This window comes from Trematomus bernacchii, unplaced genomic scaffold (genome assembly GCF_902827165.1).
Source record: "Trematomus bernacchii unplaced genomic scaffold, fTreBer1.1, whole genome shotgun sequence".
Taxonomy (NCBI): Eukaryota; Metazoa; Chordata; class Actinopteri; order Perciformes; family Nototheniidae; genus Trematomus; species Trematomus bernacchii.
The window spans coordinates 4,501,296-4,631,840 of NW_022987708.1; the positions used below are offsets into that span (position 1 = coordinate 4,501,296).

Consider the following 130,545-nt stretch of genomic DNA (forward strand, 5'->3'; position numbering starts at 1 on the left):
GAAGATCATAGTGTGGGTTGAATCCATTTTCATAACCACTGTCTTTTAACTGATTTAAATGCGGAAACTGGGCTTATTCATCAGAATTTTGTATGACTTGACTTGACTTGACTTGACCTGAGCAATGACTTGACTTGACTCGCTTGACTCTCACCACAGTGACTTGGGACTTGCTTGATACTTGTAGGTCAAGACTTGAGACTTGCTCATGATTTGCACATGTAGGACTTACTCCCACCTCTGCCAGTTTGTGTCGAGGTCGTGACACCTTTTCAACTACAGCACGTCTCTAAAATGGCTTGGCAGAAGAAATGGCTTCATATTCTTTGTGTTGATTTGTTATCGCCACTGTTTTAAAAATGCAATCTCCATGTTTTTGGATATTAAAGCTCCCATGTCATGCTTTTCCGGTTATTACCCGTCCCCTTGTGTGTTATGAAGGTTTTTATGCATGTAAACGGTGGGCAGAGTCAAAACCCTCAAAGTACACCCTGTAGCGAGTAAAACTCTAAAGGCCCCTACACACCAGGCAGTCACCAGAGAACTCGCCGACATCCGACACCGACAGATCCATCGACGAGTTCTCCTGCGTCTTGGCCGTGTGTACACCGCTTTACTTCAGCCGAGCACGTACGAACTGCGCATGCGTGAGTGGCAATAACTCTCCTTACCAGCAGGCGGCGGTAGTGTGTATTCGTCATTCAAAATAGGCAACAACCGGAAGACAGAGAAGAAGAACAGACTGATATAAACAAACAAATAGCATGTGCGTTCCATCGAAAACATGTTTTAGAATATAAAAATACATGAATGATGAAATGAGCACATAAAGTGCAGACATACTATAAAATCACAGTTAATAGACCTGCATCTGATGATCGCAGTGTTCTGGCGGGTGTGTAGTTTATTGAGTCAGCAATGTAATAATGGCCACTTCTTGCTAAATTTACGATGAGATGAAAAACCGGACTTGACCAAACAAATCACGGAGCTCTCAGCAGAGGACAGCCGGGGACGCTCCCGCCGATATCAGAGATGTCCCTGCTATGTGTGGGAGGTAAGAGAGGACATTTAAGGGCTATGTTTGATGTCTTTAAGTATCACCTGCTGGTGTTTAGCTGCTGTCTTGTGCCTTTTTAAATCGTTTGTTTACGTCCCTCACTTCCGTTTCGCTTCTCATTTGCTAGCTGAACAGCTGATCAGAGTGGTTTCTTGGCCCGATAGCTTGTGTCGATCGTGAAAGGCCAAATAAGGCGTGTCACGGCCGAGGGTTCGGGACACACCAAATTGATTTTGGGCGACAAGGAACCCGTTTTCGCCCAACAACGCAAGACGGCCGATATCGGCCTGGTGTGTAGGGGCCTTAACACAGAAAATACCTCCCCAAAACGCCTCGTTGGAGATACGTCACTGCCCATTTGAGTCTTCCATTTAGTTCCGGGTACGGCATGATGTCATGCGGTACCCGGAACGAAATGGACCAATCCCGAAGAGCTATGGCCACACCCAGCGGCGCTGGCCGCACCCTCTACCAGCCTAACATTTACTGTTGGAAGCTCTGGTTCAGTTCACAATCGATCCAGTCATGCCAATGCCAAGGACCTGTTTCTTGAAATGTGAGGAGAAATCTGAGCTGTTTGTCCTACCGACGGAAGAACCACGACGAAGTCAGTGGTTGAAATTTCTTTTTAACACTGTTCCTTCAGAGGTTCGAAGAACCGGCATTTCACAGACGAAAGCTTCCAAAACATTGTCCAGTTTGAGGCCGGATATGCACAGCATTTGAAACTGAAGGACGATGCTATTCCTAGTTTGTTTGGACCGTTTGGAGCAGGGGAAGATTCGGGTACACAACCTGTAAGTTTGCATTGTTATTTGTGTATTTATCAAACAAGACTGTTTAAATGTATAAACTGTGTCGGACTGCTAAGCCATTGACACAGTGCTAACTGTGCTAACTAAGTTGCTAGCGTTTCCATATATCAACTCTAATATCAGCAGACGGCCTTGCATACAGTACATGTATCTCATAGCAGGAGAATGTCTGCATTCACACGAAATACTCATAGACAGTATACTCCGGGTGATTTGCCGTACGGTCAGTCGCGAAACGTAATTACATTATAGCTGGCGTAGCGTGTATGCTACCGAGCTAACCAACGGAGCTAGACATGGGTTTGCTCGGGAATCTTTTTTGTTATGCCAGCTACAATGAATGTAGCAGACTACCCGTATAAGATTGCAATTGTAAACACGTTCTTGCTAGCCTAATATGAATCACTAGCTTTTGTTCATAGTGGTTTTATTACACTAAACAAGCCCAGCTTACTGGGCTAACGACGTTGCTAGCATTTAAATATATCAACTACAATGTCAGCAGATGGCCTTACATGTTTGTCATGGCAGGAGAATGTCTGCAGTCACACACGGAATAGTCATACAGTATACTCCGGGTGATTTACCGTACATTGTGACAGTACATGTACATACTGCATGTATAGCTAACGAGGCTAGCTATACATGCTAGCGCAAAAACAATGTATTCATGACCGTTACAATGAATGACCGAACGTAGCAGACTACCCGTATAAGATTGCAATTATAAACACGTTATTGCTAGCCTAATATGAACCACTAGCTTTTGTTCATAGTAGTTTTATTACTCTACATTATAGTTGCCGTTCCTCTGAGCTAGCGTTCATATCGTGTTAGCTACCAAGGTAAACAAAGCTAGGTTAGCATATTAGCTGGCAAGCTACTGTGTTCATTAGATAGACTCCTACCACAACTACTACTAACGAATCTAAAACAACTAAGTTTCTCTAATATTTTGTGATTTGCATTTGATTTCGTCCAGCCAGATCCTGCCGGACAATACATGACGGGACTACCACACTGATGCATCGTCCTAAAAAGCCCCGGCTGCTATAGGCAAGATGCCGACAACGGGGAGTAATTGATGATATACCGTGTATATATGTATATTTACGTTCATTTTGTACATTTCTAAAAATAAAGTTTAATGGAAATACTTAGTAGGCCTATCCTTTCTTCCCTGAATTATTTGCTCCTATAACATATCATTCATAGCAAACCATGATTTGATTTCTCATCAAACGGTAGTAGTTTATAACAAAATAACTTACTCTTTGTTATGACCGGCTCGTAGGCCACAACGGAAAGACAAGGAGACATACACGAGTTTACAAAACCACGGCACATTTATTGTGGTAAATGCAGAGATAGGTGGTCGAGGGGAGAGGATCGCCGAGCCGCTTTGGAGAGAGAGAGAGGGGCCGCCGTGTGACTCCGGGCAGCTGGGCTTAATAGCACCTCGGCTCCGGCCAGGTGTCCGTGATCGCGCTGATTAGCCTCTTCAGCTCCACCCCATCGTAAGACAAAGGCCCTGGGGCCGTCACACTCTTCTATAACAACAGTTGTAGGTACAGTTCGGTTAGTTAGCGTATAAAATATACGGCTGTACCGACGCCATTATAAGACTGATGTTCCGCTGAGAGCGAGCCGAAAAAAGCACTGTTAGACATGGGCGGAGCCTCTCTGGTGGTTGACTAATCAGAACAGAGTGGCCGAGCTGACCAATCGGAGCACACTAGGCTCACAGGGAGGGGGGGGCAAGAGCTCCAACGAGTCGTTTAGTGGAGAGAGTGAATACTGCTGAATACACATACTTGACAGAGATGCTGTATGCGAAACCAATGTGAGTTTGGAAAATTGCACAGTATAAATCTATTTTAGTATACCTCAACAATGTAATTATGATCAGTGGAAATGGCCATGACATGGGCCCTTTAATATCGATTGTTTTATGGATGAAAATATTTATCATTTAGCACAAGAAACTACATGGTCTTGATACCGTTCAACAATTAAGAATACATTGATAAAATGTATTGTTTGCTGTCTCCCTGCAGTTATTGGTGAGCTTTACAATTGTGTCAAGAATGTCTGGTAATCTGTAAATTACCAGCATGACATGAAGTATACAATAATATATTGTTTTACAGTTACAATACTGATACTGTAACTTAAAATGATAGCATTAAAGTTTCTATTTTACAGTTGAAACTCTATTACCGTAAACGAAAATACAGTACTTTTTAAATGGCAGTGTTTTATTTTACAGCTATAATACTACTACTGTAATACAAAATAAAGTAAATGCTATTAACTGTGTTTCATTTTACAGTTAAAACACTATTACCGTAAACACAAATACAGTACTTGGAAGTTACTGTGTTTCATTTTACACTGTTACTGTAAATAAAAACTTGTAAATACTGTGATTACCTTTACAATATTTAACTGGCAGCAATTGACAAGTTACTTACTGTAATTCATTTTACAGTATTTAACTGGCAACAATTGACAAGTTACTTACTGTAATTCAATTCACAGTAAGTAACTGGCAACAATTGACAAGTTACTTACTGTAATTCATTTTACAGTAAGTAACAATTGCTGCCAGTTAAATACTGTGAATTTCACGGTACGTTTCTTACAGTGTACATTCACACATGCACACACCAAGCAAAATGAGTCTGAAGGGCTACTTTCATTTCTTTTTAAAATATCTTCTTTTTTTATATGCTTTCGGTGGACACCTGATGTTAAAAACTAAAATACTGTATTTGCTTTTTTTCATGTATTGCATTTATACAGGATTTGTAAACTTTACTATTCCATAGGCCTGGTCTATAATTTGGTCTAGATTCCTGCCTTGTGCCTATATTCCCTCTTTGCTCAAATGTTTTCTTTTTTGGGAGTTCAGTAGGTGGACACCTTATTTGTTTGTTTTTCTCCACATACTGTAGTAAGAGCATGCCATATTTCTTGTAAAAGGGGCAGATTTAAATTCTACTTTGTGAGCTATATTCTTTTGTAGACCAACACTTAAGGTTAGAATCTGTACACCGACTGAATTAATTTGCTTTAGGATTTTCACTCTTTTTGGTTGACATTTATTTTCTCTCAGGCTTATTTATTGGCGTTGCTTTTGATATTAAGGTAATCCAAAAGTAACGGAAAGTGCTTTGGTAAGTTTATATATATATTTAACTTTATTTTAAGTATTGTCTCGTCTTTTATCTGAGTCTGTGATAAAGTTGTTTGACTTTGATGCTGTCTGCGGGACCTCCTGACGCTCGTGCAGGGGCTCGCGAGGAGCCCACCCCGCTTTGGGAAGCTGTGCAGCAACAGCCCGTCTCGCGCACAGCTCAGCCTCCTCCCTCTAGGCCCCGCCCCCAGATGAAGACCCCAGTAAAAGGCAGATAGATAGTAGTAAACTGTTACAACTTTGAGCGAGAGGGGCTGTTTATCCACACTTTGCTAGAACAATATCACGTCCGTTTTGACCGCTCGCTTTTCCACCAAAAACAACGGGATGGTGTAAATGTCCAGCCGAGAGAAGACGTTTAATATCCGCATCCCGCGAGCGACTTCACTTCCAGCAAGTTTACTTGGGCATTTTCTGGAGACTCTGCATGGTACGTTCTCAACACTTTCAAGATTTGTGCTTGTTTTTGGAGTAGTGTGGTTTATTAAAAGACTGTCATTGTACACCGTGTCTGTAAATAAGATGTATTGCAAAAATATGTTTTTCCAGTTAGCTGTGTTTACCTAACCGCCCATAAATCCAGCTGAACATCTGTCTCTTGAATGCTGCGTTGACATGCAGCGTTCTCCTTCTCGCTGCTCCTCTACAAGCTACAGGCTATTAGCTAATGTTGATATCCAATGCTATACTGTTTTGGTCATGTTTTATTAGAAAACAGGAAATTAACATAAAACGGAGGTAAGCAGAGTGATAATCCAGTGCTTTGAGAGGTGTTCCCTGCTGCAGATAGAGAACAGCATGCTCTCATGACAGGGGAACCGTGTAAGATCTGGGTTGAAAGCAGGACGAGTCAACAGGAATCCCATGTTTGCAAATTACATTGAAAACTGCCTAGAATTAAGGGTGAACGTGATTTGCCCTGTTTTTGTTTCACCAACAATACTGTTATTACTGTCAGATAGTGCTGTTGATTGTTTTGGACCCTGGAGAAACAGATTATTTTAATAAATGATCACTTGGCTTCTCAACAATGTTAACTATCTGGGGTTGACACTAACCTTAATTAATTGATGCATGTTTATTGAATGTGTTTTCAAATCTGTCAATGGATATTTTAGGAAAAACATTTGAAATCTTCATAACCAAAATAATGCATTCAACTTACTTTATGAATTTTTGGACTGAAAAAAAAGAAAGCAAAAGCCCAAGATTATGTTTTTCATTTGCAAATTTGTACTACCTAGAGTCTGAAATCCAAAATTATTCAAATATCCAACAAAACAAAACAAAAACCAATGAATGTTTTACTATTTTGCTGCAAGGTGGGACGTTTTCTTTCAGACATTAAACATAGGACACACATCGTAAACACATGGACACAGGTACAAAATCATTACTAAATACATAATGTATCGATAACTGGAAACATAGTCTAAGCTTAAATCACCCTGAGGTGCATGAGCTCAATCAGCAAACCCTTTCATTTGAGAACCAGAACAAGCATGTTAGTCTTTTTCGCTACAAACTATTTCATGAAACCTCAACCTTTTTTGTATGTTCATTTTAAGTCAATTACTTATCTTTTGAGCTCTATTTCAGGACATTGGATATCAAAACAAATACTTAAAAGTGACATGCATAAAGTATTATGACTACTGCAAACTGGACTTATTATGTTAAAATGAGAGCTGCAGTGATTTGTGTACTAGTAGATTAGCCGATTGACAGAAAAATGTCTATTTGATACTTGATTAACCATTTAGATTATTTCTCATGCAAAAAAGTCAGAAAATGCCTCTCAAATATTTCATTGCTTCTGTTTTGTTTCACATTTAAATGCATCACCTTGGACTCTTTCCCTATTTTCTGAAATGTTTTGGAGCTAGTACATAATTGATAATGAAAACATGCATTCATTGCAGCCCTTAGTATAACATATGTGTCAAGGATCTGTTTGGATGGTAACGCCGTCGTCAAAGGTGCACATCATGCACATCATGCACAGGTGTCAGGGTGTTTCTCTGCGCTGTAGCGTGCAGGGACAGAGAGCGCTGTTAGAAATAAGGGTGTGATAACACTTGTAATCAGTCAGTCAGAGCGGTGCTTTTGTGATAGAAGGAGGAGTGGGAGGTTTGATGGTTTGTTAGTCCTTAGCCAGTAGTTACACTGAAAGAAGAGAAGAGCTAATACGAGGTTCATTCAGCAGGTCATGAACATGTGACTTATGACACATGCTGGTGTCGGATGAGTCATTCTTAACGTCTTACTCCTGTACCTCAACATGCAGTTTGTCCCACACACACTGGCTCAGCCGTTCGTGTGCAGCTCTCTTTCATGGCTTTGTGATTAGGGGAACATAGTATCTGCCCTCTGGACATAATAACACTTAACTTCAGCGTATGCATACATGATGACACAGATGTAAGCCAGGGCCTTTAACATTGAAGTGGCCACAAGTATGTACCTTGGTTTCGGTAATGTGCACTGCAGTACGCTCAGTCTGGGGTCTGTGTACTGATGTACTTTCCAGATCTTCTTTGGGTGAAATAGTTGCTCGGCTTAGACGGTCAGGGTTGAAGAGAAGTCACATGAGGTGATTTAAAGTTGTTGCTGCAACACAACCAGCACCGAGGCATGAGTACAAGTAAAACCTCTACTCTCAACCCAAAACAGTTTAGAAGAAGGTCACATTTGTTGCCCTTCATTTACCTTACACGCTTGTTAAAATTGTGATAGATTCATTTCAAAACATACTAAGAACACTTTCTATCTTTGATCCCAACCTTAACCAACAGATTAAGCTTTCTTCCGTCTTGAATGCTCCTTTCCTTTGATTTGGTCTGACTCACCGAAGGTATTGCAACACAGTTTACCTTTGTTTAGTCATTGAGGAGAGGAAGGTCACAGAGAGGCATACATCAAACAGAGGGCACTGGCTCTCCTTGACTAGCTGAAAGTGTAATATTTGTCATGATCTTCCAAAATCACTTCCCAGGCCTTGGATCGCCGCACAGTGAAAGGCCCTTTGTCCTGTGCAAGCTGCTTGCACTGCAGAGCGATGCACCTTAGGACTTTATGCATCACCTCCCATACACCCTGTACGGTTCACCACGAGGCAGATAGGAGCACACATCTGTTTTTACCACGCAGTGCTCTGCTTATACTGTGACCGAGTGCAATTCCTGTCACAGCACCTTAACCACATGAGTTTAAAATTCAACTCAAGTTACAGTTTTGTTGTTTTAAGAATCAGATATCACTCAGAGAAGTAGTTTGTGTAACACTTTTTCAGTGTACCACTTCAAACATGTTACGCAACCTAGAAATAAAAACATATTGTTTAAAATGTTTCTCCAGAATACATTTGTATAAAGTTATTATTTTTAAAATTCCCTTTTGAGGCTTGATTCAAGATTTAAAAAAACATGGGCCTAGATGTTGAAGCCATTGCATTATTCCAGATATCATGGGCCTGAACCTGATTAGTCAGAATCATCGACTGTTAAAGGTCAGAATGCACTGCTTTCAGACATGGTGAAAACCTAGCCTAGATGATCCTCCCTGTTCTGATGCAATGGCAATGATGATTTGTCTATTTACTGTAACATCTCTCTTTTGTAGGCAAAGCCACAACAACTAAATGAATATTATGTAGTTTTAAGGTGCTTCATTTAAAAGATTTTCATTTATTTTCTAATGATCAAAATGCAAATCTGAACTTCCACCTTTACAGAAAGGTGTATAAAAGCAAACATTAACATTATATCTACTAGAATGATATTAAGAAACAAATTGAAATGCACAGTGTTTTGGTTCAAGTATATTACAGATAATTAACCTGTTTTTAAAATCCTCCTGCCTCTCTTTTACAGTAACATCTTTTACTACAGTAACATCAAGTTTTTCTTTAGGTAAATAAATAATACTGCAACTTTTGTCAATGTTTCCAGAGAGGATAAAGCAGTTTAAGACTTATTTGTGGAACCTGTATCAAGGCGTCAACCTCTGGGTGGGTTTTTCCCACGGCAGCAGCTGACTGACATCTGGTGGGCGTGTTGCTAGGAGATACACATTTGAAACAGTTTACTGTCTACGTGGTGGGCTTCAACTAGATACTGTGATAGGCTTATATATCCTTCAAATCTCGCTTTGTTTGTTTTGAATGATATCTCATTTTTATCACACACATAATAACACTTACAAACATAAAAAACCCACATTCAAAAACTTAAAAGTAAATGCAAAAACAACGACCACACATAGATAAATACAACAGCGTGTCAGCTTATATTATTAAGTGGATATCCCTCAGTAGGGACCGCTAACAAACGGGAGAGTAAATATGAGAGTCTAGGACCTAAGCATGTCAATAGATATGTTTCCCCCTTTATGAAAAAGCCCACATAGCTTTGGTTAGCCTTTTAAGCCGCCTTTCCTTTCACAATATTCAACATGAGGGAGGACCCATCGTGTGGCTCAGTTGTATTTCCCTTAAAAAATGAAAGCTAGCAAGCTGGGCTAGCAAGTGTCCATTTGGATAGCTAGATATCATAGCTCACCAACTGGTTCCCACTGTAAGTTACATATCATGTGTTTATCCCACTATAAAGGAGGGAGGCTATCAGCAGTCCCACTCTTACATGGTTCCAGTTGGGCTGAGGTTTAATGGCCTGACTGCCAAAAATCCCAGGAACAAGAAGTATATACTAATATACTAATACTTTAATTTCAGTTTGACTTCATTTCATAAAGTAACATGACAATGTTTAACTTATTTTACCTTTTTATTAGTTAGGTTAGTTGGTTAAGAGGAACTCTGTTGATTGTGTAAAATATGTTGGACATCCTCAGTGTTTAACAGTACATGGACTTATTGCTGCGTCCTGTTAGTCAATGTTTGGGGTCACATTACTAAAGTTAAAGCTTTAGGGGAGGTCATGCTGATTAGCATGGTAAGTGCTAATCTGCTTACTTAAGACCCCTCTGGAGCATCAGTCTTTCCTGGCCCTCTCAATTAAAGAGTGTTAATAACCTGTGGCATGTCCCAAAGTGTTTCACTCCCAGCAAGCCGGTCAGCCACACTTTTCATACACTCTGGCACGGAAAGGTGTGTGCAGCACGGCCCTTTGAAGCATGCATGAGCCCCAATTAACCCTCCTGGATTAATCTGCTGACCTCTAAACTGCTGCTTCTCTTGTCTCATCTCATCACTCCCACAGGGTGTATATTAGCCCAGTTCCCTGCTGTTTGTCCACGCTCAATGCAACCTGCTTCTTCTTCTGGTTGACTTTCTCTACTTATGTTCACTTTGCAGTTGGTGCTTGGAGCTGACTTTCTGCAGACTGCTTCATAGAGAGGAACATCCTTGTGAGGAGCAGGAGAAAAGGCCTGTTTGCCCACCTTCCTCATACTGGAAACGACAGGATGGCTAGGAGATTCCCCATTCCCTTGTTACTTCTGGCAATATGCTGCTTGGCATCTGCAGGTAAGATCCTCTCATTGCTAAGCTACATGTGAAATAAATAGAGTTATCATATATAATAACAACATTAGATTACACTTTAGTTTGCTTACATCATTTTATGGGTAGTTAGTGCTTTTCATTGGAGAGATATTATTAAGTGACTAATTGGAACTTTCTTTTAAATTGATCCTGAATTGAGCTAGAATACTGCAGCCGGCAGTCATTAAATAGTTTGAAATGTTATCGCAAGTGAGCAACGGAGGCAAAGCGACGCGACGGAACCACAATGCAGTTCGGCAAAGCGTGACGTCACCCCATTCAAAGTGAATGGGAAGCGTCTCCGTTGAAGCACGCAACGGAACCGTGTGGACGTACCGTTAGAGAGAGCAGTGCGAGGAGTTTGTTGTGTTGTAGTTCAGGAAGTGAAGCCTAGAGCTATCTAAAAGATAATTAATGACATGACTGAATGTGTTTTTAATTTCCACTCTGCTATCAGCAACAACATATATTGACTACGCAGCACAGAATCTTGCAGTGCTGTCTTGTCAGACAACCGCGACTTTGTCCATATGGGATTTTCCACTATTTCTCCCAGAATGCCTTTCTAGACAGCGCTTGTCAGAGTCGTGAGTAAGGGGGATTTACATTTAAGAAAGTGCTGACAAGTTCAATCTCAGAATACAAACACTCAGCAGCTCTACATGTATCTGTCAGAGTGTTTGGAATGAGGATTAGATAATGCCAAATACTGAGTAATTTACAGCCGTTAATCAAACCAACAGACAGAGCCAGAGAAAATATATAAGTGAACTGCTACAAGAGTGAATACTTAAAATGCATGTGCATTATCGGTGTGTCATATATCAATTCATGTTAGGCACTGGATGGTGCCACAACTCATACCATAACTTTGTCTAATTATTGAGAAATACAGTACTGTACCTCTCACTGTGAGGAATGTGCATGCTTCTTTTGACCTTCAATATTAATGTCTATCACATTTCATGCCAATCCCTCTTTTAGTTTTATGACTTACCAACAAACATCACCATGGATCCTTGCTGCAAGCCTGTAAAAAAAACCCCAAAACAAATATATCACAGACTATTTATTTTACATATTATACTATTTATAAAATAGAATGCAAGATTTCAGACAAATTCATTGCATCGGTCAACTGCAAATGATGTACACTTAGACTGACCAATCAGATTTCCGAGAGGCCACTTCCAGGTAGCCACTTTTGCATTGCCCTTGTTAAGCAACATAAATATTACATGGAAAAGTGAAATTAAAAGTTACTTTTTAAAAAGGTTTCTCTCGTGCAGAAATAAATATGTTTCTCGGGAGAAGTTTGGTTGTGGTCATTTATGTACTAGCTGGAAGTGGGAGGGGTAGGCTATTAACTAGAGGAATTGTTACTGTTGTCCACATTGGCTTCAATATCTAGCAGTGGTTTCATCGCTTGACCAAAATATTCAATTCACTGATCTAAGCCTGATGCTCAGCGCCACAGTATGATTAAAAAAAATGCTCAAGTTGGCAACAATCTTGCACGAACCACATTGAGAATCCAGTGTACATGTCTCTTTTCCATTTTTTTGATTATGAGTTGTCATGTTTACAGGGTCTGCTTTCACAATGTTTGCCATTGGACTCTAACTCACTCCAGCTTTAATCTGGATCCCCATGTTGCTTTTCCGCCGTAGCACAGGGATGATTACCCGGGAGCAGGCATGCCACATAGCCAGCGCTCCAAAAAAGTGATCCCATTTTTCATTCTTACAGTCTGATTGTAAGGTTATTATTTCAAAAGTTCTTCCCTATTCCCTGGAGGTTTGAACCGCACTCCAGAGAGTGGACTTCTACTAAAACAATAGCAGTGTAATCAGTATGTTCTGTGGGTAGAGCAAACATAATTTCTACCACAATGCCAGGATCTCAAACACAATGAAGTCACGTACAAAGTTTTCCTCTAAATTCTTCCTCATGCGGCACAACGCATTGTTTAACTGTGTCACGAGGGACAGATATTTACAGTTAGAAAACCAAATGTCCTTTCCCCCAAAGTGCCCTGGCAGTGATTGTACTTGGTGAACAATGGACAAATCTTCAGATGCACTTGGGTTCATCAAACTGATTTTTGAGCAGGTAAAGGCAGTCAATCAATAACATTTTCAAGATAAAACAACAATCTTCCACCTCTATTTGGCTGAATGAACTTTCACTTTCAGTGGTAAGGTTATCAATTTTGTCATCTTTTTTTCACACCACCTCTTCAGCCCATCTTCCCCTCTATCTCTCTTTTTCTGTCTTTTTCTATCATCTCGCTGCATCTGTGTAAACAGTAACATCTGCCCTCTAAACTTGTGAGGAGAGCTCTCTTACGTAATGTTTAGATTAGTCTGCAATGAGTCTTCTCTCAGCGCAATGCTATCCAGGATCCGTGCCTCCCATAACTCTTCAAACTCAGACTGAGAGCACCTTGACGTCCATATTTCAAGTCTCTGTTCTGCTGCTGCGCTCAATTTTTTAGCTGTTTATAACTTTTTCTTTCATATCCTCACTACCATTTTGTGGTCGCCTCTCCTCAGCTTGCCAAAACAGTTATTTTGTGAAGGATATATTGTGGACATTTGGGCTGAGTTTTGGGTTTCGCTGTAAAATCGAGTTTTCTAGGAGCCATGCCAGATATTAATTTGAGGCACTTGCCAGAAACAGCTCCGGCAGGATGCTGGTTTTACTGGAGGCACAACGCCGGGCTGGTGACTCACTGAAAAACACGCCATTGATTGAAGTAGTACATTCTCCTCCTCCTATAGCCTTTCCTGATTCTACTTATGGGGCGGCTTGATGAATGATGGAGCTATTAGTGCGTATCTGTCCTCAGCTACTCATTGTGGAACCACATAATCTTTTGGGATTGTTAAATCAAACAATGAGTGGAAAAGGGAATTGTGCTCATATTCACGGCATATACGTATGACTTTTAAACACTAGAGTAAACAACTTTCTTTCTGTCGGATTTGTTGTATACTCTTGGCAGACTGGAGTCACTGCGCTGCCAAAAGTGGTTTTAATGTTTTTTCCCCCCACAGTTGAGCAAAAGGTTCGTCTTTATATGCACAATGCTTTATAGCGCCAGCAATAGTGGGACTGCCAAAAAGCATTGTGCAACCGCTGTAATCTGAGAGGAGGGGTAGCCAGGGGGAGGAGAGAGGCAGGCGTGGGTTGTCTGGTCCAAATCGACACACTCCACACACGTACGGCGTGCCAAACCGACAAAGTCCCTTCCAGCGTGCTAAACCAGATGTTGCCCTGTGATTCATGCGAGGAGCTGGAGCAGTGGCACAGAGGCAGTGTGCTGCCAGGCAGAGTGGTTGGGATGTTTACATAGCAACGGGAGTCCTGTGTGTCTAATTACAGGTCTGCTCTCCCCCTATGATGAGGCCTTTATCTTAACAGCGCTGTCAAGGAGGAGACGTCCATGCTGGCCCTGTTTATATCTCTTGCCTGTTAAATAAAGGTCACCCTTGTATTACTCAGTTTAATTAACAGCAGTGTCTTAATTAAATCGTGGAATATTTACTTTGATACAATTACTCACGCAAACACACACTCACAGGAGGAAGATCACCTGAATGAGCTGCAGCTGACAGGTCTTTACTAATAGACTCGTATCTTCGTCCTGCTTTATCATATCTTGTCAGCCTCCCGTTACGAGGGCGTTTACGCAAATCTGCGGGAGTGAACCGAATCCCGCCCCCTTTCTCCCTTTCTCCCTCTCTCTCTCTCTCTCTCTCTCTCTCTCTCTCTCTCTCTCTCTCTCTTTCTCTCTCTCTCTCTCTCTCTCTCTCTCTCTCTCTCTCTCTCTCTCTCTCTCTCTCTCTCTCCATAGTTCCAGTAAGCAGGCGTGTAAATAATTTTGGTCAAAGCCAGTAATGGGAGACAGCTGGAGTGATCGTGCGTTTTCCATTGTGTTTCGCAGCACTAAGAGGAAAAAAATGCCACCGGAGCTGGGGAGAGTTAGTGTAAAAGAGTTATGCAATGTGTGTGACTTCATTGAAAAAAGAGAGTGTAATTGTACAAAATGGGACTCCCCCTAATCCGATAACTTTTAGAAGCAGCAAAACCAAATAGAAGTTGTGCTATATCGTGTAGTATTTTTAGATGTGTCGTTTTTATTTTACATCCTTTATGACTTAATTTCGTTGCAAAGGTGCAAACATTTGAGTGGATAACTGACTCTGCAAAATAAGTCCTAATATGGGATGTAGCTGAAGGCTTCCAGGTGGTGTCTTTCATCAGACCAACCCCTCCTGGGGCCTCACCTTCCTCACTCCTTTTCCACCAGATGAGTCCTGCTGAAAGACCATGTCCCAATTTTGGAATAGCTCTGAGGAAACCAGGACTGTTTGTCCAAAAAATGACAGCAGGCCCTTTACTCTGCCCTGAATAACAGATACTTGAGTTATATCACATACACACATACAAACATGCACACATGCACTCACTCACGCACACAGACTCTTTGAAATGCTTTCTTTTTCCACTTGTTTTTCAAAATGTAACTTCTAATAAAGGCAGAGGTAATAAAGTAACCATTAGCTACAGTGGTTTAGCCTCTAAAAGGTCATTTAACAGGCTGTTATGGTAGCTGAAATCTTGCCACTGTAATTACTTAAAGCATCTGCACTTAAAACAACAAAAAAACTCAACTTATATAGGTGACAATTTTAGTAGGACATCTATGTGCATTTTAAGCATTCCCCTCAACATCATAGATATCATCTGCTATCTTAGTTTTTTTCTTAACAATTTATATTCATTGCTTATTTATTGTCTGTGGACTGTTATAACAGTCCTATTATTCATCACACTTTCCGTTAGTTAACTGTCCATTAAAGAGGCCTTCCAAAGCGTCCTTTGTACGTGTTAAAACACGAGGCAGCACGGCATTTGACAAGTCATTCTTCTCTCTTGCCCTCCCTTTCCTGAAGATGAAGAACCCCGGAGGAATGTCCTTCCAACTTGTGTGAAAACGCTGTCTGCCTTGCCCTTTCTCACCTCTCTGGCTCCTTCCCACTGGGCTCACACACTGGCACAATGGCCCAGCATTGTTTCACTCTTTGCTTTCTGTTGATGGCGACCCGCTGCTTCTCAAAACCCCCCATTATCACATCTGAGTGATGATGTTTTTGTAAAATATCACTGGATCACAAAAAGGACATCTTTATGGGCCGCTTATTGATGTTGAGAAAACATCTATTTTTTTTATTTACAAAATCCTTTTAACATGCCCATAACAAATCAGTGGGTATGGAAGGATGTGTGTGTTTACAGTATGTATGCCAATTTGGATGTTAAATAAATGAACAGATATGGCTAAACATGGCCCAGTTTGATTTTGGTATTGAGAAACAATATCATTCTGATCCTGAAAATCTGGTTGAGACATGACATGGATGAAATGTGCAAGTATAATTGCAAATGTAAGTCCATTTTGATTTACACTGTTGAGTATGCTCTACAACTTGTTTACAAAGATTGTTATGGTGGTGGCTGTTGCTCAGGAAGAAGAGTGTTTGTCCACATATCGGAAAGTCAGTGGTTGGATCCCTGGCCCCTTTGGTCAACATGTCAAAGTATCCTTGGGCAAAATACTAAATCCAAAATGGCTCCTGAGAGCAGAGCCTGTAGTGTGCGAGCAGGTGGCACGTTATATAAAAGCCTGTGCCTCTTTATGAATGGGAGAATGCTGAGTTGAGTTGTAAAAGTGCATTAAGTTGTCACAAAGACTAAAGCGCTATATAAATGCAGTCCATTTACGTTCTGTCGTTTTTTGAATTCCCCAAAAGAGCATCTTTTAGACTTTCAACTAACTTTTACCATAGCCTGTCTGAAATAGTTACTTTCCATCAGTGCTGGTGAATTATATAAAGTATAGTTTGTATTAGAAAAATACATATTTTTGTGGGCTGACCTGGAAGTTTGCTTCGCAAGCGCTCCTTCGACAAAAAGCAATGGGATTTTTCCATTGGACATTTATGATACTTTTCTTCAGAAGGATAATCTCAACAGTTCTCCACACTACTTATATATAACAGAAAGCGTAAATGCAAGCGCCAGAAGTTAATAGATAATATAGTGCTATGAAGGAACTATATGGCTGACATCATGTCACCACTGCTAAACTACATGCAGCCTCATGTTCTGTGGCATGGCTTTTAATAGTCTAATTTAGTCACTTTTAACCGCCTTTATAAGACACGTAAATGCTTCAAAAGTGGAATAGGTTTTTATGTATTTTATGTACTAGAACAAAATGTGAAAATCTCGTAAGCTAGTATTAACCACAGACCTAATTTAAGTAATCGAATCAAAATCTCTACGTCACGGGGAAACCCAGAAGTGCTAAAATGCTAACTCATTCCGTGTTAAGGACTCATTTCTTCACCACTCTATTGCAACTGTACGCGGAAGACTTATGACAAGGCAGATAATACCACACAAATGGAATGAGACTGATAGGACAACCCAAGAACTGAGGGCCCCACCTCCTTGCTGGGTTTGAATCTTTGTGAATGCAGATGAAGCAGGGGCCCCCGAACCCCCACCATGCTGCTGGCTTTTGCAGACATCTATGATTGATGAGTGAAATGCCCTTGGAGCAGCAGGACAAACATTTCTCACCATTGCCCCGTTTAAAGGGTAACATTGGTATTTTTCAAACCTGGACCCTATTTTCCCATGTTTTTGTGTCCAACTGACTAATGGGGAAAAACATTTTTCAAATTGGTTCAGTACTGAGCAAGAGTGCTGCAAATGGGCTGCAATGTAATCCTTCCGGACAATTGTGTGACGTAAATGTACGTCCACTGAAAGTGCTTGTTTTTGCTGCTGACAGGCTCGGATTGTTATTACAAGTGTTGGGCAACATTATGGACAGGACCCCAGAGAAATTCAATGTTTTTCTTTACCGTTCGCTTGATGCTGGCTGTTTGTTGTCGTGTCTAACCAAGCGTCGCTCAAAAAGAAATCATGTTAGAGGTGACTTGTTGCTGGAATGCAATGGTTGAAAATGGAGGAGTTTGTTTTGTTAGAGTAAAGAAAGTGTAGCTTATTGTTATCTTAAAGATCAATGTTATGGCTTAATATTAAGCTGATTCTCACAATGTGGAGGAGGCTTAACCCTCTTGTTTTCCGAATGAGACTTCTTCTTGAGCAAGACTTGCTTAGAACAATAACAAACACAATTGATAAAATTAAAGGTAAAGAAAAAAAACATTTAATATAATTACATTCTGAGACTGTAGTGGATGAACATGATGGTGTAAAAATGCAGCCAGTTTCACGACTGCCTTCAGAGGTGTACTCACTCAATACTTGACCAATTTCCAATTGTTTTGTCCCTTTACTCATTAACAAGACGGTAACACATAGGACATTAGCCTTTAACCTGGGCAACCATACTGTATAGCTAACCTGGTAGAGCTGGCGGCCCATGTATTGGGGTTCAGTGCCCATTCAGTGGACCCATGAGGTCCTGCAACCATTTACGCATGTCATCCCCTCTGACTCCCACTTTCAACACTGTCACTCTCCAATGAAGGCTGCTGATCTGGCTAAAAAAAGCTTTAAAAAACCCCAAAACGATGGTGCTATGAGCACTGCTAAATACTGCAATGTGAATGGATGGCTGATGCAGGTATCTACACAAAGTCATTTCTCGTTCCTGTTTAACCAATGTAAAGATAATGACTATACATTGTTGGTGCTAGATTGTACACTCTTTCTGTCATTACCAACCAATCCTTCACTTGTTTTTGTTTTACTCATGGTTTGACACAAAGTTGTATGTATCTTGAGTACAACCTCATAAGGAATTTCGAAATAAATATATTTCACATTTTACAATTTGAACTTGGCCCAGAATGTATACTCCAAACTGCTTTAATATACTTTTGAGTTGGTCTTAAACATTTACTACTCTTTAGAACAGCCAGTTCTTGTGTCGTGACGGTGCTGACAACCTTTTTGTTCTTTGATATTATCGGTCCAGACAGCACATGTCAGCACCCATCAGTAAAGACATACAGTGGCAGCACAGCCAGTAAAGTCTTTAGTCATACGCACACATGCTCAGCTGTCTCACTTTACACAGTGGCTCCTGCATGTGTTCCTCTGGGAATCAGCCTTGTCATCCATTGCTTCAAAGCCCTCTGATTGATGTCTTTATTTAGAGGTAGAGATACATGTACCCACTTCCTTCTCCTCTGCTTGCCTCTGGCTACATATGGCGCCTTTAATTGTTCAAGTCAACTCACGGTGATGGTTTACCAACAGGTGCCCACTTCATTTGTCAGGGCTGATGAATAATAACCAGTCTCGCTGTCAGGAACAGAAACGTTTTTTATCTACCTTTCATTTCACATAATATATAAACTACTTAATCAAACAGAGCCTTTTAATATTGGAAAATATTATCATGTTGGTATGCTAACATGCTAAACTATGATGTGTTAATATGGTAAACCTAACTGTTGCACATCAGAATGTTAGCATCATCATTGTTAGCATGTTAGCATGCTGATGTTAGCATTTAGCTCAAAGCACATGCTGTGCCTAGCACTAAAAAACTGGCTTTGCAACAATTACCGGACTAATCGATTGATAAATCAAGCAGTATTTTTTAATTAATTAATATTTAACGTCCTTTTTCATATAAAACCCTCAACTTAATGGCCTATAATCGGCACAACATTAATGTCTTTGTTCCTAACTGTTGCTGAAGTATTAACATCCAGATGAATGTATTGTCTGAACACCTGCTAATATACTTACAAACTTAACAAAGCCTCTCCTGCATATCCTTTCACCAGACTTCCAACAAAGATAACATATAATCCATTGAAACTCTTTTAGCTGTGTATTCAGCTATATGCCAGCTTACACTAGATCACCAATAAAGAGTGTTTGGGAGATATTGAGTTCCACACAGGTCTGCAGGATATGTGTCTTCATATTTCTCACTTTGATGGGGGAGTTTACAACTTCCCTAATGGAGCTGGGGCTCGCCCCTTCCCTCCTCCCTTCATCCCTTTCCAGCTTCCTCCTCTTATGCCTTCAAGAGATAAATCCTTTTCATAGGCAGGCCCATGGAGTGAACCTACACTACCCTTATGAACGGCTTTACTCACTTCCTGTAGTAGTTGCTCAAGGTTCAGGGGTGAGTGGGCTGCGCTAGAGTCAACACTGCAGATCTAGTGCTTCTTTAGTCCAAAGCCCCTTAGGAAAACAAAAGCGGGCAGAATATTACGTTCCCTAAACAGGTTTGCATAGTTCATGGTCCATGGGAATCATGCCTTGCAGTAAAAAGTAAGGAGACTTGGGGATTTATTTAATCCTGTAGTTCATATGGGAACTGGTATATCTCAGGTAAAGGGAGGAAATATATAGAAGCAAAGAGGCCCCTTTGTGCTACTCTGTTTTCATTGTAATTAAATTGGACTTAGTATATCTTTGCATTATTGGAGAATTCTATTGAAAATGCATTAAGTTTCATAGTGGACTTCCTCTGCTCCATTGTTGTTCTTTTTTGATAGGGAACTTTAATATTGTTGACATGTGTGAAGTAATCTTCACTGCACAATGATTCTGTTTGCTAAAGGGTACTGGGAACAGGACTTGTGAGGATGTGTGTACACACACAGGGTGGAGGTTCTGTTTGTTTATGTTCGGAAATGGCTTTGTGGGAATATCAGATTTGTCCCTAACTGGCACACAGAGTGACATCACTTCCTGTACCAGATCTTGGCTCAGTGCCGCAGTGTGGAAGGCAACAGAGTGTATTCTTTGGAAACAGAGGCGTCATCAGTGGTAAGATAGGAGAAGATGCTAATGCTAATGCGCCTCACAGGGAGGTTCCAACTCACTAAGTTTATCATTTTTAGTGATACCTGGTCCACTTTCCAGTTTTATATCCTCAAAAAGTGTGTTTAAACCCTTTACTTTGAGACTTACCTAATACAATATAATAAAATGTATACATTTATGAAAACATCATTCGTTTTTTAGTCAAACTGTTTTTATTGTAATTGTTTAAGCAAGCAATTTAGACATGCCCTATCTCCTCCTTTTAAACTGTGATTATTTGAGGCTTTTCTTAGTCTTGTGTGATAGCAAACTCATTTTTTAACTAATAGAAAATATGTGATAATATGACATCAGCCCATCACATGACAGTCAAGTATTCACTCTATAATGTTACTGCTCATATCATATATACAGTGAAAGTACATCAGTGAACTTTGGAGCATTACAAACTCATTACAGCATTCTTTCTTTACCAGCTTCAGGCCTACTTACTTTCCTCGTCCAATTCCCCAAAGTTCTTCTACATTTCTTCTCATCCAATTTCACTGATGTTTTTGCAATCGTTGAACATAATGGTTCAGACAGATCATTTTCAATAACTTACTGCAAGACAACCATTAGTGCATAATGCCAGTTTCAAAAGGACTGGTTTCTTCCCTTTAAATTATATGTGGTTGCACTTTAAAGCATGCAGTCTGGTGAATCTGGTAGAGTGAAAGCTGGACTTGTATCTTGTTTTTATCACAGTATAGTATTCTGGAATACTATTACGAGATACAAGAGCTTAAATCATTACAGAGTTTATTGTCCAAAAGGAGCCGCCAACAAATGTGAACAGTGTCTAGTGACATCACTGTCTGGACATCACATTGTTATTCTCAAAGCAAGTATTTATACAGTCTCTCCTCTGGATTAAAAATGTTTACTTCCGTTCTTACAGTACCTGTAAGACAAAGGTCATTTCAGGCAATGTAACATAATAAAAGACTATACAACTATATTTTGACAGAAAATAAATTAATCTTGCAAATGGTCTTGTAATGCCATATCCAGTGTTGCTTTTAGAATCAGTCCGTGTATATTCAGTGCTAATCCCCCAAAAAGGCATAACATGTAACTGCAGGTGGTTTGGAGAAAAGAGTCAGATTAAGGTGCATGTCAGTCACAAGTGTTTCATGTTAATGCCCTGTACTACTTTGGTAGAATGCGACATGTGCCACTAGCACAAATGAACCTATGTGCATAGTACACTATTCATTTGGAGTTATGTGAAGGGAGTTTCAGACCTTACACTTCAATTTACAGTGTACATATGTGCACCCTAACACGTCAACTAGTTTAATCTTATTCTTCAGTTGACAGTTGACAACTGCTATCATGTCAATATTTGATCTGCTTTCATAATACTCTTCACATACCAGTTCACTGCTTTAAACACATTTAGAGTTGATATTTGAGCTGCTTGCTTACAGCATGTACTGTTCATGTCAACTGACGGTTCAACTGATCTCTTATTGTTTAAGTAAGAGTTTATCTGATTTCAATGGTTACACATCACTGACATTTCCAGCTCACTTGAACAATTCTTTTTCTGAACCTTCACTTCAGTTGATACTTCAGTTTGACTGATGCTTGAACTTGGACTTTATTCAGTTTTTCATTTATATCAAATGTTTCTGATACACAAACACACATGACTTTGTTTTGGTAAGATAGCCACCTCTGTACTGTCTCTTGCTAGTGTCTGATATCTGTGTTGAGTCACATTATACAGTAGTCTTTTCTTTTTCCTCTGACACTTTTCGATTTGGTTCTTACACATGTTTAAGATGTCAGTTATTGAAATACTGTACATCTGCCGACGTCAATGGAGAAAGTACTTACTCTTAGAGCTAATGTCTAGGATTCTGGATAGCAGACCTAACAAACATCTTTTGAAACAACTGGTACCAAGTCTCTAGTTCAGATTGTTTCAAACGGTTTTTATTCCAATTTCAAAGACTTTTGTTAAATCTCCTGAAGACATATTATGAGTTCTTCATTTTACAAACATTACAACACAAAAACAAATATATTTAAATTCAGAACCGGCTTTGAAATTTGGAAATCCTATTTGATCCTCACATTTCTTTTGAATGTTTGTGGTTTGAATCCAACTTAATCATTCAAATCATTGTCTCAGTTCTTGACCTCACAGCTGAGTGGGGGGGCGGGGTAATTGGGCGATGATGAGATGTTGAGTCTGTTGGCCGAGTCAGGATCAGTCTGTCTTGTCCTTGTTAGCTTTTCTTAAACCTAGCTTGTTGCTGATTTGTCTTGACCGATAATTCTATGAGAACTAGGATCCTATTGCATGAATGTTAACAAAATAAATGTTGGCAGGATTACAAGTTAGGAAATTGGTGGGTTAAGCCTTTTACTACATCATAGATTTTGGGGAAATAAAGCATCTCAGTCACTTTATTCCATCATTTTAGAAATGAATGTTGTCCAAGCTATTACCCTGCACCCCATTTGGTAGTAGATCCATTTCCTTTAATTAGCGAAGGTTTGGAGATCTTAGTCTGTAGCTTACCACAAAACAGTAGTGCTCTGCCAAAATAATTTGAAGTACCAAAAGGGTTGAGATGCGAGCTACAAAACGGGTCTGGATGGAAACAATAGATGTTTTGCATATTTTGTTGTAGGATAAAGTAAGGGTTACTGTCTCTGCTGTGTATCTTTTATAGTGTGTACTCTCATCTCTCTTTTTAGAGATGACTGTTACTGGTTCAGCTGGAGTATCAGATTCACCATCAGAAGCTGCTGTATGTGTTGGGTAAAGGCGGTATTTGGGGTATAGTCTGCAGAGTGTCTGGCTGGACTTGTTTTTCAGGCAGATTGAACAACAGCTTCTCTCATTCCTCTGCTGTGGGCGTTTGGCCTGGCCAGCTAAAAGGCACTAGTAGCAGCTGGACAGGACATACTCTGTACTCCATAGATGACCACGGAAATATGGCTGGAGAGGAGGGGAGACAGAAGAGGGGGAGAAAGACAGACAGACAAGTTGACAGAAGACACAAAGCTGTGGCCCGGCAGTCTTTTTAAAAAACTATTTTCATGTCCCTTAAGATTGTAGGCTGATTGTAAATGCACATGGGATGGTATTAGACCTCAGCCAGTTTCATCATAAAACAAACTTAATGAAGATGGCCTTCTGCTATGCATCATCCTAAATCTAAATATTTAGGGTTTATAGGTTGCATTGTAAAGGGTATGCACTTAACATCATGGAAGTTATTGCAGTTACGCCAACTGAATGGCAGTGCTAGCTGTTGCCATTTTTCTACTTGTTAAGTTCAGTTAAATGTTTAAATATAACATGGTTTATCATTCATAACATTTACCAAAAGTACACAATTCAGATCCATTATAACTCTCTATGTTCAAAGAACAAAACAAAAGTAGTAAGTAAGTAATTCACTGTAGTTTGCCGTATATATTCATTGTCCTAAGTGTTTTTGTTTTTTAGCTTTTAAGGTTATTTACATTTGGTGTAAATACTTGTCTTTAGCATCCTTTTTTTAATGCTAAATTGTTTCTTAAAAATACTTATTTTGTATTACCCTTATATTGTATATATATATATATTACCTACTTTGCAACTTATTTGTTTAGATTAATACAGTATGTTTGCACCACCAGATACCAAAGCAAATTCCTTGTATGTGTAAACGTACCTGGCAATAAACTTGATTCTGATCCTGATTCTGATTTGACCTTGTAAATTAGCCTAGTGGCTAGCCAAAGGTAAAATCCATGGATCCTCTAGTAATTTGTTGAATTGAATGCTACTTACTGCTAACTACCTTTGTTATTTGAAAATATAATAGTTTTTAAATCCTGTTTTTGCAGTTTCCCATACTATAACTGCAGCCATGTTGCAGGTTGTTGTTTAGCACTTTTCAGTCTGACTAAGTGGGCGTGTACATGTGGGAAAGTAACGTCTGCAAATACCTTAAACGTATTTCTAGATTTATCATAGTGAAACATCTGTATGTCTTTATCGCTCATAATTTAGTCATATGCTGTGAAAGTTGTGTGCGAGTGTCTTAGATCTTGAGTCAACGTAAAAGGCTCAGTTGAAAGTAATAATTGATTGCAAATGAGTATTTGACAACATTATATCAATATAAAAAAAATAAAAGTCTGAAGCCCCTAACCCTACTGGCTGAGGATTTAACCAGTTAAGCATTAGTTTAAGATGCTTAAATCCCTTTTTTATTTGTTATTAACCATGGACTTATGACCATGACTACATGACTTATGTATTGTGAAAGGTGTTGCTCAGTTTAATTGGCTGCAACTTAACATTATTGAGTCAGTCTCACAGCTCTCATTAGCAACAGAGTACACAGTACACAGTTTTTAGTCATGGTCAGGGAGGTCATCAAATTGTCAGGATTTTATTATATATATATATATTTTTTTGGGACAATGAATACATAAAAGATACAATAAAAACCTAGGCGGTATTTCTTGAGATTTCTTCCTCTTGAGCAAAGTATTCAACATATATACTATTTATGTTACCTCTCTAAGGCTAAGTAAAACAACACCATAAAACATTGAATGTTTTCTTTCTGTCCATGTGGTACATTAAAGGTGGGGTAGGTCATTCACTTCAGAGACACTTGTTGTTATATTCCATGGAATGCTCTTAACATCCCGATAGCAATGAATACATGAAATGCTTTGACAATAAATACATTAAAAAATGTCATCTGTGGAAGCCGTGGCGCTGTAAAAAGCACGACCAATCATTTTAGCCGGGTCGGCTAAAATGATTGGATGGCCTACCTGCCTGTCAGCCTTCCATCTGTGCACAAACTTATCTCGTGCCCTCATTGGTCCTGTGCACGTTCGTGTGTGTTGGAGGAGGGGCTCTAATTTTTTCCGGCTGCGTACTTTCAAATTCTAGCGCACTCGAGCTGGTTTCTCCATTCTTACCTACCTACCTTTAACTCCCACATGCCTTATCTTTTTCAATTTAAAAAGTCTGATCATTGCCCAATGTGTAATCTTTTGGCAGTCTCCCAGAAAGAACTACATTTTTCTTTCTTTGTTTGTCTGGCAGTTGTTTGTTATTCTCCGTGTGTGAGGGGAAAAAGTGAGTTGGTGTGCCCTCATACGTGTTTGTGGGAGTGAGACTTGATGACATGGTTAGGCTTCGGTCCTTTGGGAGGAAGAGGGAGGGGGGAGTTAAGCGGGGGTTGAGAAATTGATGCACCGCAGGTTTTTGCCATTAGGCCTTGTCCTTTTATCACTACGGAAAGACCTTGCCATGTTTTTAATATATGTATGCTCCCAATAAGAGTTTCTAAGATGATCTATCTGCGCTTTGAGGATTCACAAGCTGCTAGAGACAGCACAAAGGCCAGGTTGAAACATCTGTCAAGGGCTTGGGATTTGTCTCAGGAGACAAATAAGGTAACAATAAAGCCTCTGTATTTTTTCTCTCAACACGGAGGGGGAGCTATGCCATACATAATCTATGGCTTTATGCTGATGTAACATAGGCTTATTGGATAGCACGAAAGAGAAAACAATAGCTATGTGTTCTGAGCAACAACAAAAAAGTTTCCCCCCTTAGTGTACCCCACTGTTGAGGCACGGTCTTTTTGGAGTCAGTCAGGGGAGAATTTAACATTGTTATCTAACTGTCTTTCACTGAGACTTTAATGATTTCCAAATGTTCCATCTGATTGCTATTGGCAAAGGTTGCATGTTTAGCGTAATGTGTTGGAAATGTGAGCAGGCCTTGGCTGGCACTAGGCCTTGGGGTAAAACGCAAAGTCTGACCCCATGAAAAAACCTGGCCGCGGACATTCCCATATACATGACTCTAATGGAAAAGAGCTGCCTCACACAAACCTCAGCGCTGTGTTTTTGTGCCACCCTCACTGACTGACTGAGTGTGTGTGTATGCTTGTAGATGTGCAAGATACACCCTGAATGTGTTTGGGGGGGCCACACATGTAAAAGGAAGTTGACCTTGTAGGAACATCTCAGGCTGTGGTAAAGCTTGTTAACCCCCTTACAGATTGTGGTTAAAAAAGGAAGTCTCAATATCATGCAAGAGCAAATGTGAAAGCTAGGTGCGATCCTGTAAACGTCAGTGAATCTTTGTTTAAGTCAAGTAGCCCGTTCGTTCACAGATCACTGAACTGCTCATTACAGCTCACTGTGCAGCAGACAAAACACTGACAGGGACTGAGCTTCAGCGTCCGTACCTGCCGAGTGCTTGACTGGGATCAGTGACGGATGTTTGTAGTCGTGGCTGCTGTCATGACTGGAATCAGAACACCAATAGAGATTACAAGTGAGATAATGCCTTTTGGCTTTTAATGGAATGACATCGCTAATAAAAATAACTCATAACTGAACAGTTTGATATGACTGAATCAGATACAATAACCGAAACAATTGTAAAAATTAGAGGTCAAGGTTTCTAATATAATATGTTTCTTTTCCAATTGTAGAAGTTTTAAAAACAATTGTACTTTGAGGTTATACAGGAGTCTTTTTACACAGGATTTAGCGGGATTTTCACTAGTGTATAATCAGCTGAAAGTCAGAACTGTTGAGTTTTCATTCACTTGGAAAGAGCCCATCATATCATCATCGGTAGCGAATCTGCTTCCACTGAACCTGCCAATGAAGCAGTTGAAGGTGAATTATGGGAATTATAATTGGAATCTTGAAGTGTGTTGATTATCTGTCTTTCAAGTTCCTCAGCTTACAGGTGGTCAGCCTGAGAAATGCTTAAATGAGAATTCAATGTTATGTATTCCAATGAGACTACAATAATGCATCAATAGGGATGATGTTTTGAATGGTTCATTTATCAGAAATGTGATGTATTTTCAAGTTGTTGGAAATAAAACAAACAACTCTTTTCTTAAGTAAAGTCATTATGACCATGACATTAGTCTGTACACTAAGATTTCATGCATGATTTACATAAATACGTCAACACCATGTGAGACATGCAATTGAAATCCCTTCACATACTATAGCATTTCATTCATACAGTATTCTTGTGTTGGCTGCAGGGCCAGTGTTTCGCAGCCCGTGTGAGTTGCTGCCGGTGGGGACGGGACACCCAGTGCAGGCCACACTGAAGAGCTACACCGCCCTGTCAGGCTGTGCAAGCAGAGGCACCACCAGCCTGCCCCAGGAGGTCCACATCATCAACCTGAGAGGACATGTTCCACAGGGACCAGACAGCAACCCAGCGGAAGTGAGTCATTCTTAGGAGAAGTTCGAATGTAGCTATATTGTCTGCCAACATCATTGTCTCTTCAATACAAACAGTCAAGATTAGACTTGAATCACAAATTGTTAATAGTGAGGCATTTAACAATTCTCTTCACCCATATATACCTTCAGTATAGGCAGTTGTGTTTTGTTTCTCAACATTGACACTATTCCACGCTGTCTTATCTTCTGGGTAGTATTGTTCAGCCGGATAAAGAGTGCAAGATCTGCTGCATATTTCCACCGCCCTTGTTGGCTCTATTTTTAACCAGTGACTCTGACAATGGCTGCCAGTCCTTTTCCCTTTTGTTTTTCAAGAAAGCTTCTTGGTAAAAACATGTTCCCACTAGAGTGGCACAGTGAAGTTCATCCACACAAATCCACTGGAAGCTTGTTAAAGGCGGATTACAGCTAGTTGGTAAAAGTCTCTTTTTGGTGCGGTATGGCTAACACGCTTGTTAGGTGGGAAAATCATTTTGTTTTTGAAACAGTTTAAACTCAGACAGATCAGGGTTAAAAAAGTGAATGGTGCAACAAAGCAAATAAGCTTTGATAGCCTCAAACTATTTATAATCTCTGTTTCATTAATGGCGCATTTCCATTGCAGCGCGTAGCTCGCTTTAAGCGTGCCGTGTCGTGCCGTCCCCTTTTTTGGTTGTGCTTCCACTAGGCCTCGTTCCGGCGCGGCACGGCGCGGGGCCACTTTTTCCCCTCTTTTCTGGCCCTAGAAAATTGTGGTTCTATCGGGGCCAACAAACAGGGCTGAGTCGGGCTGAGTATGCTAAACTAGAGAGAGGAGCGCTGGCAAGAGGGCTAGAACTACAACAAGATGGACATATTTGACCGTGATTTAATTGTAATGCACGTTTCAAAATGATGCCGAAGTAACAACATACTGATACCGGTTAGTAAAAACCATGAATTAATGCTTTGTCAAGTCTGCAGACAGACGGCAGGCGAAAAACCTTTTAAAATTCGTGTTTTTCTAGATGGAGATTGGCTAAGCTAACGCAGTATATGCCCCGACCGTCCACACTCACAACAACGGCCTATACAGACATAAATAAGGCAGCGACTGTATTCACCATGACACAGGCAGTCTGTGGTGTGTACTTGTTTAACTTTTGTCGAGTTTCTGAACATATATAAGGAGCTGTGAGCTCTGAGTGCTCACAGCTAACGGCTGTGTTGTGTTTCTGGATTTCTCATTGAAGATGACGTCACGGCTCCGCCTACACTGCGTTACTATAGTAACTACCCCAGTTCCTAAACTGTAATGGAAGCGCAGCATGAAGTGAGTCGGCCCTGTTAAGGCCCAACGCGGCCAAGCCGTACCGAGTGTGGCCGAGGCCGACCGTGTAGTGGAAATGCGCCATAAGACAGCTGTCTAATGGTTAATGGTCAACATGTTGAGTTTGACAAACAAAAAAGACTACCTATATGGTAATTAGCCTGATTCTGATGTTGAGATTGGCTAACCTAATCTAACCCTTGACTTTCTAAAGAGTAACACAATAATTAGTCAGTCACTTAAATGTCTGTACAGAGATATTTTCCAACCACTTTTGAGCTAATCTCTTTAGTGCACTGATTTAAACTGGCAGCACTTCTTCTGATAGAGTTCCAAACGGTGTCGGTTTTAAAAACCACTCCCTGTCTCCAGGTGATGTCTCATAGCAGGACTCCTCACAGTTGAAGGTGAATCATAGGCCCACGGCCTCCTAAACGCTGTATCTGGAGTTTGAACTGTCCCACGTTCCCCTCCCCCTCAGTCACAGCAGTGTGAAACGCAGCATGTATAGACTTGCCATTGCTGCTGATGTAGGCTTAAGACGTTGCCAAGGCCAAATACACAGAACACCGGTATGTGTGTGTGAGTATGCTGCATCAGCACGTACATACAGAATGTACTCTGAGTGTTTGTTCTGAAGCTTTACCACATGAACTCAAATGATAGAGTTCTGTTTTCATAACAATGAGAAGCATTTGTCTTTTGTTGTGATCTGTCATGTTTACTCCACACAATGTAATGTCGAAATTTGACGGATGTTTTTTATAAAAATCTTGAAATATGTAGAGCTGGGCGGGAGCATTGACAATGCAACAACAAGCATAAGATGCATTACAAAAAATTGCCCAGCTTGATACATTTTTTAAACCTGTTTATTACTTTACAGACAAGCAGTGTAGTCCAGAGGATACAATCATTATTTATTAAATGAAAGTATGATACTCAGATTTTGCATGCAACTGAATTGTTTCACGCACAAGTGAAAAAAATACTTCTTAACACATTTGCAACAAACATACACTCAGAAGTCTAACTTTTATAAGTAACTATTAACAGGATACTTTTCCTTTTAATTTGGGCCATGCTATTTTTATTGCAGAAAGAAAAATGTCTCAGTGTTTTTCACTGTTTTTCAGCCCTTGTAGGTATGGCAACGCAGCATGTTTTTCTGCCCCTCTGACTTTACTACATGCAGACTCCTGCCAAGTAAGATGGTTGTGTTGAGTTTCATCTCCACTTGTGTCAAGGTAGATTATGATTCAACACAGATAGATTTTTAATGAAAACAAACTGAATTGGTATTTATTTTCGACCAAGTGGCCGTTTATAGGACAGATAAGTGCAAGGCAGAGTATACAGTAAAGACTTTTGCTATTATTTACAAGGATTTTCTTTCTCAAGTTTTTTAACTTGTGCCAACAATGAAACTTCGGAAAGTCAAACAATCTCAACCATATTTATGCTGCTGTTGAAGCTGTCCCTTGAGGCTGACCGTCTAAATCTTATTTCCACTTGCTCTCAAGAGACCCTGCTGCAACTGACAAGGTATTTCTCAAGTCTTCTACAGAGATCATTTATTAAAATTAAAAGCAGACAGATAAGTACAATTAAAGAAATTCGGACACTGCCAACACAATTTCATTTTTGTCTTATGCCTCTTAACTGAATAAAATCTAGTTGAACATTTCTTTTACATAATTAGTTTTATTTATTAAGAGAGGTATAGCGTAATGAGCTCTGTAAATGACTACTCGGAGCCTAAATGTAATAGATAGTCCAGTAAAATTCAGTTTGAAGGTCTGTGAAAAGCATCTCTTCATGTCAACTTATCCAGCTGTTGGTAACCCATCAGCTTAATGGTCAAGTGAGGACTTTAGCGGAGGAGGCAGATTTCCAGCTGTCCGTTCCCCTGCCTACAGCCTTGGCTGCAGAAGGTCACTTCAGCTCTGATTGAGATTACGTTGCCCAGCAGAAGCTTTTTCCATGAGCTTGTGATAAGATAGGATCAATACCCTCTCCCACTCTGGTCCTTGATTGCATTTCCACCTGGGTCTTGGGCACAGATTGGCCTGTTTGGGCACAAGAAGCCTTCCTAAGGGCTTAGCCTTCAACAAGACTGAGTTGGAGGGCACACAGTGCGTCACGCTGTGGTCCCATTGACACAATCTGCCCCTCATCTGTGATCTCTGGTGACAGGAGGAGGTGATGAAACAGGGGGAAAAGGGAATGACAAACTGAACTGAAGGGATCGTCAAATGTTCAACTTGGCTACATTTGGGCAACTTGCTGAAGCAAAATAGAGTAAAGTTGGAAGTGATGTCGTTCATGGGAACGTTCCTTGGAATTATTTCCTAAAAGCAAACCATTAAACTGCATGACCACTAATCGTAAAACGTCATTCCAATGAGAATGAGTTTTATATATCAAGCTCCCTGATCTTCTTTGTATAAATCACAGAAATACATTTTTTTCTTTAATTTAAGGCTGATCTAGTGATCTGATTTGGAAGCGTCCAAATTGATTTCACTCTTAGTAAGGGGTCTTTTTCCCTGTTTGCTTTTCTCATGCGTATACTTTGCTTATTTTCAAAGTCAGCACAGGGGTGCTGGTCAGTCTGTGAGCATGTCGTTTTTCTCTGAGCGCTACTCCTCACCTCTGCTGATGGAGGAGGAAGTGGTGTCTGGGCCACAGAACAGACTGTATTTGGATGTGTTCGAGGCCCGCAGGACAAAAGGTGCCTCTGGCTGGGTTTTGGCTGTGCTGGACTCTTGGCTGTCTGGGTTCAGGGGCTGCTGGAGAACATGATGTGCCCCACTGACTCCTCACTAAGTATCTGCAAAGCCAAGCCTTGACCAGGTCGGGGAATAAATCTTCGTTTCACATGGTGTGTATCGGACATAGGGGACCACATGGTCTGTCTCCTACACACACCCTGGCACACAAATTTCCTGCAGCAACGATGTGTGAGGCCTGCTTCACATCTCTTCCACATCCGTGTGTGAAAGTCATGGCTTGCAGTTTGTCCATAGTTTCAGTGAAGACGTGAGAGCAATGAATTGTTTCCTGCCTGCACCAGTGAACCCATTCAGTACGGGTATTAACTGAGGGCTATGAACTGTTATCCACTGAAAGAATTGCACAGCTGGACCTGACTCAGAATACACACTTTGGCTCCTGGCCAATCCACACACCAACGCAGAGTTATTAAGTGCAACAGAACACCTCAGTTGTGACTGTGCACAGTGCTTCGTCTGGGATATGCTTCGGGCTAGAACTCAGCGTAGAATAACACAACAGAAGGAGAAAATATGCTAATCATTCATTTAAGAACCCTTAAGCTAGAAATACCCACCATAATATTTTGATAGTATTCGAGTGATGTACAAGCCATGTGCTCAATTCTGCTGATGAGAGAGTGAAGCAGTAGAGCCATTTAAACTAAAGTCACAAATATGTCCAATTTTGTTTGCCTGTTCTTGATGCATTCCTAATAAGTGTGATCTTAAGAACCACATGTAATACAGGTGATACTGATTTAAAATAACTTGTAACCTAAACACAAGATGTTACATTTGGAAATTGGTTCACCCTACTTTCGCAAGCATCCCTTACAGAAAGTGAATGACTTAAATCGATTACTATATAATCAATTAAAAAAATGTAATTGCCCTGTTACTGATTATAATTTCTTCCAGTGAGCTGGAGATTATGTTCCTATTGCCAATGGCAGTTCAAAAACAAATAATGTTAACGTTTTGAACAATCAATTTCATGCAGCACCCTGATTAAGTAAGAAATTACAGATTCCTTGACTCTTGATATCTTCTCCCTAAAACTAGCATTCTATTGGTCTTCATCTAGATTTAGAGCTTGTACTATAGTAAATGAATGGGACACTACAGTTTTAAAGAAGACTCTATTGGCCTAATCAATTCAAATCAGTCGTATTCATATAGTAATAACTCATAATACATCTTGTAAAGGCAGCTACGTTTTGACTTGTGCACAGTTTAGCCATACTAGCAACTCTAAAGACGGCAATCTAGGTCTGTTCTTCTATTGTTTGGTCACTTGGTCAGTTTGTCCTCCACTTTGGTCAAGACCTTTTCTCTAGTATCACCATCAGAGATGGGGTCGTTACTAAAAAAAAGTAATATATTACATATTACAGATTACTTTATAAAAAAAAGTAATATATTACACTACTTCGTTACGCCCCTCCCTACAGGCAGATCACGCAGACTGCGTTATATAAAATGACCAGTGCTGTCATTGGCACGCCTGGACAATATTTTTTAACATTTGTCTGATTTCCTCAGCTCTAGTGATCTTGATCATAGTAACAGAAGCCCATTTTTCTCTCTTATACCCTTGTGGACCTCTAAATAAAAGACAGGCCAGGCTGAGAGCCAGTGTCCTGGAATGGGACTAGTAAAGTTACTGTTCTGTGCTAGAAGTCATAGCAAAGCCTGTAGTGCCAGGTTGGGGCTTTTTGTGTCGGGGTAGTGATTTCCTCAAAAACTGGTAGAATCATTTTCACAAAATTGTGTTAGATAAAAACAGATCTATTCTTCGAAGCGGAGTAACAGTCAGAGTGGGCTTTGCTGTAGACGAGACTTACTGCTCGAATTTCATCCGAGCTTTAAACCCCTTTTGAGGCAAAATATATTTTCGTCCTGTGACTACTGACTATTGACCTGGAGGTGTTGGTGTTTTGCCACTTAAGCTCTACCAAAACAATGACCTCATCCAGAGGTTCTTTTCTGTTCCCCCAGCTTCGGTTCAACGGTGTAGGTATCAAGTTTGAACATTTTTCCATATGTTCCCTCAGCCACATGCTAAAGTGGCCTTTTGCACCCTGCGAACAAACCACCACCACATGTGCGCTGATGCAGAGCCTGGCACTTTGGCAGACACCTAAGTTCCCCAGTTGCTGCAAAGTGCAGAGCGAAAAACTCAAAACAAGAGACCTGTCTGGGGATGCAGTCGGTGATAGGGTAGAGAATAAACATAAGGGGCCGACCATATCTCAAATCCGCCATCTTTCTCTAATCAGTTTACCAAAAGCAAACATCAAACACAGCCACTGGCTCTGAATCAGGGTGAGGCAGAGCAGATGATTGTTTTATCAGCTGGAATTCGCAGATATCTTTGACTGTATGAGAGACAAGCTGAAGGAGCTCACCGGGCACAAACCGCTGGCGAGAGCCTAGTGTCAGATAAGAGCTCACACACAAGACAAACTGCACACACAAAGGCAGCTTTTTTCTCTTCAAAACGTGCTTTTGTATGGCCTCACACTGTTTTCAAATGGCATGCAGTTTTTGCTCAGTAGAACTTTTTTCTCCTAGGATTTCTCCACATGTAAATACATTGAGTAAATAAAACACTGCAGAGCACAGACCTCCGTCGAATCCATGCCCCCCATCTCGCAATGTTAAAGAAAGTGAAAAATAGTGTGTGTTTGCCCTGTGATTCAGATACCTTCCACATTTGAATGGGTTCTTCCTTGCCCATGCTACACACTCCCCTTAAAATGCCATAAAACTCTTGCCAATAGTCTTTTGGTAATCCTTATAACCTCCTTAGATTGGTGGAGTTGATAAAGGTAGAACATCCAAACACATACAAGTATCCAAAGAAATAAGAGGAAGCGCTCAAATCACAAAGGGTACTTACAGTAGCAAGAGCTAACAACAATAGCCCATTAGCTAATGAATGAAGTTGTGTCCTTTAAAATCAAAGTGGTATTATAAACCAATATTTGTGCATCGCAAAACAAAGATATTACCAATTAAATGATTGTGCCATCAAACCAACCAAAAATCCATCCCTGAATAACATGATGTAGTGGGCACTATTACCAAGTATACATTAAACTCCTTTATTTTTGTTTTGCAAAAATTGATTTTCAGTTCCGTCCGACTTCAATCTTATCAGAGTGTGATCTTGGGCTGTCCTCCTGACCCCGCTTGGTGTTGTTTTCTTCAGCGCGTCCTGCCTTTCTGCCATATCACTCACAGATTGCTATCCAGAGGTCCTGTCTAACTTTGACGTCTTTTCTAGGCTGTTTTGCCTTGCAGTTTGGCATTGAACTGAGTGCAGACTGATTAGCATCACAGTACAGGGGAAAAGGCTCCAGGTAGCATCCCCATCGCGCTCATGTGGGTGGCGCTGATAAGAGCGGTCAACAGCTTTTGGTCCGGATCCCCTTCGCTCTGTACACCCTCAGTGATCCAGAAAGAACCAAGATCCAGACAGACAAGACACACGCACACACACACACACACACACATCAGATAACACAGTATGATTGGTCCCAGGCTTTCTCCTTTTGGAGTCATGACTTCTTTAAGCCAACCCGCTTTGTTTTCAACTTATGCAATGTTCCAGTATAGCATGCCGACGTTTATCTAGAGTAGATTTTTGTTATAATCTTGGATCTTTTCTCTATTTAAAACCATACTTTCTCCTTTAAAAAGAATACAAGCCATTCATTGTTATTCAGATATTGTCCCCTCTGTTTCATGTCATGGAATACTTTGGACTTTCTTTGATTATTATTTCCTGGGAGGGAGAGTGTGTTCCTAGATTAGTCCGACTTTTTGGCTAATTAAAGGATGTTATGGGTTTTCTCCGAATCAACAGGGATCATCAGCTCTGTCAATAAAGGAAACTGCAAAGAGCCGCACTGATACTGCACTCTGACTGCAGGGTTACACTGTTGGCCGCAGAATTTGTCTTTGAAAGTATCACATTACAATGTTGATGCACAGTGTTTATGAAGCACACTTGAATCTCAGTGTGATTTACTTGACTAGAAAGGTCATGAAATTGCAACCACATGCTGGAGACAGGACAAACAGATCATTACTGTGTCAAAGACATCAGAACGTTCTAAATCCAACCATGTGGCTTCGCTGTACAATAAGTACAATAAGCATGATTCATTCTTGATGGTGCGTTTGTTGTTGACGCTGATTTAGGGCTTGAAAGTTGTAGCTGTTTTGTTTCTTTTTTAACATTCCCATTGTTTACACATTCTACCACCACTAATGGTATGCTCTGTGACAGGCCTTGCATATCCTGCTACAGCTGTCGTCCCTTGCGTGGAGTGAGATTTCAGTAACGTGATAGGTCTAGACAAACCTCCATCCGTGGCTGCTGGCAAATGCGCCCCATAACTGTAATGGACACTGGAGCCCCAAATCCCTGTGCCAGCCTCCTGATAATCAATCAGGCGTGGCCTCTTGTTCCCGGAAGACCCTCCCTGCAGGGTCCCATGAAGGAAGCATCAAGAGGGAACACTCAGCGCCACCTGATCCTCGCCAACACCATTAGAGGCACTCTGCCTGGTGTTCTGCTCCTCTTCCCTCCACACCCTGGCTGTGTGACAGGCTCTGTTGCTATGCACACCACTCTTATGAAAAACTAAAAGCTCTGTGGGCAGAGATGCACACCAGCTGCTGTCGCCAGTAGTGTAAAGTAACTAGGTACATTTACTCAAGTACTGTGCTTAAGTACAATTTTGAGGTATTTCAGAGGTGGGAGTACTTAGACATAGTACTTGAGTAAAAGTAGAAGTACCAGAGTGTAGGAATGCTCTGTTACAGTAAAAGTCCTGCTTTGTTACTCAAGTAAAAGTACAAAAGTATTGGCATCGAAATATACTCAAAGTACCAAAAGTAAAAGTAGTCATTGTGCAGATTGGTCCATTTCAGAATAATATATATGATATGTTTTATAATGATTGATCATGAAAGTGTTCTCAAAGCTGGTAAAGGAGCAGCTAGTTTGAATGACTTTGTATACTGCAGGGGAGCTTGTGGATTTACTCCAGGTGGAACTAAAGTCTGATTTAACACTTGATTAGATTTCACATCATTCATCCAAAACTGTAAAGTAACTAAAGGTATAACATACATGTAGTGGGGTTAAGTACACAATTTACCTAGTAGAAGTACACAATAGCATAACATGGAAATAATCAAGTACACTACAGCTATCTCAAAATATGAGTAAATGTACTTCCCACCTCTGGGTTCTCTAATGCTACTTTGTACTTATACTCCACTACAATTCAGAGGTTAATCATGTACTTTTACTCCACAAAATGTATGAAGTACCTTCAGTTACTTTGCAGATAAAGATTAATGATAAACAATATGATCAACACTTATATAATACTTTAGTTTAGTTTAGTTTATTTATTTATAGTGTCGTGGACAGTCCCCATCGATGAACTGTCACAAAAACAGTAAATGGAGCAGCTTTAGCCGACATGGCTAATTTCCAGTTGTTGTCCCCGGCCAGATGGTAATAGACACCCTTAAAATCACAATATATCAACAGCATTAGTTATAAATGTTTCACCTGGAGTTCATTCACATGCTGCCCAGCAATACATCATTTAAACTAGTTCAACCTTTACCAGCTTGATAAACACATCAATCATTATAAAACATATCATATATATTATTCTGAAATGGACCAATCTGCAGAATGAGTACTTTTACTTTTGGTACTTTTAGTATATTTTAATGCCAATATTTTCTACTTTTACTTGAGTAACATTTTGAATACAGGACTTTTACTTGTAACAGAGTATTCCTACATTTTGGTATTTCTACTTTGACTTAAGTACAAGATCTGAGTACTTCTTCCAGCTCTGGCTGTGGAGTCCTGATCATCGCTCACATTGTGCAACCCGGCTCTGGTCAGAACTTATCTCTGTTTACTTGCTGAACCGAGAAAAACTGCAGATAATTATCACAGCTTTCTCCTATTTTCACCATCATTGCCTCTTGGCCCTTCCTCTCCTCTGAGCTCTGTGTATGCGTGTGTTTTCAGGTGACTCACGTCTTCTGGAAGTGATTCTGTCTGGGTTTAAAATTCCTCTTTTTTACAACTCTCATTCTCCTTCTGCTTCTCTCTTCCATCTCTCAAAGCCAAGACAGGTATGATTATATCTTGGTTGTTGATATTCTCAGGGGAGCGATGCACACGCTTTTTCCAGAGTCTGGACTTCAGGGGAAGCAAATATGCAAAAGAAAATGGAAAAGAAAAAAAGAGTCTCTGATCTGTTTGTTTGGATCACCATACAGTTTGCCTCATAGATAACTGTTCAGTCATTTGTTCCATTTTCTTCTCTCGAAGGGACTTTTGAATGATTTGTGCAGCACTTTCATGGACCACATCACTAAACAGTCGTTTGTGTTGCTGTCCTCCAGGGCTTACATCTGTGGAGGATGGTAATTAGGCTTTGATGCTTCATGTTCACTCTGTCTCTGCTGCCGGTGTCTCTTGTTAAATGGCTTCATGCAGCATCACAGTGACAAGGCTTTGAACGCAGAGCATCAGCCAGAAGAAAATCACAATTTACTGGATGAAATAGATATCCTTTATGGAAGACAGGAGTCTAGCATCTTGTTAGACAAAGATACAGAGCAATATTTTTCATATCTTTCCTACTGACAAGAAAATTGCAATTTTTCTGACTGATATGGAAATTTGAATGGTGATTATACTCGACAGGGCTGTATTTATGGTGTGGAACTGAATGAGATACTGCAGGCTTGTTGAGGTGCACAGTTCATTATAGGCCTTGGAAACAGCAGTTAACTTACTATTTTATTAGAAGCTGTTCTGGATCTTTTGATCATATCACATGATCTTCAGCAGCAAATGGAGTTTGCTCAGTTGTCCTGAAATAGTAGATATGTATTTTTCTGGATTGTTTTAGAAAGTATGCTTATTTACGTTATGTTAGAGATTGAGATGATTTATTCACCAGCAACCGATTTGCTTAATTTAGCATAAAGACTAAATCAAGATAACCTGGTTCTGTCCAAAAGTGTCAAAAATGTTATATATAATCACATCTCTGGATTATTGGTGTTTTCTGGGATATACATATTGTCTCTTTGCCCAGCCAGTGCCTCAGGGGGGTTGCTGCATGTTGCTTGGCAACCCTGCTGTGACAATAAGATAGGTAGATTCAAGATGGGTTTGTTTAAAGAATAATCACAAACGTATCTGCCTAAACAAATATATCCGATGACCTCAAATGATACTAGACGGGTTTTCAAGCTGATGCAGTGCACAGATGGAGTTTTCTTTTTCTTTTTTGTGTCCTTCGACTAATAGACTAATGAAAAAAGAGCTGACTAAGGCTTTTTTCGCCGACTAACGATTTGTCGACTAATTTGGGGCAGCCCTACTATGCACTGTAGCTGCTAGAGCCAACTGTGGCTTCACAAACAAAACCTCATCCTGAAAGCAGGAAATGTTAGGGCTCAAAGCTTAAAAAGGATGATATGATGTGCTTGTAAAAGTAAACTGGAGGATTATCTACAGTACCAGCTGTCAGTCATTTACACTAATGAGCTAGCTCGTTAGGAAATCAGTTCATTTTGATGTACTTAAAGAGCCAGTTCAGTGATCAGTCTTCAGTCAGTCTTCAGTTGATCTTTTTAAACCTTTTAAGTATCATAATGATACAGAGTGGGGTTTCTTTCTCCACTGTCTGTGGTGTAAATACTGTAGGCATGCAAAGAACAGAAAGATAAGTCACTAGGTAATAATGCATTGGCAACACTCAGAAATGTCTTTGATCAACTTCAGAATGTAAAGTTGCCAAATAATTGTATCACTTCCAACGCTTGCTAGGATATTTTTCATTTGTGATAAAGCAAAATGAACAATTAGACTACATTTCCGTTTCAGAACATTACATAACGTGACATTAAATAGTTTACCCTCGTAAAATTCAGTCCAAGAGCACAGTGTATTTTTTGCTCATAAATACTTGTTTTGAAGTGACTGGAATAGAATGTACAAGGTTAGCAGAACTGCATTGTACCAGAGAAGTTTGAAGCTGAGAAATGTTAATGGTTTGCATTAACAATGTAGATCTTAATCTTGATACGGCACGACCACATTTAAACAAATGATCCGTATGAATGTTTTGTAAGGTTTTTCATGGTTCAGAGACCACTAATGTGAAACTGTCAACACAAATCATCGTCTTCGTAATTACACATCGTCGGTTCCATTTTTAGCTTCAATTGAAGGCCAAATGCTGTATTTGTTGAGAAAAGCGATTTAGCTGTGACTGATTATATTACTGTAGGGGTCGTTTTATCCTATTAGATGAACCCTTGTGGGTTGAATTAGTGATTTAAAGGCTTTTATTGCTGACAAGCAGGATGGGGCTAATATGATTAGTCTGGGAATATAGAGTGAAGGAAGTTTAAAGAAGAGAGTACAGTAAGACAGACCAACATAACCCTCTCGAGTATCACTTCTTATCAAAGCTAGCGAGATCAATAGAGGATTAATAACAACTCTGGCATAATGCAACAATTCAGTATTACTTTTAGAAGTGTCTAAATGGGCAATACAAAGACAGATCCTTGCCTTGAGATGATTTTGAGTTTAGTGCATGCTCAGGCCAGGACCCACCTGAATTAATTATTACCAAATTGTCCAATCCAACATTGGAAACAAAAAAACAACCCCGGTCTAGGCAACAAAACCTCAAGTTGGTTTTCCCTATCTCACTACCAGACTGTGAAAATCTATTTTAATAGCATCTGAGAATCAAAGGCATAGTTGCATGCTGCAGAGGTAACAGAGACCCGCCACTTTCTTTCCCCTCTGTTAACAAAGAATCCTCTGTGTGAAGGTTCAGATCCCGCTGAGGCTACATATCAGAGCTCAGCAAGTGCCTTTTAGGGAGAACACAGCACGGCGTCTTGTCGAGTTTATCAGCAAACTGAGTACATAAACAACCACGAAGCCTGATAAAGAAGAACAATCTACAACATTACAGCAGTGTGATTACACCAGGATAGTAACTGTGTTGCCTCATCATTCTGGTTACATCTCAGTGAACATGAGAAAACCAAAGCTTTGCATAGTGTTGCTGTGTGAAATAGGATCAAGTGATGCATTTTAAATGTTCCCTGCTAATGCCCAGCTCTTCCTCAGTATATGATACCTGTTCACCAGTGTGTTGTTTCTTTATTTGACTCTTATCCCTTTATTTTGCCTGTCCAGGTTGAGCTGCATCTGAAGCCCATCCAGTCTCTGCAGCGCCACCAGAAGCCACTGGTCTTCGTGCTCAATTCCCCCCATCCGCTGATATGGAAGATCAAGACAGAGAACCTGGCCCTGGGCGTTAAACGTACCTTTCATGTGAGTCCAGCATCACTAAAAGCCTTTAAATCCTACTTCCTAAAAACTGTGTTTTCATTTCCTCACAGGCTAAACCGTACTCCCATTTCAGTAGCCTTCCTCTTTGAGGAAAATCATTTAAGTGATGTACATTTGCAGAGAAGGCCCTTCCACACGCCAAAAGGAGTCTTTGAGGCATGCAGGTGCAGTCCTTGTGGCGAGGCATCAATCTCTGTGTACACATTTAGTGCAAACGTATTTAGCTACAGCTCTGCACTCTTCTCAGAACACTGGGGTTTAAGATGAGTGCAAGTTTGGCTAATATTTATATTCTTTGTGTCTTATCAAATTATCAAGTAGGTTATTGTGAAATTAGTTTTTATACTGCTAAACTCCTGCCTTACTCACATCCTGGTTTTGAAAATATATTTATCTGAAAAGTTGTGATGTGCTTTGTCAACTATTTTCACACTCAATAACCACAGGGCCATGTCCCCCACGCCTCCCTCCCTCCCTCCTGTTAACAGTCCTGTTGATAGCTTGGCAGCTGTCCAAATCAGACAGGGCGTATCCGTATCCCACAAAAACCCCTAACAACGGGGAATGTGTGGTAGCAAACACTAAACCACTAACATTTGCTGAGTAAGGAGCTGATCGCTCACCCTGTGTAATTTGCTGAAATCTGGAATTCTATTGCTAATTTCTTTGTTAATAATACACTGGGGAGGCTAAAACCCATCCAGATGTGCAACATCAACAGGACACTCAATCATCGTTATGACCCAAGAATATTGACACATTTCCTCTGCATGTTATGACACGGCTCTACTCAACTCAACTAGCTGTATTTAGGTTTTCCATAAGCAAAAGTTTCCAAATAGTATCTGACACTTTTTGAGATAAAGGTCAAAAGTGAAGCTTAAAGAATGCAGACAACTGCATCTTTAGAGAGAAGCGTCTATCGCATGAAACTGGACATCCTGTACCAGACTGCCATTTTTAAATAACCAGGCTACCGGTTATAGTAACTGCAAGTTTTTTCATTCATTTGTCCTAGAAAAAAGAAAGAAAATGGCAACAAAACAAACCAGACCGAACAATATGTTGGTTGCAGATGAAAGGATCCAAGAGAGCCGCGTTGAGGAGGATTTCAAGGCTATTTTACGCAATATCACATAGTTAGCTAAAATCCCCCCCCACACTACTACCAACAGTTGAAAACAAAAATAAGAATAGGACTCTGTACCAAAAGTAAAACAAACAGAGATAGACCAAGCAAGAGAAACCCTGCATACTGTATGTACAGTAGCTATTGCATAAATAGTGAAATGGTGTTTGACTGTCCATGACCTTTTAAAAGTTACTGTCTCGCCCCAGAGTACATACTGTATGTGGGAGGAAGAGAAGATGTTTTGGTGGAGGGATATCTCAGTGTAGTTGGTGCTCCGTCCCCTGGAGAGCCAGACTTTTTTTAGTGAAGGTACCAGGGGGACTCGCTGGGAAACTTAATAAAAAATGTAAAAATGGAATCCTTCAGTGCCCATGTTTAAAGCCTGTGTATCACATGAGAAAATCACAGCAAAATGAGACCCAGAAGCCTCAGCCTTGGCTTAACCATACTATATTGCGAGGAAAACTTTTTTTCTTTCTTTGCCTTTATATGCTCCGAAGGCTTTCCTGCATTTTTGGCTTCCCAGAAGTAATCATTTTCAATTGTATGTTAACACCACAGCATTCCCCAAGAATGCAGTATCAGGTACACAAATGATTCCCATATGTGGGCCAGTGTTTTCTTGCTTACCTGTCATGCGCATAATGTTCTGCCGTGAAAGCCGATGTGACACGGAGAAAAAAATATGAAATTGCTAAATCCTTGCATGAAGCACAGGCTCATCGACACACACTCACACATTTATTATATAAAGAGTCTGTGGACGTTTTGAGCAGGCAGCGTATTAATGTGCGTCTTCTACCATATGGGACTTTTTTAGGCTTATCTGACATATGACTTCCAGTTGATATATAAGTGAACCATTGAGAGTGTTTAATGTACATTTAAAAAATGGGTGCAGTTAAAGGCTAGGGTACAGCCTTTCATTCATCTGTCATACAAACAAAAATGTTTAGAGAGCATTACTTTGATCAATTCAGATAATCTGTTTTAAAAAAAAAAAAAGAAATGTACTTACTTAATAGAAAACACAACATGAAAGGGTGAGGCCCGAGTGCCGAGTTCTCCTTCTAATCATTATTTCCTGTAGTAATGAGAATAAATGCTCTCATGTCAAGGGAAATTGTTGCATATCACGCAGATGGATGCATCTGGCCAGCTTGTATTTCCCTTAAGCTGTGATAATGTGGGGCCAGTGAGATGGATGTTTGTGCAGAGAGCAGCAGGTCACCATCATAGTAACTGTCTCCCCTTGTCAGTGTTGGCAGACACAGAACAGCTGACAGCCTTCATTACGGCTTACAGTCCAGGCAGAGCTGTTGCTGTGCGTCTAATGATGTTGGACACCAGTGCTTTTCCACAGAAACAAGTTTTCCTTTTTTCTTTTATCTCTTGTAAAAATGGGCTGCTTTTAATGATAAGATACAGCCTGTAATAGAGGAATGTGTATAATCATTTTATTTTCAGTAGCGAACATACTTAGCTTTTTCTCAAAGCAACAATATATTTTCTGAGACAAACCTGGAGTATTAGCTTCCTTTGTTGGCCAAACAGTATGACACTCTGTCTCATGATGATAAAGAGAATCAGAGTTTAGAAGGAGGTCCCTGCAGTCAGACAAAGCTCAGCTAATGGCTTTGACTGGCTCCGGGGGCCCCCACTGAATTTGGTGTTAAGTATTTTGTGTTTGAGTGACAGCACTGAGCCATGTGGCAGTGCTAGCTGTCGGTATCTGACTGCACATGGCTGTGAGCCAGGCCCAGGTCTTAGGTTCTCTTCACAGTGACACCTCCTTAACATGCCACATGACTCAGATACCTGAGACAGACACCGTCCCACCGTAAGAACAATGTTTTGACTCCTTTGATCAATGATGAATTGCAGATGAAAGTTCACTACAGATGCACACTGTTGTAGATTTTGCGTAAAGTGCAAAGGACGACCAATTTTTTGGGGCACTTGGGTGTTTCTATTGAGCAGCTAACATTATCATTAACTGTGATTGCAGTCAGAATCAATTACAAAATATAAACTACATTAATATAATTGGTGTTAACAGGGAGGCACTGATAGAAGCTTACCAGGTATAGGAACATTTCTGGGCTCATCCCTGAAAGGCAAGTTGTGTGAAACCACACTCCAAACTCTCTGAATGCTGAGTCTTTTACTGCAGCCCATGTGCTCTGCTCCAACATATGGTCAAGTACCAGGCTTGGCAGGTCTGTCTCACCTAGTTACATTTGGACAATCACTTTGGGGAGGGGTTTGAGGAACAGTCAATTAAACCAAGAACTTGTATCAGTCCATAAAAGTACATGTGTTCCATGACCACAAAGGTCTCGGTGTTAGTGGCCTTGCCAGTTCCCACACTCTCTGATCGCTGCCTCCCAGGTGGAGAAGTTGTGTGGTCAGATCATACAGTAACAGAGTCAAAAGGAACTGCTTTTGAGCTTAACACTTCAGAACAGAAACCCACTTCCAGACCTCCCTCACTCTGCCTGTCCGCTGGAGAGGCCGTTTCCTGGGACTAATTGGACTCTGATTCGGGCCTGCCAGTCCTTGTTTCCTGGTCCCAGCGCTCTGGGCTCGGCGGACACAGATGGACCGCTGGAAAAAGCTACAGAGACGCTGAGCACGCTGTTGCTGTTGGCCTCTGGACCCTGCCGCCTTTAAAAAATGCAAGAATCCAGATTTTTGTTGTAAAACATGTTCTCAGCAGTAATCCTTGTCAATCAGCCGCAGGCAGAGATCATCACGGGTCTAAAACGCCATGAAGTATGAGCATTGAAATCATGCCAGATGTATTTTAGCAAGGGACACTAGGCCTCGAAGTGAGACACATGTGCAGAGTGATCTGTGTTGACTTCTTGGCAGGGTGTTTATATTTCTTTTTGAGGAGGGCTGTGTTGCATCTGTGCTTGAAAGGCTTGATCTGGATCAAATGTTTAGTGACTCTGGATGGAACAACTCTGTAAAGTTGTGCTGTTGGCTTGTGCTGCCTATTGTTTGTTTGCCAAGCTTTGCCTGTGTTGCGTTCACAGGGATAAGCTCTTTCGCTCTCTCACACGAGGACTACTCTCCTCAGTGTAATATGTTATGGAAACCATGGGTAGCCGCTATTGGTTTTTATTTGGAGACAGAGATGGCAGAGTAAGGCTCCCGAGTGGCGCTGAGACATATGGTTTTGTTTTCCCCACAAACAAGCCTGCCAGATAACAGGAACATGCATGAGCAGCGTGGTTAACTCCCGTATCTCATCAAGAGACGAGATCAAGCATTTATCACATTCATATCACCAGAGAGTTATTGCATGCTCATACTCTTCATCCACCCTTTCCACCCCCCTCCTCTGTTTGCAACACCTCTTCACTTCTAAACATTTGTGATTTCCCAGGCTCTGGGTGTTGCTCAGCGGAGGATTACAGCTCTGTGGTAATTGATCTCAAACATTTGGTATGCCTTCTCATTTTGACTGCGCATACGGCTGTAATATGTTGGTGCTTACAGGCAGAAAGGGTACTGTTGAATGTTTAGGATCATATAGGGTATTGGCAGATGTGCTTCTATCACTATAGATAATGAAGATTAAATAAAGGTGTTCTATGACCATTTCAAATACATTAAAATAGTACTCTTAAACAGATATAAGCATGCTAACATTAGTATGTTAGTATGTATGCTAACACATCTATATACATGGAGAAAACAGTCACCATTTGAGTTGTTGGAGTTGCATGCCTGTCTGCAAATACCATTTACAAGCACAAGTACATGAGTTTCTACCATTACCAAAATGAAAGCATGCGTCTCAGTCCCCACGGTGTGTAACTGACTTTCCAAGTCTGAGGAATTCCTCTTAAATCGAGGTTAGATCCAGTTTTCTTGTACTAAACACATTACAAGGCCTGCACAGGCAGTAATAGCAATAGACTGCTTTATAAGAGATCTATATTCTTATAGAGGGGTAATGCTTTAGTTGGCAGTGGGCCGAAGCTCGCAGCTCAGAAGAAATCTCTAATCCTCAACTCAGAGATACTGATACATATATTTTTGAAATATGAGTGCTTTAACAACAGAATTAACAGTTTTAGAGTATATTGATTGACAGCTTATGTAAACAGTTTATTTCAATCATTATTATATAATTATATTTACATATTCTACTTATTTATATTTATATATTCCACATATGCCCATGGAAAACAATGTTCTTTCCTTTCTAGCTTATCGAGGGCTCCAATTTCTTATAATAGGGCGCACACGCAAGCAAATGGTCAGTGCACAGAATCACAATCAAGTTTATTGCCAGATAGGTTTACACATACAACCACAAATCAGCTCCTTTTGATAGAGATCAAAGGCGCAGAATAGATGCAATCAGACGTTAAACGCTATGTGGAAGAGAAGCTTAATACATTATTAATTTGAGGAATAGAGAATGAAAAAGTGGAGTCAAGGTTCGTTTCAGTAAACAAAACAATCACACAAGCTCCTGTGATCTCCAATAAAAGCAGCAACACGTTAAGAGAAGGGGAGAGAGGCACGGGCGCCTGAGAGACATCGAAAGGATTTAGAGCACCTGAAGTTTCAAAAATACTAATTCACATCCCTCCTATGCAAAATAAATAAATTCAAGTCAATTACCAAGAACAAGTCCATTTGCAAAAGCCCAGTCTTCATTTATATAACATTCTTAAAACAAACATATGCAAAATAGGTTTTGGATTTGATAGATAGTTATAGAAAAAGAACAGGGTCACTTAACATTGAATCCCAATGCCTGGTCAGAAGATTCTAATATGAAATGAAGCTATCTACACTGTGTCTGCTGTGTGTAAAGGAAGCAGCATGATTTCAGTCTCATGAAGGGGGGTGTTTGTGCCTCCATCATTTGCGTTCATTTTTGTTTTACAAAATTACACCAAGCCATAAAATCAGCATAACACTGCTTCTCCTAAAACCTCAATGCAAGCAGACACGCCAAAAAGACTGTTGAACACAAGTATAATGTCATAAATACTGCGTTTGCCCTGCAGGAAAATAGAACTGTACTGTAAGTACTTTGGATCTGTCAACTGAGACAGAGATAGGGGGAGAGATAAAGAGGGGGGGGGGGCTGTGACTTCCCTGTTTCAAATTCCTGAGGTTTTCAGTGCTCTGGAAGGCCTGGAGCTAGTTTGGCTTTCAGGCTTTCCCCCTCTAATTCTTTGCGACTAATTGCAGTCGTATTTCTGCAATTAAACTGATAAACTCTGCTGAGCTTGGCAAGGTGAGCGATGAGACTCCAGCCTCTCCTCAGTGGCTCTGGGCTCCACCTCCTCGCCATCTTTCATTTTTGTTTCTTATCACCGTAGTAAACGCTAAAAATGAAATCAACCTGAATTCTTCGACGGAGCCTGTCTCCTCGGCCTGCAGGATTCACTGCCTCTGGTGACAATGCCAGGAACATGGAGAGGAGTGTCCAGAGGTCAGACAGATGTTGTGAATGAGAGGATTTGAACAGTTATGTCTGAAAACCTTGAACGCCCCAAGGGATATTATTCCATTATCAATAAAGCATGATTGCAATTTAGGAAGACTTCATAACATCATCACAGAGAAGAAGTCTAACGTATTCCTGTTGGATTCAGAAGGGATTTCATGTTTTTAATTGGGCCTGCCAGCACTGTCTTCTCATGCATACAGATAGGATACCTAGGGAGAAAGAAAAACAAGCATGGAAATAAAATGACCGTCTGTCTAGACCGTGTGCTTGGACTCAGTTTGGTTGTTCGCTAGGTTTTACAGCACATGTGAATGTTTATCTCTCTGAAATGAAGCATATGGTCCGAGCTCCATTAAGTGCTAAAGGGGTGGTCCCTTCAATACGGCCAGGCCAGTTTCCCTGTTTACCGCAAATTAGCACATCCTTTATATTTTAAGAATTCTACCTTACTCAAGTTATGTTAAAATGTTTGATACGGTTTCTTCCTCATTTTTGAATTTGTTATGACATCCATTACTTTTATCACTGTATTACAAAGTGTTGTATCATGTGCTAAAAGTTATTGTCTATTGAACATTAGTTTTTTATGCTTGCACTCTAACGAGCATGTGCCTCAGATGTTATGTTATGTATTACCTGGTTTGAGTGTGTGCCCAACTACTGTCCTTCTTGTCAGTCAGTCTGTCAGTGCCAAGTGTTTTTGTTTTCTCTGTTATCCCCTTGTGGCCATTTGAAAGCAGAACTACACATTTGTGATGACGCACTACAACGCAGTACAAGGTGTAAACACTGGAAACCAGACAGCATATTGTGTTGAAGAACATGTGTCAAAATACACAGAGCATATTTGTAGAAGCTTTGAAATAACGGAAAGGATTGAGCGTGTAGGATGGGTTTCACCAATGTTTAGAGAGCAGGTTTAATTTTGGAAAGGCTGAGCTCTTTTTTTCTCAGTCTGCCTGCAGGTTCTTCTTCTTCAGTTCACTTTTTATGAGCATATCCTTCTCAACAGGGAGTTGGATTTTTGAGTGTTAAAACGTTAAGTGAAAAAATGAATATTTGATGCATTAATGTTCTACTAAATGAACTAAAATAGATGCTGGACATCACCAAAGCTGAAAAGAAAACCTATTACAGTGTATATCTCCTCTATGTTGGCATGTTCTGCCTTTGTCCTCTTACACTCTTGTGTTTTCCTCTCTTCAAGGTATCTGAGGGCTCAGAGGTCCACTTCCAGCCTGGAAACTTCTCCCTTTCCTGCCACATCCAGAAGGAGGCATTTTCCCATGGCAATGAGCATCTCCTGAACTGGGCCCAGAAGAAGTACAGAGCCGTCACCTCTTTCTCTGAGCTCAGGATGACTCAAGACATCTACATCAAAGTCGGAGAAGGTACTAGATTCCCAAAATTCCCAACATAGCTGTATGCCTCAAGGCACGCCCCCCCCATTCCCCTTCAGCTCCCATAACTTTACTTAGCTTTGTGTTTGAACCCTGGCTAGAGGTTCACATGCACTGCTCTGGGAAAATAATTTCCTTCCCTCAACGGGCTACCTGTGGTACTTCTGAGCTGAGCTGCTTACAGCCACATGCACTATTGGACCTCAGATATATACAGAAAGGGCATGGACTATGTATTTGAGTATTCTGGCATCAGGTCATTTCATGCAGTGTCACTTTAGAGCAGGGGTTCCCAAAGTGGGGGTCACAAGACCCCGAGTGGGGGTCGCAATTTTTATTTTTTTTAATTATTATTAATAATAACGTGTGCATAGACATTTTTCAGGGGCGGACTAGCCATCTGTATAATTTCCCCGCAGCAAGGCTCCCCCCGTTGACAATCCACTAGCGCAGTGTTTCTCAAACCTTTTCATACCAAGGACACTTAACCAATAAAAAAACACTCACGGACCACCTAACTCCTCAAATATCCAAAACAATAGGCCTGCTTACCACTCCAACAGTACATAACAGCCTAATAATGACAGCTTAACCTTCTCTACTGTATATCGCCTCGTTCACACAATAAATCAACAATACAAATACAACTACAGATTATATAAGCATTTATCCACGGGGTCTTAAAAAGTATTAAAAGTTGATAAATCAATTTAGCGAAAATTAAGGCTATTAAAAAGTATTAAAAAGTATTAAACGGCATTTTCCAAGGTATTACATTTTGTAGCTTGTTTTCAATAAGTATATCAATTGTCCAAAGAGGTTGTATTCTAGTGTGTGCCTGAATGTAATCATTGCGTAGGTGTGTAGTGTGATTCTGTGTCGTTTATTTATGGCATCCCGTTGGATTTGACGTCATCTGAACAGGACATCGCACGCTCACTGCTTGATAGCGCGCGAAGGTCCGTTTACGCCGGTTGTTAAACAACATCGTTATGGGGAAATGCAAGTTTGCGTCCAAATGGTTGGAAGATAAGGAGGAAGGACAATCAATACTGTATATAGTAAATGTGAGGTCAAGTGTGTCGCCAATGTAACCGGTTAAAACTTAAAGTTTTGAGGTTTTAAAATGTATGGAAAGGGTCTTAAAAAAGGTCTTAAAAGGAATTACATTTGACTTCAGGATTCCTGCATATAGCCTGATTTAGTTCAAATGCGATTTAAAATGCTCACAGGTTTTACACCTCTTATGAAATGTAGACTACATTTATTACGGAGTTTATGTCTGAGTCAACAGACTCACAGATAGTTGGCTACTGAAAGATATGCAAAATACACCGCATGTAGTATGACACAAACCTCCGCTGTGGATTTTCAAAACTAAATACAGTAAAACTATGGTTGCAGGCCCAAGTTTAACTCTCTGAGGTCTAAGCTATTTTTTCACATGTTAGGCTCGCCTGGGCTTTTTTTGTAAAAATGCTATTAAAACATGAACCTTGGTGACCATCGGGCTGGCCTGCATGGTCTGCCTACAAAACTAAAAATTAAAAACGTTTATGCAGCCCCAACAACAGCCTCTGATCATCAACAGACTTCATGCAATGCTTCATTGGATGCATATATTAGATAATAATCTCGATCTCACTCCTAACATCTAAATCTACTTCCAGCATGGATAAATGTTCATAAAATACATCCATTGTTTGTTCTATATGCTTCTTGAAATCCTAAAAACACATCGTTTTTCTAGAACAGATTACAAATCGCCTGAAAATGGTACAAACAAGTGGCAACATGTGTGACGAAGGTGTTGCGCTGGGCTATATCATGCAATCGAAAGTGAAACTTAAACTCGCTCCATTGCGGAGATATTCCCGCGAGAGTGCGTAAAACTTTAATTAATTAATTAATTCACTAGCACACACAAGTGAAGCAGTTTGAAGACTATAATAATAATCTTTTTATTATTTAAAGAGATTCAGCACAATATGTCTTTCATATTGAGGTCAAATTATTCTGCATGGCAACTGCCTATCTTTAGACACATTTTCTGAACAGAAAAAATCTAGATACGACATTTTATCACCAATTAATATTATTATTATTATTATTATTATTATTAATAACCAATGCCTATGTATATACACTGATGGAGTATTCTTGTTAACAGACAAAAGTTATGTTTACATTTTTTGTTTTCCCACAACAAATTGCATTTATCTTTGTGGTCTAAAACACTTGATGAATGCAATGGCTCCCTATTAAGACACTAGCAAGGCAGATCTGGGGATATTTTTAATCATGCAATATGTATGTCCATGTTGGATGATCTTCTTCTTGAGTGCCTTTGTGGGAGCATTGCTACACTTATTTACATGCTACTGCTACTAACTGTCCAGCACCACAAAGAAAGAAACCCACATCAGGACTGTAGAAGCATTTCAACTTCTTATTTCTGAGTGGCTTGAGGAAGCACTGCAGGATTCTGAGGGGAAGCTGTGAGTGATCTTCACACATGTTAGAACTGTTGACTTTCAATTCTTCATCTTCTACTGGCCGGTCCATACAGTGAACAGACAGCACGTCCAACCTCCCAATGCATCAGCTCTCAGACAGGACATCTTGTTTTTAATGAGCATCCTTCACCACATGGAAATAAAACAAAACTCATGTCTGGAAATAAATAATGGCTCCTCTACTGCCGGACCGGTGATAGGTTCTCTCTCAGTGTTGTTAGTTGCTGTGGAGAGCAGAGTGGTTGCTCAGCCTGCGAGCGTTTGGCTTATGTCATTAGGGGCTGTGGTTTTGGCAAAAGCTCAGAGTGCCATGATGTTTACTCCGAGTAAAGAGCTGTAGATTTCCACTCCTTGACATCGTTAGTAGTGTTTCATGAAGATGGACACATTCTCACTGTGCTTCCTAACCATTCCCGTACTCAAGGTCTCCCTTTAGCTCTTTCAAGTGTCACAAGGGTTCCGGAAAGGAAGGTGCCAGCCTTCAGTTTACACTTTGTCCAAGAAGTCTGTTTGCCAAATAAGGAAGCAGCTGTCTTGTGTTTTATCTGACTGCTGAGAAGGGTGTAACTTTTTATGACCTAAAAGTACTTTCTTAGCAGTTAACCAATTTTTTGAACAGCAGTGAAAGTGGAGAAAAAACACTAGAACGTTTGATAAAATCTGTATATGAATAACTTTGTCCTGTTATTGTACAGGAACTAGGGTTGAAAAAACGTTGTTTAGTTTTCCCATGTAAAAACCAAAAGAGAAATGTCCCTGTTGATAAGAAGAGGTCATGCCAACCAGAGCACGCCCAACCCATCCAACACAGAGCCGGACTGGGAACATAATTCAGGGCGGACCTTTAAAGTGTTTTTCTTTTTACTGTTAATGCCAGTTACAATATTTCTTATCTTTAACTGCTTCAGAAAACAACATAGTTAAAAAAAACAAAGTGTCTTCAGTTTTCTATATTTAATTGAGGTTTCATAATAAAAGCTACATAAATATTTATATATATATAAGAATTTGCACACACACATTTTTGTCAGGCTTTCTTGAGGGCCTTCCTACTAAAATAAAAGAGTAATAAGGTATTTGCCAATGTAGTATTAAGGTCTACGGTACCAGAACCTTAAGGAACACGGAAAAACTACAGGCTGCATTTTCATAAAATGTTGTGGCAGAGTGTAGCAGTGGTGAGGGAATAACCCAATACATTTTTCAAGCGCAGCGGAATCCCAATCCACTGTTTGAGGGATTATATTTGGCTTGCTTTGATTTACCCATTATATTTAGCATTATTAGCACTTGTTAATTGTCATGTCTAGTTGTTGCTAGTACAATGGTAACCAGCGCTGCAGGACTGTGTGGTGAGGTTAGCATGGAGACTGTTCAAACATCCACCCTACTGAAGTCTCCTACGCAGAGCACTGAAATCTCCCAGAAGCACGGCTGCTGTTCTGTAGCTGACCCCGGCTCTGACCTTCCTGTGGTGTGGGGTAACAAAAAGCCGTATTTCTCCTTTGGGGGATCATTATAGCCTCACAGAACCCCCAACCAGTAACGTAAACAACTCTTTCTCTTTCAGATCCACTGTTTTCTGACACTTGCAAGATTGATACCAAGTTCCTGTCTCTGAACTACCTGGGCGGCTACGTGGAGCCACAGACATCAAAGGGTTGTGTGCTGTCTGGACCCGACAAAGACCAAGAGGTCCACATCATTGAGCTGCAAGCCCCCAACTCCAGCAGGTGAGCGGCCGGAGCCAAGAAAACATGTAGTCATAGTTTATTTTCGAGGTCAAGATGCTCTCACTAATCTCCATGGAGTTTGTTTTGGATGGAAAGTCAGTTGGGGGGTTACTGTTCACTCAGTGGAGGTTTGTTTTTTGAGAGATATTTCAAAAGTGGGTCTCAAAGTTCATGTTGCCAGATAATATCCTCACTCCCCCAATGGAGTGATTATTCCAAAGACGCAAAGCAAATCTGGGAATATCTGCGCTGTATTTCTCTGCAATGCTTTCTGGTCTGTGTTGCATATGTCTGCGTTTTTTCTGGGATTGCATCCAGGTTTTTAATTAGTTGGCCAGACACAGAAGGCGTGATAACACTTTGTGGATCTAAACGTCCAAATATCTTCCCCTCTCTCCCTGCTTCTCTGCAGTGCTTTCCAGGTGGATGTCATAGTGGATCTACGGCCTCTGGACGACGATGCCCCGCTGCATCGTAACGTCATCTTGCTGCTCAAGTGCGCCAAGTCCGTGAACTGGGTCATCAAGGCCCACAGCGTGATCGGAAACCTGGTTGTAGTGGTAAGCATGAAAAACAGACAGCTTTCCATTCAGGAACATCTTTTTTTATTCCTTCACAGACATCAACACTGAGATTTGTGTTATCAAACATCACAGTGGCTCACAAGTCATGTTCCAGACAGAAATGTCATCACTTTACACCAGTTCCCAAAGAACGTGTCACACCAGAATGTGTGTTGAATTGGCGCCGGGTCCCCGCTGCAGGGGGGGGGGGGATAACAGGTTAGGAGGAACTGTGAAATGTCATTGTGGCAGCTCTGGGATGTCATCACATTGAGAGAGCCAGGAGTGGGAGGTGGTGGGAGCATCACATATTTTTAGAGCCAAAGCTACTGCAGCACTTGAGATGCACAAAGCTGCTTCCCATCACCATCAGTCACAATGTGAAATATGAGCAGTTCTCTTCAGGCGTTTTCTTAAGCTGCTAGCTGTTAGGACCTCCTCGCCACACACAAATAACAAACACTGGCTTATTTCTGAAGTATATCAGAATGATTCTTAGGACTATAGTTTTACACATAACAGAGCTGAGTTTACAGATTTGATATTAGGAACTATAAGAATATGACACCTATGTACACTTTGGAAGAACAGTTTAACTGTACATCATCTTGATGGAGAATTGGCAGTTTTCCAAGCACTGTATTTGCTCCAGGGCTGAAATGTTGAACATTTTCTTTCTCCAGAGTGAAATAAGAAATCAGTGCAATAAAACTGAAAGAGACTCACTAATGTTGGGCATTTCTCAAAATATTTCCTTTTCTGGTGACTTTCGGTATTTACGGTATGATTTGCTGTGCTCATTTCAGTGGAGCTGTGTGAGGGGTTCTGTGTTTCCTCACTGTGTAACGCTGATACTCCTGCAGGGCTGCTGCAGCCATGACACAGCACTTTTACCAGGCGCAGTGTGTTTGTACAGCTGCCTGGTCACTGCTGTATAGTGTGTCTGTCAGCTTGTGTGAGTGTGATACCAGGTCAAAGCCTGCAGTACGTTCATCAGCACAAAGCAATTGTTATGCATTAAGCAGACCTTTCAGGGATAGTTCTGATAGACAACAGCAAACATATTTAAGCCACCTAGAAAAAGGCACATTTAATAACCTAATTAATTTGAACTCACAGAACACTGGATTTGCTCATCTATCACTGGCTCAATCGGCTTGTTTCTCTTATTTTTTTACTTTTGTATTTTTAAGGGTTAGTTCGGATTGACCAAAGTCAGACAATGACAACAAATACATTAGTTTTACTACTGCTTTGTAGCTGCCACACATTATCATCAGTGTTAAACCAAAGCAGAATGGTCGGTCTAAAACACAAAACCCCTTTTTGTTGCCAAATTCCTGACAGTTTGAATTTGGGTGCAGGATGCTGTCCTTGTGCAACCAGTGTTTGGGATTGTGTCAATTATTTATGTGATATGATAGCCTCGTAAAACTGAGGCCTTGCTTCTGTCACACAACGGGTTCTCTTCAGAGTTGCTTAAGAGACTTGAATGTGTGGGAAAGGTCTGAATCAGAGCAGGAGACACATTTTATGGGGGAAACTCACATGTTGGTTTCTCAGCATTGATTGAGCGGTGACACGCCCATTACCTCACACTCACACTGTACATGATTCACACTTGACACAGAATGAGAACAGGACTGAACTTGAAGTTTAACATCTCTGGAACAGTAAACTATGTATTTTGTTTCCTGAACATCTTAAAGGAGCTTATGCAAATGTTGTCTTTTTCTACAAGATAAATGACACCTCTGCTTTTCTTTTTCACAGGCCTCTGATACCGTGAGTGTTAGTTTCAATACACAAAAACTGATGCAGGTGTCAAAATCCCCGAAGGAGAACTTGCCATTGGGGTCACAAGCCTTGATCAAGTGGGCGGGGGACCATGGCTACGGTCCTGTCACATCTTACACCAGCACTCCCGTTGCTAACCACTTCACTATCCGACTTAGAGAGCGAGGTAAAAAAAAACATCCTCTCAATTTAATTCCACTGAAGCAGAAACAGAAATAATGTGTTGTACACTGAAAAAACGGAAACGTCAATTTTAATTAAATATACTATGTAAAGGATTTCACATAACTGTATTAGGTAAGCAATTATAAGTTTAGTTGAAAAAGTAGGTTCAACTTAATATTATTGCTTTCAACTAACCTAATACATTTATGAGAAATGTGTTGACATAATCGTTTTTCCAGTGAAGCTTGACTAATATGCGCATACATACATTTTAGCAGCTGATGCAATTTCTTCATAACTAATATAATATATATAATAACTTATTACAATTTGTGATTTCCAGATGTGGTGGATCCTCTGGAGAGCATGTTGCTTCCAGAGCTCTCCATCCTGCGTGACTCCAGTCCTCATGCGAGGCCGGGAGCTGCTTCCCGGCGCTCCAGCCTGCCCTTCCACTTCCCCCCGCCTCAGCCCGACGGCCTGCCCCCCTCCATCAATGAGCGGCCTTGGGAGAACGGAGAGCCCGAGGACCATCATGAAGTTCTGAACGTGGGCCTCAGCGTGCAGTGTGAGGCCACGAGGATGGTGGTCAGCATCGAAAAAGAAAGCCTGCAAGTGAGTGGAGAGCAAGATTTCATCCATTATGGACGCCTCTGCCTAGAAACGTACAGAGCTAAAGTAATGGTTATTTTAAATAGTTTAATTGAATTGGGGTTCAATCCAGGAGGCATCATTTCATATATACTTAACGTTTACCAAAAATAAAAATGTCCACATCTTTCATACAGACACACACATACATACCATTTCTTTATAGCATATAAGTTAACGTGGTAGAGATAAAGAAAACATTAGCTATCAAATATGTGCATTACTTAGTTGTTAAATAAATACATTTTCTGTCAATCATCAAACAGATTAAGCAACATGATCTTAGAGTAAAGAAGCAAACAGTTAAGATATGTTCCCCTCTTATGTTAAATAGACAAAAACAACAGTTAATTTTGTATATTCAATGTGTGATAATGCTTTATTCCAGCAAAGAACAAAGCCAATGAAATATTTTGTTTCCCAACCACACTTAATCCAGTGTCATCGATTATTTGAAATGCCTTTCAAGTCGCACATCTGAAAATTGTTTCATGGTCCGATCAATCACATTTGCTTTTGGGTGTTTTGTTTGCACATTTCTGCTCTTGCGACACAGACTTGATGTGACAAGATGAACAGAAAACAACAAACAATGGAGAACAGAACACACAAAGAGAACTGCAGTGTCCAGACCAATTAGGGCTCTGAATGGATCGATGATTAATGTGTGGGCTTTGAGCTGCAGAGATCAGGTTAGCCTGCTGATTGAGAAAAACCTGATATCAGGTCACCAAATGTAAAGTGAAAATAACTAGCATTAATGACAATGTTGTCATTGTTCTATTACTTTGTATTTAAGTGACCACATCCCAACATTTGGCGTCTGAACACGGGCCTGCGCAGTTAGCCCACATCACAGAATGGAAACTGGCATACACTGTAATTAGGAGAAGCTGGGGCTGGAGCTAGACCACCTTGTGGGATTTGTTTATTCCTGGGAACCAAAGTCTCACACAACCACTTCGCCTTTTTTTAAATGTTATTATGAAAATGAGTTAGTAAAAGTTTTTTTGATCTTTACTCAATGTTGCCATTTTTGTATGTTTCCTCAGGCGAATGGGTTTGCTCATGCCAACCTCACGCTCCAAGATCCAGCATGCAAAGCAACAGTGAATGCCACCCACTACACCCTGGAAACTCCTCTGACTGGCTGCCTGACCACTGTATATCCCATGCAGGGCAGCCCAATGGCCCTCCACATCAACTCTGTGAGTACAATACCCATTATTACATGTTAGTCTACAGCAAGTCATGTCAACAAAGCTGCTTAACCTTAACCATGGAAATGGGCTGCCCGGTTATAATGTACAAACAAACTCAGTGTTTTTAAAGGCATAATGAGTAGGATTTCCCCCAATAAACTATGTATAGACTTATATAAAAAGAATCCCTCTCAATCCTCATTTCCCACTAGAAGTGTGTGTTGGCATTTGCAGAGACCATGCTCTCTGTGTTTGTGACATTTCAGGGTGTCAACCTCCATAAAGACGTATTGATTTGGTCCCACATACTGTAGTCAGCACGCATCCAAGAGAAAGCTTAGAAAATGTTTTTGCCATTTTATACGCGTTGAATAAACTCAAATATAGGAAGGCAAAATGGTAAGGGAATATAAGCTAAGTCCAATATTCACTCACTTGAAATGCTGTGTTTACTAAAACAAACAGGTCCTACTTCTTTTACTTTAACATTTTAACTGAAATTCAAATGTGTTTTTGCCAACCATACAATTACAACCGACTTGTTTATTTTAAGAAAAAAATGTTCTGCACTAATAGCAATACCCTTCATATTTTATCTTCATTTTAGTGCAGTATTTGTGTGGGTGGACATCAAAAACACAGGCAGTTATCCAGCCCTGGGGCCACTTTTTTGAGCTATTATTTGACTACGCTAACTTGGCTAACTGGCTTACTAGGTTGAAACCGTTTATGAGTAAAAGCTAGTTAGCATAGCAGGCAACCTTCCATATTTTCAAATTAAACAAAGAAGTCATAAACCACTGCTGATACATAACTGTATTCACTATATGGACTGGTTGGAAAATAATGTGTTTAAGCCACTAGCATCACAGAAGTTGACAACATATTTCCCAATAATGTCAGCTATCAGACATCAACAGCTAATAGCAAATATCCTCTCTGACCCTTGAAGCTTAAACACTTCTTCCACAAACTGTTAAAACCTTTTTTTTGTATGAATACATACAAGCAATATGACACAATTATGAGCACATTGTCATGTTATGGTTACCAGTGTGAGAACAGTCTCACAGCCCCAGTTGTCTTCATTATTGTGGAATGCATTCACTCAGTGTGTTTGTTCTAACAAGCAAGGATGAATCACTTCCTCCCCAACCTTTTGAGATCTTTTGTGGAGGAAATTAGGAACAACACATTTTGTGTCCCATGCAGAATGAAAACCTGGGCACAAGTCCAAGGTCGTCTTTTGTGTTTGCACTTGAATGCAGGGATAACCTCTGACCTCCAGTCAAATGAGACTCAACTTCATTGTGTAGATCCCCACACTTCGGAGATAATGTGCTTTGGCTGTTGTTTCTTCTGTCCTTTGACAAGTTGATTTACTTCAGCAGTGGCACCAAAGGCAATTCAACTAACTCATTTGGTGCAGACTCAAGAAAAACACTGTTGGTGTCACAGAGATTGTCCTCTCACATAATTACATCGGACTTTTCTTAGAGAAGCATGTCCTCATGTCAGACCCCTGACATTCTTCTGCTCTACAGAGAAATTAAAGTATGTTTTATGTTTTTGTCCAGGATGAGTCCCAGTGCTGAAACCACAGGACATTCCCACATTTTAAATCCAAATTATTGGTTGCAGAATGTTTTGGCAACCTCCTCTCCAATAGTCAAATCTCCATGCCTGTGGCTTAGTGAACACCCGGACTTAAGCAACACTTCTCACAACTGGATGTGTTTAAAAGAAATATGAAAATCTGGAAAGGATTTATGTTTCACTCACTAACTGATGTGGCTTAGGTTCTGTGAGTAACGGCCCCCTCTGTGGATTGCAGGTTCTGATAAGTCATGCTGAGACCAAGGATGGGAGTGGTGGTCCGCTGGATTATGAGGATCTAGAAGCAGGAGAAATGCTGTTCCCAAGAGACCCGGTGGAGTTAGACAGAAGGTTTACGGAACCCACAGAGCACCAGTCCGTCATCGGGGTAAGACAGCAGAACTATTGTGGTTCTGTCTCTGTGAGAACGGCAACAGGGAGAGAGTTGATAGACAAGACCATCTACTGTACATCTCTATGTAGTTCATGCAGAGTGGGAGTAAACCCCCTTGCTGCATGTAAAAACTCATCTGGCTCTTACAATCTGTCTTTCTTTCCATGATGTCTGTTTTATGAACTTGATCTGACTTTTTCCGTTTTGAAGTTTCTCCATCTTCCTCCCTCTACTGACTTATTTTCCTTTGTCTAATCCATTCCCAGTGTCATACTTATTGTTCTTGTCTATAGAGTATCTCTTGTGTTCTTTCTCCATTTCCTGATCCATTCTAAAGGGATAGTTAGCATAGTTTGAAGTGGGGGTTTATGCATAGTTTGTGCTAACTATAGTAAATGGAGGTCAACTTGCCCCCCTGTTTGGAGAAACAGACAGGAGTTACAGGACAGAAGCTAAAAGTGACTGGTTTGGAGCGAATCACATTTTAGACACCTACAAAATCCTGTATCAGTTTAAGTTGACGCTATATTAAGAATGTTTTCACCACTTTACCTTGCTGTCTGACAGCCCAATTAAAAAAAGATCTGACGCTGTTATCTATGCTCTCTTCAAAGCCAGACCTCTTTGATAAAAATGTTGCACACTTTAAGAACTCTTAAGGCTTGTATAAGTTTAAAATAAGAATCCTTTTACTTCATCTCTGAAATACACAAACACAAGCACATCACTGCCTTGGGCATACACTCGACAAGTTCTAATAAGTGATGTCTCTGTCTAAACATTTGTTCACATTCTCCAACTTAGATAAACATAAAATACCAAAAGTCTGCTCACAATTAACCCGATAACACACTAACTGACACTCTTCAGCACACAGAAACAACTCACTATTTGGTTACAGGTTATAATACTAAAGACATTAGCCCAATTTAGCTAGCCGGTGACGCAGAAGAAGAATATGGAGGGATGAAAGAAGAAGAAGAATATGGAGGGATGAAAGAAGAAGAAGAATATGGAGAGATGAAAGAAGAAGAAGAATATGGAGGGATGAAAGAAGAAGAAGAATATGGGGGGATGAAACCCTCTTTAATGGTCACACATGCAGAGCACACAGCACACACAGCACACACAGTGAAATGTGTTCTCTGCTTTTAACCCATCCTAGTACCAGGAGTCTAGTACTAGGAGCAGTGGGCAGCTATTGAACAGCATACATGACATGTTTGACATTTAAAGGTGGGGTATGTAATTTATTTCAGAAACACTTGTTGTTATATTCCTTGGAATGCTCTTAACATCCCGATAGCAATGAATACATGAAATGCTTTGACAATGAATCCATAAAAAAATGTCATCTGTGGAAGCCGTAATACTGTAAAAAGCACGACCAATCATTTTAGCCGGGTCGGCTAAAACAACTGGATGGCCTACCTGCCTGTCAGCCTTCCATCTGTGCACAAACTTATCTCGTGCCCTCATTGGTCATGTGCGCGTTCGTGTGTGTTGGAGGAGGGGCTCTGTAAGGAAGTCTGAAGGAAGAGGCAGATTTTTTCCGGTTTTGTACTTTCAAATTCTAGCGCACTCGAGCTGGTTTCTCCAAAATTACATACCCCACCTTTAACTGTTAAATTATATATACGATATAAATATTTATGCATTACCGCTAGTTATTTTAACACTTCTATACGTCTTTTCATCACTTGAGCATACCTGGAATACACCAACACAAGCACATCATTGCACATGGCTGCACTCACTCGGCAAGGTCTAATAAGTGATGCCTTTACCTTCCCCGAGCTGCTCTATCTGCCTGTGTGAGCTTTAATATCAACATATTTAAAATAAACCATTTGGTGAATTATTATGTATTCTATTTTATTTTCTGCAGCTAAATACCGTTAGCTGCTTCTCCTGTTCACAGCAGAACATTGCATGATCCTGTCTGTTATTCCAAACTGGGGGCCTGCCAACATTATAAATAACATTATATCTTTTATTTTAACAATACAAAATAAACTTTGTTTGATTGATTATATACAGTCATCTATTGTATATATTTCACAATGGATAAGTACCTCTACCATTTCACAACGTCAGAACTCCCTCTTTAATGTGGTCAAACACTGGCACACTGAAATCAGTCGTCAGATCCATGCTGATATTTTCGTTGGCTTTTGTCTCTTTCTCCTCCCAGTTCAATTGCACGTACAGAAAGAACCAGGAAAGTTCGGCAACACTTCCCAGGATTGTACCGGGACCAGGGAGGCACCCAGTGAGCAACATGACATTTAAAATGGAGTTGTACAACAAACTGCCGATCCTCAACCCCTCACGCCAGGCCTTCTACACTGTTTCACAAAAGCAGCAAGTCTTTGTGGAGGTACGTGTTACATTGTAATAAAAGGACTATTCTATATATTGTGTCCTTGCCGTTCAGCTCTTCCTTCTTTCATCCATTAGTTTCTGCCATGTCAGTTTCTATTTGATCTTGTTAGGTCTTAAAACCAAACTCTCACTTTCTACCCCCTAATATTATTTGTATCTCCTCTTTACGTGTCTCCATATCCTGTCTGTCTCAGCATCCTCATTCCACAGCAGTAATAATAGAGGTCATACTCTGGAGTCCTTTGACAACATGATTTATGATGATATCAGTGGGAGGTGCTTTACTGACAGAGCCAGCTGGTTACAAAGAGTCTTTCTGTTTATATGTATGCTCAATGGGGGTTGTTAAGGATGAAAAGGTACATTATTCAAAAATATGTATTCCTTGTTACCCTAATGTATCCTAAGTGTGGGAGTTGATGTTGAATTTTCACTATCAGGATAATCATGAATAAACTCAAATTAAAGACTTAAAAAGAGACACTGACCCCCGCCAGCAGATTAAGAATTTAAAAATAGTCTTATTTTTTAAATATAGGACTTTTCATGTAAGGAAGAATATACTCACACAATTTTGCTATTCTTTATTTATTTATCCTGTATTTTCCCAGGGAGAAATCTGTTTCATTTTGTTGACATTATGAAAATGAAATACTTTCTTAATTGAATGTAAGGTTAAGTGATACGAGTCTAGTGCCATTCTTTGGAACTTTAAGCATTATATTTTTGGGATATTACCATGAATCGCAATTATAGAAATGTGTTTCAGTTAACATCGGTAATGTGTTGACAGGGTTTGTCACCATCAGAAACCATTTATCATAAGTATTATCATATATATATATCATTTTGTCCATTTGGAACAGTTTGTCAAAATGGCTTATTTTCTTTGTTCCTGGGATATGTAGTTGGTGAAAAGATAAATACCAATCACAAGTGGATTCAAAATAGCAACCTTCTGTGTAAATGGAATATAAGAGCTGTATAAATAATGATGCTCGTGCTTATCAGAGTATCATTGAATTCCCTGAAAACAAAGTGAAACAACTTCCCTGAACAATTATGACTTCAGTCTTACTAACATAAAGATGTTTGCTATTGCAATTTTAGATGTATTTAATGATAAAGGATTTCCTTCTCTCTGGTGTTCTTCAGGTCACATCGGCCGCCACAGATCCTGAGCTGGGGTTCACCATCGTAACCTGTGCCATCTCTCCCAACTCCGACCCCACGGTGCCCTCAGACTACACCCTCATTGAGACAGTGTGCCCCAAAGACGACTCCGTCACCTACTACCCTCAGAGTGTCCCCCACACACAGGCGGAGAAGCAAAGTTTCAGCTTCACCTTCAACTCTCAGTTCAACCTGTCCCTGCTCTTCCTGCACTGCGATATGTCTCTGTGCTCCAAGAGTTCTCAGAGCAACCAAAGAATGCCTCCGGTATGCACTCTTTACTTTCAAAATGACTTTTATACTTTTGCATCTTTTATTATTTTACAGCACAAGTCTCTCGAGAGTTTATTAGCGATGTTATTTTAGGAGATTTGAAGTTGGTGTAGTCGTGCCCCATCCTAACTGTGGCTGACCCGAGCCTTTCACTATCAGGAAACATGAATCTAAGTGAGATTCGCCAAGTATCCAGCTGCAGAACCAAACAAACATCTGTCTTGATTTTCATCTTCATTTTTCTCTTACTGTTCTCTGTCCAATTTAGACAATCTCCTGCAAGCACGTTCCTCCACTTTATTTGCATTTAACAATAAAACAAATCAAAAAAACAATTAAAGAAGTGCAAGAAGAAACAAAGTAGGAAATTACGAGAATTTTGCAAGACTAATGTGTACATCATTCAGGAGAAGTTATAAAGTAAAATAGAGGTGAGCTAAAAACAGAATGTAAAATGAAATGCTGTACAGTTTTGGCTTTTCACTGTTCATTTATTAGTTTTAAGTTCAGATCTTTTTTTGTCCATGCAGTGCTTACAACCGAGTGACACCTGCGATTCTCCTTCTGTGGAAAATATCATGTCGATGATAATGCACAGCAAGACGTCCACAAAGCCGCTGGTCGTGGTGGATGGATCTGGTCCGTCAGAAGAACCAAGGTTAGTAAAGAGGGAATGAAAATATAACCTTTCACACAAACTTAGACCTTATGCCATGGGCTCAACCTGTACTCCATTTCTAAATGTCTACAAAGCTCTCTCATTTTCATTTTGGTTTTATCAGCACCACAAATGATAAGTGAAGCCCTGATTTTCCATTGTTTTGAGTGTTAAGTGTGGTTTGAAAACTGGAGTAAAGAGAGAATCAAGTCTGAGCGGGCGAAGGAGTCGGAGAAAGCTCAGTCCAATCCTCAGAGATTAGACCAAACCACAAAACCCTGAACATCACTTCCCCACCTCTGGTCATCATTACCAGCACTGTGTTGTGTGATTGTGTATGCAGGTGCGTGTGAATGCACATTTGCCGTGTTTACATTAACGTCTGTACACAAGAGTGTGTGTGTGTTTTTGAGTGTGTGTGTGTTTTTGGGTGTGTGTACAATGTGGTGGACTGCAGTAAAGGGGCGTGTGCAAACACAGAGGCCCAGTTCGGCTGCTCTGGACCGGTCCATGCTGAGGGAGGGGTGGAAAAAAAGGAGTCATACAGCACCAGTTGTTTTCACTTAGGACTTTCACTGTGGCCTCAGCCTTCCACTAGAGAGGGGGAGAAGGGAGGAGTGTGAGGGGAGTGGAGGTCCAGCCAGAGCCTAAAGGGCCCCTCCATCATCTCTTGTTTAACCACTCTCCATTCACTCGCTGTGTTGTGGACTCTCCTGGGCTGTGAGTGAGTTCAGCCCGCAGATGTGGGGGGAGGCCTGAGGTAACCACGTTCACATTTAACTAATTATGACCTAAACTGAGATGGGGTGATATCATGAGTGCCCGATCTCTGGTGGTCAGCCAAAGCGATTCAAATCAGCCTCCCTCTGAGCAATGACTTCAACCAGAGCCTGTGGTCAGTTTGAGTCAACTTCATTGACTCAAGTCTTTTATATAAACCACATCATTTTAATCAGTGTGAGCTAGAGCATGACTCATATATCAGCAAGGCCAATATTAGACTTTTTAAGCCTAATGTGGATATATTGTACTGTCTTATATTTAAGCTTATAAGCAACATGAAATTGCTATAGAGAAATAAAAAAGATTTAGAGTGTTTGCGGTAGTATAAAAGAGTGTGATAAACATAGTTTGCCCAACAGAAGCAAAGACAAGCACTGGCAAATATGTTTGAAATGATTTGCTTCCGATTTACAATCACACATCATATTCATACAAACGTTGTATTAGGAGAAACCTGGGGGCTTAGACCATTTTGTGTCTTCTGTTATAACCAATCAAATGTTCAGTATTGGGCCCTCATCATAAAGAATTGTATTTTATCTAAAGTGTAAGGTTTATGTCAGGTGGTGACAGTCATAGTAAACGGTAGGAGACTAAACAGTACTTTTTTCCAGCATGTAGGAGGAGGACAATTTGTAGCTTTAAGCAAACCGATTTGTCATGCTCCTGGCCCCACTGAAATATATGACAATTTCTTTTCAAAATTGTTTAATTGTTTAAATAATTTATTTAAAAACAAAAACAAATGGATTGGCTCCAGCCTCTCAAATGTACTGATAATCCTAAACGACCATGGTTTATCATTATACCTTTGAGTGGTAAGACTTTTGACAGACAGTACAAGCCAATATGACAACTTGGTCTTTTAGTCAGCGTTTTTGACTAATTCAACACTTTTGACCAACTAAGACAAAATAGGCTAATTGATAGTAAAAACAATTGTTGGATGCGGCCATACGCAAAACTATACAAATACAAGTATCGGGTTGTACAATCTGGTATCAGCCTGGCTGTAGCGTGAGGGGCCAGAGTTGTACAGAAAATTCCTGAACTGAAATGAATGTAGGGTCCCGCAGAGATAAACAGTAGATGTGGTCATTTTTTGGCACAGAAGTCCAGTGTTAATGTTAGCAAGCTGCTGAAGACATTGGTGATCAGAAACGTGTTGTTAAAGTATGAGTGAGTTAGCTGAGCTAGGGTGAGAAACATGCACAGCCACACCAACATCCAGCGGGTGCAGCAGGTTTCTTTTCCATGGCACCGATTAAGTCAACACAAATATGAAATAAACACAGTGAAAAAAACCCTATTTCAAAGAGCAGGTTTTATAACACAAAGGCAAACAAAACAAGCAGCCTTTTCAAGGGCCACAGTTCTGCACTGGATGGTATCCCAAAGAGCTCAAGTCCATCTACAAATCAAAGAGGGCCACTTGTGGCCAACTTGGTGCATGGAAAAACATAACCGCCTCAGAGCGCAGCCATCAGGAGCAGATTTACTGCTTCACAATAAATGTTATTGGATCTGGTAAAGTTCAGAAAAGTTGAAAAGTATCGTTTATTTGAGAGGTTGGCAGTGTGGATTATATAACTCACACCAGTAGTATTAAGTTTATACTGCAAAGAGTAAGGGAAGAAGATAGAAACTTAAAAAACGTTTATTCACATTACATTTAATAAAATATAATCTGTGTCAAAATAAAAACGGCATAATATTAGGTTTAATGTATTTTGATCTCCCTATGGGCTATTATATACACTGGACTGATGTCAAAAAGCCAACGTTATCACAAAAGCAGAATTGAAAAACTCTTGTAGATTATGTACCAATCAAAATATAAATCATCCACACTTCAAAAGGCATATTGTTTGAACAGATCCATTATGAGAAACCTGTATCACTATATAAACCACTGTATATCATCATTTAGTTGGGTGCTAATAGCCTCATAGACCAAGCTTATTGCAGTAACAACGTTTTGAACTGTCGAGTTCAACTGTACTGGGCTTTATAAATAAGAACATCCAATGTCAAGGGTCTTGCAGAAGAGGATATCAGTGGTTTTGCGCTGTGTGAGGAGAGATCAGAGTTAAACAAAAACATTCTCTCTCATTCCATGGCAAGAAAACGTACATAAACAAATGACGTTCCTAGAAATAATAGAGACCTCTTTCAACTCTGGCAGAGGAACATAAGTCATGATTTTAACTTCAGGGGTACTGTGTGGTTCTGTTGAAATAGTCAGCAAAATGTAAGAACTGACAGGCGTCCAGAAGGGAATAGTTCCCCGAAGACATCAAGGCGTTATATGAAAAGATACATTGAGTTTCAGTTTAACCATGGGAGCTATAAGATGATAGTCATGTCAATTCTCCACATAACAAATAAAATATGAGTCCAGTTTAAGGCCTTTGCACACAAGTCCATTTATTTGGTATGCATTTTATTAAATCTGTCATCCAATACAAATCGTTCTGCACAGAAACCTTGCACACTGACTCATGCTTTTTATTTTTGTTGCGTACATTCATAAAACAAGACAGAATGAAACAGCCAGGGTTGCATTTGAATAAAAGTCAAAGCCTGCTAGATTCTGAATGATTGACATGCGTGCAATGGTGCTATTCCCAATCAGGGTTCATTAATGATTGATAATAATGAAAAGTTATAATTTAGCTGCTTATAGCACAATCAATACTTTCATATTTTTCATAAATATCTTTCTTTGCCATGATCTGTGATATAAAACTGTAATGCGATCTCTTGCCACAATCAGACACTATTTTGGATGATGCTGTTTTGATATCTATGACACTGGGTGGTCAAATAACTCTTTAAATGCTTTTGAGCGATGAAAAGTACATATTCAAAAACTTTGATGATGAATGAAACTTTCTTAGTCAGTTTGTAAAAGTGATTATATTTAAATCCCAACAATTACGAAGGCCATTACAAGACAACATAACACACCGATGTCTCATGCTGGCCTCCCTTATGCCTGCTCTTTCTGCCTTTTCTGTACTGTACAGATAACACTGGAACGATTGGGGGGGGGGAGGTTGGCAGAGAGGACGTCCTCTGGCCATCGTCCCCTCTGAAATGAAAGTCCTCTCTGATGACCTGTCATCATTCATTATGCAAAATGAAAACTCAAAGGTGTTCTTTCCAAGAATAGCGTGCATTGTGCCTGAGTCTTGGACGTGCACCAGGCTCGCCTCTTTAGATTACAAAAGAGCCTTTGTGTTGTTTGTTAAGACATCATTATGAGGGCTTGAAATACAGTGTTCAGAGTCAGTAGGTTCATCAGCTGATAGTATGGCTGCTCTCTTCCTGCTTCAGGTTTCTGTGTCACATTCCTCAGAGAATTGCTTATCAACTCAGGGCAGTATCAGTAATGTTCTGGTCCTCTGGCCTGGAGCTGACAGCTGACCTTCTGAACAATTCACTATGTATGAATGTGATACGCGTACATGATAATGAGACATACTTTCATTTGTATTTTTGTTGTAGCTTCTTCTGAAACACCACCGTATCCTGATGATGATAGTAAGTGATTGTACACAAGTTTCAAGATGTATTATTCTCTTCTATTCATATTAACATGTATGTGAATTATATGGAGCCCTTAAGTATTAAATAAACAAATAAGACTTGAAAATGAATAATTCAATAAATACATGTGGTTAAAGGCTTACATAAACCAATAAGATATATATTTCTTGATGTTATGTAATTGTTATGCACAATGTATGTACAGTACATAACAATGACTATTTGTCATTTTTTTTTAAACATTTCTCATTTTTTAAATATATTTATACGAGTTATTGGAGAGTGGATTGCTTCCAAACCAAAAACAATTTTTGTGTTTAACATCACAATGACAATAAGCGTCTTATCCTAAATGATGTATACATTTAATTAAATTTGATGATTGTCTTACAATTTATTGATATAAATACTTATTATTATGTATATTTGAATGTGTTATTCCAAGTTATGAACTGTGTGCTCTTCTGTTTGCAGACGCGCCATACGTGCTGGACACCCCCACAGTGGTGGGGATCGCCTTCGCAGCCTTCGTGATTGGGGCTCTGTTGACCGGAGCCCTGTGGTTTATCTACTCACACACAGGTAGGTCCTTTACCTGCTGCTCCCCGGCCCCGCTCACCTCTCTACACTAATGAAAAGATAAGACGCTAAAGAATGCTCGAGTGTCCGAGTGCCAGAAATGTGCCGCTGGGAATGCCAAACATCCTGCTGCTGACAGAGGCCGGTTCACAATAACAGATTGACTCCTCTACTGTAAATATATCCTGTTGGTCAGCAGCGAGGGCTCTTCTCTTTCCTGCCTTTGAATGTTTTGGGAGCTGCGGGGTGGTCAACGAATACTCTCAGTACAATGGCTGGGACGAGTTGGAAACCCCCGTTGTTGGGTTTAGTGGCCCTCACAGGAAAGGACACACAATCTGTTCATTAGATGCCAAGAGCTTCCCCATCGTCCCCAGCCTGCCGACCCCTGCTGACCCCCGGGAGGAAGTGCGCTCCCAGCAGCTCTCTGGAGTTCACCGTTGTGCAGAGCTGCCCTGTTCTCATTGGCTTTGCTGCTTGACTGGTGATCAGCCATGCCATTGACCTGCTGGCCCTGCGGCTGATGTGTTCACCATGGACGTCTTTTATAAAGGGGTCGGGGTGTTCTCAGAAAATACAACGTGTTTGAGTTTACGCATAGAACAAAAGCTTACATGTAGACATATTAAATGGATTAGTAAATCATCCAAAGATCCGGACACATTGTCAGAACTATTACAAACTGTTCCACTCATTCTAAATCATATCTTGTGTTTACTGAACAGGATTTCAAGTAGTATAAAAAAGATCAGATGTCAGATTTCAGTGCCCTTATCTTTATCACAACATTGATATTGGCTTCTCTTTAGAAAGCCACTTGACTAAAGTTTGATGGGTTTCCTAGAGAGCCTTATTAGATGGTTTTCCAACGCTATGAGAAGTAAGCATGGAGAGAGAAACAGGTGTTAGGATAGTAGTTCTGGAAATAGTTTTACAACATGTTCTTGCTGATGTTATTAAAATAGGCTTTAGCTGGGCGTGTAAAGCTGTCTTTGCTGAAATTACCTTACAAGGCAATATTGGCAGTTCCTTATAAACCCCAAGTATGTAGATCCCCTAAAAAACCACCAACATATCAGTTCAGGGTGTATTTTAAACTTGTGTACAGAAGGATGGAACATGAAAAGAGATGTGGGTCTATCCCCTCAGGGTCTGAGGACAGAAACTCTTGAGAAATAAAGTTATTTTGAAGTTACTACTCATTGGCATTACATTAAAGGTTTTGTATCCATTGCAGTTTTACTCCATATAGGGCAATCCAAAGTGTCTCTAAGAACCCTTAATATATGATCTGACATCCTGCTCATTATGTTGGCACATTCACGATGCATTCTGCCAGGGCTGCAGTCATGTCTGTTGAGAGATCTGCTCTCTACCTCTGCTCAATTGTTGAAACCACATACACAAAAGATTTTAGAAATAATTGCATCAAAGAGTGCCAATGGTAAATGTCACCACTAAGAATCAGGGTTTAGAAATATGTGATTAAATACTATTTGGCTACGAATACAACTGAAGGGCCGCAAACATTAGTGACAGCAAGAAATGTACGACTAGGAAACGTACTTTTTGAAGCATGGCTTTAACAAAGACCAACGTTTCATTATATATTAGTAGCTAGTTTGTATGTTTTTTAAAGTGAGAACCCCTTCATGGTGAAACTATAGTTTGGATTGTCATGAAATGTTGTCCCGCCGTTCATGTCTCCAAAAGAAGGATTATTGTGCCTTTGGCGATCCTCTGACCTTTCCTCTAGCATCACTGAGAAGTTTAGTTTTGTGTGTTATTCCTTGACAGCTGTCAGATGACATCGCCTTAACCTTTGTTTAATACATTCATGTTCCATTTAGTATTAATTGTCACTTTTAATCCAGTGCCAAAAAGTACAAATTGTTATCTGATCACTGTTTAAATGGTGATTGTAATGGATTGTACTTATATAGCACTTTATGCAGTCTTTACGACCCCTCAAAGCGCTATTACTATTACAAGTCATCATTCCCACCTCCCCCATACAGAGCAGTGCCACTTTCACATTCACACACATTCATACACCGCTGGCCATGCCATCGGGAGCAACTCTGGGTTAAGTATCTTGTCCAAGGATACATCGACATGTTGATCTGGTCCCAGGTCTTGATTTAGACATTTAAGTTCGGAGGCAAATTGTCCTTGAGTCCGAGTTTTTATACACAATATGTTTCTGTGACATAAAAACAGCCTTTATCTCTCCTCTCACCAAGATAATATTGGACCTGGGAATTTACATTTCCTTAGAAAGATGAGGGGAATCCAAGCTTCTTTGTTTTCAAGCTTCTTGGTCCTGCGAGGGAAAGACCTCTGGCAGCTCTGCTCTGGTAAACATTAGCAGAACTAAGGGGCCCCAAAGAGGGAGCGGGATGCACGACCGCCAGTGGACCCATATATTCTTATAGTCACTGAATATACACACTCAACTTTAGGTACAAACAAGACTATCGATGGGAAAACCTTTATCTTAGAGAAACATTCTCTATGTATTAGGGCAAAATAAATCTAGGAAACAAACAAGGGAAAGACTTCACTAACACGTGTGTGCCAAATACTCAAATGAAACCCAGACTTGGCTGTACTTCCAAAGCTGTTCATTGTCTGTCAGAGACATTTTTTGTAAACAAATGTAAACACTTTTATTTTCCCTTTTCATTTAAAGCGCTGGATCCCAAGAGTGTACAAAATGAAATGCTTATTTAGTCATAGAACAATAAACCAGTCAGTGGTTTGAGCTCCAGTCAGTAGGTCCTGTCCTGTGTTTGTTCTGCTTTATCTACTAAAGCCAGGCTAATTGAATCCAGATAACCAAAGAAATGAATTCCATGAACAGGAATCCTCCTTTGTCTCCCAGATGTCATCTGACAGATAGGATGTGACTGGTTGTTTCTGGGCGCTCTGAGGTGACATTTTGTGGGTCCAAGCTGTTGAAAACACTTTGTAAATCTGTAGCAGACTGTGCTTGAAGATGGTAAAAGTTAGCACAGATCAAATCCAGAGTTCTTCTTGCAGTTTTTAGCCAAGGTCTTTGTACTGAAACTGGATCCTTTTTTGCTCATGCTTGAGTGAAAATGTGTGATGGCTAGTCACAAAACGTCATGAAAAGAATTGTATTTGATATAAAGTGTAAGCTTTGTGTCAGGTGGTGACAGTCATAGTAAACGGTAGGAGATTAAACAGTACTTTTTTCTTTAAAGAGGTACAATGAAGGTTCCAGCATGTAGGAGGAGGACAATTTGTAGCTTTAAGCAAACCGATTTGTCATGCTCCTGCCTTTCTGTAATATATATTAAAGAAATTCTACCTCCCTTTGGTCCTCACCCCTCCTCACCCCCTCTCCTGCTCTCTCCCCCTGTGTAGGTGAGACAGCTGGCAGGCAGCAGGTCCAGAAGCCCCTCCCGGCCTCAGAGAACAGCAGCCCGGGCCACAGTGTGGGCAGCACCCAGAGCACGCCCTGCTCCAGCAGCAGCACGGCGTAGCCCCGACCCGGACCCCTGCCCGGACCCCTGCCCAGGCCCCAAGGTTCACAGGGACCGCTTTGTTCTACTCCTTCCATGAAAGGAATTATTAGGGGAATGTTAAAGGTCACACAAAAACACACAAAAACACCTTTGGTCCTGTAAATTCCTTTTGTGCCAGACTAATAAACTGTCCTGGTGTTACTGCTGTGTAAAAGTAGTGACCTTGGCAGCCTCAACTCATATTTAGTACAGGAAAATACCTTTATGCAAGGCATTTCATTCCAATCCTAATGCTGTTCTTTTCTGAGCAAAAGCCTTTTGTTTTGGCCTTAAATGGTGAGGTGTAGGCTGTCTGTAATGAGCAGGTGTACTGCAACAGCAAGGAAAGCAACCAGGCTGCAGTGATGTCAGTATTAGTACGTGAGATGTTAATGGCTGGACTGTTACACTTCACAACACGCAACCCTAAAGGTGGCGAAGCAACCACTATTAACATGCGGACAAAAGTGCAGTATGACATAAGTCGTCATCTTGACCGAGAGATGGCTTTTAGAAGATGCAAGATAGATATTGAATGTATGCAGAAGAGTATTCGCCAAAAAATGTGAAAGAACAATGTGAAAGACATGCTGATAGAATGCCACATTTTGTAATAACTCTTCCCTTATAATGGATTTATACACGCAGGTTGGCAAAACATATTTCACCAGTGCCTTTTTCTATGTGGTAATACTAGTACTGCATTTCAGTTGAGTCCATTCTTTTACAGAGTTTCACAGGGGCATTATGGGTTCCCTTTTTTTGGTCATTGTTAATGGAATAGTTTCACATTTTGGGAATTCCTTTATTTGCTTGCCATCCAAAAGTTAGACCCTCGGTCTCCTAAAAGTTACGTTACAATATGATATGTCAAATACGTTTCGATGTCATTTGTGTCCGACGTAGCGTAATCATGTTTCAAATGAAAGTCTGCGTAGAGTTCTGTGGGTAAATAGGTCAAACACACTACTTACTACTGTACTACTAAACCAAAAGTCAAATGTGCATTTTAACGTACGTATTCAGTAAGCTTGTGTGACATACTTTATTGAGGTCACGTAGGTCACTTTTCTAGGTAAATGAAATCTGAACCATTAGCCTTTACTTTAAATATCCAAGTAGTTTGGATTGCTACTTTTGTTTAAATTTAAATTTGTGTAATTGCGACTGTAATCCGGAAAAGAAAATACATAATTGAAAATGCAGTTGTCTTGTATGGCAGCGTAATCTTTAGGAGACAGGATCAGAAGATATTTACCACTCTCATGTCTGTGCTTTCAATCCTGCACAACATAGCATAGCTCCCAAAATGCTAACCTATTCTCTAAGGACCTGTATATTTGTGTAAATATTGTAAATACTCTCAAATGTTAAGCGGTTAAGAGTGTGTGCAAATTCTGTTCTTGTACTTTAAGATTAGACCAGTTTATCAGTGAAAGATACAAGTTAATACCATGTATCATCTTAAAAGTGATAAAAGAAGAATCATGATGTTACAAATCCATTTCCCCATGGACCCTTTTGAGGACATTCACAAACACAGGAATTCCTCACAATTGCGAAACGGTATAAAGTGAAATATTTGGCATTTCTTTTTGATAAATAATGAAAAGATAAATCCAGTAAATGTTTCTCAGCGTATCAGACAGTCAGAGCAGATGACACTATACAGCCACAGTGTGCAGTGTAGATCTCTTCTCTCGGCACGGACTGTTATATAAGCTGCAGCTCATTGTTATGGACATATCTTTTATTTTCTTCTTTTGTTTAAAGTGCATCACCCGACTGCCCCCCCACCTCAGAATAATATGAATGTTTGCTGTAGTGCCTTCCACTAACCTGGGTGTGTTTCTCAGAGTGTGTGTGGGCCCTTTGAACTCCAGAACCATGACAAGAAAAACAGAATGTATATTATCTCTAAGCTTTTTATCTTATGTAAACATGTGTAAAGCTTTCTACAGAGGGAACAGAGTCTAAATATATATTTGTGTATAAAATTATATTTTGGAATATATTTACCAAGAGAAACCTATTGTCTTGTATGTGTGTTACTGTACTGTGAACTGTGGATATGCTAATACAATACACACGTGTGTGTGTGAGGGGATGTATTCATAGAGGCCTCATGGCACGGCTTTCTGACACTTTAACTGATGACAATTAAATATGGAGATACAAAATGATTCACCTTTTTTAAATCTATTTTATATTAGAGTATAAACCAAGTCCACTCTTTGATACAAACTAACTTTGACATCATATTTACATTTGAAGCTATTGCAAGTCATTGTTTATTGTGTCATAAAACATGTGATCGGTTTGATGAGTATGATCAGACAGAATACAACTCCTTATGTTTGATCACTGTCACAGTTTGTCATCATCTAATAACTGTTTTGTATAGATCCTTTTCTAACTCAAAATATATTTACATATAAAGTAAGGAAATCACTGTTTTCTTTCAAAATGATAGCAATAATTATTAACTTTATTTTTCACAAAGTCTAGGTAAATAATGGTATCCTTACTTGATGTATTGTCATAGAGAAAAACCCTTCTTTTCACAACTATGAGGTGAATCCCCTCAAAATAATGAAAACAAATGGATCAACGGTTAAAGATGGCAGCAATAAACCATAATGAAAGTTGAATGTGAAATGTGTGTGTATATATTAAGAGAGAATGGAGGGTGGAACAAATCCAACTATCTGTTTTTTTGTTTCTGGAAACTCAACTGTTTTCCAAAACACTTTATTGAGTAGTTGAGCCTCTTGGGAACATTAGAGCTCGTTTGTGTTAGCAGACATGTGGCCAGGTGTGTGCCTAACCTTCAGTTCCTCAGTAAATAAACAGCATGAGATGTGGTGCCCCCCCCCCCCCCCATGTCCTGCAGAGAGGGAAGCCTACGATCAGCGCTCATTGTGGGATCTCTGCTTTCTGACATTCCTTTAGTTTTGAGGTTCTCTTATCTACTGTCCATCTCCCATGAGTAATTATCCCCCCCCCCCCCCCCCCCCCCCCCCCGCTAACTCCAGCTGTTAAGTGGCTGAGCGTCATGTTGTGTCCTGGATCTAATCTTCTTAATTCAGATCATTTTGGAATATTCAATCAAACTGAAAATATAAACATGCCCCCATGCTTACTGCCTCAGTGCCTCGTCTCCTTTAAATGATGTTAACCTTAAACAAAACTGAAATCTAAAATATGCTTTGAGGGAAACTTATTTCACATATCGCAAATAAGACAAAGTCCTTGTAGACTTATTTAATATTACGTATGCAATTTAACTTACATTACGCACTTACTGCAACATACTGATGACGTCTGCATTAACTTAGATATACGCATTTCAACTTGTATAACATTCTTAACTTGGGCAAATAACCTTTGTTACGGAGCAAACTCATTCTGACCTAAAACATGATCTTTTACCAAAACCTAACCATATATTTTTGTTTCACTTCACAACGTTAAGCATGTGTTTAAAACTGCCACTGTAATCCGGGGGAAAACATGTTTACCTTGAAAGTCAATGAAAATACAGTTGAGTTGTTGTCAGGCATCATTCTTAGGAGACACGGGGGCAGTATGACATAATGATGCTGTATCAGATCAAATAGGCATTATTATGGAAGCAAAAGATACCTTTCCTATAGGATTGATAGTTACTGCTGAACAACAGCTGTAAGTGGAGCACAAATCCACCATCTAGTTATTGATTGTATTTTGTAACCATTTGACTACCTCATGTTTTTCTATGAATGTGTACTTTGTGTTCTACGTGTGTGATGTCATGTGTGTGAATGTTTCGTGCCTATGTTTGAACTCAACAATAGTTAAATAGATGAAACTGCAGTTGGATGGTTCGGGCCCCTTTGTGGTTTTACTGCAGTTTTATTTTTCAAACCATGAAGAGTTTGATCTTTCCCATGATGCCAAGATTGCCTTTTTTCGGGCGTTTGTAAAAAATGTGTAAAACTTTTCATGATTTTATTTTGTTTTTGAATTTTTATAAGCTGTAAATAAGCATGACATCTGTATACCCATTATGTCCAATAAATCTTCATAACAATGAACCAGACTGCTGTTTGATGGTTTCTCATCAGTGTGTGAGGGTGCTGTGTAACTGATGTGTAATGATGATGTGTTGGGCCTGAAGTCATGACTCCTCTGGTGAGATCATAGCGTGATACAGACCATGTGGTCTTCTGGCTGGAACCTTTGGGGGTTCCTTACCTCCCCCCCCCCCCAGAACAGCACTCTCTCCATCTTTGTTTTTGATTAGAGCTCCTTTGGGACCGCTAAAGGTAGCGTGCCTGGCACACTGAAAAAAATGAAACGTTGATTTTAATAAATGTATTATGCCAACAGAAATATTAATAAGATGTTTTTATTTAAATGAACAGAACGATGTGACCTTAGAAAAGAAGAAACCGAGATATTTAGGTTCAGAAATGATTGTATTGATAGGAAAAGCTGCCTTTCATGAAGCATATTCAGACAGCAGCATATACACCAACACTGAAACACATGAGCACATACTACAGTTTAAAAAGCAGAAATAGAAATGACAGAGCTGACAGAAATGCTCCGTTTAAGTTTCATACACACAGTTCAGCTCACACACACTATTTTATGAACATATAGATTCACACTTAAAGTATTATCCTACAGAACAGTACAGTTGACAGAGAAGAGATAACATCTGATCCTTTACAACAAACACTATATGATCTTTTTAGATTTACTCAAACTGTAATCCTGATAGTAATCCCCATATTTCAGAAATGCAGTAATCTGATTAAATCTTTTTTTAATGTAACTTAGAGAAAATAGATGGCTTTTTTCTGCTTGTTTGTTTGTTTGTAGCCTTTATTTATCCAGGTTAAAATCCCATTGAGATCAACGATCTCTTTTTCAAGGGAGACCTGCGGTACATTGAGTTACACATATAAAAACAAACAGAAAACAAAAGGACATCACAACATAATTACAGGGGTATACATTAGCATCTATTTACATTTACAGGTATCCAATAACATTTCATCCAGCCGTGCTTTAAAATGATGCAAGGGAATCAAAATGCTCAGTTTCAATATTTTTTGCATGGTGTTCCAAGCCAGAGGAGCAGCGCACATAAAAGCTTTAGTACCTAAAACAGTCCTAGCACTTGGCACATGTAATAAAAACACATCCTGGGATCTCAGGCAATAGCTACTTGCCACTCTCCGTGAGATCAAAGAGCATATATAAGTCGGTAGTTTACCCAGCATGGCTTTATATATGAATATGTACCAATGACTGAGCCTCCGAACAGTAAGTGAAGGCAGACCTGCCTTGGCATACAGGGTACAGTGATGAGTAAGTACTTTACAGTTAGTAACAAATCTCAGAGCACTGTGATAGGCGGCATCTAACCTTTCCAGGCAATGGGCAGGTGCATTCATGTAGATCAAATCACCATAGTCTAGCACAGGTAAAAAGGTCACAGTGACTAGCCTTTTCCTGGCTTCAAAAGAGAAACAGGACTTGTTTCTGAAAAAGAAACCTAATCTAACCCTCAGCTTTTTAAGCAGATTAGTGACGTGAAGTTTAAAAGTAAGACAATCATCAAGCCAGATACCAAGGTATTTGTAACAGGTAACCACTTTGAGTACTTGTCCTTGCATAGTAACAATATCCAAAGCAGTCTCTTGAGTCTTTTTAGCTTTAGAAAAGAGCATTACTTTGGTTTTCTCAACATTTAAAAGAAGCTTTAGTTCAGAGAGCTGAGTCTGAATAATGTTAAAAACAGCCTGTAATTTAACAACCGCCTCCTTAATGGAGGGACCTGCACAGTACATCACGGTGTCATCCGCATAAAAATGCAAAGTAGCTTCATCCACATTTTCACCTAAACTATTGATGTAGATGGAGAATAAAAGTGGACCTAAAACAGAACCTTGAGGAACACCATTAGCAATGTTCAACCACTCAGAAGACAGCCCATCAAAATGAACACATTGGGACCTTTCAGAGAGGTAGTTCACAAACCACCCCACTGCATGGCTGGATATGCCAATACTGAGTAGCCTCTGCTTTAAGATGTGATGATCGACGGTATCAAACGCTTTAGAAAGATCAATAAATAGAGCTGCACAACTCTGCTTATTATCTAAAATACTTGTAATGTCATTCACCACTTTCATTGTGGCAGTGATGGTGCTATGTTGCTTTCTGAAGCCTGACTGATGTTTAGACAGGATGTCATTTGTACATAAAAACACCTTTACCTGCTCACTCACTAGGCGTTCAAGAACCTTAGCCAGAACTGACAATTTAGAGATGGGCCTATAATTATTTAAAACAGTTGCTTCCCCTCCTTTCAGCAAAGGCAGGACATACGCTGACTTCCACAGTTTTGGAATTGTGTTTGTGCTGAGGGAGAGGTTAAAAAGAGTAGTGAGAGGTGGAGCAATAAAATCTGCAGCCATCTTTAAAAAGAAAGGTTCCACGTTGTCCGGGCCGGCCGGTTTCTTAGGATCTAACTTGGTTAAAGCTTCACGAACAACATCAACAGTAAAAGGAGTAAAACTGAAAGGGTTTTCCAGACCACATTGTTCAGAGTCACAGACTGTGGTGTTCACAGAAGCAGAGTTAGTCACAGAATCAAACAGAGAGCCACAGGACACAAAATGCTCATTAAAACAATTTAACATAGTAGCCCTGTCCGATATAGAGCCAGATGCTGTGGTAATGCACGGAGGTAGCTCATTTCGGATCTCACCGGTGGATAGCGATTTTATGGCTTTCCAAAATTTCCTAGGATTATTTAGGTTTTCTGTAGTAACTGACAAATAGTACTTCGACTTAGCACTTTTGACATGTGAAGTGAAGCTATTCCTTAGCTGCCTAAAACGCAGCCATTGATTGAGCCTGATTTCCTAGCCTTTGCCCAGGCCTTGTTTCTCTCATGCAGGAGACTGGACAGTTCAGCAGAAAACCAAGGATTGTCTCGTCCCTTTACTCTAAAAGTACGTAGGGGTGCATGTCTATCTATAATTTCCATAAAACCAAGATAAAAATAAGACCATGCAGTTTCAACATCAGCACACAGATCGATTTTTCCCCATTCAAACCCAAACAGATCATGAACAAAACCCTGCTCCACAAAATGTTTTATGTCTCTCTTAATAATAATACGGGGTTTAGCCTTTTGGACCTTAGTGTCCCTAATTGTGGCTACAGCACAGTGGTCACTCACATCATTTGCAAATACTCCCACAGATGGGTATTTATAGGGAACATTAGTTAGAATGAGATCAATTAGGGAGGATTTATTAGGGGACTTAATGTTAGGGCGAGTAGGACTGTCAACAATCTGAGTAACATTCAGAGAGATACAAAGGTTTTTAAAATCCTCTGATACTGCAAGGTTCAAGGTTCTTTATTGTCAATCTGACATAGCTACAGAGTAATTATGCAGTTGAAAATCTTATGTCACAGGCTTCTCCAACAATGCAACATAATAACATAACATAATAACAATAAGAGCAAGAGCAATACAAAAATAATAATAGTTATAAAAATGAAATAAAGTTATGATGTGGAATAGTGCAGTATGAGTCTATATACAAGTTATTGGAATGATATATATATATTAGGTATTAGATACATACTACTGAGTAGCAGTTGAATGTTTGATGTTGTTTCAACAGTTCAATTGTTTAACAGTCTCACTGCCCGCGGGAAGAAACTGTCTCCGAATCTTCTTGTCCTTGCCAGGATGCTGCGGTAACGTCTGCCAGACGGCAACAGAAAGAACAGTTTGTGGCTGGGGTGATGGGGGTCTTTGATAATCCGTAGTGATTTCTTCCTGAGCCGCTGGGAGTAAAGGTCCTCCATGGATGGCAGCTCCGTCCTGGTGATGTGCTGTGCAGTTTTCACCACCCTCTGTAAAGCCTTACGATCGAGGTCGGTGCAGCTGCCGTACCAGGCCGTCATGCTGCCAGTGAGGATACTCTCTATCGTGCACCTGTAGAAGTTGCAGAGTATCCTGGAATCCATTTTGAACCTCCTCAACCTGCGGAGGAAGAAGAGCCGCTGTCGAGCTTTCTTAGTGATGGTGGTGGTGTGAAGAGACCATGTCAGGTCCTCAGTGATGTGGACCCCAAGGAACCTGAAGCTTTTGACTCTCTCCACCGTAGTCCCATTGATGGCGATGGGGGCGTGTCCCTCTCCCTGCTGCTTCCTGTAGTCCACAATCAGCTCCTTTGTTTTGCTGATGTTGAGATGGAGGTTGTTCTCCTGGCACCAAGATGTCAGGTTTTCGACCTCCTCTCTGTATGCCGTCTCGTCATCGTCTGTGATCTGGCCGATGACGGTCGTGTCATCAGCAAACTTCACGATGGTGTTGGAGCTGTGTGTGGCCACGCAGTCGTGGGTGAACAGGGAGTAGAGGAGAGGGCTGAGCACGCAGCCTTGAGGGGCACCGGTGTTGAGAATCAGGGTGGAGGATGTGATATTTCCCACCCGCACTGCCTGGGGTCTGCCCGTCAGGAAGTTCAGGATCCAGTCGCAGAGGGCGCTGTTGAGTCCGAGGTCTCTGAGCTTGATGGCCAGCTTGGAGGGCACAATGGTGTTGAATGCTGAACTGTAGTCAATGAACAGCATTCTCACATATGTGTTCCTCTTCTTCGGGTCCAGGTGTGAGAGGGCAGTGTGGAGGGTGAGGGCTATGGCGTCGTCTGTGGACCTGTTTGCTCTGTAGGCAAACTGCAGGGGGTCCAGAGATTCAGGGAGGGAGGAGGTGATGAATAATTTGACTAACCGCTCAAAGCACTTCATTATGATGGAGGTGAGTGCTACTGGGCGGTAGTCGTTGGGGCAGGTGATGATTGTCTTTTTGGGGACAGGAATGATGGTGGAGTGTTTAAGACATGTGGGGACTACAGACTGCAGCAGGGACCTGTTGAAGATGTCTGTGAACACCTCTGCCAGCTGAACTGCACACACCCTGAGAACACGGCCAGGGATGCCATCAGGTCCAGGAGCCTTGTGTGGGTTAACCCTTTTAAAGGATTTACACACATCTGCCCTATTTAAAACAAAAGGGCAGTGTAGCTCCTGGTCCCTCTGTACCTCCACAGCCTGGCTGCTCTCAAAGCGTGCAAAAAAACTGTTTAGCTCATCTGGGAGAGATGCGCACGCAGACACTCCCGCAGCACCCCCCGCTGCTCCTTTGTAGTCAGTCATTGTCCTTAGTCCCGCCCACATATTCCTAGTGTTACAGCCTTTGAAGTCAGATTCCACCTTCTCTTTGTACTGTCTCTTTGCATTTTTTATTGCTCTCCGGAGATCATACCTAGACTTCCTGTACTCCTCCAAATCTCCCGCTGTGTGCGCGAGAGTGCGCGCTTTCAGTTTGCCGCGCACCTCACCGTTTACCCAGGGCTTTTGATTTGGGAATGTCCGTACAGAAACCTTCGGTACCAAGTCATCGATGCATTTCCCAATGTAGCAGATGACAGTGTCCGTGTGTGTGTTGATGTTATTGTCCTCAAACACACTCCAATCCGTAGATGCAAAGCAATCCTGCAGTGCTGAATCTGACTCCTCGCTCCATCGTTGTACTGTCCTTGTTATCGGTCTGTCCCTTTTAAGTTTCTGCTTGTAAGCAGGCAACAACAGTAGTGAGATATGGTCTGATTTGCCGAAGGGAGGGCGAGGGAGAGCCTTATATCCATTCCGGAAAGGGGAATAAACATGGTCCAGTATGTTTCCCCCGCGCGTCGGGAAGTTGATGTGTTGGTAATATTTTGGCAAAACCTTCTTCATGTTGGCGGTGTTGAAATCTCCGGCCACAACGAACGCCGCATCTGGCCGTGAAGTCTCGGTTTTATCAATAAACCCAAACAGCTGATCGAGTGCCGTGTTGTTGTCGGCGAGTGGCTGCGGCGGGATATACACTGCTGTTATCACAACAGATGTGAATTCCCTTGGCAGATGGAAGGCCCGACATGAGATCATGAGGTGCTCTAGCTGTGCGGAACAGTCCGATGAAATAATCTTCACATCTGAGCACCAGTTGTTGTTAGTCATTACACACACACCGCCTCCCTTACTTTTCCCCGAGTTTGCAGTCCGGTCCTGACGAAAAATAGAGAATCCGTCAGGGACAATAGCGGAGTCCGGGATAGCGGGGTTGAGCCAAGTCTCAGTGAGAATTAACACGTTACAGTTCTTAATGTCCCGTTGAAAAGCAATCCGGCTTCTGAGTTCATCTAGTTTATTTTCAATGGATTGAACATTAGCCAGAAGAATACTCGGAAGAGGGGGCCGATTCTCACGTTTTCTCAGTTTGACCAGCAACCCGGCCCGGCATCCCCGCTTTGTCTTCTTCTTGCGTCTCTCAGGTAGAACAGCAACAGGTAGCCATGGTGAATCTCCATTGTCTGTCGGAGGGTTAATATTGTCCACGAAGTTTCGCAATTGGAAAAGTTCCTCTCTGCTATATTGTATGGCAGAGTAGGTGCGGTCGGCTAGCATGTTGCGAACCATGTTAAAAGTAAAACGGCAAAAGTAAAAGAAATATGTACAAAATACGAAAATGGGCAAAGTTGGAGAGGAGCACGAAGACGATGCGGCCATCTTCACCGGCGCATCAGATCACATTATTATATGCAGTTAACCAGTCCCAGTTAAAATCTCCAAGTAGCACTATTTCCTTGTAGTCTAGTTGTGATAAAAGTGTTGCTAGTGAAGACAAGGAGTCCTTGACAGCTGAGGGGGGTCTGTAACACCCCACCACCATGACTTGTTGCCCCTTTGCCACTTCTATATTTAAGGCTAAAAATTCGAATTGCTTACTGACAGATTTGGAGATCAATGTGGTTACACTGAACTTATTCTTAACATAAATGGCAACTCCACCACCTTTATTAGGCCGGTCGGTACGATACACATTATAACCATTTAAGGATATGTCAGAGGCCAAAATAGTTTTATTTAGCCATGGTTCTGATAAAACAATGACGTCAGCGTCAGTCGAGCTTGCCCAAATGCGGACAAAATCTAGCTTACCTAACAGACTGCTGTATCCTGATTACGTTATTCCGTTTGAAGTAATCCATTACTCCCCAGGCCTGGGTACAGTACAGAGCGAGGGGCCACTTTTCATGCTAGCTCAGCTTTGGGTTGGCCCCTAAAGCCTCTGTGATGTCACATGTCTCTTTTCCCACACCATCATGCTGCGATGCTCTCATCCATCTAATGACTAATATTGATTTTCAAACCATAGACACACCGTAGATCCTGATGTCATTTTCTACACTCCCAGCGTTCCCCCATGGGTACCTGGAACACACAATTGTTGTTTGGCTTTTGCACTCTTGCATTTAATCCGTTTAGTCACTGATTGAGCGTCCCCCAGACAATGTGCATGACAAATCCAGGATCAAATTAAAGGGAACTTTTGTTTTAGGCTGGGCTAATTCAGACCAGACCTTTGCTCCTAAACATGATTACTTGAATTAAGTTAAGTCAGACGTTCTGGAACGTTCTGGCTGGTTTACAACATCAGAGGGGGGGGGGGGGGGGGGGGGGGGGGTGCACATTAACAGGCTGTGTGTACCTTTCCCTCACAGCAACATCTTCCTGTCCCACGGCCCTTCACTGTAATGATGTTAGGAGGAAAAACAGAACGTCCTGTGATGAGCTGGAGCCAGAGAGACAGGCTGAGGAGGGCGCTTTGCACAATCACATTCACATTGGCTAAAAGAGTAAAAAACCTTTCACACATATCTTAGAAACCAAATACTTGCAGAGATACTAGACGTGTTTCTGTTCAAGAGTCAGGTCAACTTTCAACATTTTTGGGAGACAGAAATGTGAATTAGGCTCATTTGCATCAACTGCTTCAAAGTGAATAATACTAGATAGTGTGTAGCTTCATCAGAAATTGGCAGTATGAGCTGCTATGTTTTACACATGGCTGAAAAAGAATAGAACAATAATCAAACTAATTGCAAAACAAGCGGAAACTGAAACAAATGTAACCCGAGAGAAACACATTCAAACCATCAGAATGAAGAATTAAAAGCAGCTTTATGTCTCTTTTCATCAGTCATTTGGAATAGGTCATCAGTTCAGCGCGCCTCATATTCCTCTCATTTCAGTTTGAACATGGGGAACATATTAAAGTCATTGTGTAATGCATCGACACACGCTCCAATCAAAACCACTGCAGCATTTCATCATTCATTTTTGCAATGCATTGTTTTCCTTGGATTATAGGTTAGCCATTCCAAATGACGTTCGACTTGAATTATTCGGCTGCATGAGGAACACTGTTTTATTGAGTTGAACAATTCTTGTGGACTGTAAATGGACATTTGTGCAAGCAGAGTGATCTTATAATAAAATGTAGTGAAGTTTCCTGCTAGTGTTTTTGTATAATTTAACCACGCTGAGGAAAACATTCACATAAACACAGATTAAGGACGATTTTCTTTTGCAAATTGCCTCAAAAGTCAATATCAGACCCACTTTTCCCAAGCCACATCATCTTTGAGAATGTTGTATCTGTTTCTACAACACAGAGTGTAAAGGTCAGTCACAATGTGTCACAATGTGAAATTTACATCGACCAACTTTCACAAACACCCTAGCTTACTAGTTGTTATGAAGCTAAACATGTTGTTACAGTAGCTGTAATGTATATATCTAATACTAGCAAAATAATAAGTAATTCAATTAGACCGCACCCATTTAGGAGACAGAACGTCTACACCAGGGGTGTCAAACTCAAATACACAGTGGGCCAAAATAAAAAAATGGGTACTAGTCGAGGGCCGGACTGGTTCAATGTTTATTGCAAAACTTATTGAAATGAACTTATTGCACATATTAAACCTGGAACTAACAAAGCTTAAATTATTTCCTATAAAAACAACATTAAACATTAAATAATCAGTTGCATTAATTTCTTATGGCTCTATCTGCAGCTTTTCCGGAGTCATTTCTTATGATTACATTTTTCCACAGGCCAACAGCTTCATAAAAACGATTTCCCTCAAAGAAAAAAACAAACGTGCCCTGTTGTCGTGAGAAAAAAAGTGCAGAAGGAAACATCCATGTAAACTCAGTGTGCTGCTCTGTGATGCACACTAAGCCAGATACTTGGCATCTCATCTTGGGTGCAAGTTCATCAATGTTTGGGGTCAGGCTCTGAGCTGAGGAAACCCTCAGGATGGAGTGAAGGTGTGCGTGCAATATACCGGCGGGCCAGATCTAATAGTAATTAGAAATTATCCTGCGGGCCGAAATTAAATCTACCACTCAAGGCCCCCGGGCCTTGAGTTTGACATATGTGGTCTACACCATTCTGTACCATTGGTGTTTATTGTAATACGCTATCTTCACTCATAAAAACCAAGCCGCCAGGAAGACATTGAAGCAAATGTTCATAGTGGATAAATGGGGGTACTACAACTTGTTGGAATGTCATTGGTCGCAAAAATAATTTTTCCCTTTGACTTAAATTGGGAAAGAGTAGTCTGTAAATAAGGGTATAATTTTGAGCTAACTCAAATACCCAGTATGAACACTTGAAAAGCCCTTATTCAAATCACTGGGTCCTAATTTTGTAAAATCTGTTATTTTAGGGTTCCATTCAGTTGACTCAGCTGGGCCTGGACATGACGGAGCGTAGAAAGGCCATGCTTTGCAAAAACACAAGTGCACACGCTCTCTAGGCCCCAGTTGATCCGTATATTAGTGTACTCAAAAGTCAGGAAATTTCATCTGCACCACTGATCAACAGGCACCGCCTCCATCGTTGTATCCAGTTCTGAGCAAAAGACATTTTAGAAAATGTTTATACTGTATGTGGGCTACTTGTTGTGTATTGGACCTTTTAAACTGGCGTTGTGGAAAATCGATTACTACAGTGCACTGTAAAAACTGTTCCGATGGTGAAGTCAACAAAACTCAATTTTTTTATGTAATTTACTTGCCCTAAATTAGTTTTTTTTCAATGTGCGTTTAAATAAGTAACACGTAAGCAACAATGAGAACATGTTTTAAGAACTCATTAATTTGTAAATTAATATCACATTTTCTGAACTTTCTTTAAAAAGACGTTTTGGAAAACGTAATAAAAATGCTTTTTTCAACGCCACGGTCATGCCACGCCCTCAAACGAGAATAATAATTTTGAATAATAATCAAAAAAGTGTGAGACTTCCTGTTCCTCTTTGCAGCGGTTCTTCAGCAGTTGGACACGTGTTTGCGTTGGATCCTCCTCAAACCATCGTAAAACAAGTAAGCATGCCACCTGAGTTATTAATTACTGCTTTTTAACTAGAATGTGTTATTTACTTTTCTTGTATTCACTGTTTTGAACGAAACATCGACATTTTAATGCATGCCAGCGCCATTACTGCTGTTAAAGTTAGACTCAGCCCTGTCGTGCTCATGTAGTCTATTTCTTCACGCAAAGTTGTTGGGCAAAGTTTGCATCAAGTGCTTACCGACGCAATTCTGTTAAAAGTGGTTAAGTTAAGAGTATGTATTAAGAATCAACTCCGCAAACTGTTCCCCTATGCCGCTCTAAGCGATGGCCCGGGCACCGTGATGCGGCCGCGGGGCTCAGAGGCTCTCCTGCCGTGCATGTTGTGCGGTAAAATACCTCCGTTAAAACTATTCCCTACTACTTTATAACCCAGCGGTTATGTAAGAGTAAGTTACTAATGCGCCTATTTGATATTAATTCCTCTATATGTATTTCGCCGTTTGTTTTACTGTGAGCAATGAATTATCTTTCAACAATCTTAGTGTACCCAATTTAAACTCATAGTCTGCAGTTACAGCATCGAGTTCTTATTATACAAAATTAAGTGCAAACTATATTTTTCATGCTTTTGCAACGCTATCCATGTTGGAATCTGCAGGAGAGTTAACGTTAGCTCTCAGTAGAAAGTGACGGAGGTGATTTCAGTTAAGGTGCATTCAGGCGCAATTCAGTAAAAGTGTGTATTGGGCGAGGAGGCATGTATAACGTCAGCAAGATGTGTTCAATGTAGTCCAGTAAAATGCAGTCTTTAGCGAGAAATATTAATAAATACAGTTTTATTAAGGAGATGTTTTACTACAACATAAAGTAGATATTAGACAGTATGCAAACGAGATAAAGGAGTGTATATTGAAGTAATTAGGATCTGCTGTGTAGAGAATCATGGAATTGTACTGGTATCTAACAATGCCATCCTTATAAATGTATATAAATACAATACCGTTTTAAATAATAATTGTGTTTTAATGTTTGATTCCATTAATTGAATTAAATATGTTTTAATGAATTCTACTGAAATGATTGTTACATTGTCATCATGTAACTATTTTGTTCTTTCATTTGCCTCACCAGAAAACAGTCACACCTCCTCTTGAAGACATTTTGCCTCCTGCTATGGACTTCAGGTTCACATTAGGTAAGCCCTTGAGTGTGTCAGAGTTGTTGTTTCAGAGGTTAATTCAAGACGTGTTATGTTTACATACTAATATAATGAGCATCAGGTAAACGTACCCATTTCTATTTTTTGAATCACAGATGGGATGGAGATGTAAACTATGCAGCACTAGTGTCACCACTCAAAGTGATATTTTAAAACATTATCGACTCCATCATGGAACCTTTGGACAGAAACGTGCCTTGCCCTGCATTCATGTAGACTGGCCTGCGCTCTCACTTATCAAGATAAAAGTTGAAATAATCGTCTGTTCTTTTTATTCTAGGACCCATGTGCCACTTTATATAAATCTCTGAGCATGAGGTGGGGTTAAAAAGAAGTAGTTGGACATTTTATGAACTATATCAATATCATGACTATTTGGTTCATTTTCTTGCAAACCAGCCTTTTTTTGATGGCTTAAACCCCTTGTAATGCATGTGAATAGCACCTCTGTTACCGTCTGTTAACAGCTAATGTAAACTGGCTCGTTATGTTTTCAAGACGGATTTGATTTTTGTTTTGAGGAAAACGCATGGTGTGTCCTGATTTGTACTCAATTTAGTGTTTTATTTGTATTTACAGGGAACAGCAGAGGTCGAAGTGCAACAGGCTCGTGATGCACAGCATGAAGTGATACGTTGCCCAAGAGCCAGATGCAGTTATAACCATCAAGTAATAACCATGTGTCTCCATGTATGTTAATGTGTTGTGCTTTTAAACAAACTTGTTACTCTTTTATGACAACTGTTTTGAAATAATCACATTTTAATAAAATGTATTAACATGTCCATAACGTTCCCTTTTTTAATTTATTTGTTTAATCTGCAATGTTTCAATGCTATCAAATATTTAAAGGGTTGGATTGAAATCAGGAAGAGTTTGTCGTATATAGGTTCCGGCAACTCAATTGTGTTTTATAATTTACTTTATTCTCGTGTGGTTCTTAGCAGATTGTTATTTGCATTGGTTACACTTAATATCTGGGCTTTTAATTGTAGGCTCATCTCATCTTTTCATATGCAGAAAAAATCACATTAGTGAGTTTACCCAACTCCTATAATTGCTTGGAATCGCTTGACACATATTTTTTAAGTTTTAGCAAAGTAACACATTCTTGAGTAGAGGAAAACTAAAAAAAGTACATTTCACCAACTCAAAAATTGCAAAAGTTGACTAAACTCTTAAAATTGCTTGGAATCGCTTGACACATATTTTTTAAGTTTTACCAAAGCAACAGTTTTTACAGTGTGCTCTAGTCAGAGAGCTGGAGTCCTCAGATGGATTTAAAAGTCTTTACTCCCAGTGCATGGATGGTACATACCATACGGTACAGCATGTTATAGTACATGACTAATGAAGATGAATGAAAGAAGAAGGAAGAAGTAGTTTCTATAATAAAGCACAAAAAAAAGAAATTCGGAACATGAAGGATTCTTAACAGTACTTGTAGAACATGTTTGGGGCGGCTCTCCGTCTTTGTCTTCTCACGTTTGCTGAGAGCAGACTGCCACTACAGTGCCCCTCTCTATCGCCTCTAGAGGAAGAACTGGTACAAGAGGGGCTAGTCAGTTAGCGTGTTAATGTCAGTAGGTCCGTATCTCTTCAACACAATACATAGACGTCTTTGTAATTCGGTCAACACTGTTATCACGTGAAATTGTGAGGTCATTGTTGTAATTATAAAATTCTGCCTATATCGCACGCATTGCACCTTTAACCAATTAAGTTGCTTTATTGCTCGAGTAAGCTTCCTCTCCTGTTGGGGGGGTTTTCCTTTTTAGCCATGCAGAAACTATAGCCCCCTGAATGCTAACTTTAGCCTCCCACACAGCTGGTTCTGCTGCACCAAAATATGACTCTGCTATCTTTCATATTGCTGCCAGAATCCATAAAACGGTCTCATTCTGCTGAATTGCAAACTCTGTTTTCACTGTGGCACATGGGTACAGCATGTGTGTATTTTTTTAGACATCTGAGGCCCTCGTACTTATTGCTGGAAAACACTGAAGTGTTTCCAGTGGGAAGAAAGAGGAAAGAAAAAAAAAACTGTAGCCTAAAATTACATTACTCATAATGAAAAAGCTCAATCGTAACTAGCTTTCTACCACAAACATCTCCCACTCAGTTACTGTTAGCGTCTCCATTTCTCTGCACCCCTTTTTTCTTCATCTCTTTTGCATGCACATATGCAAAATCGATGTCCATGTACACACCCTCACACACCAACATGCACTTAATTACTGACTGATTTGCTGCCCAAGCCACAAATATAAACTGAAAACAAAAACAAACTGGAGAAATGTACCCAGCATTCAGTCTGTCTGGACTGTTTGGACAGAGTGTCTTATCTGAGTAGCTGTTTATATATCTGCTTCTCTAATAGAGGACTTCAGGCTCCACTAGTGGAAGTTAAGGCTGAAAGCTTCCAACCATTCATTCTATCTTATAGATTCATGACCTCCATTTCCTCCTCCTTCATGCAGATCCACGTTGTGTTTCCACCTGGCCACATCCTCCTTCACAGCAGCGGTGTGATGCAGCTTCCTGTCAGAGTAACTGTTGGTAATCTGAGGTGGTTGATGGCAGTTTATGTTTCCGCCCGTGTGGTTAAAGTCATAACTTTTTAGGAGGAGCATAGCGGAACACGTGGCCTGTGCAGACACATCGTTCATTTACACTCCAGCGACTTGTGGCCTCAACCCCCACAGTGTCTCCAACCACCAGGATGGGGTTTCTAATTCATATATTTAACAGATAAACACATTAGACCCTGTATTTTGTTGCTTTCATTTTCATGTCAGTGGCTGTAAATGAGCTGACACATTTGTGACTCATTTTAGTTTTTGACCCACATAGTTTCATCTTGAGTGAGGCTGTAAGCATTCTGAGTGACTGGATTCATACGCAGGAGGACGGCCGCTGTTTATTTTTAAAAGAGGGAACTTTTGCTCATTTGGATCTGTGCCACCACAAGCACATCAGCTGTGCAGCAGATGACATTCATGCACGGCCTGCGCCTGGCATGGTTTTGGATTTGTTGTTTTCATTTACCACCTTTAATATTTTGAAATGTTTTCCTCCTTGTGTCTTGTCTGGTCCTACTTCCTGTGTTTGCCTCCCTGTCTTTAGTTTCCCTGACGTGTCTGATTGTCTTCACCTGTTGCCCTTGTGTTTCTGCCTCCCCTGCCCAGCTGTGTCTTGTCTTGTGATTACCCTTCTGTGTGTGTATTTAGTCTTGTCTTCCCCTGTGCTCCATGTCTGTTTGTCGTCGTTTCATGTCCATGCTACCTGTCGTCTCTTCGTGTCCATGTTCCCTGCCTCGCCTATGCTCGTCTATGCTTGTCCATGTCTCCTCCCTGTTCCTATTTTCCCCAACCTGACACTACGAACAGACCAGTATGGACCCAGCAGTTTTTTCATTTAGCCAAGAACTTTATGAGCTTAAATACATTCTGGAATGTATTTTCAATGACTGGAGGAGGGCCTCATCCAGAGGGGCCAAAGAGGCTGCCCTGAACGAGGCACGCAGGGGGGTTGACAGCAAGCCCTGGCTTAGGAGCTTGTTGCCTGAGAAACTAAGACTTTTTACAAGCAGCCCTGAGGGCCAGCCTCAAGCCTCAAACCCCTTCCTGGGATCCTGCCTTGCCTTAGGAGGTCCACGGAGCCTCCAAAAGGGGAGACGCAAGGCCAGTGTAGGAGCCATTTCCTTAGTTTATATTATTTTATATTTTTAGAGTACATAGCCTGAGATTCTGTGGTGTATATTATTTATTATTTAATTTGAGTGCGTTACTCCTGCAGGTCGAGGTGCTGCAGCATAAAACGAGAGGTGCTGCAGCCTACTGGCGTGGCTGACTGAAGCAAACAGCTTTTAGACCTTGCTGGTTGGGAGCGTCACAGCTTGGTTCTTTATTGTGCCTTTAATATTGAAGTATCAGTTTATATGACAAATAGTTTGTTCAAAAACATTTATTTATTTTTGCCTTTTTTGGAATAAACTATCTTACTTGTCAATCGCATCTGGACATTTCTATATTTTTTCTCTCAAACTACAAGCGTCTATTCCTCTGTCAGCCCCACGAGTGAATCACAAACAAAGGACAAAAAACAAATGGATATCGTGGAGCCATGATTCCAGCCGGTGCCCCAGCAGCCATGGTTCCGGCCCCAGTCCCGGCCCCAGCAGCCATGGTTCCGGCCCCAGTCCCGGCCCCAGCAGCCATGTTTCCGGCTCCAGTTCCGGCCCCTGCTGCCATGTTTCTGGCTCCAGTTCTGGTCCCTGCAGCCATGTTTCCGGCTCCAGTTCCGGCCCCTGCTGCTATGTTTCTGGCTCCAGTTTCGGCTCCAGTACTGGCGTTCCGACTGACGCCAGTACCCTGTGTCCTGTCGGCGTTCCGACCGACTCCAGCTCCCCGTCTCCTGTTGGCGGTCCGGTCCTCTCAAGTCCCTTCTCAAGTCTCTCCTCTAGTCCCTTCTCAAGTCCCTTCTCAAGTCCCTTCTCTAGTCCCTTCTCTAATCCCCTCTCTAGTCCCTTCTTTAGTCCCTTCTCTAGTCCCTTCTCAAGTCCCTTCTCAAGTCCCACTGACACCAGCCCATGTTCCGTCCAGGGTCCCGTCTACGCCTGTCCCGCCAGGGGTCCCACCAGCTCCTGCTCTCAATCCCAGTGCTCCGGCGATCCAGCTGACACTGGAGGGGTCCCATTGCGGCGTACGTCGTCCTCCGGAGCTGTCCCGTCTCCGTCCTGCCAGTCCTCCGGAGCTGTCCCGTCACCACCTTCGTGCCCGTCCTCCGGAGCTGTCCCGCCGCCGCCTGCTTGCCCGACCTTGTGCCCGGCCTCCTGAGTTCCCCAGCGGCTTTCGCCCTTGAGCCCGGCCGCCTGACTTTCGCCGCTGCAGCTTTCACCCTCGAGCCCGGCCCCCTAACTCTCCCAGCCGCTGCCTTCGCCCTCATGCCCGGCCCCCTGAGTTCGCCGCTGTGGCCTTCGCCCCTTCTTGAACTCTGCCTTGCCCCCGGGCCGTCCGCCCGAGACCCCCTCCTCGAACTCTACCTTGGGCTCCCTCCACCCACCCTTCTAGAGGTTTTGGACTTTTTTGTTTTGTTGGGACGTCTGGAATCCGTGAAAATGTTGAAATGTTTTCCTCCTTGTGTCTTGTCTGGTCCTACTTCCTGTGTTTGCCTCCCTGTCTTTAGTTTCCCTGACGTGTCTGATTGTCTGATTGTGTTCACCTGTTGCCCTTGTGTTTCTGCCTCCCCTGCCCAGCTGTGTCTTGTCCTGTGATTACCCTTCTGTGTATTTAGTCTTGTCTTCCCCTGTGCTCCATGTCTGTTCGTCGTCGTTTCATGTCCATGCTACCTGTCGTCTCTTCGTGTCCATGTTCCCCGTATTGTCTATGCTTGTCCATGTCTCCTGCCTGTTCCCGTCTGTATGTTTGTTCCTGTCTGTCGTGCTCCCCGGTTTTGGTTTTGTTAATTAGTTTCTTGTTTTTCCTGTCTTCGGCTTTTTTTAATAAAGCTCGCTTTTTGTTAACAAACCTTTTTGTATTTTGAACTGCACTTGGGTCCTATTTTCCCCAACCTGACAGCGCCTGCGTTAGCTGGTTTAACATTTCAGTTTTCTAGCAAACAGAATGTTTCATTTACACAGAATACGTTTTTTAAAGAGTTTTTAGAGGAAATTATGACTGGAAACTTCATCTTGAGGAAGCAAAATTAAAACGTGTTTATTTCTACCAAATCAACTTTGGACTTTCACAGAGTTAGGGCAATGTATTTGTGCACTCATAGGTTTTATGCACATCAGTGTTTGATATAAATGAAAATATAGAAGGTGTAAGAGTACAGAGGCTGTTTAACAGTTTCTCTCGAGAGGATTACTCAGATTGTATCTTTAGGAAAGGTTTGTTTGAAGGTTGTCTCCGTATGGGGTTTGGATGTTTGAGTTGTTCCATAGAGCTAGTCCAATTAGTGAATCCTTTGATTCTATTGATAATTGAGGGCAGATGATGGATGATGAACTTCTTTGTGTTATTTATGTTGCTTTTTGTTGTCATATTGTTTCTCATGGACGTTTCTTTAAACTAGTTTGGTGTGACCTTGTAGTCCAAGTTGCTCCCGATGGCATGACCGATCGTGTGTGTTAATGTGTGTGAATGTTAGCTTCCTTGAGCACTTTGTACTGTTTGCCAGCATCTGCCTCTGTTTGAATGGATTAGGGTTAGGGTGAATGCTGACTTGCATATGTGAAGGTGCTTTGAGGGTTAGGGTAAGGGGTTAAAGACTGGATAAAGCTCCACAGTCCATTTACCAGTTATGTTCCATTCTTGGTACCAGACTGTATGGACAATGTGGTTTGAGTCTTTGAGTAACAATTTGTAGGTGAAGGCCGGGGGGGGGGGGCACATTCAGTCATCCACCCATGTGCCGTATGAGTAGGCGGAGTCTTGGGCGCGATTGGTCAGGAAATGTGGGATTTTATGAGTGTCAATTAGGTTAAAAACTATCCGTTTTAAGCAGACCTTGTTGCTTTTGAAGGTACAATATTTATGTTGATGCAATTATGAATTTACTTAAGCCTTTAGGATTTTATTAAATGTAGACAACAGTGTTTAATTTTGTATTTAACCCTTCACTCCGCTTTCAGAACCATGACCTGATTGGCCAGGTTGGATTGGGAAGGCGGGCAGTCTCCTATAAATGTGGTTGGGAAGAGAGGGGAGGGGGGCATTGGTGTTTGTTCCTTGCTGGTGAACGCAGCACCAGGCATGCAGTTTTTGTTTCTGTGGAATAATGTGGAAGGCTAAGAATAAAACGCCTGTTTATTTTTGCAAGAAAACCCTCTCTCCACGTATTGTTCTTTCACCTGCACCTCACATTGTAACAATTGGTCCTGTGTGACAAAAATCACTGGTTCTTTTTGTCACACAGGAATGATGCAAAATTACAAAATCAGATTTCACTATCAGCAGAATGAAGCCATGGTCTGAACACAATCTGCTATAAAATAAAATAATATTGTGACATGAAGTATATTTAGAATATATATAAGAACTAAACTAACTTGAAATAAAGTAACTTTTAAAAACCAAACAATCAGATTTCTGGTAAATGTTCTCCTGATGTACAGTAAACACACTCTGTCAGGCCCGCAGAGCCACAGTAGATGCGGGGGGGGGGGCGACTTCATTCAAATGTGTTTTTCCATCCAGAATCCTGCGCAGAGAACCGCCCTGCCAGGCCTCCAGAGTGCAGATCTGCTCTGCAACCAAACCAAATAATCCGGGTCCAGGTACCCACTCCTAAACACTACCAGATGTCTGCCCTCAGCTAATAATCAGAGAAAATACTCCGCTGTCCTCCCATTGGTCCAGAGGAAACCCCAGCTGATCAGTGAAAGCTGTCATCCACAAAACAGATGTGCAGAAATTACAGCGCAGCCCGGGGCCGCACTGAAAGGTGAATGGAGCAGAGGTGTAGTTAAAGAAAACAGTGAAATATGGAGCTGCTCTGTAAAGGTCTGCAGCTGATATATGGACACTGAGAGAACCAGAACCAGAGCTCGAGTGGAGGAAAGAGGTTAGAAAAGTCAAAACAAAAAGCTTTATGGATATTAAATAACACAAAAACACAATGCTCAGGAATCATTTCTAGTTCAGTGATAAAGTGTTATTGAAGTGTTATTAAAAAGCTTTTTTTTTCTTTTTTTTTTTTAAAGAAAATATTATAAAAGAAAGATGTCTTAAATGTATATGTAAAATGTAATATTATATGTAATGATAGTTTTAATGTTTAATTGTAATTTCAATTGTATAATTAATAATCGTAGATTTGAAAAAATAACCAATTATTTGGAAGAAATCTCTAATAAGAAAATTGGTCATTTGGTAAAACCAAAAAAACTGGTAATAAAAGGTGATATTTATAAGGTAAGCAGATACAAATAAACACACCAACAAACAAAGATACAATTAAGAACAGATCAAAACAAAAATAATAAAAAGATTAAAACATAGACTAAAGTCAGGAGAAGAGCAGGGAGAAAAAAGACCACACCTCTATATAAAGTGTGTTTTTAGGAAGGATTTAAATGACCAAACTGGTTATGCTTGACACGATGGGGTCACAGGAACTCAGATGCACGATTCAGTTTTAACTCAAAAATATATTTTATTTATAAAAGACTAAAGCTACAAACGTAAGGCTACAAACAAAATCACTTAATAGGAAAACTTCGATAACAAACAAAAGATCACTAGGTTCTACTAGGTTGCTCAAAAGACTAACTATGATTACAGACTTGGGTTGCAGTCGAATAGTCCATTTAGCTTAGGAACCTTCCTAACGGAGTGAAATGACCCGGAAGTCCCTCAGTGGCAGCCATGATAAGTGCCGTTCGAATTCTCTAAATGAAAGGAAAGGAGGTTTCAAACTTCCTTTATAACCTCCTTTAGCTTAGGAACCACTGGACCTCCCTTTACGAAAGGAGAGGAGAAAATGCTGCCCCACAATGCCTTGCAGCCGCAGCATTTGCCGTCACACAACATTCGGCCGTTCACGGAAACAACCGATTATGACCGAGAAATTATATCATGAAAGTTACGGTGCTTATTAAGCATTTTAAAACGTATGTGGTAACTTGCCAAAGTGCTTTGTTTTGAACGTTCATCAGTATTATAATCAAAAAGAGAAATATGAACGTTAGTTTTTACTGAAATGATCAAATAAAGTCAACATTTCACAGTCTTTACTGAGCTGTGTGGGTTTTGTTCAACTTTTAAAAAGATGTTTGAATGGTGATATACACAGTGATAGATGTTAAGGACTAACGTTTATAATAAATACATTTGTATTGATTTTAAGATATTTGTGTTGCCATAAGTTAGTCTCTCTGCGTTTGTGCGCTGGGCTAATGCTAATGCGAGGATAATAAAATGGCGGCTTCACAAAACTTTTTGGGAGTTTTACGGGGCGTGGTTTGCAATCCGCCGAGCCAATCAGAAATAGGAACCTTTTTCTCCCACGAAAGTCCCTGCTCTCTAGCAGGGACGGAACAGGGGGTAAAAAGGTTCTCATGAACTAATTTTAGTTCCGGATATTTTTGTTGGTGTGAACCAAGCGGCAAACTCTGGGGAAGAGCCGGGACGCCAATACGGAAGTGCCACAAACTGCAGTGCATATATTGGCCGATAGGCGATGACTGCAGAAAGGAGCAATTTCCATAGACCCCCATGTTAAAATGCCCAATTTCACAGCAGAAAAAAAACGTTTCTAGCCCTAGATGCAATAAATATTATTATGTATATAGTTAGATTCCACCTTCATGATTATGAATCTGTGAGTGAATTGTTTTCTAACATGACCCTTTTATTTATATTAGGTCTTAAAGTTTTTGCATAAATTAGGGCGTGGTCACATTGAGTGACAGCTCTGTCAAGTGACTGCTGCTGTTAGCTTCTTGTCTCTCTGCGAGCTGCTCCGTCTCCGTGAAGCTACAGGGACTCTGCCTGCTCAGTTCATCCAGGGAACACAACTTGACCCCGGCCGTGTTTGTTTGTTCTTCATGCTTATATATCGGACTATTGTGACTCGCTCTGCGGTTAAAACAGACGGTGCATGAATGCCGTTTTGCGGTAAGTGAAATTCGAGTACTTTATTTATGTGTTTATGATTTCAATCAGCTACGTAATGAATGTTAAGGCTTGGGTTAGCGTGTAAGCGAGTGGTAGCTACATCGGTGCTAACGATGCTAATCTTAGCCTCCAAGTTAACTTAAAACCATAGACTGTGTATATATAAGGGTTAAAACGAAATAGACAAGTGTTTAGCGTTAAGTGGGATAATACTGTAGAACAAACGGCTTCTGTTTGAGGTTGATAAAATAAGGTCATCCTTGTAACTTAGAGAGATATTTTATTATGTAGGTAGGAACTGTATGCATCGCTAAGGTTAATTTAAATTGGCTATGCTGAAGTATGTAGACAAGCTAACGTCGAAGTAGTGTATGTGAAATCAACCTCACAATAAGATGTGTGTATATTACAATTATTAATGTCATATTTCAAGATGATTACTTAGATATTACAATATGGTTGGTTGAGCTGGAGTTCATTATTGAGCTTACACGTTAACGTCAGTCATATCTGAAGAACAAACCCAAACCTTGTTGTTTTTATTAATTGCATTACCAAATTGGTATCAAATAAACAGTAAGCATTGGTAACACAACTTCCAAAGTTACAGTAAAATAAAAAGGACCCTGACTCGGTCAATACACAATCCAACATGTTCAACAGAAGATAATAAGATACATTGTTTGTACACATGGTTCTTTACATATATATCTGTTTGTTTAAAGTGTCCAGGTGATGCAGACAGGCTGGACCAGAGAGTGAGAGACAGAACTGGACTCCTCACAGCAGTGAACTTCAGCACAGGTACAAATACTCTTTTTTCATACTGTACAAAGAATCAAGAAAGATATTGGTTTAAATAAAAGTATTGACTTTAATACACTGATATACATTCCATTAAACAATACTAAATACTAGATCACCTACACACCAGTGAAGTTGAGGGTTTTTTCCATGCAAAGGGTTACATTTACATGTAGATGTTAACAAGCAATATGACTCAGCTTTCTAATTTAAGGTATTGAAGGCAAAGATATTTAACGCATAGTGACAACTGCTATTTATCTCTCAATATTGTCTGTAAAAACGTGGTAAAAGTTATTCTTTCAGTGAGACAACAGAGCAAGCTTGTTTTAATAACAGTTAAATATTATTTTGATAATAAAATAAATTTCAATGTTGATGAATTTCATACTGTTCATTCATAATCTGATTGTCTTTGTAGCTCACTGTTGAAATAAAAAAAAACATTACAATTACAAAATAATTATATCTACAGCCCCTAAAAACACAAACACACCTCTTTCATAAATAACACACTTGTTCTGCAATAATATGTTTTATGTTTCCTGTAATTTTTGTTAGGAAAGGACATGCCTGAAAGACACGACTCAGCATCTCCTCTTTCTCCGAGGGTCAAGAAAAACATCCAATAGGAAAATTAAAAGCTGATGTTATGAGATGTTAAGACCAGTACAGGACATTCACTAAGAAACTATTTTTATTGTGAAAACAAAGTCAGCTGATCGAATGCACCTATTTCCACATCTACACTCCATCAGCTGATTATTTCTATTTGCCTCACTTCATGAGCTTCACAACATGTACCTTGTACCGCAGAGTTTGCAACGCAAATAAATGGGGCCAATCTTCAGTCGGATGTGAATGTGTAATCTAACATTTTCAGTAAGAATAATGGACAAAAGGCGTGCAAATACAAATTCAATTTATTGAAATGTAAACCAAAAGTTAATCAAACATGTTTTAAATAAAAAGCACATATGGACAGAAGGTGTAAACCTATTAAATGTATAAGTAAACACATTTAGTCAAATAAAGTGACAGACAAGGCCTGTGCAGGTGGTATCAGCTATGCATGAGCTCCTCCATCAGGTCTGGTCCTCCTCACAGAGGAAAGACCCTCAGTCCTCTCCGGCCAAACCAACAGACAGGACGTCCATCACACGGAGGTTTCTCTCTGAAGTCTCTGCAGCTCTCTGGACACCACGCTGTCTCAATCCATCCACACTGAATATGAAAGGGGAAAAATGAAAATAATAAATGCTTTAGACAATAAGAAATATAAAGTTGACTGTTGAGTTGCTCAGTTTTTTTAGATTGTCAATACTATTACTGTATAACTAATATCTCAGGTTAAGAGGCACCTTCAAATAAAGATTGGTCTTTAAATACATTTTGTCTTTTGAATTGTTTGTCTAAAGTCAAGGATCTAGAACTGGTACTTATAGTTTTAATGATACAGTCTGGTTATAATGCTGTTTGGAGGAGGCCTCACAGGTAAGAGCACTAACTAGCTATCATCACATGTACCTTAGCTTAACTTAAATGTATTACACGTATAATTAAGTGATGGCAAAATATAAATAACTATGTCATGCAAACATATTAATATTTGCTTGATTCCAGTGTTTAATTTAGCACAATTGCATACAAACGTTAAGGGATTTTAAGATTCTGAAGTATTATGCTAAAAACTCAACTTAGATTATTATTTATAGTTTTGCTGAATAGTCTCATGTCCGCTTACCTTAGAAACGTAAAATGCGACGGCAGTGAGCAGATGGGGAGCATGTTAGCTTAGCTTGGTAGCTTCAGCTAGCTCTGGAACTTCCAGCCCGGTGGCAGCAGGTCCCGCCTCGGCTCCGCCTCTTTGCCCTTATTTGGAGCAGGCTGGAGCAGGCGGGAGTGGAACTCTGACGCCACTGTCGAACCGTTAGTGGCCGACTCCGCCTACTAAGGGCTTCTCGGCAACTCTGCAGAATCCTATGGGTGACGTCACGGACCCTACGTCCATTTATATATACAGTCTATGGTGTGAACGCAACATTTCAGAACTATATCGGAACTAAAGTGGGAAAAGTACTGCGGTGTGAACGCACCTAATGAGTCTGCGTCTTTGATGCGCACAGGCGGATGATGCGGGGATGCAATGTAGACAGGAATAAACGCAGATCATCCTCTGGCTGCAGCCTTGACCGGTACTTGCTTTTGATCAAAGTCAATGCGGAAAACCCGCACTCACACAGGTAGGTGGAGGCAGGGGCGGACTGGGACTAAAAATCAGCCCTGGAATCTCACCCAGCCCAGCCCACACAAATTGGTAGAGCACGCTAGTGAACTGTCAACGGGGATGGGAACCTCGCTGCGTGGAAACAGCCCGCTGAACGGACCTCTGTCGCCTGTCAGCGCAACTTAAATGATGCCGTTTAAAAAATAAAGGGCGGTGCCGGCCGTCAGCGAACCGAGCCGGCCGCCAACGGCCCGCTGACGACCGGCCGTTCTGTGATTCTCCAGGACACACAGATAGCCAGTCCGCCCCTGGGTGGAGGTGAAGGGAATGAGCACTTTTACAGCCTTTTTGGCGAGGTGGGGGAACTCGGTCTCCACAGACAGCCAAAAGTGTGCAAGTGACACTTTACTCGTCTTTTTCTCGTTATTTTTTTCTCACGCTGCGCCTCCCCTGAAGCTCTCTGGCGCCTCACACTTTGAAAACCGCTGTTATAGACGGAATACAAACCACTACACTTACTGTGTGGGACAAGGGTTTTTTATTTTTCAAATGTGTGCAAACTAACATCTTTAATGGAATCCAGGTTGTGGATTTGAATCCGAAAGAAAAAAAAGAAAGCCTCTCAATTCAATTTTAACATCAATAACTCATGATGACATCACTTGGACGTATGACTTGCGATGACTTAATATACTCTCAAAGAACAAAAAACTATAATTATATAAATAGAGATATAAAAGACTGTGAAGTGAATTAACTTCCCATTGTCCAAACAGCGGATTGAATCATTCCAATAGCAGCCAATGAGCATGTGTAAAAAACAGATGATGTCAGATTATCACATTCAGATGGTAAGAAGAAAAAGGGCAGTAACACTTGGCTCAGGATGAGAATGAGTGTAATCGTTATTTCTGTACAATTACAATACTTACTCTTAGCCTTTTTAAATATTTAAAACAGGTTAACATTAAGTAAACACTACAGGATATCTTTATGGTGAAGAGTTGAGAATTATCTGGGATAAAATGCTGCTCTGTTGTCATTTAAAAAAAGAAAAGAAAATAGTAGCACATTACACAAATCGGCCTCTAACGGGGAGAGCTGATGTATGTTTTTAAGGTAGCTCAAGGACAAATGTGGAATATTTTGTTCTAATACCGGTCATGTGTCAGGCAAAGAAAAATATCAGAGTACAATAGTCAAAGGTATCCCTTAAAGGGGCCCTGCATGTTGGCCGATCTGAGCGAAGTTCCACACACACGTTACCATAAAGAGTCCCTGAGGAGACCTCTCTCAATCTTAATAACAGACCCTTCATGCAGCCCAGTCACAGCGAGGTCAGACCTGGCTGTGGTTTGTCTCTTCTTCTCTCCTCCGCCTGCTTCTGCACACCCCAGCCCCCTCTTTTATCAGACACAATGCATTTTTCATCAAGCTTGCTGACGTTTGTTGCAAGGATAGTGGCAGTTTAGAAGCGAGTCATGCTATTGGAAAAATACGGTGGCCGACACGGGCAAATGCATTAGGAGAAAACACAGTGCAGTTTCAAATACAGTGCAAAACCTAACATGTGCCAAAACACATGCAAATGAAGGAACATCCTCCCCAACTAGACAACACATGCAAGGCATTTAGAAAACATTCACCAACTTCAAGATTCAAGGCTTTTATTTTCATTCGTACATAGCTAAAGTGTAGTTATGTCGATGAAAATCTTATGCCCCAGGCTCCTCCAACAGTGCAACACAATAAAACAGAAAAAATAGTGCAAGTAAATACAATAAAATAGAATAGAAGTAGTGCCATAAGAGTCTACAAGTGATACACAACTGCCGATAGGAGAGGACGCTGGCGTGGTTTGTTCGCCGCTTCTCCACCGCTATCCTACTTTCAGTTTGTGTTTGAACATATTTGATCAGATTTTTCTTTATTAGCGGTTAGCTATATATAACATCTGTCAATATTGGCTCCAACCGAATCGCTTCTTTGTTCAAGTAGTTTTCCGTTACCTATTTGCTTTTTCCTGCGTACCGGACCCTAGCCTGCTAGCCCGTTTGCTACCAGCCTCCAGCCGTTGGCCGTCAACAATCTCGTCAACTCCCTGCCGTCAGCTGGCCACTAACATTGGACACCCTCGTCTCTGCACAACACAGCTACGGTGGGACATTTTTTTCACTAACAGTTTCTTAGCTTTCCCGGTGCGGAAAGCCCTAGTAGCCGTGACCGCTACCTCTACAGCTAGCCAACCTCCAGTCACCGGGTGGCTACATGCCATCGCTCTAATCGGTCGAGTTTCACCGCGGCTGTCAGCTGTGTTTACTCCTGTCATTCAAACAAGACGCACTGGAGAGGGGGCGAGGCGTATCTCCATGTAAATCCTATGGGAGATACCAACTACAACAAAATGAACATATTTTACCGTGATTTAATTGTAATACACGTTTCAAAATGATGCCGAAGTAACAACATACTGATACCAGTTAGTAAAAACCATGAATTAATGCTTTGACAAGTGTGCAGACAAGACGGCAGGCGAAAAACCATTTAAAATGCGTGTTTTCTGAATGGAGATAGGATCGATCAGGATAAACTAACCTGTAGCTGCTCCATCCACACTCACAACAATGTCATACAGACATAAATAAAGCAGCGACTGTATTCGCCATGACATAGACAGTCTGTGGTTTGTACTTGTTTAACTTTTGTCCAGTTTCTGAACAGATATGAGGGGCTGTGAGCTCTGAGTGTGTGCTAACAGCTAACGGCTGATGTGTTGGGACATGTTGCGCTGTCGGGTGCTGACCAATCACGAAGCGTCATTTCTTGACTGGCAGCAAAAACAACCAATCACAGCAGTGCTTCTCTGGCTGGCTCTGTCAAATCACAAACAAGAAGTGTTCTCCCTAAAGGAATACCCTTTCCGTCCAATGTGAAATGCTGTGGTGTTTTGTGAAATGCTGTAGCATTTTGTGAAATGCTGTAGCGTTTTGTGAAATGCTGTGGCGTTTTGTGAAATGCTGTAGCATTTTGTGAAATGCTGTAGCGTTTTGTGAAATGCTGTGGCGTTTTGTGAAATGCTGTGGCATTTTGAGAAATGCTGCGGCGTTTTGTGAAATGCTGTTGTGTTTTGTGAAATGCTGTAGTGTTTTTTTAACATTTTGTAGTGTTTCCTGAAATGCTGTAGTGTTTTCTGAAATGCTGTGGTGTTTTCTGAAATGCTGTGGTGTTTTCTGAAATGCTGTGGTGTTTTCTGAAATGCTGTGGTGTTTTCTGAAATGCTGTGGTGTTTTCTGAAATGCTGTGGTGTTTGCTGAAATGCTGTTGTGTTTTCTGAAATGCTCTTGTGCTTTGTGAAATGCTGTGGTGTCTTGCACTTCAGGGCCACTGTACAGTCCGGTCATTCCATCTCATCCATCTGGTCTGCTGCGCGCACTGACACACCCCCTCCATTTCATCATCACAACAACCAACACGTGCACTCTGCCTGCCTACGCCCCCTTCCCAAAGCACCCCAGCCTGTTCAAACTCAACCTCATCTTAAGGTCCTTACACACCGAGCCGATTTTCGGCGTCGATAGATGTCGGTCCATCGATGAGCGCCGTGTCGCCCTACTCAGATTGGTGTGTACTGCACCGTGGTGTCTTTCCGCCGTGCCGACACCTGACAATAATCTGGACTTTCTCTGTATCACAGAAACTTGGCAAAAACCACAGGAATACTTCTCCCTCAACCAGACAACACCCCCAGGATACACATATATTGAAAAACAACGCCACCATGGGCGTGGAGGTGGAATTGCCACAATTCTAAGAAATAATATAAAAACAATTGCAATAAACATCCCTTGCCCCTCCTCATTTGAACACCTTGCATTTAAACTGTCTGGTCCAAAACCCCTGGTTACAGCAGTCATTTACCGTCCCCCCAAACCAAACCCTGCTTTCCCCTTGGATCTTGCTGAATTCCTCACACAACTCTGCTCCATCTCTCTTACTTGGTGATTTCAATATTCATGTCAACTCAAACGACTCCAATACCGCTACAGAACTCCTGGACATACTCAACTGTTTCAATATCACACAACATGTTGATTTTCCCACCCATAAAAAAGGTCACACACTGGACCTGATCTGCACCACTGGCATCGCCATCAGCAACCTGACCACCTATGACCTCACCATCTCCAATCAGCTGGCCCTCATCATGGACATCCTAACCCCAACCCCCCTCATCAAGCAGAAGCGCACCATACAATTCCGGAATATCAAGTCCATACACCCCTCCTCCCTCTCCTCCCTACTGGCTGACACCATCCCTGACTCCACCGTCACCCAGAATGTTTCCCCTACTGACCTGGTCAACACCTACAACAATGCTCTCTCCTCCCGTCTCAACCAACTCGCTCCAATAAAAACCAAGTATGTCTCTTTCACTCACTCGGCCCCCTGGTACACCGATCATCTCCGTTGCCTCAAAACGAAAGGTCGCCAGCTCGAAAGACATGCTAAACGAACTGGTCTCACTATCCACAAAGACATTTATAGACTGCACCAACAGCAGTACAAAGATGCCCTCAACAGTGCACACTCCTTCCATTACTCCTCTGTAATACAATCTGGCAGCAATAACCCAAAGTCCCTTTTTTCAACTATTAACAAGCTCCTCAACCCCATGGATAATATCTCCAACTCCTTCACCACATCAACGTGTGAATCCTTCCTCTCATTCCTCCAAAGCAAAATCGAAATAATACACAGCAACACAGCCAACTCCTCAGTCTCGTCCACTACCCATCCTTTTCCGGAACCTGCCTACCCTCCTCCTTCCAGGCACCCTTTTACAGCCTTCAGACAAATGACCTCACTGGACATAGTTGCCCAAGTCACCGGCATGAATACCTCAACTTCCATCCTGGACCCCATGCCCTCCTTGTCAAGGCCTGCCTCCCCCAACTCACTCATCTTATCACCACAGTCATTAGGCTTGTTTGAGACGAGCTGCGGCTCGCCTCGAAAGTAGACGAGAATAGCCGATCGCAGCCGGGGGAGGTCTCAAAAAGCTCGCCTGAAGTCGGACAGCTCGGAGTCGGCTTCTTCCTCTTCTTCTTCTTTTCTCGTTTTTTTGGCGGATTGCAAACAACTTTAAGGTGCATACCGCCACCTCCGGAGTCGGCTTGACTCGGTTTGCATTTATAAAGAATGCACAAATGTGTTTAATCGTTAATGTCAGATATGTAAGTAAATACATTTGTTCCTGCTCAAGATTAGATTCAACTTTATTGTTATTGCACAGATTACAGGTACTGAGACAACGAAATGCAGTTTAGCTTCTAACCAGGAGTGCAAAAAGCAGTAAAGTGAAAAGTAATGTACACAATCTACAGAATAAAATATAGAATGAATTGAATGATGAATAAACAGTGAGGGGTATGAATACACTATATACACAGTAGCCTAGCCTAGTATGAACAGTGTGTTTTATGAATATGCTAAGATATATAGAGTATGACAACGGTAAGCAGTGCAAGTATAGTATAAAATATATAGATATTAATTTAAAGATGATAAACATTGTGGAACAATGATGAAAAATGTGAATGGAAGTGGCGACGTAAAACTGACACAAAACAACAACACACTTTTGCCGAGCCAATGGAGAGTTTCATCCCCAGCACGGGGTAAAACCCACCAATGAGCGCTCAGCTCGAGATACCAGCAAGTCGTTTCCCATCAAGCATTTCGCTTCCGCAGCCCGTTGAGAGAAACTGCACCGCCTCGCCGCGCCTCGCTCTCAAGTCTGCGGGCGTCATTGTCCCGCGAGATTTCAACGTCTCATGTAGGCGAGCCTCCTGAGCAAGTCGGACAAAATGACTAACCATCATGCAACGCACTAGCAAGACGTTGATCGCAATTGCGCAGGTCTGCGCAGGTCTCGCTTGTCTCAAACAAGCCTACTAATTCCTCTCTGTCCACTGGACTCGTCCCCCCTGCTCTGAAACTCGCTGCTGTCACTCCCATACTCAAAAAACCTGGTCTCAACCCTGATTCCCTCAATAACTACCGGCCCATTTCTAAACTCCCATTCCTGTCAAAAATTCTGGAGCGAACTGTTGCCTCCCAAAAAAAATTAAAATAATATTGTGTGAAAATAAATCTAAGATGTTGTCAGGATGCTCTCTATGGTGCACCTGTAGAAGGTCAGGATCCTCTATGGTGCACCTGTAGAAGGTCAGGATGCTCTCTATGGTGCACCTGTAGAAGGTCAGGATCCTCTATGGTGCACCTGTAGAAGGTCAGGATCCTCTCTATGGTGCACCTGTAGAAGGTCAGGATGCTCTCTATGGTGCACCTGTAGAAGGTCAGGATGCTCTCTATGGTGCACCTGTAGAAGTTGCAGAGTATCCTGGAGTCCATGTTGAACCTCCTCAGCCTGCGGAGGAAGAAGAGCCGCTGTCCAGCTGTTTTGATGATGGTGTTAGTGTGATGAGTCCATGTCAGGTCCTCATTGATGTGGACACCGAGGAACCTGAAGCTGCTGACTCTCTCCACCGTAGTCCCATTGATGGCGATGGGGGCGTGTCCCTCTCTCGGCTGCTTCCTGTAATCCACAATCAGCTCCTTTGTTTTGCTGACGTTGAGATGGAGGTTGTTCTCCTGGTACCAAGATGTCAGGGTTCTGACCTCCTCTCTGTACGCCGGCTCGTCGCCGTCGGAGATCAGGCCGATGACGGTCGTGTCGTCAGCAAACTTCACGATGGTGTTGGAGCTGTGTGTGGCCACGCAGTTGTGAGTGAACAGGGAGTAGAGAGGGCTGAGCATGCAGCCTTGAGGGGCTCCGGTGTTGAGGATCAGGGTGGAGGATGTGATGTTTCCCAACCTGGGGTCCAGTGGCGCCCCATGACACTCTGGGGAAGAAAAAGGGATATGCCACCCAACACATCAAGCACAACCGACAGCAACTTTATAATCCCTGAACGTCACCAAGCCCTCCGGTCACAGCTGTGTGCGTCACTTTTTAGTGTCCCCTTGTTTCTGTTGTGTTTTGAGCTTCTTGCAGCATTTTGTATGTGCAGCGTTTTGTTTATGCAGCGCTTTTAATAAACACTAATAGTGTTTCGACAAGTTGGTGAAGATGTTTATTCATTTGCATGTGTTTTGGTACATTTGTGTTTTTATATTTGCATCTATTTTGAAGCTGCAGTGTGTTTCTCCTTATGGAAGTGTTTTGGGCCATTGTAACTCGTTTCCTTGGGTCGGCCACCATAGCAAAAGCTCCTCATTATGAAACTATACAGTCAGGTGTAGTTGACTCACTATTGAGTTGCTCTGAAGAAAATAACATCCTCCAAATAGCAACAGCAGGATTACATAAACAGCTCTCTTGATGAGCTATCATAATTTAACCTCTACAGAGCATAACAACATTGTAAGCTTTAGACACAGCACCTTTCACACTCAGATACCTGCTTCTGTCACTCTGGAAGCTGTCAGGCTTAAAGGGGCAGCAGGCGTGCTAATTCACAGAAAAAGAGATTCTTATAAAAGTGCTGGCTGATGTAAACAGTGCTGCTCTGCAAAGAGAACTCGCCCTATATGGTCAGCAGAGGGAAACACTCAGGGTTAGGACCTGAAACAGATTATTCACAGAGACCTCTGTTTATGGAAGTGTCACCATCTCGAGGTTTCACATTTTTCTGAAGGTTCCTGTCGTCTGCTGAAACCCAGCTGTTCTCTGAAAACAAAAGAAAGTGAAACATTAACCCCCATAGAAAGCATTAGCAACACTTATCAATATGATAAATCCCTCATGATCAATATGTCACACACACAGGATTAAATGTAACGTCCACGCGCTGTGCAGCACCTGTGAGACCTCCTCAGCAGCAGATGTTGCTCACCATAAGATTACATTAGCTGTTCAGTTTGTTAGGAATACTCACGTGTTCCATTTTTCCCCGTAATGAGGAGAGTTTACTGGCATGCTAACACCTCGGAGCGGGGATAAATCAGACACTGATATGACGCAGAGCGGAGCGTTGTTGTGGCGTGCAGAGAGCTGCTGCACACACACACACACACACACACACACACACACACACACACACACACACACACACACACACACACACACACACACACACACACACACACACACACACACACACACACACACACACACACACACACACACACACACACACACAGTTTGTTCTGATCTGCTAATGTGTTACCCAGCTGGACCCACCGCCACCCTCTTATTATGGAGGTCTCGTATAAAGTGGCCCTGGAAGGATGCTACTGTGAAGTATCTAAATCCAAGACTGCTTTTACATATCAGATTCTTTGTTTCTGGAATGTATTAAAGTTAATGGGTCGAATTTGTTTTGGACACATAGAGTTTATAATGGTTAAGCCTCTTTTTGTAGTTGTTTTGAGGCTCCTTACAGTAGTTCCCATTTATTCTCTCGCATTGCTCTTTTTTGTCTCTTTGTGCTTGTTTTTGGCAATTTTCATTGTATGCAAGTATCTTTTTTGTATCTTGCAGCTGTTTTACATCTCTCTGTAGTTGTTCTGTGTGTCTTTTTACTTGTATTGTGTCTCCTTGTATTCATTGTAAGTCTCTTTGTGCCTGTTTTGTCTCCATTTGTAGTCATTTTGTGGCTGTTTGTAATCATATTGTATCTGTTTTAGTTGTTTTACCCCTTTTTCAGAGTTCAGTCAGACAACTCACGTGTTTCTTTACATGTTTATTAGAAGCAGCATATAGTTGAGTTTGGCGACTAGGCTCAGGCATCATCACGCCACAGATATACATAGCACGATGAGTGATGATTAAATAACTAACCCGAGCCTACAGGTGGAAGCTGGGGTGGTGGTGGGGCAGGCAAGCAGCAGCGACGTGGAAGTAGCTGCAGCAATAGCAGCAGCAAGCAATGCATGGAGAGAGATCTGGCAGGTTAAATAGAGCGGCAGATTAAGGAGACTCTGTTTGGTTGGTTGTAGAGTGGCAAGGGGCGTTATGTATGAATGCAGCACAAGTGCTCGAGTTGACTGCCTGAACTAGCTCGCAGGCTTCGCCCCATTTGTGAGTCTTTTTGTGATCATTTAGTTTTCTCTTTAAGTGATATTTAGTAGATGAAATCCCCTGACCCATTCAGTGATCCATCCAGAATTAGAGAACATTTATCAAACCCTATAAGTAAACTAAATATGTGTTGTGTTATATGCCACTGTCTGTTATGTTATGTTTTATACCTCAAAACCTTATGTTTCATGCAGTGGAAATGTTTTGCTTGTTGCAGCTATAGGCTAAATAAATGTGGGTCCTTCGCCCCCTGTCTCCATCAGCAGTCACTACCCTGTTATCCTCCATCCTCCCACCAGACAACTCCTCCACCTCTCAGTCACCTGACCCTCAGCTCCACCTGTTTCCACTTCCCCTCATCAGCCCTACAGTGTTTAACTCATTCCCTGAAACCCTGTCAAAACTGACATGTGCCTTGAGTTCCAGCCACCTGAACCCTGACCCTAAACTCTCTGCCTGCCTGCTCTGCATTTGGGCCCTGATTCTCTGGCTGCTTTTTACCTGGCCTTATAATAATAAATAGTGCTACACTTTAAGAAGCCCCAGGTATTTTGATCAAATTAGAGAGGGTCAAGAGAACATTCAAATATCAATGAATGTCAATGTCTGTTTTTCCATTTACGTTAAATGTGTGTGTGTGTGTGTGTGTGTGTGTGTGTGTGTGTGTGTGTGTGTGTGTGTGTGTGTGTGTGTGTGTGTGTGTGTGTGCCCATTTAGTGCACTGACGTGTGGAGGCGCTGGCTAGTATCTGCCAGATTTACCCACATATGAACCCAAACGATGTATCAATCATATATGCAGTATATGTTTATCTTATTTTAATAATGTATTAATCAATGTCTCCAGAATTAACACATTTACAAAATAGCATTTCATTGAATGTTGTTGGTGTTCATTGAATGCCATAAAACAATGCACATAATAAGTCAGCTAAACAGTTTAAAACAGAAGTTTACTGATGAACTTGGTTTCAAAGAGAGCTCAGAAGGTTTTATATTATACTACCCAAGCTTTAATATGAATCACTGCTCTGCTCATAAGAAATATGTCCATATTTTAGTTTTATTAAGCAGACTGCCTTTTCTTCAGCCAGCTCTCACTGGCCTCTAACATCGGCTTCACTGCTCGCTTTCACCTTCATCCATGAAATGTGCTATAATTCCCAAATCCTAATTCTGTGGAAAGAAGTCAAACTTTGTAAAATGTTCCATCTCCACTGCCAGCTCAGCATACGTCAGCACTGACTGAATCCTGCTTTGATTTCTCTCTAGCTCATGTTCATAAATACTGATTAGATCAAATAAGTTATTCTGAAGAACTCTCCGGAAGAAAAAAGTATGCATGCAGCCTTGAATACAACTTCTGAGGTTAGAAAAGGTTAAGGTTAAGGTAAACACCTACACAAAGGCAATGCAAAGTGCTGAACATGAGTATTAACACACAATAAAAAAAGAATATTTACTAAAATACATTGATATCCTAGTCCGCTGCCTCCCTTCAGCCATGTTTCTTTAAAGGACCCTTTTTATCCTGCAGCACTTCTTTTCACCCTCTGTCTGAAACCAGAGCCCAGTCTGCTCTGATTGGTTAGCTGGCCGGCTCTGTTGTGATTGGTCCACCGCTTAGAAATGACCTGCCCCTTAGCCTATCATGTTCAATGTGTTGGAATGCTAGACAGTAAAAGCGCGATTGTTACATAATGATGTCACTGTGTCTCTGAAGTAAACAAAGGAGTACTATGGCGTTTCAGGCAGTGGGGGGAGGGAATCTCACTCTTGAGGGAACAGAGGGATTTTACTCTATGCAGACCATTTACATGTCCAAAAAGCACTAAAGGGCCCCTTTACCTTTGAACGTCCTTCCAGTGTTCCTGCTTGTCAAAGGAAGCCTTGACTCAGAACTCACTCTACAGACTCTACAGATGGCCTTCCTGTTTGAAGGCGGCCATATTTCATTTCTTGTGTCCCTGCTGTGTGAGTGCTGACTGACTGACTGACTCTTGAGTTATATTCATGCCTCGCTGCTGTGCCTTTCAGTAGGGCTTGGGAACCGGAAGGCTGCAGGTTCAAGTCCCAGCACCGACAAAGTACAGGGACTGGACTGGTACTTTGAGAGGTCCCAGATCGCCTCCTGAGCCCCCTGAGGTGCGCTTGAGCAAGGCTCCAGACCCCTCACTGCCACTGGGCGCTGTATATAGCTGCAAACTGCTACCTGTATACTTATACATGTGTGTGATGCATGCTCTGCACATGTGTGTGACATTGAAGAGGAACTCGTTTGAATCCTACATGTCCACTCTGTCAGCATCTTCTCCAGCTCTTTCTCTCTGAATATACCATAAGCATTGACATGAGGGATGTTAACTTTACATTCCTATTGGCAAATAAGATATGTAAATGTATATGTTTTACCATTTTCTTTAAATGCTGAAAAATCAAGCAGGGATAAAAAAAAAAAGTTAGACATATAATTTGACCTCTATTGTATTAAACTCTTCAGGATCATTTTCATGTTGCTACTTATTTAATGTTTATCCTAATTTGTGTTGTGTAAGGAAATCTGTGCTTCCTGTGATCCTGTCTTTAGGATCTAGTGAGGCAAAAAGCTATCTCAATAACACCCAAGGAAAAAGTGGGAGAGGTCAACTCAGGAAGGTGGAGGTGAATACCACCAAGGTGTCTACGTAGGACACATCAGACAATATCTCAGAGACACCTCAGAGGGAAGGGAAGGCTAAGAAAAAAGTATGTAAAGGAACAAGAAATGGTCACACATGGCTCCCAGCCAGCCACAACCTAAAGACTCTTTGAATAGGAACCTCCCTGCAAATAAGGTGCACGGAGAGTTCATGTCCCGCTGCAGAAGAGAAGCGTGGACCCCAAGAAAACAACCAGACAAAAGGGGAGGGCCAAGGAAGCACGCCCTGCTGTCACCTGAGGGCATAAAACAGTGAGTTCTAAAATATGGAAGCTGCTGCGAGGGTTATGGCAACATGTTTATCCAACACAGTCTCACTCCCTGATAGTCCAATAGCGACGCTTGGTCAGGGTCCTTTGGCGTGCAGTTGTGACGCACCGAGTCTCCTTCAGCTTCATAAACGGACGCAAAGAGCTTTCAACTGATTGCAATGTATTCCCATCGGCGGCGGTATTTGGCGCTCAGGGAAGCACCGCATCGGTCCATGTCGGCGGCAGTTAAAGGCAATGTGAGCGTCCATTCCCATTGGATAACGGAGGATTTTACACCCGGAAGTAAGTATTCTCCTTACTGTCGATTGATTTTACAGTGATATCTGCACTACTCATCAACTCAAACACACCAGTTTATCCTTGTTAATTACACAACATTGATTGGTTTGAATTGTGTACAAAGCTTTTGTATTTTTCCCCTTCGATTCAGAGAAACAAATAGTTGTATCGGAGTTTAGGATGGCAGAATACACTACACCCAGAATCCTCAGCTATCGTTTCAGACTACACCATGCGCTTTGCTCGACAAACCCCGTGATTAGTTCTCAAGCTCTGTGATTGGTTGACCTCCAACTGCATTCCATATGAAAAAAAACGTTTCGTAAAAGATCAAATCATACTTTATTCAGCAGTGCTTGCTTTACTCTTTGAAAGTCATCACATGAATGCATTGTAATGAATGGTTCGGCTGCATTAAACATTACACATCTGTCGTAGTTCTTTATTTATCTACCGAGATCGGGCCTCAGAATAGACCGGAAACTATTCTTTTACCGTTCTGTTTTAATTTCACAATAAAGTTAGTAGTAATATTTTGTTTTGATATTATTGTTTTTTATTAACTAGACTGTCAGGACCTCGACACAAACTGATGGACCCAAATGCACGACCAAGAGACAAAGTCTTAAATGTATAAAAAGTATCTTTAATTTCAAAGATCAGGAAATTCCTTTTAATAGAGATGGTACTGGAATTAACAAAAGGCGCTCACAAGGCATAACAAAAAGAGAACCTGACATGAGTGAAAGCGATCTTTTCTGAGCTGAGGCTTGGCACGACCATTCTGGGAAACAAACAAGACGAACTGACACAGGACAGGGGAGAGACAGGACTATTTAAACATGAGGTGAGTGGGAACAGGTGGAAACAATCAGGGGCGGGGCAGACACTGAGGATGGCGGGAAAAACACACAAGGGGAGGAAGAAACAGGGCCTGAAATGAAAGACAAGAGGTAAGTACAAAATAAAACAGGAAATGGAAAACGAGACATGACAATAAACACAGAGACTGACTAGAGATGAAGGATCTAAATAAACAGACATGACCAGACGTGAAAAAACATGAAAATGACAGACATAATACATAAACATAACTAACACATCTGACGAGACACAACAGTACCCCCCCCTCTAGGGACGACTCCTGACGGACCAGGCTGATCAGGACGACGATCGTGGAAGTCCCTGATCAGAGTCTTATCAATGATAAGTGCGGGAGCTACCCATAAGCGCTCCTCAGGACCGTATCCCTCCCATTCGACCAGGTATTGATGTCCTCGGCCCCGTTTGCGGACCGCTAGTAGCTTCTTGACCGTGTATACCCGTCGATGATCCGGGGTGGTGGAGGGGCCTTGGAGGCGGGAACCAGGGCGCTCTCCTGAACAGGCTTGATTTTGCTGACGTGGAACGTGGGGTGGACCTTGAGAGACCTGGGGAGTCGGAGACGAACCGCGACAGGGTTAATAATGTTCTGAATTGGGAAAGGACCCACGAACCTTGGTGCCTCTGCTGTTCGGGTGGAGCATGGAGCTGGAGAAGAGAAGGTGGAGCACTTCCCAGAGACCATGCTCAGCAGCACAAGGAGGATCTGAAGGATCAACCCAGGCAACATTCAAAGTCATCCTTGTTGATGAACCAATAGTTGTTTACAAGTCAGGTCCACCAAATCAAGTTTTCAACACTTTGTCGGAAGGAGGTTAGATGTTCTTCCACTTCCTGACTAACTTAGTCATCTTGCTTTATGCTACTCTCTCACTGAGTAAGCACTATTAATCATATTTTACTAGAACTGGCATTTCAAGTTTATTTATGTATACTTTTCATCCAGTTTTAATTTAGAGATAAATGAGAAATGTATTCAAAGGGGGAGAGTTTGCACATCAAGTCCAAGTGTATGTTATATTTTCTATGCACCAATCATCTTCATCACTAAATGTGATCATTTTTCTTGGATTTTGTCAATAAATAGAGAGAAGCTCTAGAAAGAAAGGAATTCTTTATTTGAGTATAACATTTCCTCCCTTTGGATATTTTTATCAATTTGATTATCTTTTTAAATGTTTAGATTATTTTGAAAATACAGGGCCACCAAATATCTCACTTGGTGGAGCTGGCGACCCACCTACTGGGGCTCAATACCCATCAGAAGACCCCTTTTCAAATCTGGCCTGAAACCATTAGCCTTGTGTCATCCCCTTTTCTCCCATTTGCAACCTCTAAATAAAAGGTAGTGGTGGCCCATACAGCTCATGTCTGATAAACAAACAACTCCATTAGCCAAATGTACTAAAAAGTTGAGCATCTAGCAGCATGTGTACATGTCAGTTAGGCCCACATCGTGACCCTGTCATCATGTATTGATATAGGAATGATGTGTACTTGAGAAATCAAAGCAGACCTCTGAGGCAACACACCGAGCGGCCGACATGGAGCGGCAGCGCTGGTGTCTCTGTTGTCCACGTCTCCGAGGACATGAAGGTCCACTGTGGTGCTTCAAGAGCTCCATCAGTGCCCTGCAGGAGCTAAATGCATCACTCCTGCTCTTCATCCTCGCTCTGCTGCTGGTCCAGAGGCTTCTGTGGTCAGTTTCTCACACATGCAGAGTCTCTTTCATGGTCACTATCAAACATTCAGCAGCTATCCCCAATATTCTCTCTCATCCGTGTCAACTCTTGTTTTACACTTTGTTCTTAGTCCTTAAAAGTGTGCCCTATAACGCGAGACACCACAGGAACTTCAAGTAAACAAGTAAAAAGAAAATCAAAAACACACATTAGATATTTATTTCACTAACTTTGTGTATTTGTGTCGGTGGATCTCTCCGTAATTCAACAAAAGTTAGCATTAAATAATGCCTTATTATTATATTTAAACATTCAATTTCAGAACATTTGTAATATAAAATCTTTAAAAAACACTATAAGTAATCAACAGGTGAAATGTCATGATTAGATTAATTTGATCAATCTTTTTACCTATATACAGTATATACACTGCTCAAAAAAATGAAAGGAGCACTTTGAAAACACATCAGATCTCAATGGTAAAATAAAGCATGCTGGATATCTATACTGATATGGATTGGGTAATGAGTTAGAAACGAAAGAATGCCACATTGTTTGATGGAAATGAAGATGATAAACCTACAGAGGGCTGAATTCAAAAACACCCCGAAAATCAAAGTGGAAAAATGATGCTGCATGCTAGTCCATTTTGCTGAAATTCCATTGCAGCAACTCAAAATGGTACTCAGCACTGTGTATTGCCCCCACGTGCTTGCATGCATGACTGACAATGAGACGACGGATGGTATCTCTTCCCAGATCTGGACCAGGGCATCACTGAGCTCCTGGACAGTCTGAGATGCAACCTGGTGGCGTCAGATGGAAAACAATATAATGTCCCAGAGGTGTTCTATTGGATTAAGGTCAGGCAAGCGTGGGGTACAGTCAATGGTATCAATTTCTTCATCCTCCAGGTACTTCCAGCATACTCTTGCCACATGAGGCCGGGCATTGTCGTGCAACAGGAGGAACCCTGGAGCCACTGCACCAGCGCAGGGTCTGACGATGGGTCAGAGGATTTCATCCCGATACCTAATGGCAGTCAGGGTAACTAGACAACAGCACTGTGCACTGTGCACTGTGCACTGCAGCTCCTTCAGTGACAGGCTGCTTCCCCCCCGGTGTCTCATGGAGAGATACTGCAGGTCCTTCCTTCCTGCAGGCGGTCAGGCTGTCTTATCACCACGGCCCCTGGTAGACCCCCACAGCAGAACGGACTATACACACTGATATGCAATAACGCTACTGTGAAATATAAACTGTTTTGCAACTTATTTAGTTCTGTTACACTGAGCACAGTGCGTAATAGTCTTTGTGCAATATTTAATTCTTACACACTAATGTTATCACATACTGCTAGTGTACTTTATATGTTAGTTAACTTTCCTTTTTTTTATGTCTGTTCCATGGATGTGTACCCAATTGATCTTTTCTTATTAACATGTGCTGTGAGTTTCATGGTGATGACTTAGTTACAAACTTTACACCTTTATAAAACCCTGTGCAGGAAAATAGGTCTTGATTTGCATACTGTAGAAGCATTTGTAATTTTGCAGAAACTGCAGTGGCCGCCCCTAATTTACTCAAAGAAGTTAAATGATCTGTCATTAACATGTATGCAAGGAACTGGGCTCAGAAAATAGCTCATTCTGAAATAAATAGTTGAAATAAATGTAAGCGTGACTTTGATACTGATAAAAACGAATTCATGACTATTAACATAATTTGGCGTAACACCTTCTCATTATTAGTCCAGGTCTGCATCGCAGGCAGATCACATCATCTGATACTCTGTGGTGTCAAGGAAGTGTGTTAAATCTGCAGACGGCATGTGTATGGCGTGCTCAGAGGAGAGGCCTCTGCTGTAAAGTGGAGGTTAATGATGCAGCTCATGTGGTAGCAGCACCAAACCTCCGTTCCCAGGGGTAAACGTAATCACGCGGGCAATTATTAAGATTCAGAATCTGTTGTGATCCAAACTGCGGCGTACACACAAACGCTCCCCCTGCTCTTATAAAGCATATTTAGACCATTAGATAAGCCACAACTCACAATTAGGCTGCTGGCTGCCTCTCCCACACACTTTTCCCTGAGCCTGGTTCACATTTTGAACACAATCTTTGCACGGAGCGAGCAGCCTTATCAAAGTCATTACGTTTTTATAGCAGATTGTGATACTATATGGCTCGGTGCAGTTGTTATTGAGTTTCCTCATGTGCTGTGATTCGAACGTGCACGTGTAGCCCGTCTTATCTGAGCCAGATGTTTCCAGGTTGAGGGCATTCTGGTCCATGTGACTCTAAAGGGTGTTTAGTAAAGGAAATTGCATCAGCTTTCTTCAGTTTCACAGACTACTGTCACATGTATCCTCACATTCACGGTAAACAGGACATCTCCTAGAGAATAACAAATCATTTGAATAAGCTCCAGGTTGTATTATCACACAACTTATTTGGCAGTGGTGGAAGAAGTACTCAGATATTTAAAGTGGACCTATCATGCTATATTTGAATAATATAGTGTAGGACCATACCTATATAAGGCATATTTATACTTTTTTTTTTCAAAATACCAAACAGATCATGCATTTTAGCCATGCCTCATTTTGCTCAATTTGACAATTTATAGCTCTGTTTGTGCAGGGGCAGATTCAGTGAGAACAGCACCATCTACAGGCCTGGCATATGTACTACAGCGTCTCCAGCGCTTTCGAACTGCAACGGCCGTGGCTGTCTCCTCCTGATTGGTGGAGTTGGCCCAATAGCCGTAGCGCCACTGTCCTGACGTCAGGACAGTGTTCAAATCTGGATCAGTTTTTATCAGATCCGTTGCAGCCCTTTTTTTAGAGATTTGGGTATGGAGGAAAATAGAGAGGGTTGTGTTTTCTGACACTTGGTGAGTTCCCTGGAACACCGGGGACACATATTCATGTATAAAAGACGTGAAAAAGTGCATTTTGCATGATAGGTCCCCTTTAACTTAACTTGAAGTAGTAGAATCTGGCATTCAAAAACGTACTTAAGTAAAAGTACAAAAGTATAAGTATTAAAATATACTTCAAGTACCAAAAGTAGAAGTACTCAATGTGCAGAATGGCAATTTCGGATCATATATATTTTATCACTTGAAAACAATGAATGATGCATTCATGAGTTCATTATTTTGATGTTGCAGAGGGTAAAGGTGGAGCTAGCTTTAATGACTTTTTACACTGCTAGGTATCTTAGTCTTTAATAATACATCATCATTATTTAGTTGATTTGCTTTGTGTTATTAATGATATGAACCTGCAAAGTAAGTAGTAACTAATCATGTCAAATAAATGTAGAGAATACAAAAGTAGTAGTAGTGGGGTAGAAGTCTAAAGTAGCATTAAATGGAAATACTACAAAAATAATAGTACCCCATTTTACTTAAGTACAGTACTTGAGTAAATGTAGTTCCAACACTTTTTATTGGGAAGGATTGGTCAAATAAATTCACTGCAGAAGCGTTTTGGGTTTCTGTTTTTATATATGTGGCGTCTGCTACCTGTTGCGATCTTTGAACATCGCTTGGCATTTTCCCAGACTGCCCCTCTCCTGGCTGGAAGCTGTGGTGTACCTGCTGTCTGGAGCCACCTGCCCCCCCCCCACTGAGCAGAGAGAAAATCTGCAGCCTGCAGAGACTTGGCCGCCTGGTGTAAGCCCAGTGAGCAGGCAGCAAATCATAAAGAGGAGAGGGAGTCCAAATGTGCAGAGAATAAGAGGGGCTCACAGATGTTGCCTTGCAGATTAATGTTAATAACCTTAGCGCAAGGACAGCAGAAGAAGAAACAGCTCAGGGATCCAGATGTGTGGAGGAAGCAGCTCCCTGAGGAGTGGTGTCTCCTCCAGATGGGGCAGAGGAATAATTCATCCTCCCAGGAACGCTGCACACTCTGCAGGCATTGTCTCCGGGCCAAAGGGTGGCTGTGGACGTCTGCGGCTCTGAGGCAGCGCCCCGTTAATATCAGGCCTGTCTTCCCTTACTGAGGCAAATATTTATTTTTCACTCTGTATCCACAGAGAGTGGACATTGTAATAATTCAGGGGCAGTGATAAATAAAATGTACGTTAACACTGAGAGAGTATTCTTATTCTTTTTTTCATTGTTGTACCGACCCTATGAAGGATTTGGTATGTGACATTCTGTGCCTATAGTTTGCACCCCTTATTTGCATGTGGCCCTAGCTTGGCCCCTGTATTTGAAAATGGACCCTGTTTGTCGATCAGACTCAGACAAGCTGTCATCCACTGTCTTTTTTAAAAGGAAAGGCCCTTTTATGCTTTTTGGGGGTTTTCCTTTCCTGTAGTGTGTTATATACAGTAGGTTTCTGTGCATGTAAATGGTCTGCAAAGGTTATAATCCCTGTGCTCCCTCCAAAGGGAGCTTCTCTCCCACACCCCCCCTGCCTTAAATGCCTCCATTGGACTCCTTTGGTTACTTGCGTAACATGATAATATCATTATGTAAAACTATGCTTCTTCTGGCTAGCACTCCAACACATTGTACGTGATAGGCTAAGGGAGCGGGACATCTCTAAGCGGTTAACCAATCACAACAGAGCCGGCCAGCTAACCAATCAGAGCAGACTGGGCTCTGGTTTCAGACAGAGGGTGAAAAGAGTTGCTGCAGCACAGACAGTATGAGTAAAATAAAGAGCTTTTTGAAGATTAAAGCATGGAGACATGTCTCAGTAGAGACACTACATACTGATATACACCTGAACATCAGCAGGAGAGGACTCTTTAAAGTAGAGACACTACATACTGATATACACCTGAACATCAGCAGGAGAGGACTCTTTAAAGTAGAGACACTACATACTGATATACACCTGAACATCAGCAGGAGAGGACTCTTTAAAGTAGAGACACTACATACTGATATACACCTGAACATCAGCAGGAGAGGACTCTTTAAAGTAGAGACACTACATACTGATATACACCTGAACATCAGCAGGAGAGGACTCTTTAAAGTAGAGACACTACATACTGATATACACCTGAACATCAGCAGGAGAGGACTCTTTAAAGTAGAGACACTACATACTGATATACACCTGAACATCAGCAGGAGAGGACTCTTTAAAGTAGAGACACTACATACTGATATACACCTGAACATCAGCAGGAGAGGACTCTTTAAAGTAGAGACACTACATACTGATATACACCTGAACATCAGCAGGAGAGGACTCTTTAAAGTAGAGACACTACATACTGATATACACCTGAACATCAGCAGGAGAGGACTCTTTAAAGTAGAGACACTACATACTGATATACACCTGCATATATTTGCTGTAATGTAAGCTATAATTGTTAGCACCAAATGGAGTTTGCCTTCAGGGCTTTCTAACAGATAGGGTTCATTTCAACCCAAACCATGATCTTTTCCTAAATATAACCAAGTACTTTGTTGTATTTTTGTATTTTATTTTTTTTAAGAATGGACAATGTACATACAAAACCTGGGCATGTGAGTCCATCATGTAAATGGGCTAGATTTAGCTACATGTATATAGGCACATTTTCATCTGCATACACATACTACTGTACAAAAGCACATAAGCACAGACAGAAACACATGAGCACAATTGCAGCCCATATTAAAGCACATATGTCCAATTAAAAGCCCTTATATACACACCCATTAACACACAACAGATGCAAAAAACTCCACATATGCATAAATAGAAGCTAATAGGTACAGACAATTAGAAAAACTACGAATAACTCCTACTCCGGTTTATGAGTGCATGTTTCAGTGTCCGGTAACCACTGGAGAAAGAGTTTGGAGATGTTATGTTCCCATGCATGTGCAATTGTTAGCACGTCCAGCTAACTAGCTTACTACTGTAGACAACAGACTTTCATGGCCAAAGAGCACATCATTTTAGGGTACCATAAAATAAAAGCCTGAAAAGATTTCTAAAAACCAGAATAAGATGTTTACATGTGCAGCACATAACTGGGATACTACTAGTATATATTTCTCCTGCTGCTTCATGCAGATGCTCCTTAAGCCAGCTGGGAGATGTAGTCACTGCCTCTGAACCAGCATTTCCATCAGTCACTTGAGCTTGGTGTTCCTCCAATAAGAGGCGTGTCATTCTTAGTAAGACCACAGCCGGTGATCACTTTTCAACAGCACAATGCAAGGTCACAGAGGAGCTTGGATCAGGTTCCAACACAAACATATACAAGTCCTGTTTATTGATCATTTAAATGTGTTCATTATAGGAGGGCAGTGAAGCCATCAGTTGTGTTGAGAGAAACCTCCCTAGGATTACAAATGGCACAAAGTATAGTTTCTACTAAGATGTGTTCATTGGCAGAGAGGGTTTGTGTTGGATGGGAACCAGCAGAGAGGGTTGTGCAACATTAGCTGAGCTCACATTGCGTAATATCTGGGATGCGGGGGGGGGGGACACGACGACAGAGGCAGCAGATAGAACTTCACTGAGACTCGAGCCCAGGGCCAAGCTTTCCCAGAGCTCCAAATCCTCAGCTAATAAAAGGTGATGAGTGGAGTGTAGCTCTGACTTTGTCGTGGAGACTTTTTCAGAATAAGCTGCAACCAGGGCTCCAAGTTTGTGTACAACATGTGTCAGTGTGTGCCAGAGAAAAGTCAGGAGGTGAAACTGTAACAATGATCTCACTCTCAGCTCTGGCACAAAGTGTGAGATGAGATAACACACACACCATCATGTTCCTCTTTCAGGACGATCAGTGCAGTTACACTAGAACACTGTTTTATCAGAGGTGTCCACACACACACACACACACACACACACACACACACACACACACACACACACACACACACACACACACACACACACACACACACACACACACACACACACACACACACACACACACACACACACACACACACACACACACACACACACACTCACACACACACACACACACACACACACACCACACTCACACACACACGCTTGCCAGATGCACATACAGTATGCCATAAAGCATGTATATATGCATGCATACATTGAGCCAACAGATTTGCACACACATTACATTACATTGCATTTAGCTGACGCTTTTATCCAAAGCGATAAGTGCATTCGACCAAGAAGATACAAACTTGAAGAAAACAGAATCATATAAGTACATCAGGTTTCATAGAGCTTTAGATAAGCCAGTCCTTTATTAGTATATAAGTGCTTTGTTAGTAATTTTATTTCTCGAAGTGGAGTCGAAAGAGATGAGTTTTCAGTCTGCTCTGGAAGATGTGTAAGCTTTCTGCTGTCCTGATGTCAATGGGGAGCTCATTCCACCATTTTGGAGCCAGGATAGCAAACAACGTGTTTTTGCTGATGGGAACTTGGGTCCCCCTCGCAGTGCGGGTGCAGCGAGCCGTTTGGCTGATGCAGAGCAGAGTGCACGTGCTGGGGTGTACAGTTTAACCATGTCCTGGATGTAGGAAGGGCCAGATCCATTCACAGCATGGTACGCAAGTACCATTGTCTTGAAGTGGATTCTAGCAGTTACTGGAAGCCAGTGAAGTGAGCGGAGGAGCGGTGTGGTGTGGGAAAATGTAGGAAGGTTGAAGACCAGACGAGCTGCTGCATTCTGGATGAGCTGCAGAGGTCGGATGGCACATGCAGGTAGACCAGCCAGGAGGGAGTTGCAGTAGTCTAGGCGTGAGATGACGAGAGCCTGGACCAGAAGCTGCGTCGCTTTCTGGGTCAGGAGGGGACGTATCCTCCTGATGTTGTAAAGAGTGTATCTGCAGCAGCGGGTTGTAGCAGCAATGTTTGCAGTGAAGGACAGTTTGTTGTCTAGGGTCACACCCAGATTCCTTGCAGTCTGAGTCGGGAAACAGTAGAGGGGCCGATGTTGATTGTTAGGTCAAGAGTGGGACAATCTTTTCCACAGAGATACTTTAATAATGAATACGTTATTTTATATTATACACTGTCTACATATAATACATGTAAGATTTATAATACAAAGTGAATGCAGCATTAGTGAAGGCTCCACGCTCCTCAGCTCCTCTTATGTTATTGCTTATCAAATGGATGGCAGCAGAGGGAGTCACTGAGAGGAATGTGCTCATCTGCAGCACCCTCCAGTGGAAACAAAATTCCATTAGAATTTACAGCAGGATGAAAGAAAAGCTCAGCTGCCCCATTCTGTGAGCAATCATACACAATAATAGAAATAATATGACTTATCAGTGTGATTAACAACATATTTAAAACAGAGGACAGTTTACTATATCAACATATCCATGAGCAATAAATCCACTGACAACTAATAGTGTGAATATTGGGTATAAGCATATTTTCCATGGCTGCTGTCACATGCTGTGGTGTGTGTGTGCTTGTATCCCCCCCCCCCACCTGTGTAAAGCTGCAGCACCTTACATGTGTCAGATGTGTGAATAGTTTTCTCTTGCAAAAGTGTTAGTGATGTGCCCCATTGTAACTAAATGTATTCAGTATCACCAGTGCTGCTGTATATCTTTTCAAAAGTTGTCTTGTGATTGAATGGTGAGCATTTTCATTTTATAATCAATAAACAACATATTTTAGTTATGCAATCCAGTTTTCTCGCTTTCTTTTTTCCCTGGGTTATTTGTAATTGTTTTGTTACTTCCCCAACAGTATCAGGAAATGTGGGGACTCATCCGGGATCTTGAAATGTAGTAATTCATTCATTTTCTGTGTCTGACTCGTATTGTAGATGTGTAGCTTTGTTTAAAGTCGATAGAGGTGAACAGTTTCCTCGGTTTAGTCAGGGTGAGTGTTGAGCTGGGAAGTATCGCTCTTTCATTCACTTATTAGTTATTTTGAATTTGTTGTTTTCATCGTAATCCTGGGTAGGGATTACGTTTCTGTGGAAGGTAGGTGGTCAGGTAATACCTGATGAAAGGGGCAAGTCATTAAAGTGAGTTATAAATGTGTGTTTTCTCAGCTGGAAATATCTTCTACAAAAAGGCTGCAGTGGCCTCTTCTCAAATTTCATTGAATCATTGTATAATAAAAATACATTTGGCTATTTTAATGCGCTACCCACCAAGTGTTGGAACTTCAGCTGCTGTATGTATCACACATTAAGTACAAGAACAGATCTTGAAGCCAGATTGAATATAACATAAAACTTGAAACAAAGACGTCTCGTGGATATAACATCTTACTTCCAAATTCTAGATAGAAAATAAGGAAACGCATTTCTTCCTACACTGTGTTTGTAAACTTTGGATTCATGCACAGCTGAGTCATTCAATTGGTTGTCAACCATTAAGTAATGTTATGTATTCAAATGTTATGATTCCAGCTTTCCAAATGTATTTTTTATTCCTGTATGAGAGACAATTTATCTCATCTTGCGCTTTGTAAAACACTGATCCACATTTTCTGAAATCTTATAGACAGAATTACGAATCGATTCATCAAAAAAATACTCTCAAATTAGAATAATGCACATAGTGTGAGCTTCTAAGCTTTGAGATGCACCTGCATTAAATATATAGCTGTCCTGCACAGACAGACACTTGTGCAGATGGATACAGACAGACTGCCACCCGGAGCCAAAGTCTGCATTCCTCTGCAGTTCAGTACAATCCGCAGTACTATAGCACGTTTATTACAGCAGCTGGATGCACAGGAAGCTTCTCGGCTCGGCATGCCAAAGTGTTGGGAAACACTGGCCGAGGCGGCTGAGCAGAAAAAGTACATCATACTCTGCAAAAACAAGTGAAACTCCTCCAGTACTGTCTGCAAAACAAAATAATTCATCTTTGATATTGAAATTGACACGGAGCAGCAGCTGGATGCCACCATATATATCCAACTGGGAGGAGATTTACACAGACAAGATGATGACTATGTACTTCTATAGTGAGATCACAGAGCAAACAGACTCAATGGATCTAATTTCTCTGGTGGGGGGATCATTAAAACGGTCCCATCACTTCACACCCCCCATGGCACTGCTGCCCCTTATACACAATTGTTTCTCGATTAAATTGAAAGCTTTACAGCATGCGAGTGCAACAGTAAATAAATCAGCTGCATCAAAGCTCACAGTCTGTCAATCAATTATCCCATTAGTGGGGAGCTTTACAGAAGGCCTTGTTTTTCTTGCTATATCTAACTCAAGCAGACTAGTGTGTTCCAAAGGGGCCAGATCCTCATCTAGTCCCGGATAACAAGGCGGACAGGGGGTCCCAGTGTGACCTCACTGTTACCCACACCAGCATCTATTATTATTTTCTTTTGGTGCAAAAGAATTAACTTAACAACAGAGCCAGGGTCATCCTCTATTCTCTTTATGGAGGAGGCGAAATGTGCTCATTGAAATAATGAGCATGCACACACAACATCTGACTCACAAGATCTCTGTGCGCTTTGAAGAGAACAAACACATTGGTGAAAACTTTAAGCATTCTCTTTATTTCTCTTCCTTGCGAGAATAAAACAAATATCATAGCAGACTCCAAAGCACTGCTCGTCTCCAGTGTACAAAACTAATCAGCCCGTGTTACTCGCCCAAGGTCTTCCCACTTTTTTATTAGCAGTGTTCAGCCCCCACAGTGAGGAACATGAAAGAGAATGCAGAGTGCTCAAAAGAGGGCTTCGTCTCCCCAATTTATGTCAATCTCACTTGCTTAAGCGTGTTTACAGAGAGATCAATTCCCAAACTCTGAGGGCCGACATTGTCAGAAATGAATAATTTAAAAATGATAACTTTAAACTTTCTGTTTTGTCATAATTGCCTCAGTAATATTCTTCCTGTTTTTTCTTTCTCTGCCAAAAAAACATGCATGGCATCAAAGTGGTGCTTGTTTATTTCATAGTGGGGACAAAAACCGTTTTTTTGTTGTGACTTTGACCTTTAGCTGTTTAGCTGTCTGTGGAGCCCTGATATCTACAGTTTTTAAACCTCTTCTTTGGTTGATTTCTAAGCATTTTTAATGAATACAAAGTTGACACATTAGTTTTCCTCGCCCTCTACTTAGCCCTTTAAATCAGTGTGAGGCCAGCAGCCCATCCATCCATCCCACTACTAAGCAGTGCTTAAGATCTTGCACAAGCATTAGGATGTGAGTATCGGCGCTCCATGGCTCATCAATGAATCATGGCCGACTGCTTTCCAGAAGATACCACTGTGTGAGATCTGCTTAGCTGATGAAAAATTACATCAACATCAAAGAAGTCCTCTTAAAAGAGCAAGTTTAGACAAATTAATATTTGATAATGCTGAAACCCCCGCATAAGCACACAGCCAGCGAGTGCCTGATAATCTCTTAAGAATATTATTAAAAGCCTTAATATGCCATATTTACTGATATTAAGGATTAAAACAGCATATAATATGCGTTTAAGAAGCGTTTTGCATATCAAAATACAATTTGTGAGCAGTGATTTAATGGTAGTTAATAAGACTCATTTCAAAAGACATACTAGGAATGGACACAGTAAGCTGCCCTCTGCCACCTTGTGGTAAATCTCCAGTACTGCATGGATGCTTTAATCATTATCGTAAACGTACATGATTTATGTTAAAGTTTCAATGTTTAACTTGTAATGCCCATGTGTAGTAAATGTGTGTTGAGTCTATAGTTGTTGTTAAAGGTGTAGGTTCATGGTGGAGGCACTGATTTTACACACGATCATAATGAGGAGCGTATAACTGCTATAAATTAATGTCTATGCTTTGTCAAGTCTAAGGATGATTGCCTCACTGATATTTACAGTAGATTAATTTGTGCAACATACTGGGTCTATGGAGTCTGGAGGGCATTTACAAAAAGACACACCATTAACCATATGTCAGGATATTTATGCCTTTGCTGTCTTAATTATGATCATTCTTTTTTCATAAATCTGTCTTTTCGGAGGCCTCTGGAGAAACATGTTGTGCACCTGTGCAACCTCGATTAACTAAAAGAATTCAAGGTAACACCAGGTGAGTATTTGATATACAAATGATCATTTTGGGGATGAAGCATTCCTTTGACTAACATTTTAAACAATGGACATTTACCTGTAATATAAGGTTTTTATATGGCACTCCAGAAAGCTAAGAGGGACATTTCTCTCATCTTTTAAGTCACAGATAAATCATGTTTTTACAGAAAGTAGCCAGCCGGACAGACCTTATCACAGCAGGGGAAGCAGGTGTTAATAATGTATTAATATATGTGAATGAATGGGAAAAGATCCTCACTTGCAAGCATCTGATACAGATATGGGACTCATGTTTGGAGTTAAACATAATATATTGTAGAACATATGAATTTCAAATAGAAATGAGTGGTCAGGTGGCGACCTTGAATTAAACCGAGGTCTGCAGCCTTCATTAGAGAGTCATTTCACCTGAGCTACAGAAGAGAGACGAGCTGCGTCTGAGATAGTGAACTCAGTAATTCCTCACACTGTCATGTGCCCCGTGATTTAAACTGGTTCTCTGCTTCTCTTTGTTAACTAGCTTCAGTATAATGATGTAGTTTTCTGTGATGTTCCAACACCATGGCTGGAGGCAGGAGTTTAGTCAGCAGCATGCAGGATCAAGAAAAGAAAAGTGAGCCACTGAAAATGGAGAAAAATGGCTTGCAGTACCCCAAGGTAGGAAATAAATTGCAGACGATAACTAGGGAAGCGAGGCACAAACAGCATAATAAATTGTTAGAGATCTTTTTTTTGGCTCTCATTTTGCAGAGCAAAATCAAACTTTGGAGTGCACAGTTGGCAGGCCATTAAAAGAATTACTTCATGCTCTGAAAACAGAAGGCTTGTGTCAATCCCTATATCTCACACAAAAAGACAACGCACTCCTCGGAATCACTTTGTGTTGTCTGCTGTATGGGTGGGTACGCTAATAACCTCAGATCACAGAGAGGCAAGCACAAATACAGTAAGTGACTTGGAAATAGCTTTGAACGAAACACATCTCTGTTGAATAAGCAGCTAAACCCAGAGCTAATGCACACTGGCATGGAGTAGATAAATATGTATGCACAAATATTTATGTCTTACAGTTTCTCAATATATCAATATTAATGATCTGCATTCTACACATTAAATAATTTAGCTAAAATAAATAAGTCATATTTTTGCCCACTCTATAAATATTCAACCGATCTGGATACATTTTTGTTGTCTGCAGACTACTTGTTGATAATAGCAGTCACTGGAGCAATGTACATTCAAAGATGTGTTAGTTGTTTGCTTAATCCAATCAATGTTTCATATGTTTATGAATATGAGAATTAGCAATCCAATCAACCACTCCAGACACCACACACTGTTTCCTCAAAGCACAGAGCAAAGATGTTCTGTAATATTATAAACAATAAATATATGTGTTTGGAATATTTGCTTTTACGTCATTGGATACAGGATATATACCCTTAGAAGCATATATTGCATATGTGGACCTAAAGCAAAGTTATGGCCAATTTAAAGGGACAATATAGTGCAATGCAATGTATCGTTGGGACAGTCAGATATAAAGTTAACCATGCTTAAAGCTTGGGTTCCTGCATAGTTCAATGACACATATGTCAACATAAAAAAACAACCAATTATCCGATAATTTGTTTCCTTCACGGTAATCAGAAAAAAATACCTTTACAAAATGTTTTACATATTGATTATGGCAAAATTAATGTTATCAATAAACAGCACGTACAAATAAATAAAAACCTGCATTGAAGTTTAAAGCAAAAAATAAATAATTATAATAAATAACACCTTTTCTACTTTACATGATGCTGAATTCTTAATGACTGATGAGGTTTAAATGGTCTGATGGTCTTCTGCGGAATCATGAAAATCACACTTGGGCCAGAAAGAAAAAAAAACATGTGACAGTATTAATAATGTATTTCCAGCATACATTCTGCATCATTATCCGACAATTTAAACGAGGGTTAAAGCTCACTGCTTTTCTTGTACAAGAGCAGTTCAACATTAAATATACAACAGTCGCACATTCTTTCTTTTTTAACCAGTAATACAACCATTTTGAAATTCAGTTAATGGTCACAGAAGACACATGTAATCCCTTCTGTCCAAGTTACACTGTGGATGACACAGTTACGACAGACACAGCCATTTCAAATGAAGAGTGTCAAGACTATTCAACAATATTACCCTCCGTGTTTCCAACATGTTCATTTGAAAGCAGTTTACCCTTCATTAATGAAATAAAAGTTAATATTGTGAAAATACTTTCTCATACCATTGAATGGCAATATTAAGAATGTGGTCACATTCTCATTAATAAAAAGACGAGCTCAGAGTGGTAAATTCAACTATTTATCCATTACTTTTAGCTAACTCAGTCAACAATTAATGCATACATGTTAGCTATTTCAGACATTAAGCCGTTAAGTTTAGCAAAGATTATCTAACCAGCTAGATTGCACTTTTTGGCTATCTAATTATCTAACCATTTATCAACTACTTTTAGCTATTTTTAACCCTTGCCAATCATTTTAGCCATTATTTAGTGGCTTTAGTAGTATTCCATGTCAACTGCAAAAGTAGCCCACCCCCTGGGGTGCAGTATGCTAGCCCTGGTTGGGAATCAGTCATTTACACAATTATTAGGCTATATATAAAATATTCCTATTTTATATCTCATTTTATAGTGAGTCCACTAGCAAGAAGTGTATCTCTGAACGAAAACGTAGGTTGTATATT

The 130,545-nt window shown here is 40.9% G+C and overlaps 1 protein-coding gene across 2 annotated transcripts; it reads left to right on the forward strand.

The window, feature by feature from the left end:
- The first annotated feature begins 5,260 nt into the window (after nt 1-5,260).
- On the forward strand, nt 5,261-74,970 carry tgfbr3 (transforming growth factor, beta receptor III). 2 transcript variants are annotated; one of them, XM_034140720.1, is made up of 17 exons: nt 5,261-5,504; nt 10,389-10,559; nt 27,509-27,696; nt 41,065-41,202; nt 49,045-49,228; nt 53,324-53,486; nt 53,899-54,046; nt 55,823-56,012; nt 56,355-56,626; nt 57,715-57,870; nt 59,699-59,848; nt 62,049-62,234; nt 63,395-63,679; nt 64,216-64,342; nt 68,637-68,672; nt 69,153-69,260; nt 72,648-74,970. In XM_034140720.1, exons 2-17 carry the CDS (start codon nt 10,499-10,501, stop codon nt 72,764-72,766), a joined length of 2,511 nt encoding a protein of 836 aa, XP_033996611.1. In that variant the 5' UTR covers nt 5,261-5,504; nt 10,389-10,498; the 3' UTR covers nt 72,767-74,970. The 2 variants fall into 2 exon arrangements, with proteins under 2 accessions (XP_033996611.1, XP_033996613.1); XM_034140722.1 differs by having other exon boundaries at nt 68,643-68,672.
- The last annotated feature ends 55,575 nt before the right edge of the window (nt 74,971-130,545 follow it).

Coding starts and splice junctions, on each gene's coding strand:
- tgfbr3 (XM_034140720.1), top strand. CDS start 10,499: ATGGCTAGGAGATTCCCCATTCCCTTGTTACTTCTGGCAATATGCTGC. Junction 41,203..49,044: donor GCGTTAAACGTACCTTTCAT/GTGAGTCCAGCA, acceptor CCTCTCTTCAAG/GTATCTGAGGGCTCAGAGGT. Junction 53,487..53,898: donor CAAGCCCCCAACTCCAGCAG/GTGAGCGGCCGG, acceptor GCTTCTCTGCAG/TGCTTTCCAGGTGGATGTCA.